This window comes from Ursus americanus, chromosome 20, assembly GCF_024610735.1.
Source record: "Ursus americanus isolate L20-20 chromosome 20, mUrsAme1.1.p, whole genome shotgun sequence".
NCBI classification, from domain to species: domain Eukaryota; kingdom Metazoa; phylum Chordata; class Mammalia; order Carnivora; family Ursidae; genus Ursus; species Ursus americanus.
Window position 1 is genome coordinate 31,551,112 of NC_142146.1, and position 143,186 is coordinate 31,694,297.

At 44.7% G+C, this 143,186-nt stretch overlaps 3 protein-coding genes and 1 pseudogene across 11 annotated transcripts in view; 1 reads left to right on the forward strand and 3 right to left on the reverse strand.

Moving 5' to 3' along the window:
* Positions 1–1,930: 1,930 nt before the first annotated feature.
* LOC123788460 (large ribosomal subunit protein eL8 pseudogene) lies at positions 1,931–5,840 on the reverse strand (annotated as a pseudogene).
* A 10,363-nt stretch (positions 5,841–16,203) lies between these two features.
* On the reverse strand, positions 16,204–23,096 carry ANAPC13 (anaphase promoting complex subunit 13). 3 transcript variants are annotated; one of them, XM_045791814.2, is made up of 3 exons: positions 22,959–23,096; positions 20,331–20,456; positions 16,204–16,385 (listed from the first exon to the last, which is right to left on the reverse strand). In XM_045791814.2, the coding sequence occupies exons 2-3, from the start codon at positions 20,427–20,429 to the stop codon at positions 16,260–16,262; spliced, it is 225 nt and encodes a 74-aa protein (XP_045647770.1). In that variant the 5' UTR covers positions 20,430–20,456; positions 22,959–23,096; the 3' UTR covers positions 16,204–16,259. The 3 variants fall into 3 exon arrangements, with proteins under 3 accessions (XP_045647770.1, XP_045647771.1, XP_045647772.1); XM_045791815.2 differs by lacking the exon at positions 22,959–23,096 and adding an exon at positions 22,600–22,729; XM_045791816.2 differs by lacking the exon at positions 22,959–23,096 and adding an exon at positions 22,382–22,525.
* CEP63 (centrosomal protein 63) lies at positions 22,916–80,721 on the forward strand. Of its 7 annotated transcripts, none has more exons than XM_045791808.2 (15): positions 22,916–23,050; positions 32,017–32,085; positions 33,211–33,388; positions 42,118–42,213; positions 43,053–43,175; positions 47,729–47,842; positions 63,441–63,674; positions 65,693–65,832; positions 66,671–66,808; positions 69,780–69,894; positions 70,771–70,968; positions 73,238–73,324; positions 77,089–77,294; positions 78,091–78,367; positions 80,320–80,721. In XM_045791808.2, exons 2-15 carry the CDS (start codon positions 32,042–32,044, stop codon positions 80,476–80,478), a joined length of 2,109 nt encoding a protein of 702 aa, XP_045647764.2. In that variant the 5' UTR covers positions 22,916–23,050; positions 32,017–32,041; the 3' UTR covers positions 80,479–80,721. The 7 variants fall into 7 exon arrangements, with proteins under 7 accessions (XP_045647764.2, XP_087726338.1, XP_045647762.2 ...); XM_045791806.2 differs by lacking the exon at positions 22,916–23,050 and adding an exon at positions 23,081–23,196; XM_045791805.2 differs by lacking the exon at positions 22,916–23,050 and adding an exon at positions 23,203–23,494.
* A 20,084-nt stretch (positions 80,722–100,805) lies between these two features.
* Positions 100,806–143,186, reverse strand: part of KY (kyphoscoliosis peptidase) — a 46,425-nt gene continuing 4,044 nt past the window's right edge. Inside the window, exons 3-11 of the mRNA XM_045791817.2 lie at positions 139,857–139,919; positions 129,127–129,201; positions 127,309–127,371; positions 124,964–125,046; positions 120,559–120,667; positions 118,952–119,069; positions 110,610–110,798; positions 109,189–109,379; positions 100,806–105,138 (exon numbers count right to left, since the gene is read on the reverse strand). Coding sequence (XP_045647773.1) covers positions 104,243–105,138; positions 109,189–109,379; positions 110,610–110,798; positions 118,952–119,069; positions 120,559–120,667; positions 124,964–125,046; positions 127,309–127,371; positions 129,127–129,201; positions 139,857–139,919 — 1,787 coding nt within the window. The 3' untranslated portion in view covers positions 100,806–104,242. The remainder of the gene's footprint in view (positions 105,139–109,188; positions 109,380–110,609; positions 110,799–118,951; positions 119,070–120,558; positions 120,668–124,963; positions 125,047–127,308; positions 127,372–129,126; positions 129,202–139,856; positions 139,920–143,186) is intronic.

Genomic DNA, 143,186 nt, shown 5'->3' on the forward strand with positions numbered 1-143,186 from the left:
GATGATGCAACCAGAGTCCCAGGCTCAGCTCTGACATTAATCTCCAGGTGCCACAGGCAAGTCCCAATCTCTGTTACTTAACCTTCTCATCTGGGACTTGAAAAAGTCAGACTAGTTCAGTGTTTACTAGACCTTGCAATATTAGTAACCACTTATATATTTATTTAAAGTTTTTATTTTGGAATAATTTTAGATCCACTGAGAAGTTGTGAAGATAGTATAAGGTGTTGCCATATACCTTTTACCCAGCTCTGAGGTTAACCCCTTACATAACCATAGCACATTTGTCCAAGCTAAGAAATGGACATTGGCGTAATACTATGCACAAAGCTACAGGCTTTCTTTGGATTTCCCTAGTTTTTCCACTAATATCCTTTTTCTGTTCCAGGTATCCAATCCAGGATACTACATTGCATTTAGTTTTCATGTCTCCTTAGACTCCTCCAATCTGTGACCATTTCTCAGTTTGTGTTGATCATGAACGACCTTGTCAGTTTTAAACAATACTGGCCACATATATTGTAGAATGTCTCAAGTAGTAACATTTTTAAAAAGCAAAGCAAAATTGGAAGATTAGGATTAGAAAAATTACACAAGTAAGGTGTATGGATGAGGTCTATATATTATGAGTGACAGAAAACTCACCCTGAATTGTCCTGTCACACAGGGAATTTATTGGATCATGTAACTAAAAAGGCCAAGGGCATATGTGGCTTCGGAATGACATTTGTATCCAGTTCCACCTGTCTCGGCTTGGTTCTTCTCTCTGAATATTCAGGTCATTCTCAAATATGCACTCACCACATAGTTAGATACAAGATGGCTTCCAGCAGCCCACATGGCTATATCCATCCAGAGTGTGTGTGTGTGTGTGTGTGTGTGTGTGGGTGTGTGTGTGTCTGTCTGTCTGTCTGTCTGTGATACTCACCTCTGCTCCACGTTCACAACTAAGCTCTCAGAGGCTCTGATTTTACCATCTGCCCATCCCGGAACCAGTGGGAAAAGATCATCACTTTCTGCTTCCGATGTGAGGATGTGTTGCCCAGAGTTGTGGCCACCATCTTGTGACCATGAAGGGAACAAGCTGACAGCTGAGGAGGACACAAGAGCCTTAAAGATGGATAAGAACCTGGGTTCTGGGTAATATCATTTAGTTGTGGAATTAATCAGCCCTGGATCTGGGTTATATGAAACAATCAATTCCCTTGTTGCTTAAGCTTCTGCTAGTTGAGTTTCATTTTACTTGCAGCCCAAAGTTTCCTAAATGATACGATGAAATGGCAGATTTCCTTGTTGGTTGTAGGATATGACCTGGATACAGGTTTGCTTGTTGGGCTTCGCTATTTGACAGCACAATACAAACTGGACTTCAACATTTTCTGGCTCATAGTTTTCATGAGAATTACTGTTGAAAAATCCAGCTTCACCTAGGCATTTTGGCCAAAGCAGAAGTGATCCTTATCATTTGCACAAATTATAGAGTATTCGAGTAATAGCTCCAATGTTTCTGGTTTCTTCTTCCCATGGAGGCACGAAACAAGCCGTGGGGACAGGCCAGGGAGGGGGCAGGAAGGGGTCCTCAGGGTGCTCCTCGCTCAGAGCACATCCAGTGGTCACAGTCTGCAGTTGGTCAGAAAGGGATGCCTTGCCTGGAGAGCACTTTCTCATGACAAACACCTGGGCACCTGTGCTGAGGTCATCTCCTCGAAGGCCTCTTCAGCTCAGGCTAGCACTGCGCGATGTAATAGTGTGGAGACCCCATGCCAACAGCAAGGGCTCCTTTCTCTCGGTGTAATAATCCCTGAAGTAATGAGCACCTGAATGTTAATGGTTTTTAAATAAAGATTTTTATAGAAGGATAAAAGGGTTTTTTAAAATAAAAGGATAAAAGTGATTTTTAAAAAGGTTTAAAATGGTTTTTAGAAATCACTGAAATTCAAAAAAAAAATAGTGTAATTACCGAGAGAACAAACACCAGTCCATGGTGTCCCATTAAAGAGTAATGTTTTCAAGAGCTAAAGGAATGACAATTTGGAAATGCACTGGCTTCTCCCATTATTATGCCCTATACATACTCACTTTTTTTTTTTTGAAAGAGAACTTTTAATTACCTTTATGTACAGAAAACTCAACAGTGTACGCTTAGCCCAGTTTGGTGGCCAGTTCTTTAGGCTTTGCCTTTTCCAACTTAGCAATGTGAGCCACCGACTTTGGACCCAGTTGTCGCCTCCCCGTTGACAGATCTCATCATATCTGTCATTGTCATGGTCCTGATTAGCTTCCACCTGCTTAGTCAGAGCTCCTCTGTCTTCCAAGTTAACCTGTGTGAAGGTGACCGTGGTGCAGGTCTTCCTGGGGACAGATGCCCCAACCTGGCCTTCCCCCTGCTAATGAGATAGGGTCCCTCCATCTTACGACCCAGGGCAGTCGGGAGGACAACCAGCTCAGTGGGATCCACGTCGTGTGCAGTCACCACCAGCGGAGGCTTCTTATTTCCCACCAAGGTGGTGACAGTATTAACCCCAGCGCGAAGGACAGGTGGCCTCTTAGTGTGCACATCCCCTTTGCCGACAGCTTCCTTCTCAGCCCGGAACAGCAATCTCTGCTTCTTCTCTTGCTGTGTCTCTGGTCTGTGTTTGTGGGCCGGCTTGAGCAGCTGAGGAGCTGTTCGGCGGTCGAAGGCCTGGGTGAACTGGTTCATCGCAGGAGGCACTTGTAAATGTTTACAGAGTACAGCCCTTTGCCACAGCAGCCAATGTAACGGGGCCATTTGACAAAGCACATGAGGTCCCTTTTGGACTGAATGTCCTGTCCGATGCCAAAATTCTTGGCCTTTTCTCAAACAAGGGATTGATCGCCTTCTTGGCTTCCTGCTTCTTTATGACCGCAGGACCCGGGGCCACCTTCTTCCCCTTCGCCTTCTTCACTTTCGGCACGGTAGATGGCTGGAGGAGAGAACTACACTCATTTCTTTAATGATGTATATGAATAGTTGTTGCTTGTCCCTCTAGCTTTTTTAAAACGAAAACAATTTCTGCTCCTTCCTTCCCTCCCACACACACTTTCTCACGAGCGGATACATACTTAACATGAATACTCTCAGACGTCCTGTGGATCCACATATTTTGGGCATGTACATAAAGGCATTTATAAGAGTTTAATCCATGAATCATAAACAGAAGATTCTCATTAGGAATGAGCAGTGGCCTCTGGAAGCCTTGCATAGTGCTTATAGTATTTGATGGTGGACAGCTCTCAACATTCCTTAGGGGGCTCACAGATTCACAGCAGAGCCTGCATTTGAATATTAAAAACTCAGAAATGGCACGAAGTCCAAGCGAGAGGCAGTAAGAATCAAACGCAATACCAGCGCTGTGTGCAGGACCTGGCATAGAGCAAGTTGTCAAAAACGTTTGCTGAGAAAAAAAATGACATTTGCCCCCATTTTTAATGACCAAATAAGAGAAATAGAGGTTTTTCAGGATAAAAAGCTACAAAGCAGAGCTTTAGGGAGAAATCAGTGACTTCAGGATACACAGCAGATATTCCAGGATTAAGTGCCAAAACCATTTGTAAATTACTCTGTAAATTTCAGCAGGGCTGTGGCCAGCCTCCTGCCGATTCGTTATTTTCCAGTGAATGACACTTCTTTTTTAGTGTGAAACTGGCTCTATTTCTTGAGCCCATTTTTGGGGGACTGCCGTTGTTCTCAGCAGCCCACAGAGAGCCCTCCAGGGCCTGGGCACTCACTCCACTGCTGAGGCTTACACTTTCCCTCTTGCTCTCAACCTCTTTTTACTGAAACCCTATCTTTATGTGGGTCAGGGCTTCCTTTTTCCTTAAAACTTCTTTTTTTCACTTTAAAAGCAAACAAACAAAAAAACACTCTCCTATTTCCAGAAATTCCTTGCACTGCTTATTTCCTGTTGGCTTATTCAGAGGCATTTTTTGCTCATGAAGTTTCAAGATGATTTCTTGAAACCGTTATAAAGTTATGTAACTTTGCTGATTTAAAACTATCTTCTTTCTAAATTCTTAACTGTTGAGTCTCTTTCTCCTTTCAGAGCAGAGGCTCCTTCTTCACTAATGATGGTCCTAACAGCAACACTGAAATGGATTTTACACCGTGTGGATCTGAGTTTTGCAGAATGCCAATCCATTATGCATATTTCTCCTCCCCACCCGCCCCGCACCCCCGAGTCTCATCCCAGACTTAACAATCCTCTGGTCCGTACCAATTGTTATTACCTCCTGTTTTAATCCTGCGGATTGATACTGTATCACCTACCCCTTCCCCTCCGTGGACTCTGAGGGTCTACAATGGTTTTGTTTGGGGGCTCCCGGGACGTGCTGTCAAGAGAACTTTGTACTGGACATGGGGCCCAGTCCCCGATTCTGCCTTGGTTTCCCCATCTGCAAAGCAAAGAGCCTGCAATGGGTGTTTTTATGATTCCCTTACTCTCAGGCCCTGATCTGTCCAGGCATGATGCCAGCCACTCTATTCCTAAAGACCTCAGAGAAGAAAATTCTAGAGTCCGTGGTTCTTTTTCAGCCCAGCAACTCTGTAAAAATTTCTTCCTTCCATCATATAAATCTTTTCCCATTCAGTCAAAGCCCGCTTCTGCAGCTACATGGATGGGTGGCCCTTATTTGCACACTGACATGTCTAGGATGCGTTCCTTCTCTTCTTCATAAATGCTAACTACCACGATTACTCATTTGTTTCCAGAATAAAGATTACAGGTACAATGGCATGGTGCAAGGAAGATGGGCTTGTGCTGGGGCAGAAAGCCCCTCTGTTTCTGGGTGATTTTGGCTCTCTGAATGTCGTTTTCCCATCTGGAAGGTGGGGATCTGGCCACCCTGGATGCAGGGCCGTTCTGAGGCTGTGCTGAGAGCATGCACTGAAATGACTGCAGAGCGTGGCTGTCCTCAAGACACGTGATCATACTGGCGTGAGGACAGGGATCTGGCTGTGGACTGAGACCCCTTGGGAGCGGCTGGTACCCCACGGAATCCTTGGTGGGAGGAGGTGGGTTATAAACACATGAAAAGAAAAAAAGTGGTAACAGAGCCTCTGAGAGATGCTGGCTGCTTGTGACTCCAGTGGGGTCCTGCACAGGGAGGATTTATTCGGGACACTGTGGCTCCCTCCTGTGCCTTCCCCATCTTGGGTTAAAAACAAAAAAACTTTCCCAAACTTTCCCATTCCTCCGTGGCCTGGCTGCGAATGCTGAAATTCCATCCCGTGTTTGTTGTCACCCTGGGGCCTGTTTCCATGGTTACCCGGATTCCAGGCGCTGGCCCAGGGCCCACCACAACCCATCCCTCAAAGTCTCCTTGGCAGAGGAGAAACATTCCTCTGCACTGTGAGCGCCGGAGCTGAGAAAGGCGCACTCCATCTCTCCACGGCCCGTCCCAGCCCCATTCCTGTGTGATGTGCATGTTCTAGGTGGTTCCGCTCACCATCAGTTTGGGGGGCAAGCACTACATAACCATTTCCCCCATTTCTCTTTTCCTCATGTAAGCTGAGGAATAACTTTCTTGTACCAAACATTGCACCCTTGGCAAACACTCCAGATGGTTCTCATTAAAATTCCAGTTCCTTTTTTTTTTTTTTTTTTTGCAATTCCTTTTTTCTCCATCCTCCTTACACTGTTATGTCAAAAATAAACACCAGGATGAGGACTGAATGAGGGGCCTTGGGGATAGCAGCTCGAATGGATAGAATCTTTTCAGAGCCCCTGGCGTGGCTGTGAAGGAGTCCCCAGGTCTCCTTCACACTCATGGCCACCTCACCTTTCATGGGGCTTCAGAGATACGCACTTGTGGGGGGGCATATTTGATATTCAGGGTGCCCTTGGCCATGAGCTCTCCGCCTCTGTAGGAAGAGGGGCAGAGGGCTAGCTGGGTCCCTGCTCCCCAGTACATCCTGGCCCTGACTGTGCCTGCAGAGGGACGGGGCAGGGGCCTGCTGTCCAAACGTTCCTTAGGAACCCTGGCTTCCAGAGTGAGGCGCTCTTGCTCTAAGAAGTCAGTGGGGAGGACTGCCGATGCTTTTTTGCTTTTTTAGCAGCTTTGCAAGCCACAGGATTTGCCCCCACCTCTAAAAACAATCTGCTTGTACAGGGAAAGTGTGTGTGTGTATCCAAGGATGTGTATTTGATGTGTTTTTATTTCCAACTTATTATTATGAAAAAATTTTTAAAATATGGAAAAGTTGAAAGCACAGTGCGATGAATACCCATATCCCTCCACTAGATTCAATATGTGTTAATTTTGTCATATTTGATTTCTACCTTTCTAGATAAATAGATGACAGATCAATTAGTCTCTATATATCTTTTGCTTAGGCATTTAAAAATTGTAATCTTGACCCTACAGTGTTTTATAAGCTTTGAATTTATGTATTTAATTTATGTATTAATACAGTTACATCATACACATTCTAATATAATACATTCTTATTGTAAAATGTTCAGGGGCACCTGGGTGGCTCAGTCGGTTGGGCATCTGCCTTTGGCTCGGGTCATGATTCTGGGGTTCTGGGATCAAGCCCTGCATCAGGCTCCCTGCTCAGTGGGGAGCCTGCTTTCTCCCTCTGCCCCTCCCCTGCTTGTGCTCTTTCTCTCTCCCCCTCTCTGACAAATAAATGAATAAAGTTAAAAAAATTAAAAAATTAAAAAGAATATTCAGACTCAGATAGTACAGATGAGAGGGTAGAAGCAAAAGCCCTGCCCAAGGCCTCCTCTGCCGCCCCCACCCCACAGGGTAGCTTGGGTTGTGTCCCTCCGGACCTCTGTCTGAATTTACCCAGACATGCATGTGTCAATAGAAACATGTTTTGTTATGTGTGGTTTTAAACAAAAATGAGATTACCCTATACATGCTGTTTTGCCATTTATTTTTCACTTGGAAATATGTCTGAGATCTTTGCATATTAGTGCTGGGAGCTCTGCCTCATTCTTTAACGACTGCAGAGTATTCCAAAGAATGGTTGTACCATAATTTTCTTAACTATTCCCTCTAGATGGACAATTCAGCTATGTATTGTTATTTTTCCATTACTCACAATGATACAGTTAATATCTGTGGAAAATGTTTTTTTGAGGACATGGAGCAGTATTTCTCTTTGACCGATGCCTGGAGGCAGAATGCTGGGTTTGATACGATGCACATTTTATATTCGGCAGATTCTGCCAACCTGCTCTTCAGAGTGGTTGCGACGACATACACAAGCTCCGGAAGAGGGCCCATTTCCCCTTACCTTCAGCAGCACTGAATTTTAGCCATCTTTTCGTGTTCATAATCTGATGAAAGAAATCATTTCTTTGTTGGTTTAATTTGCATTTCTTTAAGTTTTAATAAGGCTGACCATTGTGTCAGAGTAGAGCTACAGATGACAGGAGCCACTCTGCTTATCTTTCTGTAGAAAGATAGGTGGGAAGTGAGTAGGGGAGCCGCTTGGTTTAAAATAGGGAATTGGGTGCTTAAAATTTTGTTAGGTCAGGTGAAAAAGCAGGACCGACTCCCAGAACTCCAGCTCAGAGCCAACTCGCCGAAGGAAACTTTCCTTCCCCCATAACCAGGAAACTGGGGATTTGGGAGGCTGTGCCCCAACGGCTGACTTGGGAATCAGGAAACCAGGAAGCCTCAGACACACCTGGCCTCCAGGACCACGCTCCCTCAGCTGCATTATAGACACCGCACACCTTGTCCGCAGCACCTGCGGAGCTGGAGGGGACTGCGTCTAGATGGTGGGATTGCTATGTTGATGCAGGAGAAATACAAACAAAAAAATAAGGACCCCCCCCCCCCCCCCACTTAACCCTGTGTGCTACCAGAGTCAGTAGACCTCTTGAGGGTATATCTCTCCAGGGGAAGCCAGGTCACATGCAGAAACCCAGCTCTAAGGAAGCCTGGGAATTGTCAGGCATTAGCTTTTTAGGCTCCAGCATGCCACAAGACAAAGCTACAAGGTAGCAGGCATAGAGTTGAGTAGATCGATCTGAAATATCTGCCATAATCATATTTTCATGTTTTATATCCTTTTTTTCTGTTAATTGCCTGATTATACCTATTGCCCGTTTTTCATTGGGGGCTCTTTTTCTTACTAATTTATAGAAGCTTTGTAGGTTATCTGGAAAAAAATCTTTTGTCTTTTGTGTATGTTACAACCAGCTTCTATTCTTTTTTTTTTTTTTTTTAATTTTATTTACTTATTTGACAGAGAGAGGGAGAGGGAGCGTGCACAAGAGAGGACAGGGTGGGGGGGGGGGCAGCAGGGAAAGGGAGAGGGAGAAGCAGGCTCCCTGCTCAGGGAGCCCAATGCTGGGCTCCATCCCAGGACCCTGAGATCACGACCTGAGCCCCGAAAGAAGCCACCTTACCAACTGGGCCACCCAAGAGCCCCCAGCTACTATTCTTTTAACTTTTTTTGTTCTATAAAAATTTTATCTATTTTTGTACTTTATGGTTCTTTGGTTTTGTAGCTTACTTAGGAAGGCCTCCCCTATCTCAAGGTTCCTAAAATATTCAACTACATTTTTCTCCTAAAATCTTTTAAAATTTTTTAGTTTTTTTTTTTTTAGAGATTTTATTTATTTATTTGACAGAGAGCCAGCGAGAGAGGGAACACAAGCAGGGGGAGTGGGAGAGGAAGAAGCAGGCTCCCAGCAGAGGAGCCTGATGTGGGGCTCGAACCCAGAATGCCGGGATCACGCCCTGAGCCATAGGCAGACGCTTAACGACTGCGACACCCAAGCGCCCCTTAGGTTTTAATTTTTTAAACCATCTTGAATATGTGGTTTGAGGTAGGGCTCTAACTTTTGTTTGTTTGTTTACCCAGAAAGAAAGCCAATTGTCTCAGCATAGTTTATTGAATGAATTTATTTTTTGATCATACTTTAAATTTGGAGAAGTTTTTAAAATACAGAATGACCTCTTAGCTTTCTCTGCTGCAGAACCAGGGTAAAGATTTAAACAAAATTAACTTGTTATCACTTCACATTTTGATTGTCTTTAAAATCGAGGTTTGGCGCTTCCTAAAGCACAGATATGACAAGATCGTTCCTCTATTCAAAAACCTTAATCGTGTCCCCTTTTCCTTGATACCAAGGTCTAACCTCTGTTGAGCTCTCTGTCTGTTCAGCAACCCCCATGGGCCTTTCCAATATGACTTCCCTGCTTCTTCCCTAGACGGGAAATAACATGATTTGATTTGGGTGACAAAAGCAGAAAACATGTGCAGATATCTTTGTCAGCACTTTCTTTGTGACATTGTAATAATCTTTTCATGATACTTCTCTCACTTACTGGTATTTCTCAATATGGTCACCATCAGTAGTTTGGATAGAACAATTCTTTTTTGCAATATAGTTAACAGCCTGGCCAACATACCACCAAATGCAGCAGTGTTCTCTGACACCCCTTTCTCCATCATCCCAGTTATTGTGACCACCAAAAAAACTTCCCACCTGTTTCCAGACATACCAGCTCTACTCGTAGTTGGAAGGAAGGCAGAGAGGGAGGGAAACACTAGGACTGAATGGGAAATGACAGGATATCATCATGAAAAGCCCCCTTGCTAACACTGCTTCTCATCTCCAGATGTATAAATCTAGCCTTTCAAAGGCTGTCTTTTCCATAAAGCTTTCCTAAATCCCCTCAGCTATAGATTATTCCTCTTCTTCTTTTACTTTTTTATTTACTTTTTTCAATGTAATCTCTACTCCCAATGTGGGGCTCAAACTCATGACCCTGAGATCAAGAGTCACATGCTCTACCAACTGAGCCAGCCAGGCACCCAGATGATTCCTTTTTGGAGTCCCTTCTTCCGTGGCATTATTTCTCTACCAGTCTATTTATCCTTCCATCCACCTGTCCATCCATCCATTTGTCCATCTATCCAGTAAGTATTTAGTGAGCACTTATGGTGCACCAGGCACATTGACCACTTTCTTCTTAGATTCTTGCCCTTGGTGTAAGTGTTTTCTCTTCCTCGAGAAGTCCCGCAATTAGACCATGTGCCAGAGTGTCCACGGGTCTGTGCTCATGGCGGTGGGCGCAGGGGCACTGCTTGAGACGCAGAGACACGTGGGGCGGAAGCACGGGCAGAGATGCCAGGAGAGTGGAGGCAAGATCATGGTGTGGGCGGGGGAAACCCCCCCCTGCCCTTGGGTGGTGGCCCCACGATAAACGGGATCTGAGTCACCAGGGAAGGCATGGAGTAACTGGGATGGGTTTATACATCAACCTCCCTCACTTCCTTTGGAGTCACTTGGTTGTTTTCAAATTCTCCACCCTTGGTCGGCTCCCGCCTCCCCTCACTACATCCAGTGCGTGTTGTGTGTGTAAATACGTGTACATGTGCAGCTCGCTCTAGGTAAGAAGAAAATTAGCTAAAAACAGGAAATTGTGCCTGTTTTTGACCTATAAAAACAGCTTTCTCATATGGCTTAACACATGGGGTAAATGGAAATAAAAACCCAGGTAGAAACCCTTCATGAGCTCATGTGTTGCCCATGGTTCTTAGCGCTCATGTCTTATTTCAATCAGAGACTCTATTCCGAGACAACCGCGTTGCCGTAGCTAGCACAAGAGAGTGTAAGTTCATATAGCAGTCGGCTAAAAGACGGATGAAATTTAGGCACAGACGTGCCCTGGGATTGGGTGATAACCTCGCTTCAAGTTCTCTCTACTGTCCACAACACCGTCTTGTTGCACTTCCAGTGTTTCTCTACCTGCCCTCTCACCCCGCAGGTAGGATAGGCTAGCTTTCAGGTGGTGACAATGACAGAGGGCTCAGTCAAGCTCAGGAAACAATTTCACCAGTGGGTCTGTAGGATTTCATGAGGAACAGGAATAGCTTTCAGGACGCCCGCGGGTCTGCCCCGGCTTTTTTCCTGTCCCTTCTCCTGAATGTGCCTGCTTTTCTGATACCCCAAAGGCAGACACTTGGTGGCTTGAATTCTCATTCCCAGTTGAGGGCATTTGCTGGATTCATGTGGTCACTGTCCAACATGGAACTTCTACACATGGCTGCCATAGTTTTAAGGCCCAGCTATGTAATTTATGGGGCCCCTTGTTCAATGATTGTTAAGAATTTCAAGACAGCCTCAGCAGGCTCTTCTGAGTGGGAGCCCTGTGTGGCCGCACAGGTTGCCATGTCCATGAAGTGGGTCCCCGTTGACCCAAGGGCAGAGGCCAAAGCCACCATCAGGGCCAGGAAGGCCACAAGACATGAAGTCTACTCAAGAGACCATCCAGATGCCTTTCCAGGCCAGCCTCTTCCCCTCATCCACTACTTTCTATAGGAGCTCACTGACAGGGCGCAGCCTGGCAAGAAAGTAGGGAACAAATATAACTGGGTAAAACGGGCCAGATCAGGACAGGAAGAACGGTCTTTCTAGAGCCTAAATGGATGGTTGCTGGATGATGCCTAAATTCTCTATAATTTAACACAGAGAGCTGGGAAATAGCTTCATGAGAGTGTCCCCAGGCCTGACTATGAATATGGGCTGGGGTCACATTCTGGCACAATTCCTGATTCTGGCTACCTTTCTCTGTAATCAAAGTTCTCAACTGCCCTCACCTTCCACGTGCCCTCACTTGGCCCCCCAACAAAGCACAAGGGAGGAGCCCACAAAGTGAGCCCACTAAGGGGGGGCCATCCAGAATCCCAGGGATTCACACAAACCCCCATCCAACACTTTGGGCAACCAAGATCTGCAGAATCACTTCCAAGCAAAACACCACATTGTTTCAGCATCCTCAGTTCAGTTTACCCCAAGGGCTGCCTGCAAGTCAGACTTTCTCAAAGGAATTGAGCGCCCCCTACTGGGTAAGTAGCATCACCCGTTAGCTGTCCACTACTAACGCACGAAAATCTGAAAATACACTTTCAGCCAATTAACCTCGTATAAAACCCAGAAACAACTGTATGACTCATAATGATAGAGTTGTGAGTTATAGGAATTATACATGGGTTTTGTAATAATTGAATTTTTAAATGTTTCATGACTCCTGAGTCCCTAACATTTTTTTTTTTTTAAGAATCTTTATCTCACTTATGGAAACAAGGTAAACATTTTGAAGTACCAAGTGTTCCAGTAGGATTTCCTACCCATTTCAGAGAGGAGTGGTCGCAGAAGATCTCACAGGGGAGGCTGCATGGTCCAGGGACAGGACATGGGTTTGGAGATCAGCCAGTCTAGGCTGCAATCCATTTACTACTGGAGTGGTTTCAACTTGGAACAAGTTGTTCGATTTTGAGTTAGCATCTCGTGATCATGAGGACAATAATATCCACCTTCAACAAGGATGTGAGGGCTAGAGATCCCGTGCCTGAAGCGCTCAGAAGCGCTCAGTTAACTGTGGGTATCATTGTTACTGTTACTCTATTATTAAGAAGTGGGTCTAATTGGGCTTCAAAGGATGGGCAGCTCCTGGACACAGATCCTACCTTCCCAGGGGGCTGGGGCTGCATCTGGCTCAGAGAATTGGCCCCTGGGTCACAAGGGCGGTGCTTACACTGGGCACTCCGGTTTCTTTTGAACCCCACAAACACGATCAGGGTGCAGGCTTCATGAAATACACCATTCCCTGGGCCCATCTGAACAATTCTCCCTCTAAGAGATACCCCTTGTCTCTCCAATTCCACCTCTGTCTTGCTAGTTCAAGGCACCTTCATCTCTCTCTTGAGCCAGTGCAAAAGTTCTTCTGTCGTTCCACCTCTGTTCTTAGCTGCTCAAACCCAGAGTAACTTCTATTTGATAAAATAAGATCTGATTGGGCCCGCTCCTCCAGCAACCCCAGCTTACCTGCCTGCCTTGCTTGTAAGGCCACTCTCACTTCTGGGCTTTATGCAATTTGCTCTCCCTGTCACCCATCCTCATCCCCCAAATTCCTCCCCTGGCTACTTCTTCCTGTCCTTCCGGTGTTGACTGGTACACTCAAGGTGAGGACGAGAAATAGCATATATTCTTATTTTCTTCAAAGCAAATTAATTTTTTTTTTTGGCTTCACTGTGCTGTGCTACAGGGAAATGAAATCTGTGGTCACTAGGGTGTTTCCTCCTTTTAGGGTCTCAAAAGCATTTGGGATGTTCATGAGTGACCTCAGGAGTGGGCAAGGACCTCTATTCTTCAGCTCATCTGGGTCACTGCTGCTATCCACATGGCCAGTTCTGAGGGGTTCCAGAAGGAGGTGGCCCCAATGCCTGGGGGTCCTTGCCTAGGCTGGAAAACACCCCCAAACCACAAGCCTCTGAAGCTCATCCCCCTGGGTACCACCAGCAACTGGGGCAGAGCTTCCCACTACTCTCGAGGCTCCTCCTCTCCCTCCCTCCCCTGCTTCCCAAACAAGGAGTAGGGTTGTTTTTGAACTCATCTGTTACCTGTTGGGCACAAGAAGTTCAAAAGACCCAACCACTTACTCAGAGTAGGAGAAATCCATAAACAAAATTAATATTTGAAGTTATATGCTATCAAAGCTGCTTGTGACAAGGTCTCACGGTGATGCTCCAATCTCAGTCAGCTGTCCCAGTTCCACTCTCTAGACCCTGTGGCGCAGGGCCGCACTGTGGGAGCCCAGTCTGGTCTGCCCGTACACTCATCCTCTGACTACTGGCCCTGTGTTGGCTGCCAAGAGCTCAGGGCCACACTGTCCTCTGGATAGCCTCGTCCCCGGCAATGCTTGCGTTATGTCTTCCCAGGGGGACGGAGGGAGGGGCAGAACCAATGACTGTGCATTGCACACTGAACACGAAGGCCTAGCCACTTGCCTCAAGGTGGGAAAACTTGGTGACATCACGTTCTGTAGCACTTGTGGAACCTGGCTGAGGCTAGACTTCAGCCTGACACTCTTTGCTCAGCTTCCTCCTCTGCTCTGTCCTGTTTCTCTCACAGGCTCCTCATGCAGCACCACCTCAATAAATCCCTTACACAAGAGACTCTGCCTCAGGCTTTGCTTCTAGGTACCTAAGCAACATCCGATTTTTTCCCTTCCTAGCACATGTCGCAATTTAAAATCATAGATTTGCAGAACTATTGGCTTGATGCTTGTTTCCCCCACTAAACAAAGGCAGAAGCCATACTTCTGTTCACTGCTATATTCCCAACACCAAGTGAGGTGCTTTTTACAGAGGAGAGACGCACAGTCTTGAACGGGACACTGAACGAGCACAGCCGCTCAGACCTCGCTCTGCAGACTTCCCTCTTTGGGTGCTGTGCTGCATTTGCTTGAAGAGCCATCCAACGGCTGCCTAGCATCTCTTGCGGCCATCATCCTCAAGCCAGTCCTGGATCGGTTCCAAAGCCGCAGTGGACGGTGTGGCCCAGGTTTGATCACCTACTTTCCCACACAGTGAGCTGTGGTTTTGGCACTGTATCACAGGTCAAACTTGGTATGGGGGGACAGTTCTCAAATGAGGGTAGAAGCTAAGCAGATACATCAACTGCTATTTTACAGGTATCATACTCCGATTCAGTGGAAATCAAGATAAAGCTTTCACATTTTACTGGTCTACCTGTATCCCTGGGAAAGGCTGGATTCATATGAACATCCCCTAGATTCCTAGAAGTCAGCGTCTTAGCTATTCCGTACCTCAAGGAGAGTCGTAGTAAAACCCTCATTTAATTAGAATGTTTAGGAACCATGGCATTCTAGGTACTTTCATTTTTTGAAAAACTTTTTTTCTTAGCATACATTTTTTCTGAACAGTATCATTCTCTTTTCTACTGGGTTGTCTCTCTTGTTATTGAGTGACTGGTGACTTGGGGTCTTTATTCTGAGATGAATGACTTCTAGGTAAGACATATGCACAGACAGATTAGCCTGGATGTGTCTGGATTACAGGAGAGTTGCTACGACCCCGTTTCTGATTGAAACCCTAAAATCAGCTCATTTGTGATATACTTCTTCCTAAAAGCTACGTAAACAAAAAGACCCCATAAAAAAGGGGAAGAGGGGTGCTTGGGTTCAGTTCATTGGGCATCTGCCTTTGGCTCAGGTCGTGATCCCAGGGTCCTGGGTTGGAGCCCTGGGTTGGGCTTACTGCTCAGCGGTGAGCCCACTTCTCCTTCTCCCTCTGTCCCCACATCCCCGTTCACATGCATGCACTCTCTCAAATAAAATCATAAAAAAAAAAAAAAAAAAAAAGCAGAACAGACACTTCAGTTATTCAGTGTTTCTAGTTTTTGAATGAGGGATACAGAAATATAAGTCAGGGCCTCTTCCCACAGTTCACAGCCTAGGTAAGAAAACAAGAGACACCACTTAACAGGGGCAAATAATTCCAGAAGACAAATGTCCATGGATGTGTTTTTCAAAATACAAGTAGTTTTTTTTTTTTTTTTTGAGAGAGGGAGGGAGAGTGAGTGAGTGGGGGGAGGGGCAGAGAGAGTCTTAAGCAGACTGCTGAGCATGGAGCCCGAACTGGGGCTCGATCCCAAGACCCCGAAATCATAACCTAAGCTGAAATCAAGAGTCGGACCTGAAACAACTGAGTCAACCAGGCGCCCCTCAAAATATGCGTTCTTATACATATGTATAACTGAACACAGGCTTCATGGTGTTTCCGTCGTATCTGAAAGGACTGTGAAAATATGAAATCTTGTTACTGGATAAAACTAGTCCAGCTAGCCAAAGGTCCTTTCCAGTGGCACCTAATTAACTTGAGGAAAGCAGAGGTACCTGCCAGATAATCTTTAATCTGTGCATTTATCCAAAGCTTGAAAATGCCACAGGGGATTCTGGAATCCCAGCAATCAGTGAGTGGGCTATCCAGAGATCCATCCCACCTGCAGGTGCTCTACTCCACAGCTCAGAGTGCTGCTCAGAGGGAGGCAAGTGAGAAGTTAACACTCTCCTTACACCCGGCTTCTCTGTCCTTGCCTGTCCCTTGCATGTCTTCAGTCACCTATGTCACAGGGCACAGGTAAGTAGCTGGGACGTGTTAAACTCTGACAATAAAGCAAAACCAGAATGAAAGGCAAATGAACCAGTCACATTTAAACACAAGCTAGTGAATGAAGAACTTTTGATTCAAAGGGCCAAATACTCTGCATTCCTGAGAAGTCTCAATCGGTTTCTCATTCTGGTGAGTATTTTCACATTGCACTTCGCTGTCACAAAAACTAGGTGGGTGTACATTTTTGAGTGTAGATTTATCACTTCAAGATCTGAATGAGGAGACCGAAAGAGTACTTTTTGTATCTATGTATTTTTCAAAAATCTGTCCATGAAAAAGGAACCAGGTGTTAGTTTCCTATAGGGGGAACATTCTCATGGAGATACTGTAAGGCCAAGTCGGTCCACTTCATTTCTTGTTCTTTAACCGATTCTGTGGTGCCACCATTGTCCTGTTCCGGTTCAGGAAGTTCATTCTGCAAAGGTACGATGGACATTCAGAACACTGGTACGCTCCGCATTAACAAACCCCTTACAACTCAAGAGCACTTAGGATTCAAGCCTGTGCGTTCTTAGAAATAGGCAGCATAACTGACAGAAATGTATCTTACAGAAAGACCTAGGATAAAAAGTTGGACCTTTTGTCTCCTCTTTGGCAAGGAGAGGAAAAAGTAGCCATCACCTCAGAGGACAACTATGAAACTAAATGAGGTAACTGAGATCAAGTGCTCACCACTGTGGGCGGCCAGCTTATGCTCAAGGAATAGCTATTGTTACTAGAGGCTAGGATCACTAAAAAGACCCAACACGGAGTCCTTTTTTGGGAAGCTGCTTTAATTGAATACCACATTTGCTGGAATATTCCTTAAGCACAAGAAATGTATTTTTAAAAAACTACCCTCTACCTAGCATGCCTATATTCTTACAGAGGTGAGTGGAGAGCACTGAAAATGTAACCTAATAGGTGAGACGTCCCCCTAGTGACAGAGCACAGCAACATAAATCCCAGCAAATGACCGGTTCCTCCCCTGCCAGCAACTGTCTTAGAATGGTAAGCCACGGGCCACACTTAGTATGGAATAGTTTTTTTCTCAGCTTGAGATTTAATTTACATATAACACTGAGTGAGTTTAAGGTGTACACACGATGATCTGACGTATACAGACTATGAAATGATCATCACAATAAGGCTAGTTAACACAGCCATCACCTCATATAGTTCTGTGTTTAAGTGTGTGGTGAGAACTTGTGGTAGTTTCCTTATATTTTAAATCCAAATTTATTACTACCAAGATTCTGCTTTCTACCAGAATTTATGGATATCAATATATTTCTTTTCAATTATTTGAATTTATACTTTTTTGGGGGGCCACAAACTGTTACTCAATATTGAGACTTTCGATGTCCCACTGATTCCAATTTGCAGTATATGAATGTTTTTCTCCTTCAAAATCATGTTCTATATAAAATGATTTACAATATGTACAAATATATCTGAACCACACACGTTTTACAACGTATTTGTACAAATTGCAAAGAACTATCATTTACTGTAAAGCAATCATACATTCAAACTTAAAGAGAAAGTTTGGTTCCAATAATTATTTATAGCTCACAAAGCACAAATAAGTCCTTGGTCAGTGAATTATCTGATTGACAGACAAACTTAATTTCATCTTATTTGTGGTATATACTCATTTTTTAAAAATTTTATTTATTTATTTTGAGAGAGAGAGAGACTTTGTGTGTGTGCGTGCACCCAAGCAGACTCTGAGTGCACTGAGCCCGGAGCCCAATGCCGGACTCGATCCCAGGACCCCAAGACTGTGACCTGAGCTAAAACCAAGAGTTGGACACTCAACCAACTGAGCCACCCAGGTGCCTCTCTGTGGTGTATATTCTAAAACAGTATCTTTCATTTGGTCACTACTGTCTCTTACACTGAATGCCAAGATGAAAAATTGTGTACGTGCTTGGAAACCAACACAAAGTATCATAAGGTATGATAAACACAACGATCAATTATGGTTTACTGCAAATTGGCCTCAATTCTTGGCAGCTACTCCCATAAAAAGGCAGGGTCCCATTTCCCCAATTTCAGATTGGGACTGGCCCAAGTGACTTGCTTTGGCTAGCAGAGAGCAGCCACAGTGTCCGCGGGCCCGTTCTTGGCTAAGCTCCACGAAGCCTCACAGTCCCTTCTGCTGCTGCTCTTGGAACCCTGAGACAGCCAGGTGCAGTCTAGGCTAGTCTGCTGGGTAATGAGGCTTTGACCTCATCACCTCATCATCCCAGCTGACCTGGCACCTACCAGACATGTGACAAGTCTGCTCATCCCCCAGCCTCCAGCTAGCCAGCCGACTGACTGCAGAACACCAGCAAGTCCAGCAGGGGTCAGCAGAGCTGGCAAAGACTGGAAGACCCTCTCAGCTGAGATACAAAATCATGAGATAAACAGCTGTTGTTTTAAGTCACTCTGTTTGGGGGTGATTTGTTAGGCAGCAACAAAAGCTAACCAGTACACATTCCCTGAGAGTCACGAGACACAGGAAAAGACACAGAATTACAAGAAGGCCAGGCTACAGCCTGGATGTTAGCATGGAAACTTCCTTCTCCCTCAACTCTTCCAGAGCAGTGGTCCCCAAATCCTGCCATTAGCCTGTCCAGAATTCAGCAGTTCCCCTCCACTAGTGTGCCTTTGTTCAGACCCTCCCCCCTGCCTATACTACTGTGATCGCTTCCACACTGGTCCCTCCGCCCTGTCACTCGCCCCTTTCTCCATGGCACACGTTCCCTAACCATGCTTCTGAATTCACATTCTGAAACAAATTTGAGAATGGCAGATTCCTAGTCTGAAGACCATGCATTCCTCAGAATGAAGTCTAAGCATGGCATCATATACTCCTCTCAAAATCTGGTCCAAGCCCATCTTTTCTGCCTACCTTAGATGACAAATATAATCTCCATCCACAGTGAATGTCTCACCATCTCCCAAAGCCTTTCAAAACTCTGAGCCTTTGCACATCTGTCCCATCTGTTGGAGTGCCCTTGTCTACCCCAACTAAATTTCTGGCCCCTCCCCTATGACCAGCTTAAATATTACATTCTCTCTAAGCCTTTCCTGATGCTCAACAGGTATCAGCCACCTCCTATCTTAGGTAGCTATTCACCACCTGGCTTATAACATTTATTATTATAATACTTATTTCTATGTGTTGCCTCTCTAGACCTCCAGGGGCAGGAACTGTAGCTTATGCTCACATAGTCTTATGGCACATGTAGGCTTCAAAGAAATGCCTGTCAAGTGAGAAAACAAAAGTTTACGAGACCGGATCTGGAGCCTTCACACAGACCTAAGTGTGAAGTCCAACTTACCAGCTACCCAGCTTTGCACAAGCTCCCCTCTCTGATCCTATTCCCTTGCTGTAAAATGGAGATAGCACCACTACCTTTGCAAGGGTGTTTCAAGGGTTAGAGATAACGTATATCAAATTTCAACCTCAGTCCATGGCATAAAACCGGTATTGAGTAAGTGGTAGCTAGAATTCTCATTGTGCGCTCTCTTTTGACTATTTTTGTAAACTTGAACTAAGCTGTGACTTATTATCTGATAAAAGTATTATTCACTGAGCATAATATCATATCTTAGTCATAAGTGAAAACGTGGGTGAGTGGAATTTTCATTTCTCAGTAAGCAGCAGCAGCAGCAGCAGCAGTCTACTTGGAAGCTGCATTTTATTAACAACTCTCCTCAGGGCACTTGGCATGCTCTGAAGAAAAACAGTCCCAAGTCTGTTCTCCTTGTTTTTTGTTAGGCCTCTATGACATATAGGATTTAAAATAAACATTTATTAATGCAAAACTTCTAGATCATTTATTACAGGAGGTTCAACAAACTCCCTGCAGGAAAGTTCTCTAGAGATCGGGAAAGAAAAGAGTGTCCCAGGACCCTTTTGGTCTAAATGCAAAAGAAAAGCCAAATGTCTTCCAAACATTTTCCAGGGAAACTAGGATAGGTGTGTGTTTCGAGAATATGTCTCTAAAAATAGCAAATGATCAACGACAGGTAGACAAGTAAGAAATCTAGTGTAAATGCCATTGCTTCTTGCTCCTCTCCATCTTTTGTACATTGAACTCTCATCATCCGGTTTACTAGCTTTGGTGTAGCAGACAGAACATGGCTCAGAAGTTGTGAGTCCACTCCTGGCATGACCCCTAACTGAGCTCATCTTATCAGCTCTCTGAACCACAGTTATCTTCAAATAAAAAGTCATACTATCCAGTGTCTTCTAGAGTTAGAGGACTCCACAGCTTTGATTTCTTTGCCCTACTGGTTTATTTGTCCATTGACATCCTATTTCTACTAGGGCTCACCAGATCATACCTTTACCCCACCATCCTTGGCACAAATTAGAGCCTACCAGTGGTATTGCAACATCCTCATAGGGCAGCTTGTCTTCTCGCCAAGCATCGTCAATCAAATCCAAGATCCTTCCATCTCTCTGTACCTCACTGTCCATTCTCCTGCAGCTTTGATCTTGTCAGATCTGTAAGCCAAAGAGGTTATTTCTTAAGCATGAAGACTGAGGAGGTGATGTAATCTAGCATTAGGATTCCCCAGGCTTTTTAGCCTGTAACTTTTGGTATAACATCACGCTGGGAAATGGGAAAGACTCATCTTCTCATCTGGGTCAGGTGACAACCTACTTCTAAGACCACAGTCTCTCCCTACTGCCCATCCCTTTTCCCACCATGATACTTTACAACACATACAGGACAGCAGACACAGCCTAGTTGACAGACCAGTGTCACAGTGTGACAGAGGCCTTGTGTACAAGGCCACAGTGTACCTAGAATGTTGCTTTTCTCTTCTAATTTGCATATCCACCTTTCCCTGTTCAGGATGCCTTTGATGAATCCTATTTAATAAGCAAGTTTCCTCTCTGCCCCCTTTAGCCTTCTCCTGCACTATTTTTTACAAAAGTCTCTACCTGCCTCAGCTTTAATATTAGCATTCCTAAGCATAGGAGCTAAATGAACGTACAGAGATACTGAACTGGGCTACGCAAAGTGATCAGCTACAGAGCTGAAAGAAATCCTTAGCCGAATTTGTAAAGGAAACTGCCTGCTTTCTTAAAATAGTGCCCAATCCGAGTTCTGAAAGGAGCACCTCCAGGTGAACAACAGTAACAGGACCCCTTGCTGCTCATTTCTGCTTCCCTTTGGGGTTCCTTCCTCTGATTTTTAATGCTGTACTCCCTTCAATGCCTGGACCGAGTGGTCAAGATGTTACTCAGCTCCTTGCCACGAATGACTCTCCATTTTTTCTCCTAAACAGCCGCAGCCAGCATGGAGGGTATCTCTGGATTCCCTGTTTCCTAGTCTGGGCTCTGCTGCTTCATCATGGGTTATCACTATACTGTGTTCCCTGCCACAAAGCAGCCATCCTGATGGCCTGGAAGCCAATGGCACCAAAGGTACTCCCAGTAACTCCTAGTTTCTAAGTCTATGAACATTCATAAAAGGAATAATTTTTAGGGGTGGGCTCCACCTCTTCATACAGACCTATGTTTGGCTCCAGTAGTATGACTGCATGATAGCCCTAATGCCTGGGTAATAACTATACAGGTTGGGGTGGGAGAAGGATTTTTTCCCCCTTGGTAAAGAGCTAGGAAAAACTGAAGCAGAACGTGCCCAGCTATTTCGGTCACCAGTGAAACCGCTGAAGCCTTGATGTTTCACTCAAGAATTCACTACTACCCAGTGGATAACTCAAAACAAGTATAAGGATATTGTCTTTAGGAAATGCACACACAGTTCCAGTTATATTTTTGGAATCCCTCTCCCACAAGAGCCCTTTTTCCTGCTGCCTCTCCTTTGTCCCTGACGCTCTGTCCCCTGGGATACCCTCATTTTCCCAGTTATCAGAACTGGCTAATTTTCCCAGTCACGCACAGATTTCACCTTTCTGTAAAGTTTTTTCAAATCACTCCAGCTTCGCTAAGCATTCTGCCCATGAACGTTTCCTTCTTGTCTTTATGATCCACCTAACAAGTCAGGTAGTCTTTGTAACATTACTCAGGTATCAGTGTCTACAATTATTATGTGTAAATTTTGCAGACTTTTTCCCAAAGATGTGCTTTTGTAGCACATCTTCCCAAATTTGACCTCAATCTTTTTTCACTCTCTTCCAAACACCACTAACCCTGCCATACTTTCCAGCCTTTGCACCTAAAAGCCTTTCTTTCCCCCTCACTAACGCCTATTTTCCTTCCAAACTCAACACTGGTGTCAGCTCATTTGGTCAACATCTCATTTCCAGAGTCAGGCACTAAGGTGCCTTCACTCTTCAGGGGCTGGAAGTGTGGAAAGCATCAAGACAAGCAACATCCAGGACACGGCCACTGTCCCAAGGACTTGCCAGTCTCCACAGAATGAAACACTACTACCTTCCTGAGTAAATTTTTCTTACACATGTAACAGTTCCGATGTTAAGTTAAAAAACTTGGCTCCCAGGTCATCTCCCGCAGGCGGTCTGCTCCTAGACCCAGGGGGAGCACGGTACCCGTCCTTCCTGGGGTCCCTTAGTTCCCTGGGCACAGCGAATGCTCCCAACTGGAAACTTGTCACACTGCCCATTACATGGTTTTTCCAGACCCGCGGTGCGTGTGTTCCCCGGAGCAGCGGCACCTGTCATCCTATTCCCGTGCTTTCCAGTTCTGCAAACACGCAGTTACGTGCACTAAACCTGACGGCCTTCTCCCTCGCTAGAATTGACCCTCGCAGGCCACCACCATCCGTACACAGGCGTGGGGCCGTCCCAAGCCCGGTTTCCGGCTGGATATACCAAATGTGGAAGCGGGGGAGGGCCAGAAACGCCACGCAAGTGCCTTTCCACCCTCCACGGCGTGCTTTGGAAAAGAAACGGGTTGTGAAGATGAAGGAAGACATCGGCCTCCACTGACGGGAGCTGGGACAGGGCGACGCTGAGGAACCAACACGTCCGCGTCCCTCCAAAAGCGAGACTAAAAGGCGCAGGAAAGCCTTACCCGCGCCGGACCCAGCGCCGCACCCGCTGCCACAGGGCCCCCTGTCGGCGTCACGTGACCCGCGCGCCTTTCTCACCGGTCCCCGGATGTGGGTGAGCCCATTGTCTTGAGCGGAGGGGAGGTCTGGGAGGACGCTACTTCAATTAAAAATGAGGGGGCAGGGGGCGGGGCGAACGTGGCTACGACGGAGGCTGGACGTCGGGTCGGCGGTGACGCGCGTGCGCGCCCCCGGCCGGAGGTAACGGCGGGAAGGCTCGGGGGCGCGCTCGTGGCGGCCCAGTAACCGCATGGGCGCCCGGTGGACAGGCGAGGGGCGGGCGTGTCCTGGTCCGGAGGCAGCCCTGGCTGCGGTGGCGCCGCGGGCTGCGCGGCCGTATGGCCCGGGGCCGGCCTCCGCAGCAGCCCGCTGGCCACCAGGCTCGCCCTCTCCGACCCGGGTCCGCTACGGCGCCCCGCCCGTCGGCCTCCCCGCGTACGCCCTGCGGACCCGCGAAGGCGGATATGGCCTTGCCCGGCGCGCCGTCCGGGCCAGCCAGGTGGTCAGCCCCTCCCCAGAGGCCGGGCCGGCGGGAGGGCGGCGGGGGGGGCGAGCAGCTGCCGCCGAATCCTCGTCTTCCGCGGCGGAGCCAGCTGCGGGCCGCTCTTCCTTTGCAGAGGAGGGACCCCCGGCACAGCCCTCCCGGCTAGGCTGCCATATCTGGTTAGCTTCCCAGCATTGTTGTGACTTAGGCCATTGACGGCACGTGATGCCGGTTCACTTATGGGGGGAATTTTAGCAATTCTTAAAACATGAGTTAATGTTAGTACAAGAGGTACGGAAACGTGGCAGAAGTCGTGAAGGACTGAAGACGTTGGGAAACCCCGAGTTTACGGATTGCTCCATGCAAATCAGGGGTGGGAAATAAATGATAGACAGTGTTTAGAAGGGACAGATTCTTAGGAGCACTTGAATCGTGAAGATATTCGAGGACAGTAAATCAAGGCTCAGTGTTTTTCTTAACGTTCCTTACATCAGAGTAAAAACGAGTCTGCTGTCAGTGACTAGTCTTCATTTATAGAGTACCCTTATTTGCACGATGTAGTTTTCGTTGAGCCTTACATCCGATTCCTTAAGTTATTTCATTCCTTTAATAAAGCTGTATTGTAGGGTAGATACACTGCTGTTCTAGAGATCACCACAGGCTTGCATTTCATTTTATTTTATAGATGTGAAGAGGAAGTCATAATAAGGATCATCTACATGTTACTTTCAAATATTTACATTTATACTTAGCTGTAGCTTAATGATATAATAAAGTGTATTTTCTTATTTGGAGTGCGGTGCCACCTTTAGATTTGTATCAACTTCTTGCCCTTTGACTATATCACTATCAGTGATCAGTATAGTAAAAATGAAATTAAAATGGGTTAGAGGTTCATAAACATTTAGACATTCACACTGCTCTTAAATGTGTGTAGACTCAGGTTTTAAAAATTATTTCTAATAAATGTGTATGTTAATTGTAATGTGCCATTTTCCTCCCGTTAGAAGGTAGAAGACCTTTGCTTTGTCCTTCCCTTTCTCATTTATGTAGTAGTGGTAGCCAGCTCTGACAGCATCAGTAATCCACTCCATCAGAGTTACCTTCTTAACCATCTGAATCCCCCAGGTACCCCCAGTTACCTACTTAAAAAAAAAGTCAACTTGATTTGAAATTTATCTGAAGCCAACATGAACATCGGTTGCAGGGATTGAATTTATTTTTATGTTGGGTTTTTTTTTTCTCTGAAAGCTAAATTTGCTTTTTAGGTTTTACAAAACTACATTACTATCATCACACCTATGAAAATTTATAAAAATTCCATGTCAGTATTCAGTCTAGGTTCAGATTTCCCCAACTGTCCCTTAAATGACTTTTTACAGTTAGCTTGTTTGGCTCAAAATCCTGGAGAGGTCCACATGTTTTATTTGGTTGATACATCGTTTAAATCTTTTTAATAGAGCAGTTCCCTTGTGTCCCTTTTCCCCCTCAATATTCTAGATTTAGCTGATTGCATCTGCATGACATCCTTTTAACATGTACATAGTTTCCCTTTAAACCAGTATTTAGATCTAGAATTGCACTGTCCACTATAATAGCCACCAGCCAGCTCTGGCTATTTAAATTAATTAAAATGAAATAAAACTAAAAATTCAGTTCCCTAGTTTTATTAGCCACATTTCAAGTACCCAATAGTCACAGGTGCCTGGTGGCTACCCTCTAAATGGTCCAGACATAAAATATTTCAATAATTGCAGAAAGTTCTGTTGACTAGCGCTGATCTAGAAGATCAGATTTAACCTTAATTTTTAAAAAAAATTTTTTTTTTTTTTGTGGGGGTCAAGAAGATTTCCTAGGTGGTGCAGTAGATAATCTATTGCATTGATTATCAGAGAGGTGTGAAATGTCTGAGTTGTCTCTCTTGTGTTAAGATTGAGCAGTACGATAGGTTCAGGTATTGTTAGCCAAGTCCATCCATCCTGAAATTCACCATGAGTTTTTCACTTAACGGTGAAATCTTTTTATGGATTTAGATTGCCTATATCCATTATTGCATTAGGGGTTGCAGAATGGTGATTTTCTAATCCTATCATTCCTTCACTATTTATCAGCTGGAAATCTTTTATAAAGAAGAACTCTACCCCACCAGCTATTTGACGGCCTTCAGCTATTTAAAATATAGTTTGTACAGCAAAGACAAGAAAAATGCTTCTTTCCCTCTATTTTTAGACTATAGTAATGAGGCGGTGGCCTAGCAACCTCCAAAGGTAACCATGAGGGTTTTTGCCTTTTTTTTTTTTTTTTTAAATCATCATGGACTTGAGTATTTAAACCGTTAAAACTTATTGCAGTCCTTCGTTGTTGTTGTTAAATACTGAAGTTGTCCTGCCTTTGGTCAGTGGCATCCCCTTTAAGTTGGCTCCTGTCCATCCTGATATGACCAGTACTCTTTGATAATCAATTTCCCTATTTTCTGGTAAAACATGTTCCTCCCTCATTTATACATTAATGGCCACCAAAAAGCCTGGTTCCTTTGGGTTGGATATGGTATTTAGAGACCACAGTCTGGGTGCTAGAGGTGCTTGTATTGCTAGGTTAGTCAATGGTTCTAGGATTTACAGTGGTCAGAGTTAGGAAATGTATTTATTTTTAAACAAATATACAGAATTCACACTGATATTTACATTTTAACTTAATTTTTTGTATTTGTTTTTATATTTGTGTTTCTTTGTGTTGCTGAAAATCTTGAAACCTGATATCATTAACATAATTTTTTTCTTATTCTATATTATATATAGTGACTTCAAATTAATTGTACCAATTTTATTATTAACAATATGATTCCTGAATAGTGTTTAAGATTTCTTTGCAGTTCTTTTTTATCTTTAGTATATATCCCACTTGGGATATGTACAGTAGAATTATTGTATTTTAAAGGCATGTGAAACATTTTGTTATATGGTTAGTTTGCCACCTTGGTATCTAGTTGATTTGTTTCATTTTATTTCCAATTTTTCCATACTGCTTTTTTTTTTCCATTTGGATCTATTATATGTAAAACATTAGCATAAAACTAGTACTATAAAACACAGATATCCAGACAAGTTTAGTGGTCATTCCTCTTTTTTTCACCCTACTTCCCTTTCTTCCTTTTTTAAAAAAAGATTTTATTTATTTATTTTGAGAGAGAGAGAGAGGACCAGCAGTGGGAAGGGGAAGAAGGAGAAGCAGACTCCCTGCTGAGCAGGGAGCCCAATGCGGGACTTGATCCCAGGACTTTGGGATCATGACCTGAGCTGAAGGCAGATGCTTAACCGACTGAGGCACCCAGGCGCCCCTAGTTTCCTTTCTTACAGGTATCCTATTTACTAGCTTTGGGTTTATCCTTCCGTAAAAACAAATGCATTATCTACTTGCTTTTACCCCCTAGTAGTATACGCCTTGTAGATCCTCCTTCGAAGTATGTTGTCTGCTTTTACAGCTTCATAATATTCCACTGGTGGATGAATATTCAACTAGTCCCTGTTGATAGGCATTTGTGCTGTGTCCTACTGTTGCATATAGTGCTGTACTGTGTGTCCTTGTGCATATGTAAGTTTGTATTTTTGCCAATGTGAGTTTGGGATAGCTTCCTAGAAGTGTCATTGTTGGATCAAAGGGAAAAGGCATATTTCTTAGTTGCTATTCTTGCCAAAATCTCTATAGAAATTGTACCATTTTCCATTCCTGCCTACAATGGGTGTGAGTGCCCATTTTCTCATAAATATACTCTGTCATAAGAGTATATTGTCAAACTTTTGAGTTTTGGTTAATCTAAGTATAGAAGAAAGTGTAACTTGCTGTATTTTAAATTTCTTTTTGTGAGCAAGATAGAGCATCTTTTCATATGTTTTGTTGTGCGTGTTTTAACTTAATTAATTTTAATTTTTTATTTTAATTCCAGTTAGTTAACACACAGTATTTTATTAGTTTCAGGTGTACAATGTAGTGATTCAACAATTCCATACATCACCCAGTGTTCATCACGAGTGCACCCCTTAATCCCCATCACCTATTTCACCCATCCCTCCACCTACCTCCCTCTGGTAACCAGCAGTTTGTTCTCTATAGTTAAGAGTCTGTTTCTTCATTTGTGTCTCTCTTTCTGTATTTTTTTCCCTTTGCTCATTTGTTTTGTTTCTTAAATATATGAGTAAAATCATATGGTATTTGTCTTTCTCTGACTAACTTATTTTACTTAGCATTATATTCATTATACTTTCTAGCTCCATCCGTGTCATTGCAAATGGCAAGATTTCATTCTCTTTTTATGGCTGAGTAATATTCCATCATATGTATGTATCCATGGAGTTATATATATGAGTATATATATATACATATATGCACAGAGATTATGTTATAGATATCTATATATAGTATAGATATACAGATTATATCTGTATTTTATAAATATAATTCATATTTGTATCTATATCTATCTGTCTCGCCTCTTCTTTATCCATTCATCAATTGTTGGACACCTGGGCGGCTTCCGTATTTTGGCTATAGTAAATAATGCTGATCTTCTCATATGTTTAAAGGTCATTTGCATTTCTTTTTCTGTGAACTGCTCGTTCATATCTTCTGCCCATTTTTCTATAGATTCCTTTTCTCCCCCCTCAGTTTTTATCTTTATTTCATTATTATTTTTTTAAGCTTCATTTATTTATTTTAGAGAGAGAGAGAGAGCAAGCTAGGGGGAGGAGCAGAGGGAAAGGGAGAGAGAAACTCAAGCAGACTCCGCACTGAGTGCAGAGCCAGACGTGGGAGATCATGAGATCATGACCTGAGCTGAAACCAGGAGTTGGGTGCTTAACTGACTGTGCCACCCTGGCACCCCTTCCACCTCAATTTTTAGACACTTTTTACATATTTGGATAATTAACCCTTCCTGATAAAACTTTCAAATACTGTTGTCTTTAGACTCTGCTTATGGTATTTTTCCCATTAAAAGTGTATTTTTATGTACTTTGATTTCTCAGTCTTTCTCCTTATTCTTTCTGGATTTTGAGTCATTGTTTGATCAGTGTTTCAAAATTCCACTTTTATTTTGGAAAATTTCTTTGATACTTTATGTGTGATTTTCCCCCCCTTAAGTTTAAGTAGAAAACTTTCTGGGCAGTGGTAAATTATATTGTTTATTGGAGCAGCCAGTTTATCAACCATAGTAAATCTGACAGAGCCATAGATCTTTGTAATCATAGTAATGCCAAGACAGGTAAGGGACAGAGCATCGTTACCCTCCTTTAAATGAGACTTGGTGTAGGCATATCCCTTCTATTAGTACACATTAATTCATAATTCTATCCAGAGTTATTACTTTCTTTCTGTGTCCCATTTTGATCATGGGTGTATACTCAGAATATTTTTCCTGATCTGTAAAATGAGGTTAAAGGGAGGCCTTCAGATCCTTTCTAGCTCTTAAGTTCCAATATGCTAATGAATTTCAAAGCTTTGTCTATTATTAGATATCTGTATTCTTTTTCCACTAAGATTTAAAGTGTGTTTTCCCTGCTTCCCACCTTATATTCTCTTTAACCCTCTTATTCTAGATTTCACTGATTTAAAACAGTCTTCATTCCAAAGGAGAGTTATAATAAATAACTTAAAAGGAGAGTTATAATTAATAACATATATGTTGATGTCTCGGTTTGACTACAGAAATGACAATTGTAGAGATACACAGTTTTTATGTAGCCACATTAGTAGTAGATTATCAAACAGTGAGTAAATTTACATTTATTATTATGAACAAAGAATATGTAACTTTACATAATTATTACATGGCAGAGGCAAAAGAAGAGAGCAGAGTGACATAGTACATAGAGTTGAATGAGGCTCAGTGTGGTTAGGAAGGAATCGGTGATGTAGCTATGAGAAACTCAGATGAGAAAAGTCCACAGAAAATCTGAGCCCTTGCTGTTTACCTGATCCTAAGGAATGAGAACTGATGGTGTTTGGCAGCTATTCAAACAATGGTGAAGGTATTGGTAAAGAAACACATTACACATTAGTAAGATTATTTTCTGGAGAGAATGTTGCTACCCCCCCCCCCCCCATTTTTTTAAAAACAGAGATCTCTTTGTTTTAGTCTTAGACCATTATTTTTACTTCTGAAATGGCAATTTCCCAAGACTGGACTATTTTCACTATTGTGTTACTGCCCTCTGGTGTCCATGATGGTGAGTTTGCATTTTTTCCTATTCCCAGACTTTTTGGTTTGGTTTCATTTATTGCTAAGAAGACACTATTAAACCAAAAGAAAATATGAAGGTATTTTAGGATCTGGAATCCTGTAAAATTTAGGAAGATTGCACATTGGTTAGGACTTGGGAGTCACCGCTTAGGTGTGATTTTATGACTATAATGTGTGGTTTACTGTAGTCAACTTATTTAACCCTCTAAGCCTCAGTTTCCTCAAAGTAATTGTGTCTATCATTTATGAGTGTTGTGAAGAACGAATTAGACAGTGGCAGAACAGTTGCGCACTCAGTGACCGTTACCTTCTGTCATAAACATTGCTAATTATAATGTCATCTAGAAAATATATTAATATATATTACTAAATGTGTGTTACTAATTTGTATCGCTAAATAAATGTTTAAGAATGAAGTGACCTAAAGAAGTATAATTTTACTGATGATAGTTTTGATGGCTATAGTAGCCTGTCCTTAGGAATAGCACTTTCTTACAGATTTAATAAGTATCCATGTACAGTAGGCAAAAGCATGCTCTTTACAGTGGACGCTTAATTGGCTGCTAGAATGCCATGAAGCCTTGCGGACTACAGTTCATACTGCTCATTTTACAGATGTAACAACTGAAGTCCAAGGACACAAAGCTACTTATTTGCAGAGCAGGATTCTCTCCTGGGTTTTCATCCACATGGTACTGTGTGAGCTGTGCACTGCCTCGCAGCTCCCCAGAGTGGAATAAGACATGGAATCTGGATTGTGCTGTAATCGACCATATCATGGTTTGAAAGAAAGTGGATTAGAACATGAAAACCTCTTTCTTTAGGTTTTTATTTTATTTAATGTTGGTGTAATGTGAAGGATAAGCCAACTGGAGGAAAAGCCTCTCTGCCATATTTGTGCACAAATAATTGAATACTCCTGTTAGTAACTTCAGAAATGGATGCAGATAGTGTGCAGTGGTTGTATTTTCCAGTCTTCCATTCTCCTCTGTGTCTCCAGGACACCCTGTCCTCGCCTCTGTCACTGCATTTATCATACTGGGGAAACATTTTGGTTAATTTTTTCTTTCCCATACTGGACTATTAATTCCTTGAAAAGGAGCATGTCTTTCATCACTGTGTATCTGGTGGTTAGTACAACACTGAATTCTCTGTTAAATGAAGGAATCCCCTTCCAGAGCATTGTAATTTTTAAACGAGGCAATAGGACAAAGGGGTAGAACCCCCCACCACAGCTTTTGAGAATTACCTAAAGACTAATTCGGGGCTGAGCCTTTGAAGGCTTAAGGAAAAAAGCAGTGTCTCAGGAGTGAGAAGTAGTTTGACATTGGTTAACATGTTGTAGAGGTGAGAAACCACCAACGGGTACTTTTCATTGGCATTTCCAAATTGAAAGGTAATCTTTCACCTCTCCTCCTCACCTTCCTTTCTTTATGGTGTGTCTTTCCCTTTCTATGGCAGTCTGTTCTGTCTCCTTCCCTTCTCTACTAGACACTTCTCTATGACCAGCTTGCACAAAGGGATAGGGAAAAGGGAGGGGAATTGTGATAAGTTCAGCCAAAAACATCTAACATGTGCTATACTGAAATGCTACACTAAGCTCTTGAGCTGCAGAGGTGAATAAAATTAGATTTCTGTCCTTGAGGGCTGAAAAATAAGGAAAAAGGGTATGCAAAAACCTCATTCCCAGGGTGGTGTAACGCCTGTGAAAGAGCCTGTTAGGGACTAGCAGCCGGGAGGTACAGAGGAGCGAGGGCCCATATAGCTGCCGTGGAGGGAGAGAGAGTGTTGTAGGAAGCTTCACAGGCCTGTCGTCTGACAGGTGTGGTAAGATCTCCCGTGATGGACCAAGGAGTTCAAGCTCAGGACATTTAACCTTTTTATAATATCTCTTTAAAAAAATAATTATACTTTTCCTCTGATGTGTGTGACCCCTAATTACTTCCCCTTGTTTTGTGAGAGGCTTTGTGTCATTGTCCCTCTGCTTCTAGCCCCCCTGGTTCACAGGGATACAACAATGAGGTATGATCTCTATCATGTGGGGAGAGTATCAGCAGCAATTCGGATCATTATAAGTTATTTTCTTTTAGCCTGAGATGTATTTGGTTTGAATATTTCTTGAAGTGATGTTCCTTGACTACTTCTGCAGCCATCCTATCAAGTGCTGCATTTTCTCATTGTTATTTGTTATTGTACGCTTTCACATTCTTAGGTTTGTAAGTTGGAATGTTAGAACTTAAAAAATGTATTTTCTCCAGACTGATTTTTTTTTTTTATTTTTTTTATTTTTTTGCTTTCTCAGTTGCCGAAACAAAGGGGATTTGGCGATGGAGGCTTTGTTGGAAGGAATACAAAATCGGGGACATGAAGGGTAAGTTCGCTTTTCGCCTTATGCTTCTCACTGAGTTTAAAAAGCATATCCAAGTTATGCCTCTGACCATTTTGTGCTTTGGGTATAGAAGCGAAAGTGCTGAGCGGAAGCTCAGCTGATCCACGTCCTGTCTGTGGACAGCATCTCTCTTTAGGGTGTTTGACTCATCTCAGCAATGTAGAGCTGGCCACTTGCTTTCATCCCACTCTCAGGTTTCTCTTCTTTAAAGCAAAAGTAGTAGTTCAGAAGTTTTGTACACTGAACAAATGCTTTTATAAAAAAGTATTTAAGCCTTCCTAGCTACAGCTTTCTGGAAACCTATTTGAATCCAGTACATCTGTGTTTACTTCTTTTTCTGCCACTGTGATATCTGGCATCTCCTGTAACTGTCAAGGACATCAGTCAGTTTACAATAAGATTGGTTGCAGTAAGTTTCTAATAATAAGGTAGGAAGAAATAGTTGAAATAAATCCGGCTCAAGGATGAATTTCCTGAAACAGCTCTTAAAACTGTATTGTCATTTTCCCAGTAGCCTACTCACTTCCAAGGCTTTTTATTTTGGTTAGCTAAGAATGTGACAAGCTTGCCTGCGTTCTCCCTGGGTGCTTTCCTAAAACATTGCACAAGAGCTAGTTGTTGGTTGTGGAAGCCTCCCTCACAAGCTGGACTTAAACATCGGTCTCGTGTTTGACCAAATGACTTAGGCTTCAGGGTTGGCTATGAGAGGAAGGCAAAATATGCAGTGGATTAAGTAATCACCTTAATATGAACATTAAAAGGAATAGCTCGGAAATTCTTTTCTTTGTCTCTAATAATTTTTTTTTTTTTAGATTTTATTTATTTATTTGACAGAGAGAGAGACAGCCAGTGAGAGAGGGAACACGAGCAGGGGGAGTGGGAGAGGAAGAAGCAGGCTATCAGTGGAGCAGGGAGCCTGATGCGGGGCTTGATCCCAGGACTCTGGGATCACGCCCTGAGCCGAAGGCAGACGCTTAACGACTGAGCCACCCAGGCACTCCTCTAATAATTTCTTTACTGACGTCATTCCACCTCAGCTGGGTTTACCTCTGCTATATTTTTACATGTGAAAGAGAAAAAGTCATGGGCATATGTTCTTATTTACAGGGGATTTTTGACATCCTGTGAAGCAGAACTACAAGAGCTCATGAAACAGATTGACATAATGGTGGCTCATAAAAAATCTGAATGGGAAGGGCAGACACATGCTCTCGAAACTTGCCTGGACATCCGTGAACGAGAACTTAAGGCCCTTAGGGGTCAGTTAGATATGAAGCACAAAGAGGTAAAGCTGTTGATTGACTCTTCTTTTTGACATTTTGGCCTTGGCTTTTATATTAAATATGTTTCTTTTTAAAAAATTCTTTATTTAAATTTGGTTTAGTTAACATGTACTGTATTACTAGTTTCAGGGATAGAATTTAGTGATTCATCAGTTACATATAACACCTAGTGCTCATTACATCACGTACCCACTTTAATGCCCATCATCCAATTACCTTATCCCCCTCCAGCAACACTCACTTTGTTTCCTATGATTAAGAGTCTCTTATGGTTTTCCTCCCTCTCAATTTTCATCTTATTTTTTTTCCTTCCCTTCCCCTATGTTTATCTGTTTTGTTTCTTAAATTACACATATGAGTGAAATCATATGGTATTTGTGTTTCTCTAACTGACTTATTTTGCTTAGCATAATGCCCTCTAGTTCCATCCACATTGTTGCAAATGGCAAGATTTCATTCTTTTTGATGGCTGAGTAATATTCCATTGTGTGTGTGTGTGTGTGTGTGTGTGTGTGTGTGTGTGTGTGTGTATACACATACATATATCACATCTTCTTTATCCATTCATCTGTCAATGGACATCTGGGCTCTTCCCATATTTTGACTCTTGTGGACATTGTGGCTATAAATGTTGGGGTGCATGTGCCCCTTTTGAATCACTACGTTTGTGTCCTTTGGATAAATACGTAGTAGTGCAATTGTTGGGTCATAGGGTAGCTTTATTTTTAACTTTTTGAGGAACCTCCATGCTGTTTTCCAGAGTGGCTACACCAGTTTGCATTCCTAAGCATGTTTCTTAAATATTTGTTGAAGAAAGCATTTGTGTGTCAAGTGAGTTTCTGTATTATCTTTTACTTATGATGGTTTCTTTTAGGAGAAGAATTCATTGTGAAAACACATAAGAATATTAATATTTATTTCAAGGATCACATTACCTTGGTCACATACAATGCATAACTTCTTTAAGAAAATGTAAAGGGTGGGGTGCCTGGGTGGCTCAGTCGGTTAAGCATCTGCCTTGGGCTCAGGTCATGATCCTGGAGTCCTGGGATCGAGCCCCATATTGGGCTCCTTGCTCAGCAGGGAGCCTGCTTCTCCCTCTGCCTGCTGGTCCCCGTGCTTGTGCTTACTCTCTCTCTGTCAAATAAATAAATAAAATCTTTAGAAAAAAAAAAAGAAAGAAAATGTAAAGGGTGTCACATGATCTTTGTATAGCTGTCATCCTATTACATGCATGTATTAACATTGACTGAGTTTAGTGAATGTTGTTTTTGGCCTCATTAAATGGCTAGGGTAAAAAAGTTATGCCTAAAATTCAATAATTTGCCTCTTTGGGTTCAATTTAAAATAAAATTCAGAAAGACCTTTAAAAATTTTTTATTTGCCCTTGTTAAAAATTGGGGGAAAAGAAAGAAAAGAGAAAAATAAAAATTACTTGCTGTCCCACCACCACTAGTTATTGGTGATTTGGGGGAAAATTTTACTAATATGCTGATTGATTTCTCACAGTTTAGCTGGTACAGTAAAAAGAAGAACATGGAATATTGGAAGGGAAGCAGAAAGCACTTTTTTTTTTTTAAGATTTTATTTATTTATTTGACAGAGAGAGAGACAGCCAGCGAGAGAGGGAACACAAGTACAGGGAATGGGAGAGGAAGAAGCAGGCTCCCAGCAGAGCAGGGAGCCCAATGTGGGGCTCGATCCTAGGCCTCTGGGATCACGCCCTGAGCCAAAGGCAGACGCTTAATGACTGAGCCACCCAGGCACCCCAGCAGAAAGCACTTCTAGGCCCAAGAATTAATTCTAAATATCTGGCATGAATGTCCATGTGAGGATTGGAAAAGTTGTTGGGAGGCCCCGGTCCCAAGCCCCACTCTGCCGGACTTTCCTACCAGTAGGATCACCACATATTAGTGCTGTTACTCAGCTTACTTGGGAACATTTCCATGAGTGTACACACTGACATTGTGATGTTTTTAATGACGCCTAGCAAGAGTGTCATTTTAGAAATGTTTCATGTAACAAGGAAAGAATGAGGCTTGATAAAAAGTATTTTAGGCTTGTCAAGGGAATCTCTCAGTGGGTGGCCATTTGCACTTTCCGTCAAAGCAGTACAGAGTAATATTGGCCATGTCAAATTCAGTTTTCTGTGAAAATTTGAGTAGACCTTTAAGAATGTATTTTAGGGGCGCCTGGGTGGCTCAGTTGTTAAGCATCTGCCTTCGGCTCAGGTCGTGATCCTAGGGTCCTGGGATCAAGCCCCATATCAGGCTCCCTGCTCAGCGGGAAGCCTGCTTCTCCCTCTCCCACTCCCCCTGCTTGTGTTCCCTCTCTCGCTGTGTCTCTCTCTGTCAAATAAATAAAATCTTTAAAAAAAAAAAAGAATGTATTTTAAAATTATACCTCATGAAAAGATGTAGAAGGTGGTAAAAAAGTACGTGCAATGATAATCCTATTTGATTTTTTTAAACATTGTAAATTAGGTAGGGTCAGTGCTCCTTGTCTGGTAAGCTACTTTAGCTACCACTTCTTTATTTCTCCAGGGGCAAAACAAAAGTAGTTTTGTTTAGTAAGTTAAAGTGATTATAGTTTCCTAGCTAAGAAAAACACCGTATGTATATATAGATATCTAAGTCGTTTATTTTGTTAGAAACCCATTAAGGAAATTCCCATGTGTGTGATTATGAGAATATTTAGTCACTCTGAGGCTGTTTAAACTTACTCCTGTAGCTTAGTTTTGATGTCAAGGACATTACTGCCATTACTTAATACTTTAAAAAGAAATTAAAGGGATTGAATGGATAGGTTCCATGGTAAGGATCTGAAGATTACAATTTTGGCCTGGGGACATAAAAGAAATTTAGAATTGTAGCTGTCTGGTCAATTTACTGCTTCATTGATTGGGTTGCTGAAAGTTGATTAAGTTTCTAGAAGTAAAGTGCTTTTACCAAATGCTAGTAATGGAAATCTATCCCATAGAGTTCTTCTGTGAAATTGTGTTGGTATTAACACATTCATAATCTACTTTGATATGAGTTAGAAAATAGAGCTTTAAGTTTTTGTCATTCTTATTGTTTGAAAGTTACAGGCCTAGAAGCAGGTCTGTGGTATGAACCACTGCTACTCAAATGACAGTCCATGGTGAGATGGAAAGCTTTCACCAGAATGTAAATCACCATATTGAATCCTTCACTTCATAGAAGGTTTTGCTACATAAAAAATGTCAGCTGCAGTAAACAGTGTGTTTGGTGATGTCATTTCTTCACATTCTGCCTTAAGCTCCTTATCTTGTGCTGGATTGCTGTAGTGACCAGCTCCAAGCTGTGTGCAGGTCATGCTTGCAGGAGTACTAGCATAAGCAATTCATTTTGTAAGCGAATGCTTTAGCTGTTTTCTGATTACGTCGTTGGGATTGGGTTGGTTTTAGTGGCCGTTTCTGCTGGTGTTAATTTCTAATGCCATGCAGAGCAGGTTGACCTGATGAAATGACTAAGGAATTTGGAGTCCTGGCTCTGCCTCTTTTCAGGTGGTTGGCCTTGAACAAATAGTCTAACCTCTCTGAGCTTGTTTCATCATGTGTAAAATTGGGTTATAATGCCTGTGTCCCAGGGTTGTTGTGAAGAGTGAGTTACTCTTTAAGAAAGCTCTTTGAAAACTCAATAGTATCTCAAACTATCTGTTATTTCAGCTCTTTCTTCTGTCATCCATACTGACAGTTTCAAACCTTGGCTCCCATTTCTCTGCCCAATGCCATTCCTCACTCTCAGCATTTAACCTCTTCTTTTCTCCTTTTTTCTTTAAGAAATTTCAATATTGGTGAGTGGTCATTATGAACCAGACCTTGGTACAGAAATAAAATTAAGCAATCTTATCTTCACATTTAATATTTATGCTTGCCATGTGTAGTAAGTAAAAAGAAAAATGGTTCTATAAGGCTGGTAAGAAAAACAGTAATCACCTGCCCACCCCTCTGAAGCTGGGATTCTGGCTTCTTTGAAGCAGTCATTTCGTTGCCTTTAATTCTTTCTTTTGGTATTTTCCCCATGTTTCTAAGTAGCATTCAATACTGTTTTCAGTTTTAGCTATTTATCTAATGACTTGTTACTATGAGAGAGAAGAGTTTTGCTCTTTTACATACAATTTCCATCCCCTTATCCTGCCAGGATTATAGATCTTAATCTTTGGTTAGATCAATATTTAGTATTGACATCATTAGGATGGTAAATATTATTCACATCTGAGTCAGATAGTGTAACGATAAACTTATTTCTTATACAATTTTTTGTTTTCCTGGGAATTAATAATTATCTCATTTTCACTTGCTTTTTAAAAATGTACCTGCCACTGATTCTTCCCAAACTCCGACACAAGTATAAGTCTTCTCTGTATCTTCAGATATATCAGGTAATCTATCCATTTCATCTTCTTTTCCTTTTTCTTTATTTTTTTCTCTTTTGTGGAGCTTGCTGTCCTCAGATAAGGATAAGCTGTTCTGTAGGTTAGCAGGATAGCTGTCATTTTGACAACTCCCTTCACCATTATTCTGGAGTTTTCTCTGCTTTTCTCCCTTTTATCTCTTTGTATTTTGTCATCTTTATTTCTCCATTTTTAGTAGAACATACTTTTGAGATCTTATATGTATAAAATACTATTATTCTCTTCTTACATCTGATTGAAAGTTTGATTGGCTGTAGAATTCTGCTTTCAAAGTAAATTTTACTCAGGATGTTTTTAGTTAAATATGAATCTTTCAGACTTTAACATCTGGTAAGGACAGACTAGTTATTTTGGACTAGCCCACCCACTGAGACCAACTAGGTAAGCTAAATTAAAAAAAAGAGGGGGGGGGGCGCCTGGGTGGCTTAGTTGGTTAAGCAGCTGCCTTTGGCTTAGGTCATGATCCCAGGGTCCTGGGATCAAGTCCTGCATTGGGCTCCTTGCTTGGCAGGGAGGCTGCTTCTCCCTCTGCCTCTGCATGCCGCTCCCCCTGCTTGTGCTCTCTGTCAAATAAATAAATAAAATCTTAAAAAAAAAATCTGCTTGAAGTAGAATGCTAAACAAGCTAGTGAAGAATTTACCAGGCCAGGATCTCTGCTGGCTAGAGGCTGAGGGATGAGCCCAGGGCTTGGGGCAGTTATTAGCTGAAACTAGAGAAGGTAGCTCAGAGGATAGAGACTAAATGGGGGTTTTGATAATTTCAAGGTGCTAAGAGAATAAAAGATCTGGTGTCCAAGGTAGCTCTGAAACCCTCCTCACTTTGGACTGGGACCCCGAAAGGCAGCACCATAGGAAGAAGGATAGGCTGGATATAGAACCAGGCCTTCTTGAAATTGCCACTCAGCCACAGACATTTAAATTTCTGAAATCGGTTTAAGGTGATCTTAGAGTGCCACTGTCCCCAAGCATCTCCAAAGTGCTAAGGCTTCCAGGAACATAGAAAAAACAAGCTTAAATTTTCTCCAAAGAGGGAAAAGAAACACTGTTTTGGGGCTTAAATTATTTCTTCAAATAATTTTGCAAATACAATGCTTGCTACCTCTCAGAAAGTAACCCCTGATACAGAAAGACGAGCAACAAAAATGCAAAAAGGCAGAAGCAACAGAAGATAGAAATAGTCCCATGGCAAATCTAGATATTGGACTAACCATGCTCCGACTTTGTAGTAGTTATGATCACTGTGGTCAGGAGATAAAAGATAAGATTGAGCACATCAAGAAAGAGTGGAAAACCATAAAAAAAGTGAGATGAATGGAAATTATAATATTGAAAAGTAAGTAACTGAAATTAAGGCCTTAAAGATTAAGAGATAATCAGTGAACTTGAAGATAGGTCAGAAGAAATTGTTTAGAAGAAAGCATGGACAAATGATGGAAAATATAGAGGAAAGATAAGAGAAAGAAAATGCAGTGAGAAGGTTTAATATGAGTGTTTTTGGAATCCCTGAAGGAGAAAAAAGTGCAAATGGGCAGAAGCAATTTTTGAAGATAAATGAACAAAGATTTTGCCAGAAGTGAAGAAGGCCATGTATTTAAGGAGTCTGAGAATCTCAAGCAAGACAAATAAAAAGAAATATTTACCTAGGTTGAAAACTAAAAACAAAGAGGAAGTCTGAAAAACAATCAAGGGAAAAAAAAGATTATTTAACAAGAAAAAAAGACAGATTATCTACAAACAGCTCCAAACAGCTGACTTGTCTGCTAAAACAGTGAAAGCCAGAACACAATAGAATGATCCTTACGAGGAAGTGACTTTTTCCTCCCTGCCAAGCCAAAAATCTACGCCCAGAGTAAAGATGAAACAAAGACATTTTCAGATCAATAAAAATTGAGAGAATTTGTCATTGACAGGCCCACACCAAAGAAATACTAAATATTCTTCAGGCACAGGGAAGGTGATCTCAGTTGGAAGCTCAAGAGATAAAGGAAGAAATGAAAAGCAACAGTAAATTTCTGGGTAAAACTAAGTGAATATTGACTGTATATAACAACAGTGGCCTTTTCAGTTTAAGATATATGTAGGATTATAATGGCATTTAATTTAAGTCTGGTTGCGGGATAAATGGAATTAAAGTCTTTCTGTAGTCCTTGGGTTGCCTGGGAATTGGTAAAACAACTAATTAACATTGGATTTGTTAAGCTGCAAACCCATGTTTTAATCTCAAGAGAACTATTAAAAGTATATATTGATATATTAGTAGACTATATATTTTACAAGCTAATAAAGATAGAAAAATGAAATGATAAGTTATTTCCAAAGAAGGCAAGAAAGGCAAGAAGAATGGATTAAAGAGCTTATTAAGTACATATTGCACTTAATAAGGTGAGAGATTTAAATCCAGATGGAGGTGTCCTCTGCTATCTGAAAGTTCCCCTTACACCACTTTGCTTTTATGAAAGACTTGTATCAGTACCTGTTTTTGCTAGCTGAAAGAAATCTGAAGAGGATTTTTACTTTTATGAAATGATCATTGCTTCTTTGCTGTAGCCATTTTGACTTGCAAAAGGTTTCATAGGAACACTCTACTTTCAGATAATGGGGGGAACCTTGTAGGTCCATTAAATGCAGTTGCATACAGTGGCCTAATTAAAAGATGAAAATTGTCCCACTGGGTAAAAATAATTAAACTCAATTATTTGGTGTTTATAAAGATACAGCAAAATTGAGTTGTTCTTACAAGAATTTTGTTTCCGTTTTTTTTAATTGAGATAAAACATTATATTAGTTTTAGGTGTACAATGTAATGATTCAGCATTTGTATGTATTGTGAAGTGATCGCCGCAATAAGTCTAGTTACCATCTGTCACCATTTGTACTTACAAAATTTTCGTGTGTATGATGAGAACTTTTATTGCCTCAAAGATTTAGATGCTTTTATTTTCTCCTTTATTGATATTGCTTATTAGAACATATGTGCTAAGGTATGTGGTGATCGATGTTTTTATTTTATTTTAAATTAATACATATAATTTTATATTAGTTTCAGGTATACAACGTAGTGATTTGATATTTATATACATTACAGAATGCTTAGCATAAGTGTAGTTACCATCTGTCACCGTACAAAGTTATTATAGTATTATTGACTGTATTCTCTGTGTTGTACTTTTTATCCTTGAGAGTTATTTATTTTATAACTGAAAGTTTGTATCTCTTAATTCCCTTCATCTATTTTGCCCATCCCCCTGCCTTCCTCACTTCTGGCAACTACTAGTTCTCTGTATTTATGAATCCGTTTCTGTGTTTTGTGTTGTTTGTTTTGTTTTTTAGATTGCAAAATATAGGTGAGTGATGAGAAGTTTTAAGATCTGTTTCTCATTTGTTTTGTTTTTGAAATTGCCATTCTATATTGTGATCGTTACCTAGTGTTCCCCATTCTCCCTCTCCATCCTCACTTATTAATAGATGAAATTCTTTTTTTTTTTAAAGATTTTATTTATTTATTTGACAGAGATAGAGACAGCCAGCGAGAGAGGGAACGCAAGCAGGGGGAGTGGGAGAGGAAGAAACAGGCTCATAGCGGAGGAGCCCGATGTGGGGCTTGATGTGGGGCTCGATCCCGTAACGCCGGGATCACGCCCTGAGCCGAAGGCAGACGCTTTAACCGCTGTGCCACCCAGGCGCCCCAATAGATGAAATTCTAACCAGTGATGGAGAGACGTAGAGAGAAACTGATGGATATTGATGGAGGTGAGGGCTGGTCATGAACCAACTGTGGCTGGTATCAAGCCATTGAAAAATGGGTTAGGATAATATCCTTACTCTGGTTGGTGAAACTGATTTCTCTGAAGTGAGGTAAATCGTAAAGCAGTTTCAAGTCTCCTCCTGTCTTTCCATCTGACGTTACTATTCTGTACTTTGATTTACATAATTTTTTTCTTGAAGCCTCTCTGATTTTTGTTCAACATTCTTAGTTTCCAAGATTGTTATAACTTGGTATATTTTAATTTTTTAAGGATTTTTTTAAATAAAAAATATTGGGGAGAATAAATCAAACAGAGTAAGTTTTCATCTAAACCTAGAAATTTTAGAAAGGCAGTGTTTTCCACTTTCTGGCAGTGTTATGGATTATTAAATAACTAGATGTTTGACTTTCTAAGAAGTGGGGGTATTACCATATACAGATGAGAACGTGTTTTTATGGATAAGCACAAAGGTTATTTCCTATTTTTATGTTTCAGGGATATTGTTTCAATGCCAATAATGAAAAATACTATCACCTTTTTGCTTCTAGGTTGTAATGTTGCGTCAACAGGTAGAAGAACATGAAAAAGTCAAACAAGAAATGGCCATGGACTATAAGCAGGAGTTAAAGAAACTACATGAAGAAGTGAGATTTTAATTCTATTATGTGTTGCATAGTTCTGTCTCTTTAACCATTAGAATTTTGTTAATGTGCCTGTTGGTACTTGTTAAAGTGGGAGGTATATAATCCATGGGAGGTATGGTGTAGAAATCCATTTCTCTGTTCTTTAAATCCAGGCAAAGTCTTGTCGAATTATGTTTGATACCGTCTAAACAGGGATTCTAAAATGTGTTTCTCAGTTGAGTACCTGAAAGAAATAAAGCTGTTTTTGTATAATACTGTGAAATATTGATACCAGGAACCTATATTAAATATTCTAATTTTTGAGTTAAATCAGTTACTAGATTTTAAATAATGGAGAATCCAATGTATTCAGAAGCATTTTGGGATAAATAAGAAAAGTAAGAAAATTCTAGCAACTTCATATTATTTTTCAGATTGGGGAAAAAAACTGCTTTTATTTTTATTTAATTCCACAATACTCTTCTCCTGCTTACTGGATATCAGTGTTCCACACGAGAATGCCTCAAGAACCACAGAGGAGAGGAATTTTTATTTGCTGCTTTTATCATGGGTGTGGTTTATGGGGTCCTTAAGTGCAAGGCTGTTGTAATAGAAATTAAAGTTTTGTTTAAAGAATATTTTTCTCTCAGTTTTTTTCTTCCATGCAATATCTTTCTCTTCTTGTGTTTATTTTTTATATGCAGGTCTGATGTTTTGTATTTAATTTGCAAATCTAACACGCTCAGTCTATTTTCAGTAGTACTGTTTAGCACTGTTCTTGCTTTCATGATACCAATTTGTTCCACCACCACTGTTTACAAATTCTTAAATTTTAAGTCTAGAAATAACTGTGTCTACAGTTAGGCAGACTGAAGAGAAGCTATGAAAAACTACAGAAAAAGCATATAAGGGACTTCAGAGGAAATGCCAAAAATCACAGGGAAGATCGGTCTGAAATTGAGAGGTTAACTGGAAAAATAGAGGTATGTTCATAGTAATAATTTCTTCATAGTGGTTGTCAGCCTTCCTGTAGGAAGGTGCTGTTTCTAATAGTACTAGTTCTGAAACCGATTTTCTGCCATCTCCAGGACTGCTATGGAGCTATTTCAGAGGTGCGTCCTGGCATCACCTGCTCTCCTGGGGTTGATGGGGTTACTAGCTATCAGTAGTTCTCAGTACGGCAGTACCACCCTTTGAGGGCATTTGGAAATGTATGGGGATGTTGCTTTGGTTGTTCAAATGACTGGGAGTGAAACTGGTGTTGAGGGGACAGGAACTAGGGACACTAAACATGCCCAGGGCCATTCCATACAGGAAGAATTATTATACCCAAAGTGCCAATATTGAGAAATATTGACCACCAGTTCCTAGCAGTCCTCCATGGGTAGTGTCCTTGTCTTATTTATCACCTAATAGAGTTGGGGTTTAGTAAATGTTGAAAGTACAAGGCTTTTTGTGCAGAGTCCTGTGCATATCAGATTGTTTATCCTCAGTTCCCATTTAGATGTAGTAAGCCATTTACCCCCTTTGCTGACTTTTTTTTTTTTAAGGTTTTATTTATTTATTTGACACAAGAGAGAGAACAAGCAGGGGGAGCAGCAGGCAGAGGGAGAGGGAGAAGCAGGCTCCCCGCTGAGCAGGGAGCCCGATGTGGGGCTCGACTCCAGGATCATGACCTGAGCCGAAGGCAGACGCTTCACTGACTGAGGCACCCAGGCACCGCTGACTTTTTTTTTTTTTTTTTTATTAAGGCTGAGTAACTCTGTAGTTAATGTATATGTTGATTCCCAAATGACTTAAGGGAGGTGGCGAGTTAGCACTGCCAAAGGTAGCTGAAGCAACAGCACAGGCCTGTCACTCTTTTCCCTTGCACCTTGCATCTGCCACTCCCCTCCTCTGTCCATGCCCTTGGTTCTCCAGTGCACCCAAGAATCCCCAAGGTCCTTTTTAGGCTGTCAGAGATTCTGCTCCAATAGTATGACATGGGACCTAGGATTCTGCACTTTATCCACTGCCCCTAGCTGATTGTAATTTGAGAAACATTGTTCAACATCTCTCTAGGATTGCTTACAATTTGTCAGAGTGACCTTTCACCCACAAAAATGCCATTATTACTACTTAGAATTATAATTTCTTTGTTTAATGTTCTTTTACATCTTAATGTTTTTATACATTTGAAGACCTTAGACTCAGAGGGCTATGCAGATACTGCTTCCTCTTAGCCATCTTCAGTGATACCTGGGTTGTTTTCTGCAAACCCCTCATCTTCCTCTTGTCCCTCATTACCATTCTCTTTTATATCTACCTCAAAACCCCATCTTTGATTTTTATGTCATCAGCCTGTACCCCCAACGTATACATACGACCAAAGTAGCCATCTTCTGATCCCTGGGTTACTTCCTGGCCCAAAGGTTCCAGTTCCCAGGGCATTGTCACTCTCTCCAGTGTTACACTTGTCATAACTCTTGAGGGTTTCAGTATCCACAGGGATGATGCTTATAATACTCTGGTCTTTGAATTCCTTGGTGTGCTTTCCTCCATAAACATCTTTTTTCTTTTCTTTTTTTTCTTTTTTAAAGATTTTATTTGTGTATTTGTCAGAGAGGGAGAGAGAGCACAAGCAAGGGAGTGGAAAGCAGACAAGGAGCCCAATGCGGGACTCAGTCCCAGGACCCTGGGATCATGACCTGAGCCGAAGGCAGATGCCTAACTGACTGAGCCACCCAGGCATCCCCCTCCATGGACATCTTGATCTCCTCCTTGTCTCATCCACCCATTCCCACTGCCATTCCTTGGATGTCATCATTACCAAACTTACAGCCTTCCTGGAATCACATTTTTAGTCATCTCATTCTTTGACTGCCATCCTTCTCTTTTCAGCTCATTCCCTGTAGTCTCAATAATCCTTGACGGTCAGTAATCTCTTGACCCCATCCCCAAGTGATTGAATTCTGCCACCTTTTCACTGCTGGATAGCTACCTCGTGTCCTCACGTGTCAGTCCTTACACAGCTTAAATTCCATGGTTACATTCCTTATATTCCCCTTCAGCTCCTGTGTCCCTCTCTTCCTTCATCATATTTGCTTAGCAAAACCATAACTCTAGTTATATCTAGATTTCTGCCCACTCTCTACTTGCCATGTTTGGCAGAATATGGCTGGAGAAAAACGTAGCCATGCTGATTGGCCTCATTTTAAATTCATGGGCACTTACCTCAAAGAGTTCCTAATGCTTCCCAGAATCATACTACATTTCCCCTCATTCTGCTACTTTCCATAATGACTATTTTATACTTTCTCCTTTCTCAAACTTTCAACACGTTTTCCCACATTCTCACTGTTGGGTGATGATCTTGCTTTCCATTTCATTGAGAAAATGGAAGCAATAAGAAAAGAATTTTCACAAACTTCCAACACTGTCTGCCCACCTATTTGCATCTGTGTCCATATACTCCGCCTTCCTGCTGGTAGAACTGACTCCATAATCTCCCCGGACTGTCCCCAAGACATGGCTCCAGCCATTCTTCTCTTTTCTGCTTCCTCGCTTCCTCCCTATTGGATGTTTTCCACCACCATCCAGATTTCTCCCCTCTTAAATATCCTCTCTTGACCTCTCGCTTCCTCTGGATGCTGCCTCATTTTTTCCCTTCATTTTATGACTAAACTACTTGAGGCATCTGTACCTGTCTCCAGTTCCTTTTTGTCCATTTTTCTTGGCATCTACTCAGTAGGCTTTTGCCCCGTCTCTCTATGGAAGCTATTTACGTGGAGGTCACCAATGAGTTCCACCTTAAAACACTTTCTTGATTTGACTTAGAGAACAACCACGCTTTCCTGGGCTTTCCCCTACCTTGTTAGCTACTCCTTCTCAACCTCTTTTGCTCCCCAACCTCTTAACATTGGAATACCCTGGGGGGAAGTATCATTGGACCTCTTCTTTTTCGTATCTGTGCTCACTCCCTGAGTGATATCATTCAGTCTCATAGGTTTTAGCACTGTATATATGTTGATAATTCCCACATTTATATACTAGTCTTGACTTGTCCTTTTTGCTACAGAACAATTTCCAGCTGCCTGTTTCAGCTGTTTCACAGCTCCACCTTGATGTCTAAAGCTATGTCAAATTTGACATGTCAAAAATAAACTTCCTGGTTTCCTCTTCCCCGTCTCCCAATACCATTCCTGTTTAATGGCAACTCCATTCCTCAGCTTTTTAAGCTGAAAGCCTTAAAGTGACCCTCGACTTCTCTTTTCTCCACACAGCAGCCAGAATGATTCTGTTGTAAGTCAGAGCATGTCTTCTCCTTTACAAAAACCTTCCAGTACCTTCTCTTAAAAGCTGAAGTTATCCTGATCACGTACATAGTCTCGCTCCTTGTTAACTGACCTTTCTTTATCTGCTTTTCCCTTTACTCCATTGGAGCCACACCAGCCTCCTTGCTTACCCTTAAACTTACCAGGAGGCTTCCACTTCGAGCCTTTGTACTTGCCTTTCCCTTCCCAGGGTAGTATAACTTTATCCCCACCGCCCTGGGGGTTTACTTAAATGCCATCCCTTTTTAAAATTGCAACCCCCAACTCTGAGCACTCCGCGCTCCGTTTTCTCCAAAACAGGTATGATCGTCTAATGTATTATACAGTGAATGTGTTGCCTTTTGCCAGTTGAGTTGGGCTTCACTTTTTGTTTTGTTAACTGTTGTAGCCCCACCACTTAGAACAGTTCCTGGCACATACAGGAGAGCGAATGAGTGCGTGACTATCAGAAAGCTGGTGAACGGTGATTATCCCAAACTAGCTTGAGACTGCTGGAGTTGAGGGTCCTGGAGGACAGTGATAGAAATCCCTTTGATTTGCCCCATTTTCATAAATATTGGGCCCATTTTCTTATCAACTGGAAGTCCATCATTAATTTTGACTGTTTAGCTTTGGGTTGCAAATATCTGTTAGAATTTAGTACAGATATCCCCTTGTTATTCAAGTCCTTGCAGTTCTTCTGTTGAGATAGTAAAAATGTGGATACTAAAGGGTGTTACATTATCTGAATCTATTTTGTTCCTGACCTTCAGATACTAGAAGTAAGAATTGGCTACCCAGGGACTTACCTGAAAACTGATTTGTTCTGTTCAATTTCTGGGTTTGGATATCAAAAATTTGGGTAGTGGGATTTCCCCATAATCATATTTTGAGATTTTAGTTCTCTTAAGATCAGTTTTCTGAAAAATCACTAAAAATGATGACAACCTTTAGGTGGCAGCAAATCTATGAAAATCACCACAAACCTAGGATTTAGCATGTGTGTTTCATACTCTTCACCATTAGGGTGTTAAATTTAGAAAGACAGATATCCAGAGGCACAGTATGTCAGGAATTTAGTATTGCTCTACAGTTCTATCAGCTAAGTGAGTAATGGGGCTCCTGCTGGGAAGAAAGGTGCGTGTGTACCCAGGGAGGAGGAGAAAAAATTAAAGTAAAAGTGAACCCGGGAAGCGGAGACAGCAAGGGGAAGCACAAGTTAAGTACCTTAATTGCCTCTTCAGGAATTTCGTCAGAAATCACTGGACTGGGAGAAGCAACGCTTGATTTATCAGCAACAGGTGTCTTCTCTGGAGGCACAGAGGAAGGCTTTGGCTGAACAATCAGAGATAATTCAGGTAGGTTTAAGCCATTTAAAAATAATGAGAGGCCAGAAGTCTTGATGGCATTGGCACTAGCTTAACGTAGTCCGCGTCTGCTCACTCTCATCCACACTCATGTCACGCATGTCTTCGTGCCGCACGCCCTTTCTCTTGCTCGTTCCTCCCTCGTGCTCTCTCTTGCCCTGTCTTATTCTCCTGCTCACTCCACGCTCACACTCATGTCCCTCTCCTGGTCTTGGTTTTACCTTCTTCTTCCCTTCTGTCCCTCCCCTTCTCTCTCTTTCTACCTCGGTTCTTTCTCTGTCTCCCTTTCCATTTCTTTGGGTCTCTGGCTTCCTAGTCTGGCTATTTCTGGCTTTTGCCTTGGCTCCGCTTCCACGTCTTGCTCCGTTTCTGGTAACTGGGGTACCGTGGCCGAGAAGCCTCCGCCAGGGAGCTTCAGCCCGCTGCCTGTTTGCCTACAGCACCGAGAGATTCACACTGCACTGATGTGCCGACTAACTGAAAGCAGTATCTTTGTGGCAACAGAAACTCTTTCTAGAACTCTAGTAAAAATCTTTTTTTAAATGAAGAACTAGTGACTTAAGCAGAACCAAAAAATAGCTATCTAATTTCTTCTTAGAACAAACTCTGCTTTTTCAATTAAAAACCAAGAACATAAAAGGCAATGAACACAGAAGGGAATAAATATTTGTGACCATCTGTTGTATGCTAGACACAGTCTCAGTGCTTCTTCTAGATTGCAGTTATCTAGAATATGTGGTTCTATGTTGTCTGTTTAATATCATGATACTCTGTCAGGGTTAGTAGTGATCTCAGTTTTATAGAATGAAGGAATTACTGGATAAGTTAAAGAGCTGAAGGGAAGCTTTAAAAAATTAAAAAAAAAATCTGCATTATTTGCTGCTTTAAGTCTCAGTAATGTTTTGGCTTGTAATCATTCCCCTGAAATATCAGCTGGCTGATAAAGTACGTGAATGGCTGTGATGTGAGTGACTCCACTCGGGATGGCAGGAGGGGCCCAGAGCAACCTCGAGGAAGAAAATTATTTACTAGGCTGCAGCAAGCTATGCAGTCAGAGTGGACCAATAAAATCCTGGATGTCTAGACCACAGTTTTTTTGACCTGAATGCTAAAGCACTATGCAAACATAAATAGCTATAAGATACTGTTATATTCTAATTATAGCCTTCAGATTGGAAAGAAAAGAAAATCAAGTCCTACTTTTTAGTTCTCAAATTACTCATCTGTGGAGTGTGCTTATTATTGATTGCAAATCATTTTTTCAAATTACTATTGTGATTACTCTGCATAATTAAACTTCATTGTTAGTAAAAGTGAGATTTTTATTTACCATAATTCAGCTAAGCCAGAATAAGAAGCCTTTAAAAAGCCAACATTTGTTTTCCCTACTAAGGGTATTTGAATTATTCTCCTGATAGTTTGTTTAAAACTACTCTCCCTGTTTAACTCAAAAAATATTACTGATAATATATTTCTCTTTCCCCCTTAGCAAATTAAACAAAATTAAATCTGCCCGTGATTCGGTATGTGGCAGTGCTGTATGATCATCATTTTTTGAAAAAAACCTTTTAAATAAATTTCTGGATAGCTGTTACCCAGCATTAATAGTTACCATCATTTTGCTAGTCTTTTTTTTTTTTTTTATTGTGGTAGAAAGCACATTAAAATGTACCATCTTGGTAATTTTAAAGCGTATAGTATAGTAGTGTTAACTCTGCGTGTTGTTGTGGAACAGAGCTCTAGAACTTGTTCTGCTTGCAAAGCTAAGACTACCAATTGAACAACAGCTCATTTTGCGAGTCTTGTTTCATCCTTCCCCACTTTTTACCTCTGGCTGGACTATTACAAAGCAAATCACAGAAATTGTCATGTTTCCCAACAGATAAGGACTTTTAAAAATTATAATATACCAGTATTACGTTAACAGAATAAATACTTTATTAACATAATTTGATATTCAGTCTATTCGGACTTCCTCAGTTGTCTGAAATTATGCCTTTTTACAGTTGGATGTTCAAATTGGAATCCAGTCAAGGTTGACGTGGATTCCAAGGGAGAATCCCTTGGTCAAGGGAGAAAATCTGGGAGGTTGGATAAATGGAGATCAACATCCACACTTCCCCCCAGTTTTTAAAAACTTGATATAAACTTTTTTCTTATATATTTTTTAACATCTGCAAGTGGAGTTCACAATAACTTCTCAATCTTTGAGTCCTATGTTTGCTGAAGTTCTTTTCGTCAGCTGTTACAGAATACATGTTCATTTTAGAAAAATGAGAAAATGTCAGTGAGACAAGAATTAAATAAAATCGCCTGTAATTCCATAGTTTAGAGATTTATCATGATTAACATTTTGGTGTAAATTTCTTCCAACTCTTTCTATGCTTCTATGCAGTGTATGTGGCAGTCATGTACATTTACTAGGAAAACACTGTTGTGTGTTGGGGGAATATGTATGTTCGGTTTTTAGATTCCATGTATAAGTGAAATCATACAGTATTTGTCTTTCTCTGTCTGACCTATTTCACTAGGTATAATGCCTTCTAGGTCTATCCATGCTGTCACAAGTGGCAAGATTTCATTCATTTTTTTATGACAGAGTAGTATTCCATTATAATAGAATATAAATACACACCAGCACCCATACCCCACATCTTCTTTATCCATTTATCTATTAAGGGACACTTGGGTCGTTTCCATATCTTGGCTATTTTAAGTAGTGAGGCAGTGAAAATAGGTGTGTGGATATCTCTTTGAGTTGGTATTTTTGTTTTCTTCAGATAAATACCCAGAAGTGGGATTATTGCATCACATGGTAGTTCTATTTTTCATTTCTTGAGGATCCTCCAGACTGTTTTCTATAGTGGCTGCACCAATTTACAATCCCACCAACATTGCGTAAGATCTCCCTTTTCTCCACATCCTTAGCAACACTTTCACTCTTTTGTCTTTTTGATACTGTCCATTTTGACAGGTGTGAGGTGATATGTCATTGTGGTTCTGATTTGCATTTCCTTGATGATGAGTGACGCTGAGCATCTTTTCATGTATCTGTTGGCCATCTGTATGTCTTTGGAAAAATGTCTGTTCATGTCTTCTGCCCATTTTTAAATCAGGTTTGGTTTTTTTTGATACTAAGTTGTGTAAGTTCTTTATATGTTTTGGATTTTAACCCCCTATCAGCTGTATGACTTGCAAGTATCTTTTCCCATTCAGTAGATTGCCCTTTTATTTTGTTTATAATTTCTTTTATCATGCAAAACCTTTTTAGTTTGATGTAATTCCATTTGTTTATTTTAGCTTTTGTTGCCTTGCCACAGGATACTGGTCCAAAAAAATATTGCTATGACTGATGTCAAAGAGCTTGCTGCCTATGTTTTTTTCTAGTCTTATGGTTTCAGTTCTTACGTTCAAGTCTTTAATCCATTTTGAATTTTGTATGTAGTGTAAGATAGTGACGTAATATTATGCTATTTTATTTTGCCTGTAGCTGTCTGGTTTTCCCAGCATTTATTGAAGAGACTGTTTTTCCCCATTGTTTATTCTTGCCTCCTTTGTTATAGATTAATTGATGATATTAAGTGTGGGCTTATTTCTGGTCTCTATTCCAGTCTATTAATGTATGTGTCTTTTCATACCAGTACCATGCTGTGTTAATTACTATAGCTTTGTGATATAGTTTGAAATTAGGGGGCAACGATACCTCCAGCTTTGTTCTTTCTCAGTATTGCTTTGGCTACTTGGGATCTTTTGTAGTTCCATACAAACATTAGGATTCTTTGTTATAGTTCTATGGAAAATGCAATTGATATTTTGATGGGGATTGCACTGAATTTGTAGATTGCTTTGGGGTAGTATAGGCATTTTAACTATTCTTCCAGTTCATGAACATGGAATATCTTTCTATTTATTTGTGTTGTCTTCAATTTCTTTCATCAATGTCTTATGGTTTTCAGTGGACAAATCTTTCACCTCCTTCGTTAAATTTATTCCTAGGTGTTTTATTCTTTTTGATGCAAATGTAATTGCAATTATTTTGTAATTGCAATTTTCTGATAGCTCATTATTAGTGTACAGAAATACACTAATATGTTATTAGTATGTTAATTTTGTATCCTGCAGCTTTACTGAATTCATTTATTAGTTCTAACAGTTTTTTCTGTGGTCTTTAGGGCTTTCTATATGTAGTATCATGCCATCTGCAAACTTTGATGGTTTTACTTTTTCCTTTCCAATAGTAATGCCCTTTTATTTCTTTCTCTTTCCTAATTGCTGTGGCCAGGATTTCCAATACTATGTTGAATAAAAGTGGTGAGAATGGTTATCCTTGTCTTATTCCTTATCTTGAGGATAAGCTTTCAGCTTGTCGATTATGGAGTTAGCTGTGGATTTGTCATTTATAGCCTTTATTATGTTGAGGTATGTTCCCTCTATATACACTTTGTTAAGAATTTTTATCATAAAGGATGATGAATTATCAGATGCTTTTTCTGCAAGTATGGAGGTGATCATATGATTTTTATCTTTCATTTTGTGGTATATTACATTGATTGATTTGCAGATATTGAACCATCCTTATATTCCTGGAATAAATCCTACTTCATCATGGCACATGATCGTTTTAATGTATTGTTGAATTCAGTTTGCTAATATTCTGTTGGAGATATTTTATATCTCTGTTCATCAGGGATATTAGCTTATAATTTTCTTTTTTTGTGGTGTCTTTGGTTTTGATATTAGGGTAATGCTGGCCTCGTGAGTTTGGAAGCTTTCCTTACTCTTCAGTATTTTAGAATAATTGGAGAAGGATAGGTACTAACTCTTTTTTTTTAAAGATTTTATTTATTTATTTGACAGAGAGCACACGTAGGCAGAGTGGTAGGCAGAGGAAGAGGGAGAAGCAGGCTCTCCACTGAGCAGGGAGCCTGACGCAGGGCTCGATCCCAGGACCTGGAATCATGACCTGAGCTGAAGGCAGATGCTTAACTGACTGAGCTACCCAGGCATGCCCCCCCCCCTTTTAAAAGATTTTATTTATTTGAGAGAGAGCAGGAGCAGGGGGCGGGGCAGAGGGAGATGGGAAAGGACAAGCAGACTCCTTGCTGCGTGCAGAGCCTGACTTGGGGCTTGATCACAGGACCCTGGGATCACGACCTGAGCCAAAGTCAGATGCTTAACTGACTGAGCCACCCAGGTGCCCCAGTACTAACTCTTCTTTAAATGTTTTGTAGAATTCACCTGTAAAGCTGTCTGGTTTTGGACTTTTGCAATTTTGGGAGTTTTAAAATTACTGATTCAGTTTATTTACTTGTAATTGGTTGATTCAGATTTTCTATTTCTGTGTGATTTAATCTTGGAAGGTTTTGTGTTTCTAGGAATTTATCCATTCTAAAGGTTTTCCAATTCATTGGCATGTAATTGTTTGTGGTGGCCTTTTATAGTCCTTTGTATTTCTGTAGTGTCAGTTGTAACTTCTCTTCTTTTATTTATTAGTTTCTTCTCTCTTTTTTTTTCTTATCAATCTGGCTGGAGATTTATCATTTTTGTTTATCTTTTCAAAGGACCAGTTTGTAGTTTCATTGATCTTTTCTATTTTTTAAGTCTCTTATTTCATTTATTTCCTCTGACCTTTATTATTTCTTCCTTCTACTAACTTTAGACTTTGTTCTTCTTTTCCTATTTCCTGTATGTGTAAAGTTAGATTGTTCATTTGAGATTTTTCTTGTTTCTTGTTGTAGGGCTCTATCTTTATGAACTTCCTTCTTAGAACTACTTTTCCTGCATTGTGTTTCCATTTTCATTTGTCTCAAGGTATTTTTTTTTCTTTTTGATTTTTTTGTTGACCTGTTAGTTGTTTAGAGCATGTTGTTTAGTCTCCATGTGTTTGTGTTTTCCCCAGTTTTCTTCTGAAAACTGTAACTCCAGTTTTCTTCAGAAATTGTAATCAGTTTCTCTTTTCATATTGTTGTCGTCAGAAAAGATACTTGATATGATTTCAGTCTTACTGGACTAATTGTGGTTTGTTTTGTGACCTAACATGTGATCTGTCCTGGAGAATGTTCCATGTGCACTTGAGAAGAGTATATATTTTGCAGTTTTGGGGTGACATGTTTTGTTTATATTTGTTAACTCCATCTGGTCTAATGTGTCATTTAAGGCCAGTGTTTCCTTATTGATTTTCTGTCTGGATGATCTCTTCCATTGAAGTAAGTAGGGTGTTAAATTCCCCTACTATTTAATATATTACTGTCAATTTCTCTCTTTATGCCATTTAATATTTTTCTTATTATTTAGGTACACTAAGAACTTTATAATACAATATTTTATTTGATTTTCATCCTTAAAATTTTCCTTTTTAAATATGACAAATCAACAAATGTGTAGTCATAATGATTGCATTGAAATCCAGTCTACTATTAAATGTACCATAATTTACGGAATGACTCCTTTATCGTATAACATTTAGTTTTTTACTTTTTTACTCTTGTAAATAGTGCATGGGTGAATGTCTTTATATAAACATCTAGGAGCATATGTCCATTTATAATCTTAGGAAGTGGCCCTAGAAGTGAAATTGCTGTACCAGTGTAGTTGTACATTCTTAACAATTTTTTAAATATATTGGCAAAGTACTCTCCAAAGTTATGTTGATCCAGACTTTCACCAGCAGTATTTGGGATTGTCCATTTCCTCACACTTTCCCAATATTGGGCACTATTATTTTTTTTAATTTCCCCTACTTTTAGGCTTATCTTTGCCAATCTGATAGGTGAAAAATATGGTGTCTGATTATTTGTTTTAATGTGCATTTCTTTAATTATGAATTAGGTTGTGCATTTTTTCATCTACTTGCAGACATTTCCGTTTTTTGTAAATTGTTTGTGTCCTTTGCTCGTTTTTCTTTTAGGATATTTATATTTTACTATTTTGTAATAGCTCTTCCTACATTAACTATATTATTAACCCTTTGCTGTTTTGTTGCAATTCTGTGTGTTTCCTAGTTTACCTTAATTTTTGCCTACTAGTTTTAATGGAAATACAGTTGTTTTATAAACAATTATTTAGAATTGCCTAATTCTATTAATTTTTTTCTGTAGGGTTTCTGTCTTTGGTGTCATACTATAAAGCTTTACCTAAGCCAAGATTTCTTATGCTTTATAATTTCTTTTTTATATATATGATCTGGAAATTATTATTATAAGGTATTTGATAGGCTAAGTTTGTTTTTTTCCTAAATGGTTATCCACATAATTTATTGACTGTTAGATTTTGAGAACTTGACAGAGCGATTCTAAAATTTTTATGGAAGAATAAATGAATGGTACTAAGCAGCATTTTCTAGAAGAGTGAGAGTGATGTTCTGTCAAATATTAAAATGAGTTGTATTAAGAAGTACAGTTAAACAACGTGACATTATTAGATACAATGGTAGAATGATGGTTATAGACGCATAGAAAAGGATTGGTTTAGTCACTAAAACATAAGGTTATTTCTACTTAGAAGGCAAGGAATCACCTGCCACTTTCCCTCTTGCCCACATACAAGAGTTGAAAGGAGATATATTTTTTTTTTAATGATTTTTTATTATATTATGTTAGTCACCATACAGTACATCCCCGGTTTCCGATGTAAGGCTCGATGATTCATTAGTTGTGTATAACACCCAGTGCACCATGCAATACGTGCCCTCCTTACTACCCATCACCGGTCTATCCCATTCCCCCACCCCCCTCCCCTCTGAAGTCCTCAGTTTGTTTCTCATAGTCCATAGTCTCTCATGTTTCATTCCCCCTTCTGATTACCCCCCCTTTCTTTATCCCTTTCTTCCCCTACCGATCATCCTAGTTCTTATGTTCCATAGATGAGAGAAATCATATGATAGTTGTCTTTCTCTGCTTGACTTATTTCACTTAGCATTATCACCTCCAGTGCCGTCCATGTTGTAGCAAATGTTGAGAACTCGTTCTTTCTGATAGCTGAGTAATATTCCATCGTATATATGGACCACAACTTCTTAATCCAGTCATCTGTTGAAGGGCATCTCGGCTCCTTCCACAATTTAGCTATTGTGGACATTGCTGCTATGAACATTGGGGTGCATATGGCCCTTCTCTTCACTACGTCTGTATCTTTGGGGTAAATACCCAGTAGTGCAATGGCTGGATCATAGGGTAGCTCAATTTTTAACTTTTTAAGGGACCTCCACACTGTTGAAAGGAGATATTAAGGGAATTCTTAGAGAACATTAAAACATTAAAAAAATTAAAATATTAAGCCAGCACAGAGTATAAAATATTTTGCTGATAAATGTTATGTGAAAAAAGTAGAAGTTGCATTAAATATATGTTTTCCTTTTGAAATATCTGGATGAGCTATATGATATCATTCAAGTTAGTTTTAAATCCACTTTTCAATTATGTATATATTTATAAGTATAAATATAATATTTTTAAAGCATCCTTTTCATGTTACAACCTATGAAGAAAAGATGATCCTAACTCAAATGTTAATCTGTTGTCTTGGTAGAATTATTGGAGTTAATTGAATTGACTCAGACCTACTGTTTGAAGTTTATGGTGACATAGACACGCAGTTGTAAGAGGATGTTATTGGGAGCCAGTCTGTTAATGAGCTCTTCAAGCTGCCACCTGGTGGAAATGCTGCAAGGCTATGGCCCGCACTGACACATTTGGAGTTGACACTGTTGGGGACGTTGATAGAGACGGATCCTGCCACGGTCATAGCTTCATTCTGGGATCCCTTGGAAAACAAAAAGCCCTTGTTGCTTCATATCACATTGTTCTGAGGAATTTTGCTATCTGGGAAAGCCATTCCCTTGAAGCACCAGGATTACAGACTGTAAAACTAGAGAAGGATTTGACCGCAACCCCAGTCCCCAGCCCTTTCCCTACTGTCATACTTCCACTGCCCCCCTCGGCTTTTATTCCCATCTCCCTGACATAAATTGCCTTTTTAACTATTTCTTTGCTTTTAATACCTCTGCTGTGAGTTGTGTTGTTGAGATAATTCCACCCATTCCAACAGAACAGTTAGAATGTCGCATGTTAGATTAATAAGAGGAAGTTCTGCAGGGGGCAGAAGGAAGTATAGAGGGAGAGGTGGATGTGGATGTGTTCATATTTACATTTTAATGATGACCGTTAATGTGTGTGCGTCTCTTTGGAATAGTTTAAGTGCTTCAATGGAAACATACCTCTTTGCTAATATTTGAATAGTATAAATTGGATAATGAATTCTTTTAGAACCGTTATACGTTGTGTACTCTGTTACTTTTTGTCTCAGTTTTAATTGAACATTAAGGGAATGCAGTATTATAATTGTAACTGCCAATATCTTTATCTAGAGGCCTGTTGCCATTTTTGTCTTTTATGAAATTTTGTCGCCAAGAAAGGCAGGATTACATTTTTTTCCTTTCAGATGGAGTTGGTGTAGTGTATTCTTGGTTACCAAAATACTCATAGTTTGAGGACTTTGAAATGGTAAATATTCGTGGTGTGTAAAAAAGCATGATACATAACTGTGTGTGATCTTAATTACATTAAAATGCTTATTTGTATAGATACACACATGGGACCTAGAAGTCAAACTATAAAGTGCTTGTGATTATGGATGACTTTGTTCTTTGCTTCTTGTGTTTTTCAGTTTCCTCTTATGTACACGTTAACTTTTAAAAAATAAAATTTTTAAAACCTAAGAAAAAACAAGAGGATGTTCTGGTTTCGAGTTCAAAAAATTAATGGCAGTGGTTATTGCAAAAAAAAAAAAGAAGGGGGGGAGGTTCAAAAATATATTAGCCTCAAGATATCTCTAATGCCAGAGATGTAAGAGAAATAATCCTTACTTTATAAGTAGTGAAAATGATTGTTTTTGACTGTTAGTCTTGGAAGAAGCATTCTTGAGATATTCTAGTGTAGTTTTTTTGTTTAATAGAAATAAAAGAGTTATATGTAACTTAAAATTTTCTAGTCGTCACATTTAAGAAGTAAAAAGAAAGAGGTAAAAGTCATATATTTAACTCAGTATACTAAAAATATCACTACAGCACTTACATTTTTTTTTTTAACTGAGCCCTTGAAATCCAGGGTGTATTTTAGAGTTTGTGTACATCTCCGTGCAGACCAGCCGCAGTTCAGGTGCCCAGTGGCCACACGTCACTAGTGACTGCCCTATCGGATTGCACCGGCTAAGTGTATTAATTCTAGTCAATGAAAACTCAGAATTTGTACTTGAATGATTATGTACTTCTGCCTGTGCTTAAACACTGTATTTGTATCTGACTGAAAGAGTAGGTCAATAAAAGGCTATGTTCTTAATTCTTCACAACTAAGAAGTAGGTTAGTTTTTAAGTGTCCAATCTAGACTCACTGGTTAAATTTGAACTTAGTTAAACTATAACCTCAACATTGAGTCTACTTTAAGATTGCAGATTTGAACTAAGTAGTATTAAATAGCTATTGCAGTGTTTTTGGTTTTTAAAGATTTTATTTATTTGAGAGAGAAAGAGAGAGATAGCAAGAACGGGGTTAGGTGCAGAGGGAGAGTGAGAAGCAGGCTGCCCGCCGAGCAGGGAGCTGGATGTGGGGCTCGATCCCAGAACCCTGAGATCATGACCTGACCTGAAGGCAGATGCTCAACCGACTGAGCCACCAAAAAACATAATGCTAGTGTTTTGCAAATATGTATTGTCTTTAATCTTGAGTGTCCTTTTGGGCAGAGGCTTTCTAGCTCTGTTCCTCCAAGGCCCAGGGGTGCTGTGCATTTTAAGGTGGGGTTGGGAAGTTTCAGCAAGTTGGGCTCCAGCCCTTTCCTCCTCACCCTCACCCAGTCTCGTCAACTATTTTTTCTGTATGAAGTTCTGTATAAATAGAGTTTCCCTTGGGGGAAAAACGTGTATATTGTATTTTTAAAGTTTGGAGGTAGTTGCGTGCTTGGCAGTTATTCTTGCGGATCTAAACCTATTTGGTAGCTTTTTTCCAGACTATTATTGGAATCTGGTAGAAAGTTTTTGGTTCTTTACACCAGAATCTTGATCTGTAATTTATACAAACACTATTCGTCTGTTTCTTTGCCTTTCTCCTTCCAGCATTCCTCTGGCTTATGGGCATTATTGAGCATCTACTTTATGTGACCGTTGTATAGGGTTTGGCTCCTATACAGTACACAGTAAAATCTTTACTCCATCCATGGCAGACTGATTTCCCAGAGACATTTCCATTTAAATCTCTGAAAATAAAATTGGATACTTTACCTTTTAAAAATATTTACAATAAGGCAAGTTTTACTTACACAGATGATTCATGTCTATCTTCAGTATTTAGATGAAGTACCTCTCTGGATACAGGATTAAAACTTGTGAACACTAGAAAGTTGGGAACTGAAAAACAGGATAGCTGGAATACACAGCTTAGGAATTATCTAAGTCTGCTGGAACTTTATACTGTAGGTCTGTGAGACAGTCACTAACCGGTTATATTCATATGTACCTCAGTAGATAAATCATTGAAAGAAACTAATATGAGATGTACTATATTTTATAACCAAACTATATTTGGTTAAGTTTTTTAACTCAGAGGGTGTCTAAATATTGATGACAGAACCAATCTTTCCTCTACTCCAAGGACCTTTTCCCGAAAGGAGCAAAATTCTCCAATTCCCTCCATCCCAAATTTAAACATCTTTTGGTCAATCTGAATCATCTGAATTTGCATGTTTTTAATGTATCTGGAAATACAGAATAATTAACTACATGCAACATGTTCTAGGGTGGGGAGACAGGAAAATTTGACTTGGAAATTTAGGAAGTTTAGTGATTAAGAAAAAACCCTAATTTATGAGCTTCCATAAGAAATAAAATAACGCATTATAGTTCCTATGTTTCCTGTGTTGTAGAGAGGAGAGAAATCCAGTTTTCCTATGTGATGACTCAGATGCAGTTAAACTTCTGCACTAGTGGCTAGAATAATGCAGCTGTTCTTGTGGTAGGTGGGCAGCGTCTCTTCTCCTGAGGAATCCCTTCACTTTCTCAATTCTGTCTTACCCCTTCTTCTCAAGCTATTTATTGTATACATTTTTAAGATTTCATTTTTTAAGAGCAGTTTTCTGTTTGCAACAACATTGAGAGGGAGGTACAGAGATTTCCTGTGTGCTCCCATACGTGCATGGCCTCCCCCTTCTCAACATCACTCACCAGAATGCTACATTTGTTGCTAGGGATGAACCTACATTGACACATATTAGTTTACTTTAGGGTTTACTCTTGGTATTGTATGGTCTGTATGGGTTTGTACAAATGTATAATGACATATACGCATCATTGTAATAGCATACCGAGTATTTTCACTGCCATAAAATTCCTCTGTGCTCAGCCTTTTCATCTCTCTCCTGCCCTGCATCCTCATAATCACTGATATTTTTATTATCTCTATAGTTTTGCCTTTTCCAGAATGTCATATAGTTGGAATCATACAGTATATAGTCATTTCAGTCGGGCTTTTTCCCCTTATTAATGTGCATTTAAAGTTCCTTCATGTCTTTTCATGTCTTGATAGCTCATGTTTTTAGCACTGAATGATATTCCATTGTTTGGATGTACCCCAGTTTATTTATCCACTCACTTAGTGAAGGACATCTTGGTTGCTTTCAAGTTTTGGCAGTTATGAATAAAACTGCTGTGAACATACATGTACAGGTTTTTGTGAGAACATAATGTTTTCAACTCCTTTGGGTAAATGGCAAGAAGCGTAATTGCTGGATCGTATGGTAAGAATATATTAAATCTTAGAACACCACATTGTCTTCCAGAATGTCTGTAACATTTTGTATTCATACCAGCGATGTATGAGAGTTCCTGTTGCTCCGTATCCTCACCAGCATTTGGTGTCATCACTGTTCCAGATTTTGGTCATTCCAATAGACGTGTAATTATTGTATTAATTTGCATTTCCCTGATGACATATGATGTAGATCATCTTTTCATATGTTTATTTGCCATCTTTTTTAGTGAGATGGCTTTTCAGGTCTTTAGCCCATTTTTTAATGGAGTTATTTCCTTATTCCTGGATTTTAAGAATTCTTATTACATTTTGTATAGCGGTCCTTTATCAGGTCCGTCTTTTGCAACTATTTTCTCCCAGCCCCTGGCTTGTCTTTTGATATTATCTTTCAAAGAGTGGAAGTTTTTAATTTTAATCAAGTTCAGCTTATCAGGTATTTCTTTCAGGGCTCATGTCTTTGGTGTTTTATCTAAAAAGGAATTCTTTTTTTTTTCTTTTTAAGATTTTATTTATTTATTTGACAGAGAGAGACAGCCAGTGAGAGAGGGAACACAAGTAGGGGGAGTGGGAGAGGAAGAAGCAGGCTCCCAGCGGAGCAGGGAGCCCGATGTGGGGCTCGATCCCAAAACCCTGGGATCACGCCCTGACCCGAAGGCAGATGCTTAACGACTGAGCCACCCAGGTGCCCCTAAAAAGGCATTCCTATACCCACGGTTATCTAAGTTTTCTTCTATGCTATCTCCTAGGAAGTTTATAGTTTTGCATTTTACATTTAGGTCTGTGATCCATTTTGAGTTAATTTTTATGAAGGGCAGAAGGTCTTTGTCTAGATTTATTTTGCTTGTGGACGTCCAGTTGTTCCAGGACCATTTGTTGAAGAGACTGTCTTTGTTCCATTGTGTTGCCTTTGCTCCTTTGTCAAAGATCAGTTGACTCTATTTATGGGGGTCCATTTCTGGGCTCTCTGTTCTGTTCTATTAAACTATTTGTCTTTTCTTTCACCAGTATTATGCTGTTTTGATAATCATTGCTTTATAGTAAATCTTGAAGTCAGGTAGCATCAGTCCTCTAACTTTTTTCTTCTTCAATATTGTGTTGGCTCATTCGAGCCTTTCCATATAAACTTTATTTATTTATTTATTTATTTTTAAAGACTTTATTTATTTGACAGAGAGACAGCCAGCGAGAGAGGGAACACAGGCGGGGGGAGTGGGAGAGGAAGAATCAGGCTCTCAGCAGAGGAGCCTGATGTGGGGCCCGATCCCAGGACTCTGGAATCATGCCCTGAGGCGAAGGCAGATGCTTAACGACTGAGCCACCCAGGCGCCCCTCCATATAAACTTTAGAATCAGTTTGTCAATATCCATAAAATAATTTTCTGGGATCTTGATTGGGATTGTGTTGAATCCATAGATCACATTGGGAAGAGCTGACACTTTGACAGTATTGAGTTCTCCTATCCATGAACATGGACTGTCTCCCCATTTATTTAGTTTTTTGATTTAATTCATCAGAGTATTATAGTTTCCCTTAAATAGATCTTGTACTTATTTAGTTATATTCATACTTAAATATTTAATTTTTTCCGGTGTTAATGTAAATGATACCATGTTTTTAATTTAAATTCCACATGTTCATTATTGGTATATAGAAAAGTGATTGAGTTTTGTGTATTAACCTTATATCCTGCAACTTTGCTATAATTGCTTATTAATTCCAGGAGAGTTTTTTTTCTTTTTTTTAAGTTTTTATTTTAATTCCAGTCAGTTAACATAGAGTGTTATATTAGTTTCAGGTGTATAATACAGTGATCAACAATTCCATACACTTGTTGATCATCACAACAAGTGCCCTCATTAATCCCCATCACCTATTTAACCCATCCCCCCACCCACCTCCCCTCTGGTAACCACCAGTTTGTTCTCTATAGTTAAGAGTATGTTTCTTTCTCTCTCTTTTTCCCTTCGTCCCTATGTTTTGTTTCTTAAATTCCACTTATGAGTGAAATCAGATAGTATTAATCTTTCTCTGACTTATTTCTCTTAGCATTGTACTCTCTAGCTCCATCCATCTCATTGCAAATGGCATGATTTCATTCCTTTTTATAGGTAATATTTCATTGTGTATATATACCACCTCTTCTTTATCCATTCATCAGTTGATGGATGCTTGGGGTGCTTCCATATCTTGGCTGTTGTAAATAATGCTGCTATAAACATAGGGGTGCATGTGTCCCTTTGAATTAGTGTTTTTGTATTTGTTGAGTAAATACCCAGTAGTGGGATTGCTAGATGGTAGGGTTCTATTTTTAATTTTTGAGGCATCTTTCAAGAGGGTTTTTTGTTGTTATTGATTCTTTCAGATTTTTTACATAAACGATCATGTTATCCTTGAGCAAAGGCGTCTTTATGTCTTCCTTCCCAATATATATATACCTTTTATTTCCTTTTCTTGCCTTACATTAGCAAGGACACCCAGTTGATATTAAAAAGGACTAGTGACAGGGGATATCTTTGACTTGTACCTCATCTTAGTGAGAAGGCTTTGAGTTTCTCATTATTAAGTATGATGTTAGCTGTACAGTTTTTTTAGATCGTCTTTAGCAAGTTGAGAGAGTTCCCTTCTGTTCCCAGTTTTTATCATGAGAGGTTTTTTGGGTCATGAGTGGGTTATTATAAATGAACTAATGCTTTACATTTTTATGGAAATAAACTCAGTTTTATTTTAGTCTTCCTTATGCATCAAATTGTTCTTTTATTATTTCACTTCTGTCTATTGGTAATCTGTGTTTCTAGGCTCAGCTTGTCAATCGGAAACAGAAATTAGAGTCTGTGGAGCTGTCCAGCCAGTCGGAAATTCAGCACCTGAGCAGTAAGCTGGAGCGCGCCAATGACACTATTTGTGCCAATGAGTTGGAAATAGAGCGCCTCACCATGAGGGTCAATGACTTGGTTGGAACCAATATGACTGTTATGCAAGAGCAGCGGCAAAAAGAAGAAAAATTGAGGGAATCTGAAAAACTATTAGAGGTTTGTTTTAAAATTACTACAGTTGGGGAAATGTGTGTATGCATGTTTTTAAGGGAAAATAATTAGCCCCAAAGTCCATCACCTGAATGGATAAAGAAGATGTGGTGTATATATATATTACAGTGAAATTTTACTCAGTCATCAAAAAGAATGAAATCTTGCCATTTGCAATGACAAGGATGGAACTAGAGTGTATTATGCTAAGTGAAATAAGTCAGAGAAAGACAAATACCATGATTTCACTCATATGTGGAATTTAAGAAACAAAACAGATGAGCATAGGGGAAGGGGAAAAATAGAGAGGGAGGCAAACCGTAAGAAACTCTTAAAGATAGAGAACAAACTAAGGGTTGCTGGAGGGGAGTTGGGTAGGGGGAAGGGATAGTTGGGTGATGGGCATTAAGGAGGGCACATGTGATGAGCATTGGGTGTTATATGTAAGTGATGAATCACTGAATTCTACTCCTGAAACCAATATTACATTATATGTTAACGAACTAGAATTTCTTTATTTTTTTATTAGTTTCAGAGGTAGAAGTTAGTGCTTTATCAGTTGTATATAACACCCAGTGCTCATTACATCACATGCCCTCCTTAATACCGATCACCCAGTTATCCCTTTCCCCTACCCACCTCCCCTCCAGCAACCCTCAGTTTGTTTCCTAGAGTTCAGCGTCTCTTATGGTTTGCCTCCCTATTTTCATCTTATTTTATTTTTCCTTCCTTTCCCCTATGTTCATCTGTTTTGTTTCTTAAATTCCATGTGAGTGATATCATATGGTATTTGTCTTTCTCTGACTGACTTATTTTGCTTAGCATAATACCCTCTAGTTCCATCCACATTGTTGTTAATGGCAAACTTTCATTCTTTTTGACGGCTGAGTAATATTCCTGTGTCTGTGTGTGTGCATGTGTGTGTGTGTGTGTGTATACACCACATCTTCTTTATCCATTCATCTGTTGATGGACATCTGGGCTCTTTCCATATTTTGGCTATTGTGGACATTGTGGCTATAAACATTGGGGTGCATGTGCCTCTTCGAATCACTATGTTTGTATCCTTTGGATAAATATCTAGTAGTGCAATTACTGGGTCATAGGGTAGTTCTAGTTTTAACTTTTTGGGGAACCTCCATACTGTGTTCCAAAGTGGCTGCACCAGTTTGCATTCCCATCAACAGTGTAAGAGTGTTCCCCATTCTCCACATCCTCACCAACATCTGTTGGTCCCTGAATTGTTAGTTTTAGTTATTCTTACCAGTGTGCGGTAGTATCTCATTGTGGTTTTGATTTGTATTTCCCTGATGCCGAGTGATGTTGAACATTTTTTCATGTGTCTGTTGACCATTGGTATGTCTTCTTTGGAGAAATGTCTGTTCATGTCTTCTGCCCATTTCTTAGCTGGATTTTTTGGTTTTTGGATGTTGAGTTTGATAAGTTCTTTATGGATTTGGGTTATTAGCCCTTTATCTGATAAGACATTTGCAAATATCTTCTCCCATTCTGTAGGTTGCCTTTTAGTTTTGCTTACTGTTTCCTGTGCTGTGCAAAAGCTTTTTATCTGGATGAAGTCCTGATAGTTCACATTTGCTTTTGATTCTCTTGCCTTTGGAGACGTGTCTAGCAAGAAGTTGCTGCGGCCAAGGTCAAAGAGGTTGCTGCCTGTGTTCTCCTCTAGGATTTTGATGGGTTCCTGTCTCACATTTAGGTCTTTCATCCATTTTGTGTTTATTTTTTATATGGTGTAAGAAAGTAGTCCAGTTTCATGCTTCTGCATGTGGCTGTCCAGTTTTCCCAACACCATTTGTTAACTAACTAGAATTTAAATAAGAACTTAAAAAAATTAACCTCGAACTAGGTTCAAGAGTCCATGGTTTCTTCCCTACTCTGTAGTTAATGGATCAGACATTGATAGCCTTGTTAATATTGTACCTGTTATAGTCTGACTCTCTGGCTTCCTTTTCTCATGAAATAGAAAAATTGTAATAACATCTGACATTTTTCTGAGTATTTTTCAGATTCTTCAGGAAGAAAAGAGAGAATTGAAAGCAACTCTTCAGTCTCAAGAAAATTTCATGCATGAGGAAAGAATGCAAAAGGAGAAGCTACAAGCAAAGTTAAAGCCAGCTGACACTAAACACACGATAGAGGCCATAAGGTATATTTAATCTTAAATATTAATTGTACCCACTTGGTGGTTTGGCATTGAGCACCAGTTAGAATATGATGTATTCATAATTTTGTGTTTGATCATATTATGGGTTTTCTTATTCACTTTTAATTTCTGAGTTAAATTTTTATAGCGTTATAAGATTTTGTGTGGTTAGTTATTTTCTGCCTCCAGTGTGGGTCCCTAACCAAAAGGCTGTAATGTTTAGAAAGTAGAAACTACTGGGTCAATCTCTACTCTTGGTGAAACTCCAAATGTGAAAGGAATTGTAGTCCATGTCTCCTGGAAGGCCTCCCTTTCTTGGTAGAATAGGTCATGATAAGTAGCTGCTTATCATTAACATCAATAATAAAGGCAGCTATTGAGATAGCTCGTTTTTAAAAGAAACGTAAAACCCATTATATTTCTATATATGAATTATTTCCGTGAGTCTTTTAGTGGAAAGTAATAGAAGAAGCTATGCTCCTTTTGCTTGATTTAAGTCTGGTACACATTTCTGTTCTTGCGAGAACTTTCCTGTAACTTTTCAGTTTTTTTGGCTCAAGGTATCAAGTGGAAACAAAAGTTTTGTCATTTTGTCTTTTCCGTTGAGAAATAGGCCAAATCCCAGTTGAGAAAGGAGTAAGCTGCTGCTGACTTTTTTGAGAAGCATTATCTTGTGCCTTTTTCTCTCCCAAGTGTTCCTTTCATGAAGCAGGAGACAACTGAAGAATTCCAAAGAGTTTCATTACCAAAAACAGCTGGGAAATACGAACTGATTATGGTTTTTTTTTTTTTTTTTTGCAAAGATCAGAGGCCTTTAACAGTCCTCCTCCTCTGTCTTTAGGTCCCTGGAGGAGTCACAGGCAGAAAAGAGGTACGCCTCGCAAGAGCAGGGGGACTTAGGTAACATGCTGTCCCAGCTGGATTTCACCCACAGTAGTGAAGAACTTCTGCAGGCAGAGGTGACTCGCTTGGAAGGCAGGTAGATAATTAAATACACATTTCAAGAATGTTCAAGTTGTTAAAGATGATTTTTGATTGTCATATTGATAAAGTAAAGTAATTTAATAGTCTTAGTGAAGGGGCACCTGCATGGCTCAGTCGGTTAAGCAACTGACTCTTGATTTTGGCTCAGGTCATGATCTCAGGGTTGTGAGATCGAGCCCTGTGTCAGGCTCTATGCTCAGTGGGAGTTCCCTCTCCCTCTGTTCCTCTCCCTGCTTGTTCTTGCTCTATGTCTCTCAAATAAATAAATAAAATCTTTAAAAAAATTAGTTTTAGTGAAAAAATAGTTTTTTTTTTTCTCTAGCATCCACAGATGGCCTAACTTCTTATTTCCTTGAGAAAACAGAAGCAATGAAAGGAGAGCTTCCTAATTTTTCTACCACCAAATATACCGGTCTGCCTGCCTCTGTGCCTAACGTCTGTTAGAGTGCGTGAGTTGACGGATGACATGTCTGTTCCCCTAAGACTTCACTTGTGTCCTGTTTGCACGGTTTTTTATTTTCTTTTTACATCAAGTTCTTCCTGTCTGCTAAATCATTCCTAGTGGTGTAAAGTAGGCTTTAATAGTTCCCATATTGGGAAAAAATCAAAACCCTCCTTGAATCCTATATCCCTGTCAAGTTGTTTCCACATTTCTCTGCTCTCCTATAAAATCAGATTCTTCAAAAGAGTTGTCTGTACTGACTGTACTAGTTTCACTTTTGCATTTTGCCTGTGTAGAACGTCTTCAGGTAGGTTCTTCCCTCTACCAGCTGCTTCCGTGGAGCTGCTCTCAGCGAGGGCACATGGGGCACGTGGTGCTCCTTCCTTCTGTCCCAAAGCACTGTTGATTATTTTCTTGGTGCTCGCTGAATCCCGACCTATGCTAGAGCATGCCTGCCCCACTTGCTTTGTCGTTGTACTTGTGAACTTTTGTTTGTCATACCTCTAAACTTTGTGACTGGGAAGATTTTGATATTTTATTTTAAACATAAATTGTGATCATTTGTACACTAACATTTTCTGTATGTAAAAGATTAGAAAATATGTGAGTTGTTAGCCTTTAGGCAAGCAAACAACAAAAATATTGCTATTTTACCCTTTTAAGTTTATCTTTAAGTAATAAATTTTTTACTTTTTATTTCTGTTTTTGGGAACCACCAGGTTTTTTCTTTACATATTAAATACCATGCACACACATATGGTTTTTGCTTTATTTGTTTTGCACCTTGGAATACTTAAGATAGTCTTGGTTATCATTCCTGAGGTGGATGTGTACATTTTAAAATTTATTTTTAAAGATTTTATTTATTTGAGAAAGGGAGAGAGAAGGAGTGAGAGAGAGTGCAAGCTGGGGAGAGAGGCAGAGGGAGAGGGAGAAGCAGACTCCCCACTGAGCAGGGAGCCCAATGCCTCGATCCCAGACCCTGAGATCATGACCTGAGCTGAAGTCAGATGCTTAACCGACTGACCTACCCAGGTGCCCCAGGTTGTGTACATTTTAAACTGAATAAAATACAAGCTCGCCCTTCCCTCCTTCCTTCCTCCCTTCCTTCCTTCCTTCCTTCCTTCCTTCCTTCCTTCCTTCCTTCCTTCCTTCCTTCCTTCCTTCCTTCCTTTTGAGAGAGACCAAGAAAGCGTGAGTGGCAGCAGGGAGGAGCAGAGGGAGAGGGTGAGAGAGAATCTTAAGCAGGGTCCATACTCAGTGTGGAGCCTGATGTGGGGCTTGATCTCACAACCCTGAGAACATGACGTGAGCTGAAATCAAGAGTCTTGATTAACTGACCGAGGCACCCAAGCTCCCCAGAGCTTATTATTCTTTTTGACATTGGAACTAAAATTTACAGTTTCTATTACAGATTTTCCATTGATTGACTTTTTAGTATCTTACGCATAGGTATGTTTTACTGTGCTCCAGTCAGGCTCTAGAGACCTACCTCTTCTTTCTGACTTGCAGTGTGACCTTAGACCCCTAGCCCCTTTAAGCCCCAGTTCTCCCATCTGTAGCTATGATACGAGTATCTATAATCTATAATTCTTCTTCTCTCTCTGCCTCAGTGTTTGACACACTGTACTAATGTACTAAGTCCCAAGTAAATGAGCATTCTAGGATATTTAGAAATAGGTAAAGTTGAAATAAATGGAAATATACACCAGTGTTCAGTAATAAACAATGTCTTTAAAAATATTCTTTCAATCAAAAGGCAAATGAAAAAGGAACCCATTTTAGATAGTTTGTGCTGTTTAGTTTGAACAAAATATTCCCTGAGAAAGGAGCAAAAGGATTTTATTAGCAGAAATGAATGGTGAGATAAGAGAGTTATGGTCCCCTGAGGTTCTCATACCTGATGAGGGATTGATTGTTAAGTAAGGGGGACAAGGTGGAAGCTGTGTAGGGTGGGATTGTAATTAGGTATGGTGAAGATGAAAATTATGATGGTAACTCTTGTACAGTTTGAGAGAGAAAAGTAGTGAAGTTGCTGTAATCTTTAGAATTTTATAACCAGTTAAATTTTAAGCAGAGGGAAAGAGTACAGGTAAACACAGAAATCAAAAGTATCTCCAAAAGCTTGAATTGAATTTAGTTGCCTCTGGTGCTGAGGAAATGGGAAATGAGTTTTATTTATTTTTTTTTTAAAGATTTTTTATTTATTTATTCGACAGAGATAGAGACAGCCAGCGAGAGAGGGAACACAAGCAGGGGGAGGGGGAGAGGAAGAAGCAGGCTCATAGCAGAGGAGCCTGATGTGGGGCTCGATCCCACAACGCCGGGATCACGCCCTGAGCCAAAGGCAGACGCTTAACCGCTGTGCCACCCAGGCGCCCCATGGGAAATGAGTTTTAATTTGGGGTGGGAGGTGAAGTTTAAGATAATTCTTGGACATCAAAAAGATAAGTTAGATAATTGAATCTGTGGGCTTCAGGGTTTTTGTTTTAAGCATGTGATCATATTTTTGTCATACATACAGCTTGGAGTCTGTGAGTGCAACATGTAAACAACTGAGCCAAGAACTAATGGAAAAATATGAAGAATTGAAGAAGATGGAAGTACATAACAATGAGTACAGGGCAGAGATTAAGAAGGTAAAAATCTGCCGGCCTGCGGTAGCCAAGTTGTATGTATTTACGGATTAAGCTGTGGGTTGGGAGGTCATAGGAGGTATATTTAATGAGAGAAAAATGTGGTCCAAGGAGCCACTTGATATTCAGGAGTAGACATGCACCTGGAATGTGCTTAGGGAAAGTCTTCATAATCCTCAGGGACGCCATATAAACGTTTTCAAGATAATTGAAGCCTATCCTCTTTGAACTCTAAGCTTTATTTTAAACATGTTTTGATGAAAAACTTTCTAAAAGATTTATACTCTTTTGCTTTCAAAAAGATATGAACTAGCATTTAATATTTTCTTATTGACTGAAGGTGGTCATGGGTCTGAATTCTGTGCCGTGGCATAGTCAATATCCTCACTGGCTGTGGAGGTATGCAGTGCTGTTTGTCTCCGCATTAATGGGCCCTGGCTGCTGTGTTTGTTGACTCGTAATTTTTATTACTTATTTGAGATTACTTCTAGCTTCTTTCTTCCTCTTGCCTTTCTGTTGTCTTCTGTGGACAAGGAAGCCATATAAACAAAATTTTTAGCTTTGCAACTAAGAAAAAGAATGAAGGTCACAGGTGTTGTCCTCTAAATAATGTGTGCATGGACTTAGACACAGGTTCTCAACATTCGAATAACCCAACTCTCCCTGTTTTGAGATTAATAAATATTGTGGGTATAGCCATCTGACCTTCAGTGTAGACGTACAACTTGGTAAGTTGCTAATTTTCTGCAGATTGAATTAAGGAAAAAATTCATGTCTTGGGGTAGGTAGAAATTGCCTTATTATTTTAACTATTAACATATTTATCTGTTTACGTGCTTTCTTTTTTTTCTTTACGCTTTCCTTTCTGTTTCTTTGTAGTTGAAAGAACAGATTTTACAGGCTGAACAAAGTTATAGTTCTGCACTAGAAGGAATGAAGATGGAAATCTCACAGCTAACTCGGGAGTTACACCAGCGAGACATCACTATTGCTTCCACCAGAAGCTCGTCCTCTGACATGGAAAAGCGACTCAAAGCAGAGATACAAAAGGCAGAAGAAAAAGCCGTAGAACATAAGGTGAAGCTTGAACAAAAACTTTTCATTTGAAGTGTTTTTGAAGATTGACTTCAGTACAGATATAATTTCCATAGCATTTAATTCAGCAAATTTTTATTAGACTCCTGCTGTGGGCTGAGGCGTGCTGGTTAACAAGCATTCTGTGAGGATTGGTGGGGAGGTGGGAGTGGGTACAGAGTAGAGAGGTTGTGTCTGTCGTGCACGGCAAGAGTGTGACGTGTTCGCTGGGACAGACTAGAGTACACACGGGGTGAGTGCAGCAGGGGATGGGACTGGGAAGCAGGAGCTGGCTCCTGGGACCCTGCCCAGGGCGTGGGAAGGGTTTAGTGTTCTCGTGAGGCCAGTAGTGAATGGCTGTAAGCAGGCATCAAGGGTCTCAGTGGTTGTGATATGAGGAGCGAGCAAGGAGGCAGAGAGACTACTCGGAGACTCTTACACCAGTGAGTGGTGGCCTGAGCAGTGGGCAGGGGAGGTACAGGGAAATGCAGGGATTCTGAGATATGTGGCTGGTAAAATCGACTGGGCTTTGCATTTGATTGGACGGGGAGGGCAAGTTAGAGTTAGGGGAAGATGTCACTCAGGATTGCAACGTGGGCAACTGAGTAGAAAGTGACGCTCTTTAGTGAAATAGAGAAAAGATAAGGAGCAGGTGAGGGCAGATACTGAATTTGTTTGAAAGTAACATGAAATAGGGAAGCCGGTGGAGCAACTGGTTTGAGATTAAGGCTGGATGTTTGTATGGCAATATCTAATAGTCAATTCCACAGGAGACCTGGAGTTCAAGATTAAAGTCGGGGTGAGACATTTGGCTGTGGGCATCTCTGTGTGGAGTTGGCATTTGAAACTCCCATGGCGACTTAGAAAATGTGAGAAAGCATAGAGATGAAGACAGACCAAACTACACTTAGGAAACTACTCATTTAGGGTAAAAAGGTGTTGAAATAGAGCTAAAAAAAAAAGTAGCGATGAGGAAGAAAACTAGATAGTTTTCACAAAGAAAGGAGGAACCCAAAGAAGGCAGGAGTGTTTTTCAAGTGGGAATGGACGAGCAGACAAGCTGAGGAGAAAAAGGAGGAAGAGTAAGTTACAGGCACACCTGCTCTTCGGGCACTCTGCTTTACTGCCCATTGCAGAAGTTACAGTTTTCACAGATGGAAGGTTTGTGGCAATGTGATGAGCAAGTCAGTCAGCACCATTTTTCCAACAGCATTTGCTCACTTCATGTCTCTGTATCGCGTTTTGGTAATTCTCGCAGTATTTCAAACATTTTCATTATTATTTTATTTGTATAGTAATCTGTGATCAGTAATTACAACTCGCTGAAAGCTCAGGTGATGGTTAGCATTTTTTAGCAAAAAAGTATTTTTAAATTAAAGTGCATACATTTTTTGAGACGTAATGCTGTTGCACGCTTAATAGACTACAGTATAGTGTAAACATAGCTTTTATATGCACTGGGAAACCAAAGTATTCATTTGACTCATTTTTTGGTGATACTCGCTTTATTGCGGTGCTCTGGGATTGACCCCGCAACATCTCTGAGGTGTGTCTGTATTCTCTTGTGAAAGGAGCGCAGTCCATACGATGTTGGAGGTGGAAGCCACATGAGAGGCGGGTAACACTGGGAGTGGGAGGGATTGACCACGGGACTTGTTCATCTTTGTTTTTTTTAAGATTTGTTTATTTCAGAGAGAGAGCATGAGCAGGGAGGGGGCCGAGGGAGAGGGAGAATCTCAAGCAGACGTCCCACTGAGAACAGCCCCGACGTGGGGCTCAATCTCAGGACCCTGAGATTGTGAACTTAGCCCAAATCAAGAGTCAATCACTTAACCGACTGAGCCACCCAGGCGCCCTGAACTCATTCATTTTCTTAGAATAGTTTAAATACATGTGTGTTGATATATCTTGATACACCTTTTTAAAAAATCTTTTTATTTTTCTATTTCTTGAAGATTTTATTTCTTAGCACGTGTGCATGAGTGGTGGGGAGGGACAGAGGGAGAAGTAGACTCCCTGCTGAGCAGGGAGCTTGACTCAGGGTTCTATCCCAGGACCTTAACCAACTGAGCCACCCAGGTGCCCCTAAAAAATCTTTTTAGAAAGGTATATATATATATATATATATATATTAATATATTAATATAATTAAATATATATGATATATTTATATGAATGAAGAATGCATCTTTGCCTAAGGAAAATATATATGGAAAAATTTTGTAGATGCATTTGATTTATTTGTTTGTTTTTTCTGCTTTTCCCTTCTTAGGAGATTTTGGATCAGATGGAATCACTCAAGTTAGAAAATCGTCATCTCTCTGAAATGGTGATGAAATTGGAATTGGGTTTACATGAGGTACATAATAGAAACTTAAGTTTTTCTATTATCCAAGCCTTTTAAAGAAATCACTTTGTAAATATTGATGTTGTAAAGAGAGAGTTAAGATCAAACTGTGGAATGATCCTTCTGCAGAAACTTGCTCAAATAAAAAGAAGTCAAGACAGTGATGGCAGTGAGCAAATATCATTCTCCACTTCAGCAATTGGAAGATTTTTTTGTATTGTGTATATGACAAAATACATGTACAGTCTATGTTCTTAGTAGGAAGCATGTATATAAAGTGCTTAGCATAGTGCCTGGCATTTAGTAAGTGCACAGTAAATGTTAGGTGCTATTATTATTATTGTTCTAATTATTATGTTCATAATATGTTTTTCTTATAAAGTATATCATCTTTTACATAATTTGGTTTTAATTATATTTCTTTAAGATATAATTCATTTAGTCAAATATTCTAGAATCTTTTGTGTTCAAAGTATTTTCATAGGCAATGTAATGGACGCAGGGATGAGTAAGATAGAATTCTTGCCCTAAAGAGATTGAGAGGAAACTAGTGGGGGGGTAAGAGGTGTGCGCCAGCTCCTGTGAAACGGGGAGAACATGCTTTGTTAGCAGTGAGTTCATAAATGGTATGGATGTCCTTTTAGCTATTTTGTTACAAAATTCTTATAATTTGCAAAATGACCCATCTGTTCTGACCCATTTCTTCTTGATGTAGGTCAAACGTCCAAAGACTGTAGAAACTTTTTCTTTCTGCATTTCCAGAGACTCTGTGCCACCAGAGACATGTGGTTACCCAGCATCCCCATTCACTACTAAGGAGTTTTAATTTCACAATCATGGATTATGGAGGCTGGGGTGGGAGAAAGTGTAAAACATTAAATGAATATTTTAAGTAAAAGAAAATATCAGGGACTATTTTTATAATTTTTGGGGACTGTAAGATTCTCTTAGCATCATGAAACCATTAAGAATTTTACAACATAAACAATTTTACGACATAAAAATGTAAAATTTGTGGATGGCAAAAGCCCCCATAAAAAAAGACTAATAGACTGGGGGAAACAATCTATAAATAGACAAAAGTTGATATTTAATGTAAGGATTTCCTGGAAAGATAATAAAAAGATTGGAATCCAGTAGAAAAATGGACAAAGAACAGAGATAATTCATAGAAGTAATGCAAGAAAAGAAGTAAACAAGAAAAGCTGTTCAGCATCCCTAATAATCAAAACTAAATAAGTAAATACTTTTTTGCTAATTGGCTTGACACTGATTTTTTAAAATGAATATGGCCAGTATTGGCAAGGATATAGGGCAACAGGCTTTCATGCTCTGTTAATGAGCAGGTATTGAATTGGTATAGCCTTTTAGAGGACAGTTTAGCAATATCCATTAAACTTGTACATATATATAGCCTATAAACTTCTGGGTCATGTGCATTTCAGATTTTAATAATTATTGCAGAGTAGTTCTTCAGAAAGGTCATATCAGTTTGCATTCCCAAAGAACCCATCCTGTAGGAGCAAATGTGCTGAAACGGTCATTTTGGTGTTATTTGCAATGTACCAAATTTTGCAGTAAACTAAATGTTAACCTCTAGAGGCGGTTAGTCTGTGGCTGTCTCTACATGAAATATCATGTCATCGTCTAAGGTGGCGGGTGAGAATACGCGTCTAATCGTGCTCCTTCCCAAACCCCTCTAAAACTATAATGAAAGGATTTTTTAAAGTGCAAACCCACAAGGGATGGGAAGAAAGAGGAGAGGAAAGAGCAGCTAAACCCTTTGTAAGGGGGAAGTTGGAGGGAGGGAGGGAGGAAGGATAGAAGGAAGGGAGGGAGGAAGGGAGAAAGGAAGATAACTTTATTTGCACCTATAAAGCCAATATGGAGCTGGTATGGAGAAAGCCAAGAACCAACCTGATTTACGCCACAGAATCTTCAAAAGGCTCAGGATTTGGCTGGCAATACCTGATGGAGAGACTCTTATCATACACAGTGATTGCCTATTGATATTTAAGAGTTGGGAACTCTAAGGGGTACTTAAACCAGACTATGACCAGAGATTCTGTTGAGCTTAATTTCTCCTGAAATCGCCATCTAGCAGTGATAGTCCTGTCCTTTCTTCACACAGCCCAGTGTGTGCTTGGCACCACAGTTTTTATATTACCTCACACATTAATTTTTCTTTAATTGTTAATAATAAATTTGAGAAAACTTTAAAAGGTGCCAGGCGCTATCTTTTTAAAAAATATGTATTTAATGACATCAAACATCAGACTCTGGCTGGTCAAAATCCCATCAAGCAGTTTAAACTTCCTCTGGTTTGAAATTACACAGTATGAACATGTTGTATATATTAATAATTTTTAGAAAGTTCCTTTTTGCATTTTACCACCTAGGAAGGTGGAATTACTTTTACAAATGAATGTTTGGATTAAATAACTATTTTAATGAAATTATCTAATTATGTTAATAATGAAAGCAGTAGCTCTGTTAAAATTATTTGCCACCTTTAAAAAATGAACAGTAGTGAAATAAGTCAAGCAGAGAAAGACAATTCTCATATGGTTTCTCTCATCTATGGAACATAAGAACTAGGAAGATCGGTGGGAGAAGAAAGGGATAAAGAAAGGGGGGGTAATCAGAAGGGGGAATGAAACATGAGAGACTGTGGACTCTGAGAAACAAACTGAGGTCCTCAGAGGGGAGGGGGGTGGGGGAATGGGATAGACTGGTGATGGGTAGTAAGGAGGGCACGTATTGCATGGTGCACTGGGTGTTATACGCAACTAATGAATCATCGAGCCTTACATCGGAAACCAGGGATGTACTGTATGGTGACTAACATAATTTAATAAAAAAAATTATTATAAAAATAATCAACAGTAGTTTATATACCTTATATAGTTGACAAGTTACTGAAAAATTTTGTAACATTGTCACTACTGGTACACAGATAGTCGAAGGCTACATATTAAAGTTTATGTTTTAATTCTGTTTGTTAAAAACCACTTTGACCAGCTTATTTTCAGAAAATTCTTTTCAGAAAAGACCAAACATCATATTAAATTCCAAAGAAAATTACCATAATTTTTCAGAATGCTAATGAAATCTTTTGTCATTAGAAAAGAAAAAGGTCCAGACTACTGTTTTTTCAGGTAGTATTACCAGGAAACACCTAGAATTGAAAAGTAAAATTCATGATCACAGAACCCAGACCAGATCAGAGTAGGAATTCCTACCTTATACCTGAATGCTGTTTTACTGTGTATTTCAAATTGATTTCACGTACCAGAACAGGTGCCGATGTTATGTAAAAGTCCTTAAGACCAGAAAGTACTTATTTAAAAGTTGTCCCTGCCAGCTGGAATTCCTTTTCAGAACCTTCTGTTCCAATGTCTTTCTTTGAACTAGGTCTCTCAGTTTTCTTCCATAGATACTCTGGCGGAACCCATGGCTGCTGTTTTCTTCCTTTTTTCTGTTTTTGATTCTCTCTTGTGTCCTGAGTTCCAGCCTTCCTCTGGCCCCTCAGATCTTCCTTGGCACATCAGGGAAGCCCATCGTGGCTCCTCATTTTCCACCCCCACTCACTGTAAGAAACAACACTTGTTTTCTCATAGGGGAGGGGGCCAACCACAAATAGTTACTTTTTCCAAGGCAAAGCCATAGATGAACTAGTTACAACTAAAAAAAAAAATGTAATTTCCCACCAGCGATATCACAGATCACAAGTATTCTTAAACAAATTAAGTAACTCTAGTATTCTTTTTTATTAGGCAAAAGAGATTTCACTAGCAGACCTCCAGGAGAAGTATATTGAGACATTAAATAAATTAGTGTCTGAAAATCAACAACTACAGAAAGATTTGATGCATACTAAATCTAAGCTGGAGATTTCTACTCAGATGTGCAAAAAAAACCATGACAGGATCTTTAAACCGATACACAGCAGAGCACCTGAGTTCAAGAATCCAGAGTTCAAGTAAAATTTCTTCACAGTTTACTTAAAATGTGTACCATTATAATTCTCATTTCTTTGAGAATAATTGCAGACTTACAGAAATTACATCTTCCTCACACAGCTCTATGTTTGACTCTGAAGTACGGTGTATACAAGTGAAGCTACTATGAGGTTACAAAATGGCGGGGGGTATAAAGCACTTTCATTCAGGTTTTAGCTTCATACTCTGGACCTGTGTACAAACAATGTCCTTCCTCCTCCAAACCTTTCCATGCTGCCTCCCACCACGCCCCACTGGTACCATAAGAAGTAGAAATTGGCTTTTTTATGTAAAGAAAGCTTCCTTTGTATTTTTGGTCAATTAATTATAAGCTGTTACCAGAAGAACTCAGCATTCCATGCAAACCCATCTGGCTTCAGCTCTTATTATATGGCTTGTGTGTTTTCCTATCTGCCTACCAAAGCCTTTGCTGACACCTCACCTCCACTGCCACCTCGACACCAGATCTCATGTGCACAGTAATTCCCTCTGTCCCAGCACTGAACACACTAGAATACTCTGGCAGCTCGTCCTCCTTGCTATGTCGTTCATGTGAGAGCACTAGGCCCTGGCAGTGGGAAGTGGATATGGGGCCTTACCGGATGGAAGGAACAAGAGGTCTGAGTGGGCTGCCCACTTTATAAATTACAGCCTTAACCGGTTAGCCTGTTCCTTTATTTTTAAGTTCCTTTATTTTAACTTCCTGTAACAGTTTTGTGTTAAAAGAGAAAAGTCACTACAATTTATATTTGTTTTGTTTTCTGATCTGCTATGCAGGCCTACCCATGGCCCGTACAGACATGATGGGATAAAGACTGAGCACTACAAAACAGTTCTTCATTCTCCGAGACGACAAGCATTGGATAGTACAGAGCCCATGTCCAGGGTCCTCAGCCCCCTGAGTTCTCAGATCACCCCTTGCAGTTCCGTCTCTCTGCCTTCTAACTTTCTGTGCAAAACTAGCTCTCTGCCTTCAGTGCTAGATACAAACGAAGCCAATTATTCTGACACTGTCTCTGAGAGTATAAATGACCAAGAAGAGTTTATGTCTTCGGTATGGAAACTTTCTGATCTTATTAGCTTATTCAGCCTATTTAGTTTGGTTTTATTTTTTATTCGAAGGATAACGGAGGGTGGTGGGGTGTGTTGGTTTGCTTACTAGTTCTCTAGTTTAAGTACTCTGTATTATTCTCATGTTTTTCTGTCTTATGATCTTTTTGTGAAGACACATTCAGCCATGATTACTTTTCAAAACACATCTTAGTTCTGAAAGTTAATAGCCATGCCTTTGTTTTTAACCCTCATTGGAAATTCCTTTCCTGCCTTTTTCAGAGAAGGTTAATTTTGTATTGGAATGGTTGGTTCAAGAAATATCTCTGGATGCCAAGATAGTCCTGAGGTCTAGACAGTGAAGAAGGAAGGAAGGAGCTGTGGGAAAGGGAGAGAGGGGGTGGGTGGAGGTGGATGGAGGCAGAGGAAGGAAGTGCATCTGACGCATCCTGAACAAGGACTCAGTACCACGCAAGGCGACGCTGTGCTGGCCCCGTGTTCCTGCAGCTGCTGGGCGGACTTAAGCACTCGCCTCTGCCCGTTCATTGCCATCACCAGTTAGTGGTCCCACACCTGTGACAGTTCATTGTGGCTTGTGAATGTACCACCAAGTCCATGTAAAGGTTCTCTTCTCAGTCGTAAAACAAGTCTCCACTTCACTTATGTGTAATTCTGAAATCCAAAAACGTCCTGAAAACTTTCTTCCTATATTTGACAGTGAAACTTATTTGGCACTAAAACCTAACCTGAACTGAACTGATGTGATAGTATGTGTAGGCTTTATTTAATGCTACTTAGCATTTTACTTCAGAAATATCAGTATGTTTGATTATGGGACGTTACCTCAGACTCCAGTAAGGTAATACAGTTGAACCTCATGAATCATGGGTCGCGGATTCTGTCTTTGTGAATTGCCTCCTTGCTAAAGTATTTGTAACCCCTGTCAATACTTGAGGGACTCCTACAGTTATTTGTGGTCACGTGCAGAGCTGTGAAAAACTTGAATCCCCAGACTTGCACATTGCCAGCTGAGGTTGGCCGAGGTGGCACTCTGCCCTTCTGTCTAGCTGTCACACAGGTGACCAGACGGGGGAGGAGGTGGGCGTAGCCCAGTGTAGCATCAGGAGCATGGGCTCTGGGGCCTGGCGAACGGGGTTGGAATCCCAGCTCTGGCACGCATTAGTGGGAACGGCCTCGGGCAAGTCACTGCACACTTCTGAACCTCGTTTTCTCTTTTGTAAAATAAAGAAAAGGGACTCTACCGGGATGAGTTGTTTTAGGATGATTGTGTGTGTGTGTGTGTGTGTGTGTGTGTGTGTGTGTGTATTTCTCCAAGGAGCAGCGATGCTTTATGCATTAACTCCGTAAGGACTCTAGAAATAACTACTGTGTGTGAGGAGGGACTGTGTGTGGCACATGTCTTATATTACCTTTTTGAGGCCTGGATTCTGAAATACCATGGCCCCAGGAGTTTCAGATGAGGGATTATGGACTGAGGTTTTGGAGGAGGGAAAGTACTGATTTCACTTGGTATCTGATATATTATCAGTAGATTTGCTGTGCTTTAAAATCGAAGTAACATATTCAGATTTTAAAAGTGAATTTGCAGTAACAGACATTAAGTATACACTCTTCTGGGGGTATTAAAGGCTATATGTATACTTTATACAAAGTCTAAACAGATATTCTTCAGACCTATAACTAATGTATTTATGTGACACTTTACATTTATACAATTTGGGTCAAAAAGGAAGAGGTCTGTGTTAATTTTTACGCAACGGCTTCTTTTTTTTTTTTCTTTACCAGTCTTATCATTAGGATAAAAACAAATATCTCTTCAGAGGAAAAGTTTTTTAGAAGTCACCTTTTAATAATTCTGGTTAGAAAATAGCATGAAAATGTATGTGAAAAGTATGCTCTTCGGCTTATGTATGCCGAAATTTGTTTCTCCTCCAGTGTCCCTTGCCTGTGTCTCCTCTGGGCTCAATAGCCACCAGATTTTTGGAAGAGGAGGAGCTGCGGTCTCACCATATTCTAGAGCGCCTGGATGCCCATATTGAGGAACTTAAAAGAGAGAGTGAAAAGACAGTGAAACAGTTCACGACCCTAAAGTAGCCTCTTTAAAAAAATGACAAACTTGGAAATGAAAATAGACCCTGAAGAGTTACTGTCACCTGGAGGTAGTGGCTCTTCACAACGCGAACGTACAGGAAAATGCGAAGATGAGACATCCTGACGCTGCGTGAAGAAATCTGAACAACACCCGATACTTCTCTAAGGCATTTTCACTGCCCTGGCTTGTTTGAAGAACTTTTTCCAGCAATAACTTGTAAGAATAAACCACTTTGCTAGCCTTTTTTTTCCCTCACATTAATATTTATTATAAAGTGATATTTTCTCTTAATGACTTAAATGCGAATAGCTATAGACTAATTAAAATAAAGATTTTATGATACAAGTTGAAGATAAAGTAACTACAGAAGTATGTAGAAGCGTGGATTTCAGAGCCAAACTGATCCAGATCCAGGCCGATGTCCTGGCGTTGCTGCTGACCAGCCAGTTGGGCTGCTAGCGTGTACAGGGGCCAAAGAGCTTTGACGGGAAGCCCGCTCTTGCTCCGAACACAAGTATAAGAGAGAAGTGGAGGGAGGGGACGGGGGCTGGTTTTAGGCGTGGGGTGCCTGTGAAATGTCAGATGGAAATGCTCGGCCCCTGCGTTGCTGAGATGTTTAAGGGGAGGCAAGATCTCAATGTGCAGAGGCGTTTGAAACCATGCAGAGCTGATAAGATCCACCTGATAAGCTCTCCCGCGGAGAGTGTGTAGGGAGAGCAGAGCAGAATGCAGGGCTGGGGACGCCGAAGGATGCCAGCGTAGGAGGGTCCCAGGAAGTGGATCGGTGGAGGAGCTAGATCCCACACCTCCATGGCCAGGCCGTCGGGAGGTCCTGTCAATTCTGCTTCCAGAATCTGTCTCAGAGGCAGCCCTTTCTCTCCTCCAGGGCCACCACCCTGATCCAGACTAACCAGTCCCTCACCTAGGTGCTGGCGGTAGCCTCCTGCCTGGCACCCCTTCTGCTCGTGATCCCAGTAAGTGGAAGTGTCACCGCTCCCTCCCTTGATCCCCTTCAGAGGCTTCTTACTGCACCCAGAGGAACTGGGAGTTGCTCACCAGAGCCTTCAGAGCCATCGGTAACGGGGCTTGCCTGCGTCGCCCACTGCATCTTCGTTCCTCCACGGGGCTCCAGCCACGCTGGCCTCCTTTCTGTTTCTAGTGCAGCCGGCGTCAACCTGTTAGGGTCCTTGTCCTTGCTGTTTGCCTGGAATCCCTCTCTCTCACCTCACCCACGACTGGGGTTTCTTGCCGTCAGGTGTGCACCCTAATGTCTCCCCTTGAGGAGACCTCTGGCCGGCTGGTCTCCCCAGCTCACTGCCTTGAGTTATTCCCTCTATACTACTCCCCGCTCTGAAATCATTCTGTTACTCGATTTAAGTTTTTTGTTCGTCTGTTTTGTTTTGTTCCGTTTTGTTTTGTTTTAAGTAGGCTCCGTACCCACTGTGGAGCCCAACACGGGCTGTGAACTCAACCCTGAGATTGAGACCTGAGCTGAGATCAAGAGTCAGACGCTTAACCGACTGAGCCACCCAGGGGCCCCTTGATTTACGTTTTTATTGTCTGTTTCTGCCCATAAGCTCCTTGAGGGCAAGGACGTTGCCCGCCTGGTTCGTGGTGGGGTCCTCATGACCCAGCACAAGCCTGGCAGCTGTGCAAGTGCTCGGATGGTTTGAACCAACGGATACGTGTCCTTCCTCAGATGCACCACGTTGTCCCTTCGTGCCTATGCACGTGCTGTCCATTGGTCAGCCTCCTCTTCCCACACTTTCACGTGCCCCTATTGTCGTGCTCGGAAAGCCTTCCCGCAGCCCCTGACCAGACTAGGAGAGCTTCTCATTTCTTACGGCGCCCGGTGTGTGCCCCTCTCGAGGCACTGACCACACCATGCTGTCTACTTTCTGTCTCTCCCAAAAACTCCTAAAAGCAGGGCCGAGGTCCCACCTGCATCCAGGGTGCTCTCTCACACTTCGTAGATCCTAAGTGACCACTCAGTAGATGAAAATCGCTGCCATTCTGGGCTTCATTGCACTTACTGTAAAATGGGGATGATACCTCTCGTGGGGTTGAGGGGATTTATTGAAAATACATTTCCGAGAGGGCTTTGCAGACTCCAAAAATATTGTACCCATCTGGATCGGTATGCGGGGATTTTTGAGCTTCAGACTGTCCCAAGCTTCCACCTAAAATATGTAGGCTCCAACCCCAAATTTCCACGGCACATGCCAACTAGGAGGAGCAAGAACAGACTTTAGTCGCTGGAGATACTTAAGGAATCGTGAGGTACGATGTACTTCAACTTCCACCCCATTGTTGAGGTAAACGATCTAAATTTGTCAGAATGATTGTAATTTAATCTCCCAACTTCATTTTTCAAAAAGATATGCGAAATATGAAAATGTGTCCAACTACATCTGAGCTAGTTTCTTAACACACATTTTACGGAATCTCTGTGATCGGGATACGCACATGAGACGGAAAGGTGAGGGTGCGCTCATCTTCTTTCGGGGTTTACAGATGATGGCGTGTTGGGTGATTGCCTCATTCCTCTTGGCCAGCATTCCCAGTGAAGTTTGGTCTGGATTTCCATGCAGATTTTAGCCAAAGAGGACAAAGTTGAGTTCGCCCTGTGAATGGGAGGCTGCCTTTCCACAGAGCCTCCTTTGATCTTAATAAGCCTGCAAGGCAGGGGGTATCACTGTTCCAAAGCAACCGGGAGCATTTAAATGGCTTGCCCAGGATCCCAAAGCCCCGATTCTTTAGCTGAGCCTAGGGGTAGAGAGCTTAGCTGAGCCTAGGGGTAGAGAGCTTAGCTGAGCCTAGGGGTAGAGAGCGTGGATTCTGCAGGCAGGCGACGCAGTACCTAATACTAGCTCTACCTACCACTTACTGGCTGTGTGACCTTGGGCAAGTTAATTAACCTCTCCATACCTCAGCTTTCTGTTCTGTAAAACGGGACATCAAAATCAGACCTCCTTCAGAAGGTTTTTGTGAACGTGAGTATTTGTAAAGTACATAGAATACTGCCTGGTCTAGTAATCACTATGAAAATATCTTGTTGAACAGACAAAGAAATACACGTTTTTTTTTAAGGTTTTGTTTATTTGAGAGAGAGAGCGAGCATGAGTGGGGGGTGCAGAGGGAGGGGGAGAAGCAGGCTTCCCGCTGAGCAGGGAGCCCAACGGGGGGCTCCATCCCAGGACCCTAGGATCATGACCTGAGCCAAAGTCAGATGCTTAACCGACTGTGCCACCCAAGCGCCCCAAAAATACAGTTGCTATTATGTCTACTCAACTTAAAAAACTCTACCTTCCCTCTCATCCACAGACATACACCACCTAGTAAACTACGGTGATGGTAATCTGTTTGCAAAACAGCCCTGAGTCTGGAAACAAAGTTACATATGAGAAAAATAAATGTAAAAGAAGTTCTGTCATTAACAGTTGTCGTGAATGGCAGTCATGTGCAGAAAGGCAGGGTTAGGAAGAGATTTGTTGGCTCGTTCTAGAAACAGTTTGAGATAGGATACAAAATGTATTAAAAAGAAATACGGAGTGGAATCAGGGCAAAGGGAAAACGAAGGCCATAAATGTCCCTTCACAAACTAACACCCGGTTCAGTCGCTCGGGGCAGGCAGCAGCTTTCCCTTGAGCTTCTTAAGGGCAAAAGCAGAGAAGGAAACATTACTTAAAAGCTCGATGCTGCCCACAAGATCAAAACGGACCATGGGTTCAAGAGAAGCACCTCTTCTCTGAGTGTGTATGAGCATGCGGCTGGGCGTCTGAGCACGAGGACAGGGCCTACAGCACTTCCCTAACTGATAAGAGTGAGAACCCTCGGCTTCCTTACAGTGAGCGTGCCTCGGTGTGGGCTGACGGCAAAGGCTGAAGTGCGGTCAGACCAGTTCCACGGCGGTCCCAGATGTGATGGGTAAAGCTCTTGTGGTCTGGCCTGACCACAGGGGAAAATTGAGAGAAATGATGGACTGCAGGCCTTGAAAGCAATCTTCTATAAAAGCTATTTCTCCACAGTGTGATTTCGATAATCTGATGACTGGTTCACTCTTTTTCCCTCTGTGGGAACCGAGAATTGGGGCATTTTATGTTGCCCATTAAGGCCAGGTTCAAATGATTGGATGATACAATCAGAAGTAAGTAGATACTCTTCTTATGAAAAGAAAGAGCCTTATCAAGGCAATGCTTGAATGGTGGAAGGTCCAGGAACTCCCTGATATTAAATGCAACGTAGATAAATTTGCATATGTCCATTTTTCTGTCGGAGAGTGTCCACCAGCTTCTCAAGGATATCTATGAGCCAAAAAAATATCAAGAACCACAACTTTAGGGACTGGAACTTTCCCAGAGTTGTGTTCTGTTTCCTGGGGAGAGATGCAAAATTGCAGGAGTCCAACCAATTCCTTTTGGGGCTAAGTTTTAAAGTGCAGTTGAATAGTCATTAAAACATCAAGCTTTTCAATAACAAAAAGGCAAATAACCCAATTTTAAAGTGGGTGAAGGATCTGAATAGACATTTCTCTAAAGAAGATACACAAATGGTCAAAAAGCACATGAAAAGACGCTCTGCATCACGAGTCTTGAGGAAAATGCAAGTCAAAACCATGTGAAATGCTACTTGCAGCCGCTGTAATGCAAAAGGTGGACAATAGCAAGTGGTGATGAGGATGTGGGGATGTTGCAGGCTTGTAACAGGCTTGGAGGGTTCCCGTCTCACTGAGTCGAAGAATGAATCTCACGGACACAAAAGGGTGAAGTGAAAGTTTATTAAGTGAAGGTGAGAACAGAAAGGAAAGCGAAAGCTCTCTAGAGTGAGAGGGGTCCCGAGTGGGTTGCCACTGAGGGCTTTTAGGCCAGTCTTTCATTGAAAACTTGACAGGGAGCTTGTGGCCTTGAGTTTCAGATTGGTCTGAGCAAGGACAAGTGATCACACCCTTAATGACTGACTTCTTTGAGGTTTGATCATTTTCTGTGATTACACTGTAACCGCCAAAGAAAAATACTCCCTGACATCCGAGGCCAGGTGGTCTGGTCTATTCCTTATCTCTTGTTCACTCTTTCAGAGCCTAGTCAAGGGCCCCTTATCTTTCCCTGCCTATACCTGAACCCTTTCTTCACTCAGAGAAATTAGAAGCCTTATATGTTGCTGATGGCAATCTAAAATGGTGCAGCCACTCTGGAAAACAATCGGACAGTTCCTCAAAAAGTTAGAGTTACGATTCACCCAGCAGTACCAACCCTAGGTGTACGGCCAAGCCGAGCGAAAACACGTGTCCACAGGAAGAGGGCCACGTGGGTGTTCATAGCGTTACTCCTGGTAGCCACAAGCAGAAACAGCCTAAGTGTCCATCGGCCCATGAGCCCATAAACCAAATGTGTATCCAGACAGTGGAATATGTTTGGGGAATAAAAAGGGATGAAGTACTGCTGCCCCAACACTGAACGACCTTGAGAACCCGCTACGTGACAGAAGCCAGTCCCGAAAGACCACCTGTGTATGATTCCATTTAGGTGAAGCGGCTATGATGGGCAAATCTGCAGACAGGAGCCTGGTGGTTGCTGAGGGCAGGCAGAGGGAAGGTTTGGCGGGGCAAGACTAAGGGCTAAGGGGTTTCTTCTGGGAGCTTCTGAACATGTTCCACAATAGCTTGTGTGATAGTGGCCCGACTCTGAATGTGACACCACCCAAATCTATTGAATTATACACTTTAAATGGGTGAATTGTATGGTATGTGAATTATGTCTTCATAAAGCTGTTACCCAAAAAAAGCCTCCCTGATGCGTAGCAACGCCTACAAAATTCAAGTTTATATTCAGCAAACATCACAGCACATAGAGCACATGCACGCCAAAGCCTCCTAGTTGCCACTCCGCACTCACACTCAGGAGTAACAGTGGCGGTCCTCTTTAGAGAACGGGTGGCCAAGCTGCGTCTGCGCAGTAGCTTGAGAGCCGAGCAGCTCCGCGCTGCCACACAATGTGGGTAAGGGCTCCGCTAGGAGCCGGCACACTGCGAGGCCCCCGCTCTTCCTCCAGCAGAGCGTGGGCTTGTGCTGCCTGCGAGGGGAGCAGTTTCCAGGATTCCGAGGGTCCTGGCAGCAGAGTCCGTGCTAATCAGCCAGGCAGAGTTTCTTGGCTAAGTCTCCCGCACGGAGGGGCGGCAGGAGAGCTCGGCGCTCAGCTCAGCAGTGAGGCCTGCGTACAGAACGTTTTATAGAGCGTTACAGACCAATGGTGGGCAAGTGTGTGAACGTGGGGCTTGTGCCCTAACACTGCTTGGCAAATCCTCCACTCTCTCTCTCCAAGCGTGACTGGAAAAAATAGAAAAGGAAAAGCCAGATCCATTACATAAACCGCTCGTTTCTTCAGCTATGGAACACGGATCCGCTAAGACCGTTTGGCACTAGTTTGCCCAGTGCTTTCATGGAACAGCTACTCCTTTGGGAGGCGTCTAGTGTGGCTGAGGTCGTTGCCAGTTCCTGAGCTGTCCTAATTCCCACGGCACCGGCTTGGGGAAGCAATGAGGGCCTCTCGGCAGGCCACCGCTTGGATTTGCCCTGCCCCTGATGGGTAACATGAGCTTAAACAGTTCACCAGTCCCTGAATCTTTGTGCAGTCTAGAACGCGTGGGTCCTCAGCCCCAAATTCAATGCCACAAGCAAGACGAGAAGTGTTTTCTACCAATTAGTTTCTTTTTTTTTTCAACTAATGAATTTATTTTTTAAAAAGATTTATTTATTTATTTATTTATTTATTTATTTATTTATTTATTTATTTATAGGGAGAAAATGAGAGGGAGGGGCAGAGGGACAGGGAGAGAGAATCCCAAGCATACTCCCCGCTGAGTGTGGATCCTGACACAGGGCTCTATCCCACAACCCTGAGATCATGACCTGAGCAGAAATCAAGAGTCCGATGCTTAAACCAACTGAGGCCCCCAAGTGCCCCCCAGTTAGTTTCTTCAACCATGGTGGAGTATATAGCCTGCTCCCAGCAGGATATACTCCATATGTGCCGGTCCCCCTATAACCCAGCAGAGCGGTGCCTGGGCAGAAGCCCAGTGGTCTCCCCAGTAATCCCCCTCCTGGCCGACAGACCCTCAGCCCAGCGTGGAATCCTAACCTATTCATATTAACAAGTCCTGGACCATGAGCAAAGAATAGGGAAGTTTCTAGGTGGCTGGTACGTTCAGCCTGCTACCTCCCGCGTGAGCTACCATTTGTAGACTAAGAAGGCATCACCTGATCTTTTTATTTTGCTCCAAAAAGTCTTAATACGAAAACATTTTTAAACAACACCAGGCAGTTCAAATCTTCTCAGGCTAAGTCATTCCCTAAATCCATATTTTCCAAACTGTTTTCCAGAGATCTGAAATTTTTCAGTGTTAATACGTGTTCCTTAGAAATATGCCAAAGTAGAGTGGGAAATGCTACGTATCGTATCCCCCAGGGCCAGGACAGAAGTGGGAGAACTGCCTCTCATCCTTTCACTGCCCAGATCCCTCCGCCCCCATCCTCCCCTGCCTCCCCATTGCTTCCCAAATCACTGGGAGCTGGTGACCTTAGACAGTTAGCATTCTTAACCTTCTGTGCGCCAGGGACTTCTGTGGCAGAGTGGTGAAGCCTATGGGCCCCTCAAAATAATGACAAAGTGCATAAAATAAAATATGTAGTGTTAAAAAGAAAACCAATTATTTTGATGTTCTGTCATCAAAACCTAAGAGAAAACAGATTTGTGATATAGTAGTATATATGCTTCTTTATTAACTCATTAAATAATAAGACCAAGTGGCAGGGCTGTCACCGACTGTGCTTTTAAAGCAGTGGTGCATGAAAATAATATTTTGAGATGTCTACAACAAGTGTAATGAGATATGAAAATATCTGTGATTTCTATTGGACTAAAGCCCCAGGTACAGGTACTTGCTGTGGCTTATGGCTTATGTTCCGAATAGAATAAAAATCAAATTTCAGTTAGAGCTTGTTGAGAATTAGGATGTCAGTTTTTCCCATCCAAGTTCATGGAGCCCTAAACTCTATCCTTGGGCCCATTGCTAGGGGGTCTGTGAACTGCAGGTTAAGACGTTTAGAGGTTTAGAGCTTTCTTATGGTTTATTTCATAGATGGTCAGTCTGGTTCTCTGCGAACATTCATTGCTATAGAGGGGGTAGTATTTGTTTTTTTGTTTTTTGGGGTTTTGGTTTTTTTTTAAAGATTTTATTTATTTATTTGAGAAAGAGATAGCGATAGCAACAGAGATAGCGAGAGAGAGCACAAGTGGGGAGAAGAGGGAGAAACAGGCTCCACCTTGAGCAGGGAGCCTCACTCGGGGCTCGATCCCAGGACCCTGGATCATGACCTGAGCTGAAGGCAGATGCTTAACCAACTGAGCCACCCAGGTGCCCCAAGGGGGTAGTATTTGTGCTTCGTGTCACTGACTTACACAAGGGAACATTTTTTTTTTTTTAATTCATGGCATACCCTTGGGCATCTTGGAGAACTAGTGTTGTGCATTGGCAGGCCAGAGCATTCCACCTGGGTTATTGGGGTCCCTGCGGTCTTGGAAGCCCTCAGCATTTGGGACAGACAGGTCAAGCCTGGGATGGGCATGTGACCAGGGAGAAGCTGGACCCCTCGGACATCTTCGACAGAGCTGCAGATGGTGCCACTGTCCACTGTGGACAAGGGCCCAATGGCTCACTGGAGGAGCTGGTGCTCTGTGCACCCAAGGAGAATTTGCAGCCCAAGCGCAGCCACCTGGAGACTTTGGAGCAAGGGAAAGTTTGGGGGTAGTTAATATGGGGAGGGCCAGGTGATGTTTTTATGGGTGTAACTCTAGATGGCAGACCCAAATCTCTGTCTTCACAAAACAATCCAACAGTCTCAATCTTTCTGGACTCTCAAGACATGAATACTTGAATACTTCGAGGCAAAAATTATTGTCCAGCAAAGGTCAGATAGTCATAGCAGTCTGCTGGTGCACCCTGCCACCCCTTACCCCAAGCTAGCTGCAGGTTGACTGCTCTAACAAGATTCAGAAAGTGTCCAAATTAGTGTTCCACATTAGCACTAGATCTAAAAATGTTGGATTGAGTTAAAAGTCTATCCACGGTATTACTAGAAACTCCAATACTTAGTTTGTCAATGGAAGAAGAGAAATTGCAATTAGAGTCTTTAAATACGATCTGTATTATAATTTTTAAATTAATGTTGTAAAGGACATTATCACTACTTTGCAAAGTTTCTCATCAAGGTGAACTATGTAGAATTTAAAGACATTGTTAATTAAAAACACCTTGATCAGGAATTGTACGTAACAGTTTCAAGCATAAATCGTCAAATAAAAAGTTAAAGTCACAAAAGAAAGCTCATGGTTTTCATTAGATTTTTTAAAAAAAATCATATTGGAAGTTTTATATAAATTCAGTGTCTCGTCTAATACTAGCATTTTTTTTCTTTTTTTTAAATTTTAATGTTTTTTTATTATATTATGTTAGTCACCATACAGTACATCCCTGGTTTCCGATGTAAAGTTCGTTGATTTAAGTTGTGTATAACACCAGTGCCCCATGCAATACGTGCCCTCCTTACTACCCATCACCGGCCTATCCCATTCCCCAACCCCCTCCCCTCTGAAGCCCTCAGTTTGTTTCCCAGAGTCCATAGTCTCTCATGCTTCATTCCCCCTTCTGATTACCCCCCCTTTCTTTATCCCTTTCTTCCCCTACTAATCTTCCTAGTTCTTATACTAGCATTTTATTTTTAACATCGTAATTACATATCGCAGAGAAAATGTAATGAATTTGGTCCCATATAGACACCTTTAAATCCTCTCCTTTTTACCCCAGAGGGCTGTACAAATACTACTGTCTATGCTTTGCATGCAAAGTCCTCTCTGAAATGTTCAGCAACGAGATGAGACCCGGTGGTGGGGCCTGGTGTGCGTTTTGGCACGTTGTAGGCTCGCCCTTCCTCCTCTTCCTTTACATGCTTCAGTTGAAATATTTCTGCAGTTAAAATCTATTTTGATTAATGGTTAAACATGTGGGCTACTCAGATGACAGCTCATCCATTTATTAGTTCATTCATCAAACATTTAATCAACCAAACCCCTCATCTTAGAAGCCTGAGCTCCTGCTACTCCCTGCAGATGCCAGCGCAGGTGACACAGACCCCAGCCCCCGTCATGCGCCCAGAACCTCTGACAGGTGCGCACCGCAGCCTAGTAACACACCTGCGCCCTTAGCAACTTGCATCACCGATGCTTAAACACAGTCCCAGTGCCCAGGGCGATGGGAACCAGTGAAATGAGTCTGAAAGCGGAGGGAGAGCCTCAAAGCCAGCGGGCCTCTTAGCAGCTGTATGCCCTTGGGCAGTTTCTTCCTATGCAGCGTGTGGACTCTGATCCTGGCCCAGCAAGGCTGTCAGGAGGCCAGGTGAGCTGCTGAAAAGGGAAGAGGATGGAAAAGCTGTAGATGGGGCCTTACAGGTAGCATCAAAGAGGGCAGCTGTGGGAAGGAGTGAGCTCAGGCAGCTGACCCAGGCCTCAGGGTCTGGGAGACAGTCAGAGGGGCAGGTGTGGGGTGGCCTGGACAGCCCGCTAGTCCAAAGGGGGTGCTGCAACTTAGTCCCCTGTGATGTTCACAGGCTTCTTGAGAAGAGCTGGCCAGTCAGATTTTGATGTGGTTTTCCTGATTTTTCATTGTTGGCACTGATGAACTTTTTGTTTTTTAAACACTGTGCGTGCTGAACAGTAACTTTTGCAACCTCTGCCCACACCGGTGTTGGGGTGGTAAGGATGACTGGGTGCGGGAGCAGGGTCCCTACCACAGGCAAGGCCCCTTGGAAAGGGGGTAGGGAAGGCACAGTAGGAGGAGGTGCCATCTTCCTTGTCTGCAGGGCTCCAGGGGAAACTGAGGCCACAAGGGTTGGTCACCCACCATGTGTTCGTTCCATCCTCCATGGAGAATGGGGCTCATTCTGCAATAATGATGTCTGTTAAGAGCAAAACCCAAAAACTTCTAGAAGAAAACAGAAGAAAATCTTTGAGACCCTGGGTTAGGCAAAGATTCTTTTTTTTTTTTTTTTTAAGATTTATTTATCAATTTGAGAGACAGAGAACATGAGCGGGAGGGGCTGAGGGAGAGAATCTCAAGCAGACTCTGAGACCACGACCCAAGGTGAAACCAAGAGTTGGACACTCACCTGACTGTGCCCCCCAGGCACACCCCCCTTTTTAAAAAATAGTGGCATGGATGATTTCTTTCTCCCTGAATTTAACAAATGCCAACATTTCATCATATATCCTTCAAAACTTACATAGGATAAAAGATTACTGAAAATGTCTTTGTTTTGGTCTAATTCCATGCCTTTCTTCTGTTTCCAGAAGCAATTGCTATCCTGGTGATGGTGTTAACACCTCACAACTATATTTTTGGCTTCGTACACATCCCCGAAGAACAAACAGCATGGTCTCATGTAGTATACTCGTATGTCTGCATGTAGTAACAATTAGAAAAAGCACTTTAAAATCGATACCATTACCACATCATAAAAATATACCTGTAAATACCTAGAAATACATCTAATAAAAGATATGCAGGTGTCCACAAAAATCTACTAAACATCACTGAGAGAAAGGAAGAATTTGCTGCCTCATCCTCAAAACTGGGAGACGAGAAAGGGGGCCGGGGCTGGAAAGGCATGAGATGTCCAAACACAGCACCTAACACATCGTCGGACTTGACATTTACATTATTATGACGCTGTAAATATCCACACACAGCATACTATGATTAATATGATTTTTGGGTACAATCTTTCTTCATGAAATTAGAATTTGCTTTGCTTTGTTTTCAACGTAGCTTTCACCAAATAGTCCCACCAACTCCTCACTGTCATTGAAACAACCCCAGTGAAGTCACCTGTATCCAGTAACCGAGTCATTGGTCCCATTTCATTTTTTCCTATGACATGCCTCCTTTCTAGACTGGGTCCATCCTCCTTGCTGTGCGGCTATTCTCCAGATCTGTCCCATTACCGTCCTCCTGGGTATCCCCTTGTTCCTCCTTTCTGTAGGAGCTTCCTGGTCCCAGGGCACCCCGTTCTTGGTTTACAGGAGGAAGCGGTAATGCCTTATAGGTCCTAATCTTGGACATCACACCCTGTGATTTCTGTCAAGTTCTATTTGTTAGAAGAGAGTCACTGAGTACAGCTCCTACTTAAGGGGATGAGAAGTAGACTCCACCTTAGGAAGGGAGGAGTACCAAAGAATCTGTGGCTGTGTTTTAAAACCACCACAGATGCACTCACGAACTGTGTGTGTGTGTGTGTGTGTGTGTGTGTGTGTGTGTGTGTGTGTGTATGGGGAGGGATTCCTAGAGGTGGTCGAATAGGGTCCTGGTCGTCACTGGAGTGCTGCCCATAGATTGTACCTGTGGGTCTTTTTTCTTGGGTTGGTCGGTCTTCTGGAGAAGAAATGCTTGGAGGATATAAGCCAGGTGGCCAGGTTCGGGGCATTATGTGGGATGAGGGCTTGGGGTGGTCTCACCGTACGGTATGCAGATTGTGTATCTTTTCTAACCATTACTTTTCTTCATGTGGTTTCAGATGCTGATTTGCAGGCTCTGTTGAGTGGGAGATTTTCCTTTTCTTTCCCTCTCTTTGGGCTCTCCTTGCTTGTCTAGGTAGATGACAGCTGTTCCAGCCAGCGCCCAGAACCCTCGAATGAGCTGGGTTTTGTGCTGGTGGCTCAGGATGCCTGCCATGTGGTCACCTTGGAATACTACAGATTTGTTCATGGACCAGTGGGTGGATTGGCTCAACTGCTTGAATTTAAGGCAGTTACATATAGGGAGGGTCTTTTAACAGAGGTGTCTAGAAATGGGATACCTGTTTCAGGCAGCAATGAGCTCCTGGTCTCTGGAAGATTCTAGAAGAGGCAGGTGGCCAAGTGTTGGAGACAGGATGTCATTTAGAAGCTGGCGTCAGTGACAGCTATGATTTCAGGAGGGGCCTGTGACCTTTGGATTCAACCCACAGCACACACATGGCACTTCAATCTCATCCTCGTAACACTGAGGACACCGATGGTGTGGCGGTGATGACAGCTGACATTCACCGACCAGGTATTACGTGCCAGGGGCTATTCTGCTCATTGCATTCATGTTAACTCATTCGATCCCCACAGGAAACTTGCAGGGTGGGTGCAGTGCTGAACCCCAGCTCACTGCTGAGGAAACCAGGACAGGCAGGATCAGTAATTTGCCAAAGGCCGCGGGAGGTGGCAGAGCGGGGACAGGAGCCAGGGGCTGGCTGAGGGTTTGTGCCCTGGTTATGCCAGCCTGATGTTGGCAGACGGCGTCGGAGGTCTTGGGGCCGGCCAGAGCTCAGTGAGGAGGGGTCTGCAGGGCCTCCCCAAGTCAAACCAATATTTACAGAAAGAAATCAAGGCTTCAATCGTACATTAATGGCTTCTGACGGCGCAAGACAGCTTTCAGTCAAACAGGGGACCAGCAGCTAAGAGGCCATCTTTCCAGAAAGATGCCCATTCTCTTCTTTCTAAAATGGACTTTTAACACTCTTGCTGAGCTTTAAAAATGTCAAGTGAAGCTTTTACTGACAGAGTGGGTTTCCTCCCGCAATCAGGTTAACGTGTTCTCTTCACCGTGTTTCTCCTGGGAGGTGGGGAAGGAGATCTGATGCTAGAGAAATGGATGCCAAAGGGTTCGCGGTGCCCACGCTCACCGCAGCTCCCAAGGGCGGCGCCATCACAAAGGATATGGGGGGGGGCAGCCTCCAAACGCCTCGGGCATCTTGGCCACATTTAATTTTTTACAGTATAATAAAATGTTAATTTTCCAATCCCCTTGGTGTTCACATACATACAAATACATCAGCCAAGTGTTCAGGGAGTAACTTGTAATCCTGCAGTGATTTCGTTTTAAATCAACGTCTCCTCGTTTTCACCCTGCTTTGTCCATGTGGGAGCTGCCAGGGGCCCTCAGTCCCGACATCTGGACTTCACTCATCACGCGGCCCGATTGTTCTTGGCCGTTCGAGTCGCGGCTGCTCCCGTGCCCTCCTGCCACAGGCTTCTCCACGGTCGTCCCTGCCGCCCTGGAGCCGGGCGCCACCGTCTCTGTCCCTGCACAGCCGGGGTGAAGTGATGGCTGATTCCTTGTGTCAGAGAGGCAGTCAGCCGTCCCTCCTGATGGAAACAAAGCAATCTCGGCACAGGCCGAGGGCGGTGGGGTCCTGGAGAAGAAGGGCACTCCTCTGATCGATCGGGGCCCTGATGGCTTTCTGTGGCAAACAGCGCGAGCCCTCCCAGCTGGTGGTGGTTTCTGTCTTCCTGTAAACATACATTTCCCCCGGGGGCAGAGAAACTCGCTCCGGGCACCGGCTTTTGTAGTTAGTTGAGAAGAAGAGGGAAATGACTAGGCTGCTGTAACTCAACAGCCTTTTTGGTCAGCAGCCATGTAAATAAAGCCAGTGATCTAGGAATTCACTTTTGAAATGACAGATTGATGCTCACTTCAAAAATGTATTGATCGTTTATTCTGAATGCAGGTGTCATTTAATTATGGAGCTGAAACAGCGAGCAGATCAACCTGGGCACCTTCCTCCTGGAGCCGTATGCCGGCGTGCGTTGGCGCGCCCCCAGCGGTAGGCTGGCAGGCACCCCCTGGAGCCCAGAAGAGTCAGGAGGCCTCCAGACCACCCTTGGACCGATGGTTTGGCCGCCGACTGGTTGTCAGCGGGCTAGCTTGCTCTGTTTGGACGGGTGTGGGTAGCACCGGCAGACGCCTTTTGTTATATTTGTGTTCTGCTGAACAGCTTAGCTAAGAGAATCTCCTCCAAACAGGGTCCTGGAGGGGAAATCTGGGTCAGGAACCACAATCAGGTAAAGGAAAGGCAACTTCATAAAGCGCTTCATGGCCAAAGAGTCCTGACTAGCCCCTGCCACCCGCAGTCACAGACAGGGTGGCCATTCTTCTCTTGTCAAGCTCATGTCCTGTGTTCGAGTCCTGTTCTGTGGAGTAAGCACGTGCTCTCTTTCAGAGCCTCATAAATAAGTGTGGGCTGCTGGTCTTGCTAACAAGGCCACCCACTTCCTTGAAGACCCCACGAACTACCTCCTCAACTATCCCCAGGGTGGACATTCCAGTATCTCCCCCTGCCCCAGTTTCCCAGCCCTTTTCGGGGTGTGGCCCTCCCTGAGAGCATCTTGGGTTCTCCTCGCAGTTCAGGCTGGGGTGTGCAGAGCTGGGCAAAAGGCACAGGGGCCAGTCTTGGTGACCTGGAAACATTTAGACAAATGTCACTGAATGGTTATTGGACTGCTGAGTTATGTTACTTTGCTAGTCGGTCTTCATCTTTCCTCTCTGTTCTCCCAATGAAACACTTGCCAAGCATTTACTAACCCCCTATTTTGTGCCATGGAGAAAAAAATCAAAGTAACTGTGTTCAAACAATTCATAACCAAGTGCGCGAACCTCCAAGTACCCCCTCAATCACATGAATCATGCAGAAAGTACCTGCTTAACAGATGAGCTAACAAAGTGCTAAGTGAACATGGACGGTGGGCAGATAGGGGCTGGTCTAGACGCCCGAAGACCATGCAGGGCTTCTGCAGACAGAGATGGAGGGAACGGCTTCCCAATGAGAAGGAACAGCATGTGTAAAAAACACGAAGGTGTGAGGGTCCGTGGCCTGCCTGGTGTCATATGGTTGATTTTTGCAAAAGGAATCTCATGGAGAGTCATGAGAGACAAAGCAGAGAAAGCGGTGTGACGCCAGAGTGGGGATTACAGAGTGAATGTTTGTATCCCCCCCAAAATTCATGGGTTGAGACTGAATCCCCAATATGATGGTGTTTGGAGGTGGGGCCTTTGGAAGGTGATTAGGTCACAAGGGTGGAGTCTTCACGGATGGGATCTGTGTCCTTATAAAGACTCCAGAGAGCTTGTCCCTTCCACCGTGTGAGGACGCAAGGAGAAGGCAACCAACTATGAATCAGGAAGTGGGTTCTCATCAAACACCGAATCTGCAAGTGACTTGATCTCCGATTCCAGCCTCCAGAACGGTCAGCAGTGGATTTCTGCTGTTTGTCAGCCGCCCCGTCTATGCAGCAGAACAGACGAAGACAGTGGGGAACTGAGTCTTACGCCTTGGACAATGGAGAGTTTTCGGCAGGATTCAAGTTAAGACTGTAACATGAGCAGCTCCTTTTGGCTTTAGTGTTGACGCTGCCCTGGGTGACAGGAACCAGGAGGCCAAGGAGGAGAGGGAAGGAAGAAGCTGCCTTCTGTCAAATTAGTGCCCAGCGCCTTGAAGGCGGCCCTTGAAAGTTGCATTCCTCCCGCACAGAGGCAGCCGCATATGGAGCCCTCCCCGTCCCTTTGACAAAGCATTTGGTGACCTCTCACCAGTGATCGCTGGATCCCAGATGGCTTTAGGATCTGCTGCCCCACCCCCAGAACCCGCACCCAAGCCTTCCTGAAGCCTCTGTGGCAGACACAGAGGTGTGCTGCTCAGATTTCCTGTCAAGAGGGAACTTGCTGATTATCTGCAAGGAGTACATCCGAGAGCTGAGAGCTTTCAGCTGGTGCTGTCTCCAGGGTCTGCCTTAGCTTTTATATATTGCTGGATTCAGTTCGCTAATGGTTTTGGAGGATTTTTATACCTATGTTCATGAGAGATATTAATCTGTTATTTTCTTACAATGTGTTTGGTTTTGGTATTAGGATAATGTTGGCCGCAGATGAGTTAGGAAGTAAGCCCTCTGCTTCTATCTTTTGAAAGAGGTTGTAGAAAATTGGTGTAATTTCTTCCTTAAGTGTTTGGTAGAATTCACCAGAACCTATCTGGGCCTGGTGCTTTCTTTATAGAGGGTTATTGATTATTGACTCAATTTCTTTAAAAGATTACAGGCCTATTTGGATCACCTATTTTGTTCTGTATGAATTTTGGCAGATTGTGTCTTTCAAGAAATTGGACCATTTGATAACCTACAGTATCAAATTTGAGAGCATAGACTTATTCGTAGTATTCCTTTATTATCTTTTTAATGTGCATGGGATCTGTAGTGATACCCCCTCTTTCACTTCCGATATTGGTAATTTGTCCTTTCTTTTTTTCTTAGCTAGCCTCGCTAGAGGCTTATAGATGTTATTGATCTTTTCAAGGAATCAAGCTTTTGAGCTTGCTGATTTTCTTTATTGATTTCTTATTTTCAATTTATTAATTTTAGCTCTTTTTAAATTATTTCTTTTCTTTCGCTTACTTTGCTCTTCTTTTTCTAGTTTCCTAATTTGGAAGCTTAGATTATTGATTTTAGAGCTTTCTTCTTTTCTAACATATGCCTTCAATGCTCTAAATTTCCTTCTAAAGAGAGTTTTTGGTGCATCTCTCAAATTTTGATAAGTTGTGGGTTCATTTCCATGTGCTTCAGAATATTTTAAAATTTGTCTTGAGATTTCTTCTTTGACCCATTAGCTATTTGGAAGTGTGTTGTTTAATCTGCAAATATTTTGGAATTTTCCAGTCATCTTTCTGTTACTGATGTCTCGTTTAATTCCACTGGTCTGAGAGCAGACATTGTGTGACTTCTCTTCTTTTCATTCCATTGGGGGTGTGCTTTATGGCCCAGAATGTGGTCTATCTTGGTGAATATTCCATGTGCGCTTGGAAAGAATACGTGATCTGCTGTTGTTGGATGAAGCAGTCTATAGATGTCAATTATTTCTAGTAGTTTGGGGGTGGTGTTGAGTTCAATTATGTCCTTACTAATTTTCTGCTTGTAAATGGATCCATCCCCCTCACCCCAGAAGCATGAGGAGATTTTTCTCTGATATTCACTGTGAGACCTGGTAGAGATCCAAGACATAAACTCACAAAAATGTGGGGGTCCTGATGACTGGGTGCCCCTGGAGAGTTTTCAACTCTCAATGTTGTCCACATTGAGCCCCAGCAGTTTGCCAATTACAGTTCCGTTTTCCCACCCAGGCAATGGTTTCCCATGGAGGTTTCTGCTCTGGTGAGTATGATTCTCTGGGTCACCTGTCAGTCTCTCCAGTTTGGGGAGGAGGACAGTGGTTTACCTTGTGACTTCACTTCTCCTACAGATATAAGAAGAGTTGTTGATTTTTCAGTTTGTCAGCTTTCTACCTGTTGGAGGGAGTGATGGCTTCTACGCTTCTTACAGCCTGGATCAGAAACCAGGCGTGTGTCTTAGCTTTTGAACGGAGGCCAAGCTCTTCCTGGTCAGCCCGTAGCCAGTGACGGAGCAGACCAGGGTCTCTAGAGCCTGGTCATTTCTGCACAACAAGGGGCTCTTCTGTTGCACTGACACTTAGCCGACTGTCCGAAGTTCTCTCTGCCTGATCCTGCTTCCTCCCCCTTTATCTTTCCCACGTATTACCCTCTAACACTCTGTCTGCATTCCTAACTCTGTCTCAGCATCTGCTTGCCAGGGAGTCCACCCGGCACATTTGAACATATGATCAATACTATTGTTGGTTCCAGGAGGAGAACAGGGAGATCTATGAGCCATGGATGTGGATAATCTGATTTACAAGGTGTAGCTTGCTAACCTTCAGGCTAGTCTCCACCACTCACCCTGTCACAGGTCCCTGTTTGGCTGTGGTGCTATGAGCCGCCCTACATAGCATCGCCCAGGAGTGAAGACATCAGCACCTGGCCTCTTCAGAGTCCAGAAAAAGGAGGAGTTTCTGCCTCTCTGTTAAAACCAGTTTTTGTTTGAAGACCCACCTTTTCCATCAGCACCTGACACAAATTATGCTTTCTCCAGAGATGGTGAACTTCTTCTGGAAGGCTTTCATGGAGACCTTGTCTTAATACAAACAATAGTCCTGATGTTCTTATAAGTAGAAACATGGGGAGGTGGTGGTGGTGGGGCTGCGTGTCATCGTGGAAAGCAGTCACCGCAGCGGAGCTGAGAGATGATGAGGGCTTGAATTATGACAAAGGCTGTGAGAGTGGAGTGGATGTGGGGCTGGGAGAGTGGGTCAGAATGGCCCAGATTTCATCACTGAGGGGAATGAAGGAGTCACCAGTGACCACCACGAGTCTGACTTCGGTACCTGGGGGATGGGGATGTATTTACTGTGTTGGGGACCCAGGAGGAGTGGGAGGCAATTTGGGGGAGAAAAGGGACTTCGGTTCAGTGTCTTTTGATTTGGGGATGCCTGTGGGATATCTAAGGGAAGGCGTCCCGATCACTGCCTGACTTTTAGTTTTCTTTCGTTCTGCTTGCAAAATCAGAGAGAAGCAGCATCCTGTCAGGGGCTGTTGCTTTCCCTTTGGTCCCTCTGCTGGGTTTTCTGCAGCCCCTCGCCCTCGGGCAAGAGAGGAGCCAGCAGCGCAGTCTGCTGGGGGCTACAGGGCAGGCTCTTAACACAGCAGGGCCCTTCAGATGTTCCGAAACTGACAATCCCAGGTCTACCACCTGCCAGCATTTGTTCACAGAGACACAGCATCACAAACTCTCCGGACTGGAAGGGACGTTAGAGGTCATCCATTCCAGCCTCAGGGTTGGCATTCTCAGACTGTTCTAATAATTTAAGAGTTCCTCCTCCTATGAATACGGGAGACTTTCTTTTGACTTCTCCTTAATATGCTGTTAAAGACATGGTCCACCCATGAGCTTCTTTCCTCAGGAGACATACGTGGGGGCTCACGTTTGCGGGTCCAGCAGGGAGGGAGGCTACAAGGCCAGATTTGAGAACACAGTTCTTTCTGTCCTTCACACCACAGCTACGAGAATGGTCTCCATGGTTACGGCAGCTTCTCAGAGGTGCCTGGATGTTCATTTTCTCTATTTCCCTAAATGTCTAATTTATGAATCATCTGTTTAGGTAACCTGCTGCAAAGTTTCTGTATGTATATGAAAATCAAGAAATATATATTAAAACAATAAAAAAAAGTATGCTGATAGGCATTTTGGGTACATTTTTTTCTTCTACTAATAACAGAAATTAGGATTGACTTGAAACATTTCAAGTTAAACAAGATTCAATGAAAGAAACACTGCCTTCGTGTTCTTCAAAGGCATGTGAGCCAGAGAGGGGCTGGCGCTAACCTCATTATGTTTTCTTTAATGCGAAATAGCTATTTGCCTGACATTCCATTTGCATCTCCCCATCACATTCAAATGGCTGGGACATTGATTTTTTTTTTTTTTTCCCTAGGGCTCCCTTTGAACATGAAAGTGTTTTTTCCCTATTTTTTCCCCCTTGTGAGAGCAGTGATAAGAACAGATCGATAATTACATTGTTGGATAAAAATGAATATAAATTTTATTGAAAAACAACACCAGCAACAATGTGGGGAAAGCATACTCAACAGCCACTGGCCCACACAACTCAACACACACGCTATGAGAAGTAATCACCTCTGAAGATTTCCAGCTCCTTATTCCAAATGAAAAGAAATGAAAGATCCCAAACTGATGTGGGACACAGATGCGCACCACCTCTGAACACATCGTTAACAGCAAAGGATGTGGCAAAACTGCTCACCTTGTGTTTGCTGGGGGCGATCTAGTGTACTTCAAGGATTAGCTGGTTTCGAGAGAACTTAGTCTTTCCAGTGAGCATGGCATCTGAAACCCAGACCACTGGGGAAACTTTTCTACTTTTCAAGTCCTTTGAGAAGAGGATTTCACAAACTTTCTTGGCACCTTGCCCCTCCTGCTTAAAAACAGGAAACAGTTCTTTATGTCTAGCCTAAATCCTTCATGCTTCAGTTAATCTATTTATTTCCTTTTAATCTCAGCAGGCTGTGAGGAGTCTGTCCTGGTGGGACAATGCGGTGTATGGGGAACTCACAATGATCGTAATCAGATTGAAGCGGACCCAGCTGGGCTGCTGGCGCTGCCGATAATGAGCTGAAAGGAGTTAATTGCAGTTGTGGTTGTAGCCCATTTGCCTCCGACTCCCGCACCCTCCCTGACTTTCTGCACCCTTCTGCCTGTGGCCCGAGGGCTGCCAGCCCAAGCCCTGAGTGTGATCAGTTTCGGTCCTTCTCTGGCGTAGTAAGGAGCGCGGTCAGAGCTGTCCCTTCCAGTCCCCTATCCAGTGTTTCCGTTTCAAGACGTGATTTCCAGGCAAAACACTCCCCAGTATTACATGCCTTTTCTTCTTACCCTGCCAGGCAGGCTCCAAGCTCGCCTCACAGTTTGCACGTGGCAAAGATGTGCTCCGTGTGCACACCAGGAAGCACCCAGTGAATCGAACACAAACATCTCAGCAGGCTTTCTCAAGTTCTGTGTAAAAGCCCTGGCAATCGACTCAGCCTCGCAGACTGGCTGGCCGGCAGATCCATGTTCTGGGCACCAGGGGGCGCCCGTGCCATTCCACCAGTCGCTGGGACTCCAGCACCGGGAACAAAGATGCGGATTTGAATAAAAGGCTTCAAAATGCAACCCTGAATTCTACCCTGAGCAGCATGCGTGTAAAAATTCATGAAGACTGGATTTCATTTCATGTATTTTTACTTCAGTGGAAAGAAATACAGGTGATTTCTGACTGTGCCTACAGCTGTCTTTACAAAGGTGGGGGGGTGCTGGTTAACGCAGAAGGAGGGGCACGTGGTGGCTCTGCAGCCACTTGGAGATGCTGGGCCCGGTCTTGGTTCCTGGGGCAGCTGCTATTGCGCTGGGTGGCATCCTCTGTCTTCTCCAGAAGGTACTGGTTAGTTATATTATTTTTAAAAAGATACACGTTGTTCTCATCGGGACTAGCCACGGCTCTGGGTCCAGGGAGTGACATGAGTCATAGAAGGCACTCATTATTTGGATAAAACCCAGCACATTTCTTTCAACTCATAACAAAAAAGGCTGTTTTCAGGGTGTAAGAACTCCCCTTGTTTTCTGCCTCTGGGGCCTTTGTGCATTTTCCAGGCATGAGTGACAACAGTGCCAAAGGCTTGGGTGGCAGAGCCTGCCGGAGGGCACGGGACACAGGCCAGGGGAGAGCCCAGACGCCCATGGTGTACTGCCCTCGTGTTCCAGGGCCCTCAGCCTCCTGGAGGCTGGGCACCCCTGTCACATGGCTCGGCCAGGTTCAAGCTGGGTGGCAGCGGGGACCTTTGGGGAGATAATGAAGTGTTGGGAGCCTGGAACTTCAGACAGGCCTATTTGGGGGAGGCCGCTGCTGCGCACCCTGAGCTCTGAGATGGCAGGGGCAGGACCCCCTTGGTTCCCTCCATAACTCCAGCGTCTAGCACGGAGTCCGATGCTGATTAAGTGCCCCGGTAACATTTGCTGAATACACGAACGTGAGGATGAAGGCAGAGGTGGCGTGAGCATCCGGCCGGCCTGGCTGTCGAGCCCGAGGACATTTAGAACAGTAGCGGGCGCAGGGTGGTGCCAGCTCTCAGGGTGAGGGCACGGAGACGGGAGGGGCCACACAGCTGAGAAGCCAGGAGGCAGGGAGCACCTGCAGGGGCTTCTCGTGCTGGGAGGGTGCTGCAGTGGCCACGCAGGGCCTCTCCCTCCTTCCCTCTCCCACTGCCCTTGCAGAAAGGAGCCAGCCTTGCCGCTGTTGCCATGGCAACACGGGCCTGAGGTGCTGCTGAGGGCAGCTGGGCAGCTGAAGTTCCTAGGGCTGGAGCCAGCGTGCAAGGCAGGACCCCAGGGGTCTCTCGTGGCAGGGAAAGGCAGGAAGGGAGATGGGATGCGGACAAGCACCAAAATGGCTCCCAGAGCAGGTGGAGGTCCCCCGGTGTGGGCTTTGCTGGTAGGGACCCTTGGGGGCCGGCCGAGTGATTTCATTAGTCTCCTTGGCACTATGGTATTTGCACTACTCCCTGCCTGGCCTCCCTGCCCAGGTCTTTCTTTAGGGTTATCAACGAGGTCCCCCCAAGGGCCCAGCAGCCTCTTGAAGCTCCCCGTGAAAATGCAGGCCCCGGAGGGCCACCAACTCACTAGACTGAACTGCCACGGGCCTGTCTGAGAGCACAGAGATGGAGAACTCACACCCTTAGACTCAGGTGGCAGGGCTGCTGGGGTGTCCCTCACCCTCTGGCCCTCCACCCAGGGCACCCAAGAATGGGCCCTGGGAGTGCCCTCCTGACTTTTCTATTGCCACATTCCCAGCATATCCAGGGACAGTGGACCTGCAGCAAGCACGGGCTGGCTAGCTTCCTCCTCACGCCTTCTTTTCTCTAGGGCTCTTGAAGAGTGAGAGGCAGCGGGAGTGCAGAAGATGGTCAGGTCTGGGGAAAAATGGTAGTCAACCCTCCCTGGGGTTCAGAATTGGTGAGAAACACTGATAGGGCTGAAAGGGCTCTGCGATTCAGGACGACTCAGCCTTGCATATCAGGTCCCTCTCGGGCACAGAGGAGAATTCGCTCACGATCACGTGAAAAGCTTTCTGCCTGGGCAACCTCCCTGCTTTCCCACATCAGCCCTATGCAAACAACAACAGCATTAACACGAGAAGGGGGCATCTGGGCAGTGGTGTACAGTTTATGATACCTTGGATTTACATAGCACCTTTTTCTTCTACAGGGCCTTTGCCTCAGTCCCCTTGGCCACGGCCACAACCGGGGGAAGCCATGGGGACACAAACATGCCCGCTTCCGTGGCAGAGCGGAGAGACCGAGGCAAAGGCCTCGAAGTGATTTCATGCAGACTGGGTGGCGTCCAGGGCTCTCTGCACTTGCGCTGGGCCCTCCCTGGGCAGCTCTGGCCTCGGCCCTCTGGGAGGGGGCGGCCGCGGCGCCAGCCCTCACTGGGCGTTCACTTTGTACTTCAGGATGTAGGAGTAGAAGTTGTGGTTGGCGTTCTCCAGCACCATGACGTAGATCTCGTGGCAGCCGGCCGTGCTGCAGCTGCCCTCCCAGTAGCCCTCTCCATTCAGGGTCAGGGGCCACGTGTCCTGCCCCTTCACCAGGGCTTTGGCAACACCGTGTAGCTTCAGTTTGAACGGGACATTCCGGTTGGCGGGAAGCACGCCCGACAGGGGCTCCAGCAGCTCATTGTCCTGCCCCCAGTTGCCGAAGCTCTCGGGGAACATGGGCCAGCTCACCTTGGTGTTGGGGCAGCACAGCAGGTAATTGAAGACGAAGACGTAGTTGCCCGGCTCCAGCCTCTTCTTGACAAAGATCTTGAGGGCAAACTTGCCCGCCTGGGGCAGCTGGACCTTCAGCTCCGCCCGCTTCTCCCGGTGCAGCTGGAAGATGTAGCGCCGCTGCGTCTCCTCGGTGACGGGGCCTTCGTCCCCGTGCAGGGAAGCCAGCACGCTGACGCCCTCCTCCACGCCGAAGCTGACGGAGCAGCGGCCGTCGCTCGTGTGGATGATGGGGTCGGGGTGCGAGGGCTCCACGATGCCCATCTGCTCTGAGAACCAGCTGGGGCCCACGGGCTGGTGCAGCTCCGCCGGCAGCCGGACACCGACGTCCACGTAGTTGCACTTGACCGTGTACTCCAGCACCGAGCTGTAGACGTCCGAGTTGCCTTTGGCGAAGATCTGCAGCTTGTGGGGGCCCACCGTTGGGGGGTATATGTCCAGCTTCATCCCGTCCTTCCTGAGGCTCAGCAGCCCGTGCTCCTGCTTGCCGTTGAGCATGAACATGAAGAGCGTCGGGGCGCGGCTCTCGATGGTGACGGTGGCCTTCCCGTTCACTGTGGAGAGAGAGCCAGGGTCAGCGGGGGTGGCTCCGGGATGCGCTGCTTGCTGCTAGATGTTTCACGGCGGCTCTCTGGGGAGGAAGCCCTGACTCTAGCAGCTGCCCATTTCGATGGTGTGAATGCCCCGGCACGATGGGTTTTAAGCACTCAAGGTGAGGTCAGCCAACACGATGTGAGCCCTTGCGGCGCACCGCTGGAGGGGCTCCCCTCCCCGCTGCGGTGGTTCTCTTAGCACGAGCCGAAAGCTGAGGGTCTCAAGAGAAAACCTGCCCCAGCTGTATGTGCTTGCCTCACCCAAGCGATTCTTTTCAGGTGAGGGCTGCACGGAGGCTCAGCCTGATTCCGGAGCAGGGGGAGGGCCCCGGGGCAAGGCGGGGTCATGACTGGTTGGAGAGGCACCCTTTGTCTCTTTCCAGTCTTAAGTCTTGCCTCACACCACTCCCTCCAGCATCTGTTCTTTACAGCGTCAGCAGCTGTCAGGCGAACACAGGCCCTTAAAACCTGGCTGGAAGGGCTTCATTGCTGGAGGCGGAGCTCGAGGGGCGGGCTGCCTCTTCACTGCCCCCTGCGCCAGCCCCACGACTCTCACTTGGGCTATGGCTTGGCCCGTCTCTGCCTCTCGCATCCACTCTCTGCCTCTCCCATGCCCCCCCGTTTTATCCTCCTCTGTCCTGGTCACTATTTTTCAGGGTCACTTCTCTGGCTCTACGGCCCACGAGCACTCCCCTACCTGGTCCTCCCTGCCTCGCAGGACCACGGGGAGGGGCAGTGGCTCCTTGCAGAGCCTCAATCCCCTTCCTCTCGGAAGCCCCACACCTGCGCCTTGTCCCAGCAACCTCCCCAGCCCCACTGGGGTTCACACAGGAGTGCAAAGGAGGAAGACAGACTACCGTCAGAGCCATGCTCACTAGTAACCTTTCCCCAGTCTGAGGTCCAACGCTCTTGCTGGGGAGGCCATGCCTGGGCTCTCGAATGAGTACCTCCAAGACTTCCCCTCTAATCTGCCCCAAGGCCCCGACTCCAGGATGCTCTGCTCCTGCATTCAGTGCTCGCTCCCAACCAGCTGGTGAGAATCCCACAGGCAGCCGGAAAGGATGGGAGCTCACTGCCGGCTCCCCTCTGCTTCTTCACGGACTGCTTCTTCTGGAAACCTCTCCCTGCCTTCCCTTGGCAGGGAATCCCTCCCCATTGCCGTGTAACTCTCCTGTAACTCTCATCTGGCCTCTGTCCCCACTCTCCAAAGACTTCAGTGGGTGAGTTCCTTGGAGCCTCTGGGCTGCTGGCGTGGCCTCCTGGATGCACTCTCCTCCCCCTTGCAGCCCCCACACGCCCCCGCCCAGCCTGCCCACCACCGCCCCATTGCCTCTGCTGCCATTCCTTCCCTCTCTGCTCTACTACTGGTGGGATGCTTGGTGCTTTGGTGTGGTCTTGTCTACCTTCTTCCTCCACTGCCCCCAGCCACTATGGGACATCTGTCCCATGGTAACCGCCAAAGGAAAGTGCCCAGGAACAACAGACTTGTTACCACTCTCTCTTGGTTGAATCTCTCCTCTCCCCTGGCTTCCTCTTCTAAGCCAACTCAGTGGGCAGAAGCTGTCTCAGCCTTCAGCTGCTCATGGCCCCGTCCTGTTCCGTCTTGCTTCCCGGCTGGCTGTGAGATCCCACGGAATTCTCCTTTGATGTGGACTGCCACCCAGCACTTCCACGGGGCCACCCGAGGGCCCTGGGAAATTATCTACCTAGTCGCTCCTGGGTTCACTTGTGTGGGTCACCATCAAACTGGAGACCAGTGAGAGTCCTGTCCCCTCCTGTCTGGCTTGAGTCAGGACCCTCCTTTTTGGGACCACAAGGCATTCTCCCACATATCCCACAGCCCTCACACCTGTCCTTCCCTCCACCGCTTTCCCCCAAACCTGATAAGACCTTAGCATAACATCTGACTGCTAGAAGCCTCCCCTCCACCCTGCTGCCCAGGTGAGGTTGAGAGTCCCTGGAAGGCTCTCTTGTAGCTCCACGTCTCCTTCAGGAGACTTAGCACCCTTGTACTGAATTAGTTCTCTGCCATGTCTGTCTTCCCTGCAGGGGTGAGCACTGTGGGGAATTGCCCTCCTGCATCTTTTCCTGCGTGTCCCGGGCCTCACCAGAGTGCCTGGCCCAGCAGATTCTCTGCGAAGGTGAGCTGAACGGTTAGAAGACTTTCAAGAAAGACTGGCGACTCTGGGGACTCTGTGGGAGCCTGTGATCTCCCCAGCATCCGCTCTCCCTCCACCTCCCCTCACCCCTGTCAGTGGTATCCCACCCCCACCCCCCACATCCCCTGTCCTCTTCCTTCCCGTTTCACCCACCTCTTTCCCTCTTCTCTCTTCCCATCCCCACTCTTAACAAAACTAGCTCCAACAAAGAAATATTCTTTAAATATGCATCACGAATATGGAATCAAATTCGAGATTACTATATATTAAGAAACCCAGTGTTTACATTTCTGTTTCTCTTGCAAAGGCAAGTTCTACTCCGTGGCATTAATTTGATGTTGGTGTGGCCTGGTCCATGCTTCCCTGTGGTTCTGTGGCCCACACACAGTTCAGGCTCCCCATCTGATAGGAGCACAGGAAACCCGTTCTCAAAGACCACAGCCTAACGCTGTCCTTTTAGCAGCAGAAGCCTGCAGGGATTTGTAGTTTAAAGAAAAAGTACTCGAGAGCTCAGCAAACTGGTTAAGGAAAGCATTGTGAGGTGGAAGGGACCAGTCGGCTGGAAGTAACTTGGGGACACCTGTGTTCCCGCTGCCCCTATCACTCTACAGCGTGGGATGGGCTCACCTGCAGACCACACGCAGACCTCTCTGTGCTAACAGCCGATGTGAGCTCAGGCCTTCCCCTCTGGGAGTATAGGGGCCCCTGGTAGCAGAGATGGTGCCAACAGGGCTTCGCTGAAGTGTGTGGGTGTGGGTGTGGGGTAGGTGCACTGACGAGGCTGTGCCGAGCCCTGGACCAGGCACCAGGGCCTTGGACACACAAAAGACAAAGTCCCCCACAGTCAGCCCTGCGAGGCTTGTGACCACAGAACTGTACCCTCTCCCACACAGCTGGCCCCCCATCAACTTCAGACTTCACAAACACACCTGGCTGGGTGCCTGTGGACCCTGTGGGGATGTGGGGAGCAAAGGTCAGTCCAGGCCAGCCATGAGGACAGCTCAGCTACATGTCCTGCCCTTCCCACTCCCAGGGATATTGGCTGGAAAAGGCTGGACTCTGCCTCCAGGAGGGAAGCCGGCAGAGTCAACAGGCATCTGACCTGGAGGGGGAGGGGAATTCCGGAGGAAGGCAGGCAGCGCCTCTGGAGCCAGCCCTGGTCTGGCGGTACTTGAGTTCAGACGCTGGAGGGCTTGCTGTGTCCTTCCAGAGCACCTCTGTCCCTGTGTATGGTGATGCCTGCTCTCTTCCAGCTCCTAGGACCCAGCCAGCAGCCATTCCCTAATAAAACCTCCCCCAGTCCTCTGTCCTGGGAGACCCCACGGCTCTCCCACTAGCTGGTTAGACCACTGACACACAGAGCCCAGCTTGGCTGGGCCAACATGTCCTCTTTGCCAGGAGGTTGGGAGAACACAGCAGGCTAGTGAAGTCTGTCAGGGACCCGACCTGGGAGATGGGGACCACCAGGCCTGTAGTGGTCCGTTACCTGCTGCAGGAACTGGGAGAGACTCACCCAGCTGGGGACCCTCCAGCCCTGGCTCCCTGGCAGCCTGGGCTGTAGATAGGGTCCTCAGGGCCTAGGGAAACCCAAGGACTTCCTATGCATCCCCTTCCTGGTTTATGCTGCTGCGAGCAGGGGTTTGTCCCTGCAAGTGTGACCTATGGCCGCCTCCTGCCCTGATGGCCCGATGGCCTTGGCTGCCTTTGTAGCGTCTGTAATGCACAGAGCTCCCACGCTGCGGGCCTGGCTGGGCCCTGGCAGGTCCGTCCCCCGGGGGCCCGACGCCTTGAGGCACAGAGCGGGCTGCTCTGTCCCTGCTGCCAGCATGCCGGCCACCTGCTCCGGGCTTACCTGTTTTGATCACAGAAGTCTCCGGGTGGGCACTCAGCATCCCCTTGTTGTAGAATTCACTCTTGTGATACATGTTGCTCTCAAACTGCCTCAAGGACTGAGGGGGTTTCAGCAGTTGCCAGTTCTTGTTGTCTGGGAAGTGGTCCTCGATGAACAGTGCGGGGTGGGTGAGGAAGTAGAATTCATTGTAGCTAGAGATGGGGGGAAGCTGGTCAGTAGCCATGCGGGGTGAGTAGGCCTCAGCTCTGTAGAGAAGGCGGTGGGGCTCACAGGGGGCTCTTTGGGGCCTTCTTTTGCCTAGCTCCTCCACAGGAGGGGTCCTGCCGACAACCCAATGGGGAAAGGCACTATCTCCTTTCTTAACATGGGCACGGCAGGTGGCCCCTCAGTGGCTGCTTCCAGAAATAGGGGCCATGGCAGGATCTGCAGCTCCTCTTAAGAGAAGGCCATACTCCACGTGGAGCTGCGTCCAGGTGGGAAATGGGCTCCCCCTACTCTCAAAGCCCAGTAGAGAACCCATGGACCAGGTGCCAGCCAGCAGTGTGGAGGGACGGCAGGCAGGGAGAGTCCTGGGTGAGCAGCCCTCCTGTGGTCCCTGGGGCCAATGAGACACGGCTCTCTAGAGGTTAGTGATGGGGATCCAGAAAAGAACAGGGAGACTCTTCTGAGCTAATGCTTCGCTCTTAGCTTGTATTTGGCCTGTGTGCAGGCCTGTCGAGATTTAAACTACAAAAATCAGAGACAAGGCTCTCATTTTTTTGGATAAAAAGGAATCTGAGTTGCCGAGAGATGTTACGATCCAGGATGAATGTCATGGCTTTGGGTTAAGACCATAGTTGGCCAGAGCCTTGGAGAACAGAACGTGCTCCAGCGCCCTGCACCCCAGCACCCCGCCCCACCGTGGCTCACAGTGACTCTGCTCCCACAGCCCCCCTTCCTACAAACCATAACCCCTTCCTCAGAGATGTGATGTGGCTGCATTTGGCCCAGAGAGGTAGGGGAGGAGCCCTGATGTCTGGGGAAAGCAGACACCAGGAAGAGAACTCTGGCGTCCCTGTGTTGGAATACAGCCAGTGAGTCAAAGGCCTGGAGGGAATCTACAGACATCAAGCAGCTTCTCAGCTCTGCCTTCCTCTCTTGTATGGCCTGCGGGGAAGTGCTGGGCTTTCAGCACTTGGGCGCCAGAGGAGGGATTTAGTCAGTGGAGGGTGAGGTGACAAAAGGTCTGGGCCCTTCCTATTGGCTTGGAGCTAGCTCATTTCAGAGCTGGAGGAAGGGTGGGAGTGGCCAGCAGCAAAGAGAGGCCACCCTGGCCCTCCCTGGCCTCCCACCTGGCCTTCTCTACCTGCTGCTTCCTTCAACCTCGTGCTTCCCTCATTTCCACCAGCCAGACCCCCAACAGCACTGAGATTTGTACTTACAGGAAGGTGAATTTAGAAGTGGTAGAATCCACCAGGCCACTGCCCCAGGTGCTGTCCACCAGGTGCCATCTCCCCTCCAGGTACACGGCGTTCCAGGCGTGGTCAAACTCCCCAGAGAAGCTCTGCCCCGTCTGGTAGCCAAAGCCCTTGGAGTAGCCAGGAACCGTCATGCACTGCACTCCGGCGATCCTGGGGGCAGGACAGGGGTTCTGGGAGATGGCTCCTGCTGGGGCTCCCTGACCCCCGCAAGTCTGTCTATAGCCCCAGGCCTCAGGCATGTCTGCTGTCTGTCAGTCCCTCCGCGCCTTTCCTCTTCCCTGCCTTTCCCACAGTCCCATACAGACAGCCTGAGGACTGTTATTTCCAGGGCCGGGGGGCCGGGTGACACGGGGCTGGCTGGCCCTGCTAACACAGACTGGCTTCAGTCCCCACTGCCTGCTCCTCCCTGGAGACCAAGCAAATCACTTCCGAAACGTCTTTCCCCAGACAGAACTCTTCTGAGTGCTCTGCCTGCAGCCGCTCAGGAGGACGGTGGGTGCAAGGCGAGGATCACCCCAAGAACATGGAAACCTAGGAAGGATGATGTTCTCAAAGAACCAGAGCAGTCTGAACCACGTGGCTGAGGAGCTGGGTCGAGGTGACACGGGCGAGGTGTCAGGGAGGGGCGCTGGACGTGAGGGTGCAGAAGAAAGCCGAGCCCCACTCTCTCCATCATGTCGTGCTCTCAGACATCTGTGTAGGGACAGCTGGGGCGGGCCAGCCAGTGTGTCCATTCCTGAGCTGGGCAGGTCTGCCTGCCAGCGCCACCATAGTGTATTCAGGTCATGGGCTGACTGACTGCCCTGGCCACAGTCAGCGTCCCCTGTAGGTGTCCTTTGAGGGGTGGAAATGTTGACCAGTCAGCCTGAGTTCTTTGGCCCTCTCGACAGTGTGCTCCCCCACTGCTTACGACCACGCTGGCACCACTCTCTGTGGCCTGGACAGTGGGGGATGGATGATGGTCACCTATGGGGACTACAGAAATCGTGGGCAAGCTACAATGAGGGCCTTGGTAGCCAAAACCCTGAGGCGCCACCCCAAGGCCAAAGCAAGAGCCCCGAGAGGCCTTCCATGACCAGCTGGCCTTCCCCTTCAGCTGCGCTGCCCTCGCCATGGCAGTTACCAGGCTGGACTGCTATTCTGACCCACGGGACGCCCTGCGCTAGCTCTCCTGGGGTCTTTGTGTGAATTAGAAAAAGGCGTTCCTTCTTTAAGAGACTTTCCTTTCACTTCCGGCAGCTTGGTAGAGTAGTGCTGTCCAGGATGTTCATGGCGGCCCCTTCAGTGGGGCTTCTCTGAGAATCACACAGCTGCCCTGCTGCCTCTGCGCTCGCCTCAGATGCACCAGTTCTGTACTCTGGCTCGGAGCTGGGCCTGGTGGCCTCTGGTGGCCGGGGGCCTTCTGTGGACCAGGCCTGCAGACTCCAGTGCTCTCAACAAGAGGGCCATGGAGCCTCTCAGGCTAATGGGGAAAACGGCTTCACATTCATTATAGGAACAAGGAAATTTTCCCTATAAAAACTTTTGTTTCTGAATCTTTTTGTTTTTTTTTGGAGAGTGAGAGAATGCATGCCTACAAGCAAGCGGGGAGACGGGGGAGAGTGAGAGAGCGAGAGAGAGCAAGAATCTCAAGGAGGCTCCATGCTGGGCAGGGCTCCACCTTACAACCCTAAGATCATGACCTGAGCGGAAATCAGGTCAGACACTCAACCGACTGAGCCACCCAGGCACCCCCAAAAAGTATGTTTAATTAAACATTAGAATATGGATTAAATATTACTTATCATTTGTTGAAACAGTGAAGCAAAGTGGGGGGCCTGCACGTTCCCATATTTCCACCCTGCTTCACCCGAACAGTGTCCTGTTCCCATGTCTGCCCGAGCTTCCCTCCTCCGCGGGGTGCAGGCCTGCCCTTCCACACGCAGCTTCACAGAAGGAGGGCCAGGCGTCCCGGGCAGTCTGAGACATGCCATCAGAACAGACCTGTGAGGCCCTCTGGGAAGGATTTCAGGAGCACTTGGGGAATGGGGGCAGAGAGCAAGAGGGATGGGATTCTGACGTCAGGTTTTTCTGCTGATAAAGGCCAAAGCCTATTCCTGGAGCAGAAGGGCAGCCCAGAGACAGGAGGCACAGGACGCAGCAGGCCCAGGAGGAGCCCCAGGGGTGGGGGGGAGGTGGGAGGGTTGGGGTGAGGGTGGGGGGCTGAAGGGTGGGGGAGTTGGGGAGAGAAAGTGCAGTGGGCATGCCTAGAGAGCCCCCTGCCTCATTAGCTGCAGACGGGGTGAGGGGATGCTTCTGGGGGTCAGAATCGAATGTGTTTACAGTCTTAGAGAAAATAGGTGGCAGAGGGGGAGGGGCGAGAGCAAGGCCAGAAGGGTGGGATGGAGGTGCGGATTGGGGGGCTTCCCTAGGGGGCGGCGCTCCACCTACTCAGAGTGAGTGAGAACAAGTGTGAGGTAAGACACGCTCCTGACACAATATGAACTGGCAAAAGCCTATGAAGCCCTGCCATCGGCACAAGGTCTGAGAGAGCGTGTGTGTGCAGGGCGAGAGGCAGAGGAGGAGGGCAGAGTGAGACAGGCTGCCTGCACCTGGTCTACTAATGCGATTATGGGCGATTGCAATTTTCTTTTTAAACTTCTCTAGATGTTCTAAATTTTCAGTAATGATTATGTGTTACTTTTAGAATTGGAAAAAAGCCATAAATACTACTTGAAATTACATTCTTCGGTGAGTTATTTTCCTTTCTTGCCAGAGACGTCTGCGTGCATCCATTTCCAGGCGCACGCAGAGGGAGGTTCAGTCCTGGGAACAATTTCACGGTAAGGTGAGCTGACGGAGGGGAGCTGACGGAGGGGAGCTGTGGCCTCTGGACGTGCTGCCCACTGAGGCCCGCCCTCTGCTCACAGTGCCCTGTAGTCCAGGAAGGAAGGGGAGCGCTGCACGCTTCCATCGAGAGGTGGAGGCAGGCTTTGAGAACCAAGTGGGGGAGCAGCAGTGAGAGCCCGAGCCCAAGCCTGGGAAGAGCGGAAGGCAGCAGAAATGGGTGGCTCAATGGGTGGTCTCTGGGCCAAATCAGCGGATCTGGGCTCAGTCTCAGCTCTATGGTCGCCTCCAGGGTGACCTTGCCAGGCCCATCATGGGCAAAAAGAAAGGTTGGCATTAAATGATCTCAGGGAGTTGATTCTCCTATGGCAGGTTGAAGGGAAGCTGGGGAAGGCCATGGGGAATGCCTGGGGCAGAATAAAGATGAACAAAGAAACTTAGCTGTGAGCTTAGGCCATGCTCGACCATGATATGAGGGTATTTTACTCCCCGGCAGCAATGCGCAAGATGAATTGGACAAAGAAGTCATAGTGTGAAGCGTTATTGTTAATAATCCATAATTCTCATGCAAAATTGTGGGACTAGTAATTCCAGCTGCCGGTTGCTAGTCAGGATGACCCACAACCATTTCCTGTCGTCGAAAGATCACTGACTTTTGGGCAAAGCACTGTCCCGGGCACCAGGGAATAATATCACATATCCTATCCTATCATACGGTAAATACACTGGCCTACTACAGTGTTCTGAATGGAAAGTTCACTGGCTGCCCTAGGTGTGCTCATCGTTGCAAGGGAGGCAAACAGATGAACCGTCACTCAAATGCTAGTGAGGCACACAGCCCTTTCAGGGGACCCAAAGGAAGAGGAATTACCTGGAAAGATCTAAGAGAGCACTGAAGAAGGGGCAGAAGATGAGAAATGTTTCCACCTCCTAATGAGATCTGACCAGCCATTCTAGAGCCCCCAGAATCATCCCAGGACATCTATCTAACAACCTCAGGCTGCAGCGTCTTGGTTTCTACTTTTGGTAGTTTTTCAGTTGCCAACACCAGTGGTCTCAATGGAGGAGGTGGCGGATCTGGGCTGTGACTATTACTGTATACACGCATGGTCCGGGTCCTGCCGTGGGAACCGTGTAATGCTATGTTAGCCACACCACTGCCAGGCCCCAGCAGGGTGGCCGCGCTGTCTGGTGTGGGCAACGTGCCCTGCAGGCATCAGGCTCTCATCATAGTGTGTCCGCCCAACCCCCATCACCTCTCCAGGGTGTGTGAGCCACATAGAAGATAAGAGAGGGAAGGAGGGACATAACCAATGCGAGATGCAAAGAAGCAGGCTCTTTTTTTTGTACCTTGATGAAAATATTGTGGTTTTTCTCTATTTCTTTTTTTTAAAAGATTTTATTTATTTATTTATTTATTTATTTATGTATGTATGTATGTATGTATGCATGTATGTATGTATTTAGAGCTCATGAGCTGGGGTGGGAGAGGGGCAGAGAGAGAGGGAGAGAGAGAATCTCGAGCTGGTTCCTCACTGAGGGCGGGGCCTGATGCGGGGCTTGATCTCATGGCCCTGAGATCATGACCTGAGCCAAAACCAACAGTCAGCCGCTCAACCAACTGAGCCACCCAGGTGTCCCCCAGATTTTATGATTTCTATACTGCTGTAGGACAAGCATAACCATGGCTTATGTTTCACAAATTACATAGCTGATTTCTTGTAAATCTGACGGTGCCTCTGTTTCTGCTGTATGGTCCCCTTTCCGTTTTCTTGCAACACCCTTAATGGTGAGGTCAGTAACTCTAATGGCAGTAATTATTCTCACTCTGAAGCCCTGTATCTGGCGCACACAGTTCAGGAGGCTTTGTATGGCCCCAGCCCTTTCGTACGCAAAGACCTGTTTTCTTTTATAAATGTATGGGTGGGGGGAAATTAAAGGATGGTTTGTTCTAGTGACATCATTCATCTCTGCAAGCACTAGCCTTTGTCGTATCTACAAGGGCGGGGGAATTCAGATGTCCCTTTCAGAGGCTTGATATGACAAAGTCAGATCTTGGGATAACTTCAGGTTATCCAGGGTATCAGCCTCTCCCTAGAGGGTGGGATGGTCACTCCCCAGCCTTTGGGGCCTTTGGAACCAATTGCTGTGTTGGGATCATCTGGGACATCATGCTGAGCAGAAGCTTGCTCCTGCTCTTGCTGTCTGTGACGGCGGGAGGATGGATGGAGAACAGGCTGACATCCGTTTGGGGACAACCAGTCTCCTCGGCATCAAAGCCTCAAACTGGTAATAAGCTTCTGGCTTCCCCCAATGTCTCTGGAAACTCTGCTAGCTGGTGGTGCCAGAGTGGGGATAACAGGGGAGGGCTTGTACTGGAGGCTGACTTGGTGGCAGGATTCTGGGAAATGAAGCTTGGCCCCTGCAAGGAGGTTAAGCAGAATTCGTGAAGGCTGAGGCAAAGAAGGGTCATTAACACTGGATGATGGGAAGTCCGAAAGAAACCAGACCAGCAGTTATAAGCAATAGCACTAACAAAAAAACCAAAAAACAAAAACAAAAAACAACTCACATCCATTACTTGGGAAAGACAACGAGGAAATGGAAGGATGTTGCAAAAATATCCGAGTTCCCCACCGAATTACTTTATTCAATCAGTCTTTAATGAGGCCCTTGCAAGGAGGCAGAATGGACGGGCGGAAGTAACAGTGGCCGTGTGGGTACTACTCTTGCTAAGAGGCCACCCTGACAACCAAGCCGGGATAAATCAGCAAGTGTGGATTACATGTCTTCTGTTATTAGGGACTCAGCTAATGAATTTACCAAACCTTCGGCAATTATTTGGAAGGTAGGGGAATTAGGAAAGTGATACATGGGCGAGGTTACTGATCTTTAAAGCCAAAGTTAAAGGGATCCAGGGAACCATGAGCTACCGTTAACTGAGCAGTGTACAGAGTTTTTCACATGCTAACTGCCAGGTTAGAACCTAGCTTTAAATGACGCAAAATGTTGGGATGTGTTTTAATGAGCAGCTGCAGGCCAGAAGAGGGCCATTGTTAAGCATCTGGATCAGGCCAAAAACCTGACAGGTTCACTCAAGGCAAGTGTCAATTTTCTGAGTCTACGTACGTCTGCAGGAAAGTTCCACAGAGCAATAGTTTTCCCATACTCAAGAAAGACAGGCAAGGTTAAAAAAAACCAAACAAACCCATCAATCCCAAAGTCAGGTGAGCCAGTTCCAAACTGCATGTTCTCACTTAGTCCTAGCATGGCCAGCAGGCACTATGGTCCCCATGCACAGATGGGAAAACCAAGGCTCTGAGAAGTTCAGTGCCTTTCCAAAGGAACAGAATTAACAAGTGGTACATCAAGGACTGGAAATTAAGGATGGGGGAGCTGAGGACTGCAAACATCTCTCTGGCTTTCAGTCTGGCACCCTGCTGCACCATGCTTGGAAGGCTTATACTGGATAAGGAAGGATGTATCCTATGACTGAAAAATCCTATGACTGAAAAATTAGTTGGCCAACTAAGATGAAAATTACACTCTGAAAGATGCCAGGCACAAATAGAGCTGAAAACAGACTGAGGGTTTGTCCATGATTTAAAAAGAGAGGAAGGCCCATTTCATACAAATCTGCTGGGAATATCTTATTTCCTGTCATCATGGGTCTATGGTGTGTAGGATTCTGAGTTGGGTGTTCATAGGAGAAGCAGAAACAGAGAGAGTGGCTGAAGACACATAAAAGACATGTTAGACCCACAAGATATATAAGGGAAAATCAGCACAGGTAACACGTACATGATAGAACAAAGTCTGGGAAAGGAGGTGACAAAATGTTAAGTGTTATCTCTAAGTGGTCAGAGTGACCTAATTTTCTTCTTTTTGTTTCTGTGCATTTTATAAATTATCTATAATTAAGAAGTATTTTTTTTTAATTTGGAAAAGTTATTAAATAAAAGCATAAGGCAAGCCAGGAGCCCGTGTATACAGTGTGCTGATGACATCAAGGGAGGGGACGTGGGGGAGGGGGAGCCATCCAGGAATGGGGCCGGAAGGAGCATTAGAGAGAAGGCAGCGGAGTGAGCTTGAGGACACGGAAGTGTGGGCAGTGCCACAGGGTGCAGGGCTGGAAGGGTGCTGGAGGTCAGATTTTGGAGGACTTTACAGGACAATGTGAGCCTGTGGTCTTGTAAAGGAATCCAGGGCCTAGGGAGTTTGGGCAGAGGGCCAGTGAGGATCTCGGTTCCTGGAGAGGCCCCGAGGCAGGTTGGGGTGCCTGGGTCTGGAGCGGGGGTAGGAACGTAAGGGGTGGGAGGCACGGCCCGTGCTGGTGGAGCAGATGGGCTGCAGAGGGACTAGCGTTGTTGCAGCCTGACATGTCCTGGTTGCCTCTGGGACGGTGGTCTCAGGGGTGGGGCATGGAGGTGGGGGATGTGAAGGGCAGGGGGCAAGCAGGAGTCTGGGAGCGGGCACATGTCGTCGCTTGCTGGTGCTATTGGGGGGTGGGAGGGCCGAACAACGGGGCGTTAGGCCAGGAATGGGCTACATGTCTGTAGGAGCAGGATGCCTTGGGCTGCCTGTGCAGCCCCGACACGTCACAACGGCCATGTGCCGACTCCTGAGTGCCCGTTGCTGCACTTAGTTTGATGAATCGCCGCCTGAGTCCTGGTGGGCCGACGTGGGTGCCGCGAAGACCCAGAGGCCGGCAGAGACGGTGGGCAGAGCCTATCCATCTCCCTGGGGACAAGGTTCTTCAGTGGCTTCCCCGGCTGCCTGACTGTTTCCCCAGGAACCTAGCTGACCTCAGAGAGTGGACAGGGAAGCTGTGGGGTCGGCGGGCCTCCGCCGGCCTGGAGTCTGTCTCGAGGTCACCTAGAGCCACAAAGGGGCCTCCGCACACAAGTGGTTTCCTTACCTGCTGTCACCCACCGGGGCACATGGCCAGGAGCTCATTCCCAGAGCAATGAAAATGGAGCCCAAAACCTCCAAGAGAAAAGCTGCTTCCTAGTTATTCAGCTTCTCCAACTGACAGATCTTTTCAGGTAGGAGATCATCTGTTTCCCCTGAGAGAGGGCCCTGGTGCCAGCCCTGAGGACAGGCTTTCACAGTCCCCTTGGCGTCAGCAGCCACTGTCCTACTGTTCCCAGACCTGCCATTCTTCTAACCTTCAGCTGTGCAGAGATCAGAGAAGGTGGAAAAGGGGCCTTTTATAACCAAATTATCTCTGTGCACTCATCTGCCATTATGTTAATGCATGGCGAAGCCCGGCAGATGGTGCAAAGTCAATTATGCTGGTGTTAAAAAGGGAGAAATTGACCTTTTCAGGACTCACTTGGATTCCAGAGCGGAGTTTGCAAACTCCAGTTTCAGGTCTTGCATGGGGGCGAAAGTACGCAGCGCTTTGGAAGGGGAGGCGGGAGGGGTCTTGGTGGTCAGCCTGGGACTGCCTGCCTTCCCTGGGACGCCTCTTATACCTGCACATTTTCTCAAAGAGTCCAGCGTAGCCATCGCAATTGGTCTTCTGGGTCCGCAGGATGTCGGTGGGCTTGAAGGCCTGGCGGTCCTTCTCCTGGGCAGCCTCGACGTCGTACTCTGGAGGGCAGAGGAGGCTGTGAGCAAGCAGGTCCCGGGAGGTAACCAACGCTGGTGCAGAGGAGAGGGGGTCCGAGGCCTGCGGCACCGCCCCCGCCCTCCGCTGTGCTTTCGACACTGTTTGGGCAGGCCTCCCTCAGGTCCCGGAGAAAACCGCAGGCTGAAGGGAACCAGGGCCCAGCCAGGGCGAGCTCTGGGAAATGTCACCTCCTTGTGCTGGTGGCAAGAGGAAGAGCGAAGCATCGAAGCATCGGCAGAGCGGGCTGCCTGGATCGTTAGGCCTCTGAAGAGAGGCTGGAAGGGAAGGGGGCCGAGACAGCACCAGGGGGTGGGGGCCCTGCCCTTGTCCTCCCCACCACACGGCTCAGCAGTTCCTCTGAGGCTGCTCTCCCATCCCTGCGTGGCCCCCACCCCCAAGACCTCACCCTGACCCACAGGGGGTGCTCTGAGCTATCGCTGAACAGTCCGTCCTTAGCTAACAGAGAGCCTCAGGCCTGCGCGAAGGCCCCGAGGCAGGAGTTGCTGTGGCCACTGAGGGTACAAAGGGAACATGTGTGAGGGTGGCAGGCAGTAAATGAAGTCCTACCTAATGTTCTTTTTCTGATCTGCCCCCTTAAGGCCCAGGCTGAACGGAGCTGCTGGTGTTGGGGAGGGAGGAAATGGCCTCTCGGGCCCTGTGGTCAGATACCCTACCTGTGTCAGGTGAGTTCATCCTCTAAGCTGCATCCCTCACTGCTGCTCTGGGAGGACAAAGGAAAAGCCCAGGGGCAGCAGATCAGGAGAGCCCCCCGCTGGTTGTTAGGTCACAGGGAAAATGCTAGAAGTCCACCCCACCACCTTGCTCTTCCACTGACTGCAAGGAACAGTATCCAGCATCCCCCTAGCAACCTCTGTAGGGCCTGGCTTGACCTGGCCAGACTCCCAAGGCTGTCCTGTGCAGAGCTGGGGACAGGTGCACAGGCCCAGATCCCCTGAGGTTGCTCTGAGTGCCTGGAGACAGGGGTGAGATCACGGGTGTGGGAACAGAGAGAGGGAGAGGTGAGGCCACTCTTCCTGGCACTGGTGCTTTAAGAAACCATGGTGTTGCAATAACTTCCCAATAGCTATGAACCTTCCCCATCCTTCTTGGAGATGACCTTCTGTCCTGGGTTCTCAGGTCTGTGCAGCAGGTTTACCAGGAAGCCAGGACTGAGGGAATGCTGCTGCTGGGTAAAGAGCCTTAGCTCTAGTCACTGATTGTGAGCAGATGGCTACAGGGGATTCCCCACCCAAAGACCCTTCATGGAGACTGTTAATACATGGTGAGTTTTACCCTCCTTGGTTAGTCTTCCCTAGCCATCTGGGAACCCTTCTCCTCCACTGTCCATCTCACTCCATACACACCGTATGGTGGTCAAGTGAATCCCAGAGAGTCTCCCCTAGAAACAGGGTCCTGCAGGGAGTGGCATCAAGGGAGTCCTAGAGCCAGTGGCACCACAGGTGGGCCTACCTATGTGGTGGCAGATCCAGATCCAGATCACGCGGACCCTCTCCAGGTCAGTGTGGGCCTCCTGGAGCAGGTCGCTCACCAGCTCGTCCAGGCCACTCTTGACCGCCACCTGGGGAGCAGGAGGGGTGTGCTATGTCAGGGCCTGGATGAGGGTTGTGGGAGCCCAGTGCCTTGCCACCGGCAGCCAGTGCTGCTTTTCCTCCAGGCAGAGAAGGAGGAGGAGAGGGCCAGAGGCACAAGGGCTAGGCTGAGGGCTACCCTTGGTGGGGGGCTGGACATATCAAGTAGTGCTGACCAGCTGAGTCACTGGCCCCAGAGCTACACGTCTGTTCTCGGCCGACTCTGGGGCCAGCCAGGTGGGTAGACATCCGGGCGGCTGTAGCAGCCCCTGCTCATGGTCAGTACTACCCAAAGCGATCTACGGACTTAACACAATCCCTATACAATTTCAACAGCTTTTTGTAGAAATGGAAAAGCCAGTCCTCAACTTCGTATGAAATTGCAAGGTGCCCAGAATAGCCAAAACAATTTTGAAAAACGAAAGAACGAAGTTGGAGGACTCACATTTCTGGATTTCAAAACGTAACTACTACAAAACTATAGTAATCAAAATAGTGTCGTAGTGACATAAGAATCACATAGGCCAGTGGAATAGAATTGAGAGTCTAGAAATTAATTTATATGCCTATGGCTAACTGACTTTTTTGACAAGGATTACAAGTCTATTCCATGGGGAAAGAATAGTGTTGGACAACTGGATATCCACATACAAAAGAATCAAGTGGGACCCCTACTTCATACCGTATACAAAAATTAACTCGGGGCACCGGGGTGGCTCAGTTGCTTAAGCATCCGACTCTTGGTTTTGGCTCATGATCTCAGGGTTGTGGGATCGAATCCAGTGTTGGGCTCTGCGCACGGCAGGGAGTCTGCTTAAGATTCTCTTTCTCTCAAAATAAATAAATAAATAAATCTTGAAAAAAATTAACTCAAAAAGGATCAATGGCTTAAATAAAAGAGCTTAAATGATAAAACTCCTCAAAGTAAACATGGGAGAAAATCACCATGACCTTGGATTTGGCAACAGATTCTTCAATAATGATACCAAAAGCATGAGGTACGAAAGAAAAAATAGCTTAATTGGGCTTCACAACAATAAAAAACTTCTGGGCATCAGAGGACATTATTAAGAAAGTGAAAAGACAACTTACAGAATGGGAGAAAATATTCACAAATCACATATTGATGAGGGATGAATGTCCAGAATACGTAAAGGACTCCTACAACTCGACGGCAAAAAGGCAAACAACGCAATTTTAAACGCGTGAAGGACTTGAATAAACACTTCTTCGGAGACACATAAATGGCCAGCGAAAATCTGCTCCACCTCATTAGTCACTAGGGAAGTGAAAATCAAAACCACCGGACGCCACTTTACACCCGGCAGGATGGCTGTAGTAGGAAAGACGCAAGGATGTGGAGGACTTAGAAGCCTCGTGCACTGTTAGTGGAAATGTACAAGGGCGCAGCTGCCGTGGGAAACAGTGCGGGGTTCCTCCGAGAGCTGAGCAGGATTATCGTACGATCCGGTAATTCCACTCCTAGGAAGATACCCAAGACAACTGAAGACAGATACTCAGACACACACCTGTTCACCTATGTTCATGGTAACGTGATTCACAATACACAAAGGCAGAAACAGTGCAAGTGTCCATCACAGACGAACGGGTAAACACAAGGAGTGTATCTCTGTGATGAAATATTACTCATCCACGAAAAGCAGTGAAGTTCTGGCATACGCTACAACATGGCTGAACCTGGAAAACACGATGCCGTGTAAGCCAGACACAAAAGGATGCGTACTGGATGAGTCCACTTACGTGGAGTATCGAGAGAGAACGAGTTCAGACAGACAGGAAGTACCGTAGATGTTACCAGGGAGAATGGGGAGTGACTGCTTCACGCGTATAGAGTTTTTGTTTGGGATGATGGTTGTACAATATCGTGAATGCAAATCAGTGCCACCGAGTTGTACACTTAAAAATGATTAATACAGCAAATTTTATATTATATGTATTTTACCACAATTAAAACAAAAAGAACAAATTAGGTTTTCTCGCAGGGGCCCTAGGGAGGAAAAACGGTTGGGGTTGTAGGAAAGGCAGCCCTGACCATGTTTAATCTTTCTAGAGGTGCTGGGGCCACTGGGTATTTAATTCTTTGAAAGTTGCCCATGCCTCGGCCAGCCCCTACCCTAAGGTACTCCCCTTCCACATCAGAACCCCCGGATGCGCTGTCTGACCACAAGGAGCCCTCTGGGCCCTGCTGTCTGCCTACTTTTGTTCATTGGCCATCTCCAACTCCACAGTTCTTGTCTTTGTTCCACTCCCAGGGCCAAGGACAGCGCCTGACCCATTGCAGGGCCCACACTCCAGCCTGGCTGACTCCTGACTTAACCCCATAGCTTCTGGGCCTTTGGTCCCCACCTCCCAGCTCTACCTGGGCCTGGCTGGCTCTGGACACCCACTGCTTTGCTTTGGGTCTCCAGCCTCAGCTGGGCTCCTGGTAATGCTCTCCAAGCCTGGCCAGTGGCCTGTCCTGTCCCTTCTGATGGCCATTACAACACACCCCACCCTCCTCAGACCCTGACACCACCCCCCTTCTCTCCCTCTCAGAGACAGCCTGGCCTCAGACTCAAAAGGCTCAGGCAGGACTTCCCCTTAATGAGCCCTCCCTCCTGTGCAGCCAGCCTCTCTGTTAGCCTTCCGTCCAGGCCTCCTGTCTTTGCAGGCTTTGCTCTTCCTCAGGCAGTGCCCCTGCTCACCTGTGTCCTCACCTCCTCCCTTCCAGTCCTGGCTGCCCTATCGCTTCCTGTCTGCACCCACTCCCCAGATCTTTTTCTCAGGGCTGCCTACAGCTCGTTTCCCCTTCTCTGCCAGGTTCCTGTGGGGTCTTCTCTCTACTCCCTGCTCCTTCATTCCTGCTTTGCTCCTCAGCCGGCCAGAGTCTGAGGACCCCCCTCTGAACTGCCCCTCTGGGAGTAGGAAGCACTTCAGTGTGGAAGTAGTCAAAATGAGTCTATCCTAACCTCACCTGACCAGATGGAACGGCTCATGCTACTGACCATCCCCCACCTCAGGGAGCTCTCCTTGCACCTTCGAGAACTTCCTGGTCTTGCCCCTGGTCTCAGGTGGCTCAGGGCCCTTTTGGACCTCCTGCCCTGTCCTCCCCAAGATGACACCGACCCTATGGCTTCAGCTCTTCGCTAAATCTGATGGTTCCCAGATCAGTGCTTCCTGCCCAGATCTCTCCAGGCTGGACACGGCTCCGGGCTTGGAGACCTGGTTGCCCAGTGCTCACGTCCACTGGCTGTTCCACAGGTACTAGAACCCATTGCCCCTAAACACACTTGTCATCCCCTGAGACTTGCTCCTTGCAGTGAGGAGCTGTCCCCCGCTCCCCCCGTCGCTCAGTCCAGCAGCCTGTGGCCCCTACCTTCTACCTCCCTCCCATACACCGGGATGGAGTCCTCCCTCTGCCTCCGGCTCAGTGTTGACCTTTCCACTCCTCTCTGCTCTCATTGTGCCACTTAAGCCACGTCACACCTGCCCCAGCTGGGATGGTGGACGGGCCCCTACTGATGGCCCTGGCTCTAATCTGACTCTGGACCCATTCCCCTCTCCACCCACTCATCAATTCAACGAACAAGTTCTTGAGCACCTACTGTGTGCCAACCGCACGGTGTTCTTTGCAGACTGTAGATGACCTCCCTGCTTCCCAGCCTACCACGGCTCACACGGACTTCGGCAATGGGTCCAGCTCCTTGGCCCTTCCAATCAGACTCTCTGTGGTGAAGCTCCCACCTGGCTCCCAGGACCCCCGTGTGTCCAGTGCTTTAGCTTATACAGCTGCCGCCCCCTAACCCCACCCAGATGAGCCCAGACCCGGAGGCGAGAGCTCGGCAGCCCCCGTGCTCCAGGGACGAGCATGGCTGTGGTCGCATTGGGTGCCAGCCAGCGGCATCCATGGCCCTGCCTCATCCTCTTGTTCCCTTCCTTCGTGGGCCGGGTGGCCTGGCTCAGCAGCAGCAATGCCCGAGTGGGCAATGGCGGGGGGGGCAGGATGGGGCTGGTCAGAGGGGCCTGCCATTGGGGTGCCTGCAGGGTGTGCGCCCAGGGTGGGCGTGTCAGGACCGTGGGCAGCGTTGGGGGGATGGAATGGCCTTCTGTCCTGGGCAGAAGTCTGGTGCCTTGGTCTTCATTTCCCCATCCATACGGTGTGAACAGGCACTCTGGGCCATCTGTCCAAGGGACTGCAGATGCATTCAGGGGGGCCTGAGGAGAGGCTCATCACCCTGACTCGGGACTCTCCAAGCTGCCTTACACAGAGGGGCTCGTTCTCTTACCTGTGAGGCATAGGTGTCCAGTTTCTCAAACTGCCGCAGGTCCAGGGACATGGATTTCAGGCTGGACCGATCCCAGGGGTAGGCTGGAAACACAGGGAGGCTCAGTCAGCTATTGAGGCCTGTTGACGAGGGCTGCCTGGCCCCGGCCTCCCTGTCTTTTTGAGGAGCTGGGGTTGCCTGACCTTCAACACTGCTGCCCAGAGCCTGAAAAACTGCTCCCAAGAGCTGGATCTCCGAGAAGGATTCCTTGGTCAAACCGGCTTGTGAACGATGGCAACTTCTCTAGTTCTTTGGAGACTCACAGGCCATATAAGCCTATTTGCAGACCTCGGGAAGTCAGCAGTAAAGAAACTGGATTCCTCTCAATTAACTCAGCAGTGCCCAGGCCGACTAATGATGGAACCCCCTTCTCCCCACCATTTAGTTTTCTGCAGATTTCATGCTAACTTTGCCAGGAATGAATGCTTGGTGGGAAGTGTCCGGGTAATGCTGCCCGTCCCTGATGGGTTCCAGAAAGGAGGGTCTGTGCCATAGCCACGGTGCCCAAGGTGGAGGGCATCCTGGGTATTGAAGGAGGGTGTGCTAGAACCAGGCCACGCAGGCTTCTGTAGGGTAAAGTGGGTTTGGCACCCAGACAGGCTTCCTCCCATGCCCACAGTCAGCTGGAGACTGGAGCACCCCGAGAAAGCCAGTTGTGTTCTAGCAACGGGCACCCCAGGTGCCTTGGTGCCTCAGGCCCAAGAAATGGGGTGAGAGAGTGGGGGGGAGCTCCTGCACGACCCTCCCTGGGCCGGCACTGGCTGAGAGGCAGTGGCAGCTGGTTAGGGAGCTGGCCAATTTCCAGCCACGGAGGAGCTCCCAAACTCTGATCGGCTGTCTGAGCAGACCATGTGGGTCCGTCCACATTTCCCCACTGCTACAAGGTCCCTTCCTGTTAGGAACCGGGCCTTCTTTCTTTACGACCCACCTAGATCTGGCACATTCCCCAAGGCCACTTTGTGCTGCGTTCTTGCTTGCTGCTGATACTCTGCAGCAGCCCCTAGAGGCATTTGGTTTCTTTGACCCCAAGCCTCCAACTGGGTCCTCACCATGTCATGTGCTCAGACACATCCAGGATCTGAGGGCTGTTCCTCTCCCAGAGGGGGCAGAGCATGCCCGGGGCGGGCAGGCTGTGTAAACCAACCCTGAGGCTGCGGGTGTCACTCAACAACATAGCAGTTTCTTTCTTTGTTTTTCTGCTCCTTCTACAAGGGACCAAGAGGTTTCCTGGACCCTCCCCAAACCTTCTGTCCTGTACAATCTGACCCTGGGGCTCCCTGGAAGCCTAGCACCATTGTGGCTCACTCCTCTGCTGCTGGAGCTGGGGTCTCTTGTTTCTCATTACTTAGATCACTGTGAGTGCCTATCCAGGTGTGAGCACAGCCTCTGTCCAGCCAGCCCCTAAGGTGGGGGTGGGGACCCTCAGCAGGCCCTCAGTGCCTTCTCCCTCCACGGAGTCCGGCTCCTGCCATTCTCGGACAAGGGCTACCTGGCTGACCTAAGTGGATATGAAGTGGGCTTATATTTAACAAATTTCTGCTCAGCACAACTCTGCAAATGAGGTCTCCCCCGCCCCCACTGAGAAGAAGGATGACATTTCTAAAATGGTACTGAAACCCTATTACTAATTTTACCCCTTCTTGGTTCCATTTTACAATATCTGAACATTAAAAATACCCACAATGATTTATGCCTCATTAAATTTACCTTCTGAAGAGATTACATAAGATCTAAATATGATTTTGCATAAATACGTTTAAAATACCAGTGGCATTAACTGAATTATTCTAATTTTAAAGCAAAACAATGGGAAGAAGTGCCAAATTCTACCAAACCTTAGACACCATCTGGTCTACTGAGAGGAAAACTGAGGCCTGAGGAAGGTGAGTGAGGGACAAAAATAGGATTCAAAGCCAGGCCATCTATCACCCCACTCAGGGTTTTACCCTCTGTCCCCTTCTGCGTATTCACATGCCTCCTACCTTACAGGTGCTTGTCATTCCATTTAAAGTGAACACAGTTTTGAATTCTGTTTTTAATATGTTTTCGGTAATGGGCTGCCTCGTTGTTGGGGTTTATGCGTTAGGTTCGGGGTCATACGGTGTGTGAGCTTCTCATTACACTGCCCGTGTCCATGGTGGACATTACTAATCAATCATGAAACTCTTCCCCTCCTGAGCCCAGAAGTAGCCCCAGACTCTCACATATACCCAGGGAGCCATTTCCAATTGACTGGAGATTGGCCCACGAGGCTAAACCAATTCACCGTCTCACAGGATGGCCCTGGAGAAGGCCCTGCCACTTACCATGGGTATCTTTTGCACCAGGCTGCCGGGGTCTTGTGTTTCCATTTTTATCACCTTGTAAACCTGCAATATCCCAAAGGTCAGAAGTAGAGATGCTTCAGAAGAAATCAAAATGCAAGCCCAGATGATTATTGTGTACTTGGTAGTCCTGGCTTCTGTCCCCTCCTCTTCACTGTCTTTCCCCAGCCTTCTTGCTCCCATACTACCCACCATCTATTCCTGCTGGAATAGCTCTGGACTTCCTCCTGAGGTAGAGGAAGGACTGGGAGCCAGGGAGGGAATGACAAGAGAGAGAACTGCAGTCTGTGAGCAAAGGTGGAATTTACTCTGACATCAACACTCTTTGTTCCGCAGTGGGCCCACCTGGAGCTCCTGCCCTGCTCTGGATTCCCCACCATTTGGAACACATCTGGGGATGCTAAAAGCACCAGCATATTCGTTGCCAGATAAGAACTGACCAGGGGAAGAAATGAATGTGAGGCAAGAGAAAGGCAGTTTCTATGGAGCTGAAACTCAGAAAGGTCAAGCAATTATTAAATTATTCCTCAGGAAGATTCAAGGGCAAACAAATCCTATCAGTCCAAGACTGTTAGTGTAGAATGGTTGCCAACAGTTATTAGACTCCTGCAGGAGAGGAGCTGCTGATGTGAAACCAGGTCAGGACGATGTGGGTCCCTGATGGAACTGGGAAGAGCTGGGGAGTAGGGTGTCAAGACAGGTCGTTTTATGCCCTTGAAGCCCACCGAAGTTTGTAAATATACCAATGAAAGGTTACAAATGTATAGAGGCACTGAGAAACAGCGGTCCTTGTGTTTCTTGCATCTATATTTTATTTCCGTCTGCATTTTTTGGCAGAGTAATGAGGGCTCCACATCGTAGCTAGCATCTCTTGCGCATTTACTGTGCCTGCCTTGTGCTTTAGAGCGACTATCTCATTTAAGTTTACAACAGTCCTATGAAGGAGGGTGAATTATTTTCCTTCTTTCATAGATGAGGAATTTGATTCCAAAAGGGAGGTTAAGCTACTTGCCCAAGGTGAGAGCCGAGATCTGAGCCCAGCCAGTCAACTCCAGGGCCTGTCCACTCTACAGGTGACTGCCCTTCTGAGACCCTGACCACGGAGGGCTGCAGGACCAGGCAGCCAGGAGGGCCTGCCTTGCCCATGCATGGACATGGAGAGAACCTGATCCCTGCTGCTCTAAAGCCTCCATTCCTTGGCCAGCATTTCCCCAGATACCTTTAGCTGTAAGGTAGACAGATGCCTGGAGAGGACCAAGAAGGGAGTGGAAGAGACATCATGGGCCTGAGTCTGTGCACCTTGCACCAAGACAGCCAAGCATGGTGGCTAAGAGTGCAGGTCTCAGGCAGACCTGGGTTTGACTCACTTTCTAGCTGGTTCCTTAGGCAGTTATTTTACCTCTCTGGGCCTCACTTTGCTGACTTATAAGGTGGGGATGATGCTGGTTTATATCCAAGGGTTAAAAAGTTAATGAGTATAAAATGTTTACCACGGTGTAGGCCACTTTTTAGGCAGACAATAAATGGTACCTAAAAACAACACTCTTGTGATGAAATTCATCTGCTAAATGCCTTGTGTTACCCACACCTAATTGCACAGACTCAAGAACAGTGGGTGTTAGTTATGGAGAAAAGAGTCCCCAGAATGAAGCTGTCACGCCTCTGCCTCTTTCCAGTGTGTAGGCCTAGGTTACTCCTCTCCTTCCCCCATAAGAGGCCTAGGTTGGGTTCTGGCCCATTAGGTGACTTTGATTCCTCCCTGCCAGCCCTCCACACACAAGCAGCCCTGTACGTACGTACATTTAGCCAAGGAGAACTTCTTGAGCAGCTGGGGCATGGCATCTCGAGGGTGGACCTCCACAGTCAGCTGTGTCCCTGCAAAGGAATGGAGGTGATGTTCTCAACCAGATGCTGTTAGGAAAGGGTGCAATGTCCCGTGACAGATGTTTGAACAACAAAACACAACTGGTTTTAAGCTTTCTTCTGGATGTACAAATAATTCTTGTTTAAAAAAATGAAAAAACAAAATATAAGCAGACAATTTTCGGATCCAGGCAAGATGGAATAAGAACATTCTACCTTGTCTTTCCCACTGAATGTGACTATAAATGTTGGAAAGAATGCATGGAGCAACTATTTGAGGATTCTGTAAGGTAAATCAGAGAAGGCAAGCTGGGGAATAAGATTAGCATTTAAAGCATCACCAAATTTGCAGTGAGCGTACCATTCCCCTCCCCTCATGGTATTACTTAGAATGGACTCAAAGGCAGCCCCAAACCAGAAGTGCACAAGGGTACAGAGAAACAGTGCTCCAAGGGAAGTCCTTTCTTCCAGCTTGCGGAGTAAGAAAGGAAACCTCTAAGAGTCAGAAAGTGTGGGGAAATCCCCTGTTGCACTCCTCTCTTTTTTCTGTCATCTCCCCACTTAGTCCCTAGGAAAGTCTGTTGGTAGCAGTGTAGCAGTGATTTTGTTGGTCAGTCAAAACCTTAAGTACCCGAGTCTTCGAGGGAGGGCACCAGAGAAGCTATGATTCCCTAGAACGTGGGGGCAAATACTCATGTTTTTTTTCTTTCTCTCTGTCCCCCATTGATTGTCTCTAGGTGTAAACAGAGTTGTGAGAAGTGCCTGGCAGAGTGGGGAAACTAAAGTCCAGCTTTTGTGCTGGAGAACTGGGAAGTGGATTATGAAGGAGAGGGGGCTCAAGAAAGCAAATCCATACAGGTGTGGGTGAACTCTTGTGGTCACCTGTGTGTTGAGCATACATGGCTCTCATCCTAAGCATCGTACCACAGTCTTTGAGAACTAAATTGATGGAGTAGACCAATGCCTCGACTGGCCACTGGGAGGTACAGGTGCAGGGCAGATCTGTATAGCATTGCAAAGGCTACAATCCAAAATTACCCAGCACAGGAGGAACAAGGAATATCTGTACTTGAAAAGAAAAGATAATCAACAGATGCTAACCTCAGGACGACATATATTTTGGAATTATCAGATAGATTTTTAAATAGCCATAGTAACCATGTTCTAAAAAGTGAGGGCAAATACTCTTGAAATAAAGGGAAAGATATCAAGAATCAGCAAAACATCAAAAACTATAAAGATGAAACAAATAGAAATTTTAGAGCTAAAAAATATAATAGTTTGAAAAATTATCTGGATATGCTAAATAGTAGAATGGAGATGACAGAGGAAAGAGTAAGTGAATTTGAAGAAAGATCAATAGAAATTATCCAATATGAACCACAGCAAGAAGAAGTGAACAAAACATCAGGGGCCTGTGGGTTAATACTTAAAGGCCTAACATTCATGTTATTGAAATCCCAGAAGAAGAGGAGAAATAGTGTGATGCAGAAAAAAAAAACCTGAAGAAATAATGAGAAAATAATCAATAAAACCAGAAACTGGTTCTTTGGAAAGATCAGCAAAATTGATAACCAGATTGACCAAAAAGAAAGGGAGGTAAGACACAAATCAGGAATCAAGACACCAATATCAGGAATGAAATAGGTGAGACCACTACCAATCTCATATATATTAAAAGAATAATAAGGGAATACTACAAACAACTATATGCACATAAATTCTACAACTTAGATGAAATGGACCAATTCCTTGGAAGTTACAAACTACCAAAACTCATCCAATGAGTAGCTAACCTCAATACCCTGTATCTATTTTAAAAACTAATTGGAGGAGATAATGCTAAGTGAAATAAGTCAAGCAGAGAAAGACAATTATCATATGGTTTCTCTCATCTATGGAACATAAGTACTAGGAAGATCGGTAGGAGAAGAAAGGGATAAAGAAGGGGGGGTAATCAGAAGGGGGAATGAAGCATGAGAGACTATGGACTATGAGAAACAAACTGAGGGCTTCAGAGGGGAGGGGTGTGGGGGAATGGGATAGGCTGGTGATGGGTAGTAAGGAGGGCACGTATTGCATGGTGCACTGGGTGTTACACGCAACTAATGAATCATCGAACTTTACATCAAAAACCATGGATGTACTGTATGGTGACTAACATAATATAATAAAAAAATATTATTATATAAAAAAAAAAAACTAATTGTAGTACAAAATCTTCCAGAAACAAACAAACAAATGCCAGGTCCAGATGACTTCATTGACAAATTCCAAGAAATATTTAAAAAGAAATAAGACTAATTTTTCATAAAATCTTTCAGAAAACAGAAGAGTAGCAAATATTTCATTACCCATTTTATGAGGCCATCATTAATCTGATATTCAAACCAGACAAAGACAGTATTAGAAAGGAACACTACAGACTGATTGATATTTCTTTTCTTTTTCTTTTTAGACCAATATTTCCTATGAACACAAAAATTCTCAAAAAATATTAAAAAATTAAATACAGCAATATAGTAAAAGACTAATAAACCATAATCAAGTGTGGTTTATTTAGGCAATTCAAGACTGGTTCAACACTTGAAAACCAATGAATGTAATTCGCCTAATAATATTAGCAGGCCAAAGGAGAAAAACCACATGATCATATCAACTGATGCAGGAAATGCATTTGACAAAATTTAATATCTATTCATGATAAAACCTCTCAATAAACTAGGAATAGGAGGGAACTTCCTTAATCTGAAAAAGGGTATTTACCAAAAATCTATAGCTAACAACATATTTAATAGTAAAAAATAGAATGTTTTCCCCCTAAGATTGGGAATGAGGCATGGATGTCCACTCTCACTGCTCCTAATAAACATTGCACTGGAAGCTCTACCCAGTGAAATAAAACAAGAAAAGGATATAAAAGTCCTATAGATTGGAAAGGAAAAAATAAATCTCTCCTTTTTCACAGATGACACATCTGTCTACATAGGAACTATCAAGTAATCTACAAAGAAAGTTCTTAGAGCTAATAAGAAAGTTTAGCATGGTCACAGGATACAAGGTTAGTGCCAAAAAGTCAATTATATTTATATTTGCAACAAATGTTTGGAAACTGAATTTAAAAATTACTATTTACCATAGCTCCAAAAAGTTGAAATACCTAAGTATAAATCTAAAAAAAAGTTCAGGAGCCAGATGTTGAAAACTACAAAATATGATTAAACAAATTAAAGAAGACTTAAATAGGTGGGAAGACATACCATATTCATGAATTGAAAACTCAATATTGTTAAATTGGCAATTCTCCCTAAATTGATCTATGTAGATTTAATGAAACTCCATTCCAACTTGGAAAATTTTTATATATTTTAGATTTAGGCAAGATGTTTTTAAAATATAGATGGAAAGATATAGCAACTAGAGTAATCAAACAGATTTTGAAAAAAAAAAAAGTTGGAGGACTCCAGCCAGCTGATTTTAAGATATGTTATAAAGCTATAGTCATCAGTGTGATATTGGCAAAGGGATAGATACATAGATAAATGGAGCATAATTAAGAAATAGAACCATACACATATGGCAAATTGATTTTTTTATACAAGTGCAAAGACATTCCAATTAGAAAATGGGTAAAAGAACAGGCATTCACCAAAGAAGAGATTACAGGTGGCAAATAAGCACCAGAAACGATGTTCAACATGATTAGCCATTAGGAAAATGCAAATTAAAACCACAATGAGGTATCATACCTATTAGAAGAGCAGTAATAAAAAATAGTGATAATACTATATATTGACAAAGTTGTGGAGAAATCCAATCTCTCATACATGGCTGGTGGGATAGTAAAGTAGTACAATTCTGGAAAATAGTTTGGCAGTTTCTTAAACAACAATATGCTGAACATATCACCCAACAACTGTACTCTTGAACATTTATCCCAGAGAAATGAACACCTATGTTTACACAAACACCTATACAGAAACGTTTCAAGAAGCTCCATTCACAATGACCCCAAATTGGAAACAACCTAAATGCCCTTCAATAGGTGAATGGTAAACACCCTGTGGTACATCCATATAAAGGAATACTTCTCAACAATACAAAGAAACTCTTAGGGGGAAAGAAGAGGATATAACTACAGAGATTCTGCACAAGGGAATTTTGGGGTGACAGAACTGCCCTGTATTCTGATTGTAGGGGTGCTTACATGAGCATGAGTTATGCATGTGTTAAAACCCATAGAACTATATACCAGACAATTCAATTTCAGTAATTTAAAATAAAACAAAAATAAAAATAAGTACCAATTGAACAAAAAAGCCTGAGCAGAATTAAAACAAGAAAATGGATGATACAGAAAGATATAAAATGAAAGTGAAAGTCCAAAGCAGGATATAGTAAACATGTTCTTTGCAACCTGCTTTCTTTTCTTGACTCTTCACACGTAGGTGAACATAGTCGTATGTCATCATTTTAAATCAGCTGCATAGTTCTCTATTCTCTACATGGTTTATAATCCATATAAGCAATCCCTTTTGGTAGGATAGTTAACTTTTCCCAAATGCTTTGTTATTATAACCAGTGATGTATGAACATTCTGATATGCATCTCTTTACATACTTTTCAAATCGGTTCTTTGAATAAATTCTTAAAAATGGATCAGAGGTTATAGAGATTTTTAAGGCTTTTGTTATATATTAGCAAACTTCCCATGAATGATTTTATCAGTTGGTGACCACACCAACAGCACAAGAGGATGTCCATTTTGCTCGTTCTTGCTGTGTTTGATTGCAAAATTGGTCACAAAACTTTGTACTTCTGAGAGGTCTTTTGTTCTGTCCCTTGAATGTGAGCTGTCCTTACGACGTGGTTTGGCGAGTTAGCATGAGATGTTAATTTCAGAAGTGATGCTGGGCAAGCTCTGAGCCTAGGTCTCAAGAAACTTTGCAGCCTCCGTCCTCATTCTTGGGATTCTAGCCACAAATGCCATGTGAGTGAGCCCAGGCTAGCCTGCTGGAGGAGGAGAGACCACGTGGAACAGAGTAGAGGCATCTCAGGTGAGGCCACCCTACCCTACCTGGTCTCTAGCCAACTTACCAGCTGACCACAAATACATGAGCAAGCCCAGCCAAGACCTGCGATGAACTGGGTATGTCTCAGGCAAGAATGCCCAGCCAACCTGTGCCCTTGTGAGCTGGTAAACGCTTACTGTTTTAAGCCACTGAGTTTTGGGGTGGTTTTAAATATTAAAAATGGGTCACTGATATACTCATTGATGTTTGATTTTTATCAATCTCTGAAATTATTATTGATGAATAATGACATTTCATTTTTGTGTATTTAATTTTAATGTATTTTTCACATATTTATTTGCCATTTAAAATTCTTATTTTGTGAATTGCCTATTTTCCTCCTCATGTATTATTGTTTCCTTATTAATTTTGTAAGAGCTCTTTTTACTCACCCTTTCCCTGCTAAATGTATTGCAATTGCTTTTCACAGAGTAACAATATTGACTTTCTTGTGCAGCTCATAAACTTGCTCTGCATGCCAAAGAGGGTAATTCTCAAACAAATTTATAAGATACAGTGTGGCCTTCCAAGGCATTACTTTGAAGAGGTTAACATCACTTTGAGTGTAGTTTCTAGCACATTCACTGTCAAAGAAAATCAGTGTGTGACTTTATAATTAAGACTTTAAGCATTTCAGAGTTCAAAGCATAATTTGGTTCTGGTCATAGGATCGGGTGCCACTGCCAAGAGCAAAGACTTCCTGTGTGTTTTCTCATGCCGCATGGGCCTGTTGTCCTTCGCCTTTTCACTTTTTCCATCTGAAACACTTGCAGGTGTTTTCCAGAGTGCCAAGCTGTACCTGGCTGCAAGAATGCCTTACAAGAAACGGATTTAAAGATTCTGCCCATTCTCTCCCCTTTTGTAGGCCACAGTGTGTTATGCTCTGAGAAGTCCTGCAGTGAAGAAGTCAGTTTCACCCAGTACTATTTTGTGAAACGCAAATTAGAAAATGTGAACTGGAACAACACCACCCAGAAGCTTAAAGAAGCTGGAAAACTGAACAACTTGGTTTAGGGCTTCCCCACACTTCTCACATCTAACATCCAGGCACTTCCAACCACCCCCAATTCAGCTGTGTTTCTTTGTCAACGGAGTGAGCTGAACAAGGTACTGTTAAAGCCCTGGCAAAGGGTGGGTGTTGAAGTATTCTCATACTCCGATGTGGTTCTGGCCCACAAGCTCCACCCATCCATTTCCAATGCCTTCTCTCTTTCCTGCACTCCCTCTTCTCTCCCTGCTCTTGGACAGGGGCCCGACTTCCAATATTCTCCTGAACCCCACTTCCTGACTCTCCCCCAAAGGGGCGCTGTTAATCAGCCCCCTTTGAGGAAAGCAGCAAATCTCCTTGGCCTCCCTGATCTGTGGGAGTGTGATACCCACTCTTATTACACACAGGTGTGTGAGGGCCCTTGCTGGGGTGGGGGGGGCACTTCTCCGTCCCAGAAATTGGGCCTGGGTGTGCCGTCCCAGGTGAGCAGCCATCACTGGAGAGCCCCGTGCTTCCTAAAGGTGTGAAATGGTAAGATTTTGTGGACTACTACATTCCTGTATCACATAAAACTCTTAATTTAAGGAAAAAATTAGCCTGACCAATCTCCAATGATAAAGACTGGAACATCATTTGGAGCAAAATTTCAAGTAAGATCTAAACCCTGAGTACAGTCAGATACCATGACACCAATCTTAACAGTCATACCAAACCCACAGGAGGCCCGTCCTGGGACGTCACCCGAACAACAGCTACAGCCTTGGCTGTCAGGAACAGCAGGTTCGCGGGTGATTCCTGCTCCCCCTGACAAGTGGCTCCTGGGGTCCTTGCCCAGATCCCACCAGCTCTGCTTCCTTTTCCTTCTCCCCTCAGATATGGAGACGTAGCCGGCAAGCCCCAGCACGGCCATGGCCAGCCGCTTGGGGTCTGCCTTGTACCTGGTCAGGAGACTTCTCCCCCCGGCAGCTTCTCCCCAGGCCTCCGCAGGTTTGAATGAGGATTTGTCTCAAGGCCTCGTTTGCTCAGAATATCTAATGTGGAGATGGCAAACAGATTTCCCGTTGTTCATTAACTCTGACTGACTGGAAGTGGCTGCCTGGAGTGTCGATCAATTAGCGAAGACTGTGGGCATGTGTGTGCATATGACTGTGAGTGTGTGTGTGTGTGTGTGTGTGTGTGCGTGTGGGAGGCTGAGGGATTCATGTCAGATATTTGCCACCTTTGAATTAAGGTGCTCACTAACGCTTTCCGTAACTGGAACGCGGGTTCGTAACCGAGTTCTCTGCCTGGAAGATTTTCTCTGCAGGAGCTGAGAGTCAGGAAGCCTCAGCGAAAGCATCTGTAATGAGAAGACGCCCGTACAGAGCTCCAGGGTAGGTGTTCGGCAGGGCCGTGCTAGGTCTTTGCCCGGGGAGCAGTGGTCGGCAGCCCGGAAGCTGTGCGGCTGAGACCCCGGAGAAGCACGCCGGGAGGTGGCAGGGGCAGGCCAGCTCTGTAGAGCCCTCGCCCTGCTCTACCCCACACAGCATGAAAGGCCTGCTCTCGCCAGGAGGTGACCACCCAACCACAGAGTGGGCTGAGACCACTGGGGCACCAGCTGGGGGGTGATGAAGGGCGTCTCTCACGGCCCTAACCTGCCCCAGCGTTCACCAGGCTCTCGAAAATCCGGGCCCCTTCATGGTTCCTGCTGCAGAGCAGAGCCCCACAGGAGTGTCCCAGGTCTAGAAACGTGGCAGTGTGACCCTAGTGCCTGTGTGGTTAAAGAAGGCACAGAGTGTCTGTGTGCAGACAAGGGTGCAGGACCTGGAAGGACGGAAGCCTCAAAAGAGGGCCCTGAAATCACAGGGGCTCCAGGGATCACTCTCCTGTCATTCCACCCACTCATCCACCCATTATAGATGAATCTTCTGAGGCAACTCCCCCCCGCCCCCCCGAAGATCCAAGATTCCAGTGATCTGTGCGTCGCCCCCTGCATCAAGTTTATCATACCTGGTGCTCCCTCTGCTGGAAGCTCTTCCCCAGATGCCACAAGGCTTGCTTCCCCACCTCCTCCCTTAAGCAAATGTCACCTTCCTGGGGCTGGGCGGCCTTTCTCAAGGACTCTGTTTTACATTTTCCTCACGTGGTAGGCTGTGTAACAGCCCTTAAAGATATCCAAGCCTTCGTTCTAGGGACCCGTGAATGTTACCTTATAACGTAAAGGGGACTTAGCACATGTGATTAAGTTAAAGATCTGGAGATAGGAAGATATCCTGGATTACTTGGTGGGCTCAGTGTAATCACACGGATTCTCATAAAACAGAGTTGGGAGATTTAACTACTTATGCGGGGAAGGCAATGTGACAACGGTCACAGACAATGGAGTGATGCAGCCACGAGTCAAGAAGTGCCAGCAGCCTCTAGAAGCTGGAGGAGTCAAGGAAGAGATTCTCCCCTGGAGCTTCCAAAAGGAACCTGGCCTGCCAACACCTTGACTTAGCCCAGTGAGGCTCACTTGGGCCGTGTGGTCTCCAGAACCCTTGAAGCGAATACACTTGTGTTCAGCCACCAAGTTTGTGGTAATTTGTTACAGCACTCACAGGAGACTAACACATGCCCCTGTGTACCCACCCTACCCCCCGTCCTCCTCCCAGCTCTGTTCCCTCCTTCAGCCTTCTTTGACACCCTGTATTTTACTTCTGAGCGTTGTCTGTTTCCCTCACCAGGGGGTCGGCCCCACAGGGGCAGGAGCCCTTGTCTGTTTTGTTGTGGACTTCAGTTCCACCCCAGAGAGGGGCAGCCTTTCCCTCACTGGGGCTCAGGCTCTCGTAGGACCCCACTGGGGCCATCTCATCCCAACCTACAAGGCTCTGTTCTGCACATAGGCTACCCTCCTTTCTGCCCTCTGGAAGCCTCAAATGCTGGTAGGTGGAATGTGAGTGGCCCATGAGAGTGAGGGTGTGGCGTGCCAGGTGAGGCTCTGGTGCCCAGTGGGCCCCATCCTACTCCCATCTGCCTGGGACATGGCGGGGGCAGTGCACTGTGGAGGTCTGGCAGGTGTGCCTGGCTCGGGGACCACAGCATCCCCTGTCTCAGCTTTCTTGTGCACAAACAGGGATAACACCATGACCGCAGCATGGAGTGTAGCCAGAACTAAGCAAGATTAGCGGTGTAGTGGCCAATCCACTTGCATTTTAGTGAGGTGTTGCTTATATTTGCTTTGTGGTGAGCTGTGTGCTGCTGGTCCATTTCAGGGAAGCAGGGGGGCATAGGTTTGTCTTTGCGGTGTGCTCAAAACAGGGGCAGGCTGCAGTGGGCCCGCTGAGTGGGGTCTATTCTGGAGCCATATGCCCAGGAATTCTGCCAAGATACACTGGCCCTGGCTGCAAGGAAGGCTGGCCTCGTGGTGCTATCCCATCTCCACAGGCCTTTCTTCTCCGCCTGCCAGTGCCTTTCTGTGGGGATGCTGGGTTAGTCTGCGTTTCTGAGAACAATTCCCTGAGAGGCTCTGAGTCCTCCCGGAACTCCCACTTTGCCATTGTCCCCTGGACGTGATCAGATCCTTTCCTTACAAGTCAGGACATCAGCACTGAGAACAATAGTGGTGTAGTCTTAGGGCAGATTCTATGACAGCTCTCGGGTAGCAGGCCCTGGAGTCTTTAATGTAGAGCAGGATACCAAGGTGGGAGGCTAATGTGTGTGTAGGGGTGCAGTGGAGGTTAGTGGGGGGGGTTTCTATTTAACCTGGTCCCCCCTCCAGCTGTAGCTATAGGGTCCTCCTGTCTCTACCCCTGAAGCCTCACCCCATCCCTCCCTCCCCCAACACACACACCCTGTGTTCTCAGATCTGGTCAGCTGCAGAGTCAGCATGGTGATGCCCTTGCCTGCCCTCCCAGAGCCCCCCTAGAACCCATCCCTGCAAAATTAGGTTTCTCAAGGAAGGGCCCTCTCAATTCCCCTTGCTGAGTTAATTAATCCCTGGGTGGAAGACCCTGGAAGGCTCAGTCTCAGAAGAAGGCGCCAGGGAACTGCTGTGACTCAGGAGGAGGGAAGGCTCGGACAGTGAGCAGGCAAGGGGAAGGCCGCTTTCCAGGGCTCTGTGGAAGCACTGCTCTGTGAGGGTTAACAGCAGAGGCCTTGGGGGTGGCTGGGGGGGGGTCAGGATGCCCCCGGTTCTGACGCTTACTGGCCCTGTGTTCTTGGACGTACGACAACCTTTCCAAGCCTCAGTTTACTCATCTGTAAATTGAGGACAGTTGAGAGTACAGATCAAACAGGAATACTGTGAGGTTTCATTTACAGGAGAATAATTATGTAAATGGACCGGCAGGGTGCCCGGCACATGGTTAGCACTCATAAATGTTAGCTCTAGTGATGACAGCGGGGGCGATGAGGACAGCTGTGGGTTTTGTGGCCCAAGGACTTGATTACTCTCTCCCAGGTCACCACGCAGCCTCCCACGGTTTCCCATGGGATGTGGGGAGAAGGAGAGGGAGAGGGTGCTCCGACATCCATGGGGCAGAGAAGACAGTTTGTGCTCTGCACTTGCTGTCTCTGGCCTGGACAGCAGATCCAGACAGACACACAGGAGCTGGAGGAGAGGCCACGGGGAGTGGTGAATCCCTTACCTTGGTTGTCGTAGGAAGTGATGACCTGGGTCTGCTGAGGGTGCTGTTTCTCCGCCAGGCTTCCTGTTGAAGCAAAGACAGACCTGCAGTGACCACTGGGATTTGCCCCAGGCAGAGCAGGGAGCTGCGTGTGTCTGCAAGGAAGGCACGCTGGTGGGGGGGTGAGCTCATCCCAGGCCTGGCCTAAACGTGTGCACGTTTGCACGGCGCACACACGCGTGGATCAGTACTTTTATACACCTGAATGCAGAGGCAAGTGACTATGAACCCGAGTGCACACACCTTCACACCCTCAGCAGGTGCCAGCAGAGGCTGGGTTTCTTCTCGAGAAGGTGGGGACACCTCCCATGGGTCCCAACTTCAGTGTGGCCAGGCTCAGCTGCCAAAGTGCAAAGGGGTGCCTTGCTGATCACCACACCCTCTGTGGGGCAGGCTGGGAGGCTCCTATCCCTGTTTTATAGCTGGTTGGCCTGCAGCCTGGACACTTAACTTTTGGCTAAAGACCTTGCCCCCAGGAACTTGAACCCCAAGTCTCCTGATTCCTAGGTCAACCTCCTGCCTCCCTCTGAGCAGAATGGAGGCAGCCTGCCTTCTACTCCAGCTTAGGAGTTGGGATGACATGCAGTATGGTTTGGTTTCACAGACATTTCAGGGCCCCCACTCTGTGAAAGCTCTCTCCACGCACTGGGGATCTTTATGTCCTTGGAACACAGAGCTGTCCTCAGAGCCTAGTGGGGTCAGGCTGCTGTGAGAAGTGCCCAGTTCCTGCCACAGGCTTACCTGCCCCGCCTCTGGGACGCAACACCTTTTCCCACATCTCTCCCTTACCCGCTGCTGTGGCGGCCTGGTCTTGCTCAGACTGCTTCAGGGGGGCAGGGGAGGGGCTGGGGAAGAGCCAGGCTTGTGGCAGCAGGGCGTTCTTCCATGGTTACCACCCTGGCCTGCCACCTTCTCCCCTGGCCTCCCACTGGTCTGCAGAAAGGCTGTCAGGCCTGCCACTGGAAGTGGCCACTGGGACCAGTGCCTGGGCCTGGAAATAAGCATGCCTTTGGGGCGCTGGCCTCAGCAGGTTCCATTCAGATATTTTCCCCTGTGCACCCAACCAGATCTGCCACTCAGTGCTTCCCACGCCTGGGCCCAGGCAGAAGCCGGACAAGGTGAATAGGCAGGTCACTGAGCTGGGCTGGACTTGTGATCCCCCTGGCAGGGTCTTGCCCTGGAGAACCTGCCTGCTCCAGCCTTCTCCTATGAGGAGGCCCAGCCAGGACCCTCACCCCGTGGGCTGAGGGCGGTGGGTTGGCCAATGGCTAGGAGCACTGTGTGTGCCAATCCAGGGTGATGCTGGTCTGGAGCTCTAGGCCAGACTCAGGCGAGGACGGGGAGGCCGCCTCCTTCAGGCACAGCTGGCTACATCTCTGCTGGGCCGGCGGATGAAGGAAACAGGATCCGGGAAGGGAATCCTCAAGGAGGACGATTGGCTGGCATAGCTGCTGGGGGTATTTATAGTCAGGGCTGCACAATTGGTTTCCCTGTGGCTATGGGGTGTCAGTCCTGTGCTGCTAGGCAGACTTCGGCCAGGACCAAGGAAAGCAGCCAATCACAGCAGGGGAAGCCCGTTGCCGGGCAAGCTAGTGGGGTTGGCTCGGCCCAAACACCTGCTGCTCGGAAAAGTTTGGAGCAGTCCAGGCTCCCCCCACCCTGCCAAGGCCCCAGCTCAAGGAGCACACAGGGCAGCAAGAAGGGGAACATGTGCCTTTTTGGATCAGCCCCATGTTCCGCCACATTTGTGCACACGCCACAGCACAAGCCATCAGCTGCCTCCTCTGCCATCCAGTTTCCAGGGCTGGTGCCTTGGACACCAGCAAGGAAGTGTGCACCCAGAGTCTCTCCATCAGAAAACACAGAAAGAAGCTGTAATTTCAGTTTCTGCACGCATGCGAATGTGCAATTTGAAAAAAATTAATAAAAAATTAATAAAATCGTACTTTAAATTACCTCTGTTGGGGGAGCGATGCAACCCTTACCTTTTCCAGGCTCTGTAGAGCGTCTCTCCAGGCCTCCACTTGCCTGAAACTCTTGGTTTTCCTGGGTGGTTTTGCAAGAACTACTTTCAAACTCCTCCTTATTTTTTAAATCATTTTTTTAAAAAAGATTTTTATTTTTTTAAAGTAATCTCTACACCCAACGTGGGGCTCAAACCCACAACCTTGAGATCAAGAGCTGCACACCCCCCTGACTGAGCCTGCCAGGCGCCCTGTGATCCTCTTTATGTTGTTGTATTTTTCCACTAACCTTCCCTCAGATCAGGGGCCCTAAAGACGGTAAAAGTAGGATAAATTCACTATATTTCAATCTTCTCCTCATGTAATAACATGGCTGAGAAACCATAAGATGAATTTCAGACAACTCAAGGTAAGAGAGCTATAACAAATGGAGACGCCGTGTCTCTTCCCTCCCACCTCGACCCACTTTTCCACTCACCCGCTCGTACACTGGCCAAGCGTGGATATCTGCATCTGCTGCTGTGCGTTTTTGCGGCTGACAGGTTTCTGGTGGTCTGATTCTTACAATTCTCATGAGCCTGCAGCCTCGTTTCGCTAACTTTGGCATCGCCTTCGGTCCAGCTAGAGCAGGGGCATCTACCATCTTATGGCCCCGAAGCAAGCTTAAGGAAGCTGCCCCACCATGCATGCCCACTAGCCACGGCCCCAACGGGTGGTCCCTGGGGCAGGAGCATGTCTTAGGTATAAGTTGTCCTCATGCACAGGGCAGGGGACACAGGAAAGCTCTTTACCTCCAGGGTGTTGAGATTCTATTGCAGTGAAAAGCATTATGATTATAATTGTTAACATGGTCCCATGAGGGCAGGGGCTCTTGACTGTCTTCATCCCAACACCTAGAACCCTGCCTGGCACAACGGAAACACTGTAGACCTTTATTGAGGGAATGAATGAATGAATTTTCTTTTAGAATTTCTTCCTTCCCTTTTGTTAATGTCAGGATGGCAGAGCATACATGTTTGGTCTCATTCAGCTGGGGTCCTGATTCCCCATCTGCAGGGGGTCACGCAGGTGGTTTCTTCACACTGGCATTTGATGAGCCCGGATCTGACTGAGTCCCCTACTAGGGCTCTGGGAGTGGAGGTCAGATTCTTACTAGAATTCTCACGTGCCCACAGTGCGGTTTCACTAATGTTTGTTCTTGGAAGCTGGGCTAATGAATCTCTGAAGGGTACAGAATAAGCCCTGGTAGACTCGTCCATGCATGGCATTCCCAGAGCTGTCCTGGGCCTGCAGGGTGACAGACACCCAGCACCAGAGAAAGGACTTC

Excerpts from the sequence above, each read along its gene's own strand:
- CEP63 (XM_045791805.2), top strand. The coding sequence starts at position 23,334 with ATGGCCCGGGGCCGGCCTCCGCAGCAGCCCGCTGGCCACCAGGCTCGC. Across the intron at positions 47,843-63,440 it reads AACAATCAGAGATAATTCAG|GCTCAGCTTGTCAATCGGAA; the intron begins GTAGGTTTAAGC and ends CTGTGTTTCTAG. Across the intron at positions 63,675-65,692 it reads AATCTGAAAAACTATTAGAG|ATTCTTCAGGAAGAAAAGAG; the intron begins GTTTGTTTTAAA and ends AGTATTTTTCAG.
- ANAPC13 (XM_045791814.2), bottom strand. The coding sequence starts at position 20,429 with ATGGACAGTGAGGTACAGAGAGATGGAAGGATCTTGGATTTGATTGAC. Across the intron at positions 16,386-20,330 it reads AGGATGTTGCAATACCACTG|AATGAACTTCCTGAACCGGA; the intron begins GTAGGCTCTAAT and ends GTACCTTTGCAG.